Below are 144,179 nucleotides of genomic sequence, written 5' to 3'. Positions count from 1 at the left end.
AACGCTGCTGAAAACAACAGCAGACAAGCCTAAGGCTTTGCTGGTCTTATTTGGAATACATTAGTTTAAGGTGATCTCAAAGCTGGGTTAAAGTAGTTTAGCTGGTTGGCAAGAAGATCTCCTGAAAAAGTGCCAAAAATCCCATATAAAATTTGCCAACAGACTAGCTTGACCAGACTTAAAGGAATAGTTCACTAAAAATGAAAATTCTGTCATCATGTACTCACCCTCATGTTGTTCCAAACGTGTATGACTTTCTTTTGTGCAGCATAAAAGATATTTTGAAGAAGGTTGGTACCAAACCATAGGTGACATTGATTCTATTGTATATGGAACAACAACAACAACAAAAACAATATCTTCTTTTATGTTCCATAGAAGAAAGAAAGTCATACAGTTTTGAAATTACATGAGAATTTAGATTTTTGGGTGAACAATCCCTTTAAGACAGCAAGCCATATTAAGTTTTATCTTATTTATCTTATCTTGTTTCTTCTTCTTCTTCTTTTTTTTTTTAAGTCGGAAAGCCTTTTCAGAAAAATTAAGCTCAACTCTATTGCCCAAAGGGTCAAAGGCGATGAGTCGGCTCAGGAATGGCATTGTGACAATGTAGATTTTTTAAAGTGCCCATAAACATTCAATGGTCAGTCAGACAGACACTGGTAAATCGCTTGTAAAACTAACAAGATTAGAAAACGGAGAAACCTTTTTACAATATTTTTTGGGAAGGATCCACTACAAAACCAGCAGCATGTTGTTAATGCATTTTTCAGGAGATGCTGATGAGTTGAAAAGCAACTAAAGAAAGCGTCATGTCATCCCACCTGATGTGCTACAGATACTTCTGATCTTTTCTGCCAGTTCTGTGATCATTTAGCCAAGAAAATAAATTTCTGTTGGTCAATTTAATTCAATTTGCTGATAGGCTATACTGTTTCTGTATTGTCCAATAAAGTCAAATGGTAAAACCTCTTTATTCTTTGAATATCCCTCAATTCCGGTTCACTTTTCTATCTTTTTGAAGTCGAGTTGGAAGAAAATCTACCATCTATCATCTACCAGCTTGTCTTGTATCCAGTCCAAGCAAAATAGCATCTTTTCAGCAACATAGAGAGGTAACTGTATTCTATTTGCTTTTAAAGTATCTATAAAATGGGGCCAGCTTCATTCTGCAAGAGAAGAGCTGAATTTTTTGAGGAAATATACACAGGCAATAGAGACAAACACGGGGACACACAGAATCGTCAGTGCTGAGGCACTTTTGATATGTAACCCAAACAGCCTTTCATCATTTCCCTCTATGACGATACTTTGTATCACCTGAGAGACGTCTGTGGTGAGGCCACAACAAATGTGCTTGGTGTGTGTTGCTGATTGTTTGATCGCAGTCCCAAAAGGCGCACGGTTTCATTCAAAGAGACACTCGTTTGCCTTTTTCCTCAAGCCTAAATAATTCAAAAGGCTATTATTTCCTGTGAAAGCAAATAGACTTAGCAAACTGAAATCGTGTTGTATGATAAATGAACTACAGTGTACAGTTTCAACATGGATTCTTCTGGTCAGAGGTTGGTCTGTGGAGACCAGACTAGTTTTGGTTTGGACAGATGGACAGAGATTGAAGAACTGACTGTGCAACTCTTTGCACTCTGGAGACGTCATGTCTGCATTGCACAGGACTGACTGCTCTCTTTTACCTGCTTATCTTTTATGTCATTAATGCCAAAAACAGAAATGACATCTCATTACGCATCATGATCTCTCTAATTAAAAGCCTGTCCTGCCACCTCATTAGTGATGCTGTCATCTATGTAAGTAATAATTCTTTTGTTTCAAAATATATGTTTACGTAAAACACAGCATTACAACACAACATAACTGTAACTTTGGTTTACCACATAGATATAATTAAAAGAATTTGGACTGCTCCAAAATTGTCATTGGTGGTTATATATATTTATTGTTATCCTGCAAGGTCAATAACCAAGATATCTGATAGCCCTAAATGGTGGGTTAATGATTAGGCTATGCTTAAATGATTCAACTGACATTTAATGTAATTTCATTAATAAGTCAACTTTGAATCTATTTTTAATGTCGGAGTATAGATACCGATATTCAGTTTTATTAGTTTGTGAGCTTAGAATTATAAGGTTCTATCTCCGTTTAGGGTAGTTCTGAGATATTGAGCATCAAAGTTTTTACATCCCAGCTGGCAATGGAGAGATGGAACCTTTTTATTTTATTAATAACTACTAACAAAATATTTTTTCTTTACAAAAATAACACCACACAGGCATTAATAAACACCTAATGGATCAGATTATGTCAAAACATCATCGAGCTCACGAGTTTATAAAATGTGTGTATTTATTAGTTTATAAAATTAGCTTCATATATATATATATATATATATATATGTATATATGTATGTATGTGTGTGTATGTTTACAAACATCTATGCGTATGAATCATGATTTTGAAAAGTTTAAATGTCATTATGACATGCATTTCTGCTTTTATTTTGATTTTATATAAGTGATACAAAAATCAAATCAAAATCAGTGACCATCCAATATTTATTGACAATGTTTTGTGCTCAGAAGTTATTCAATTTCTTCAACTGTGCGTTTACAGACTTTCAGAAATATTTGTTATAAAATGAGCCTTGCTATTTTGGTCTAAGCTACATTCTTTGCAGCCTGCATTTCTTCATAAAAGTACATAAAGGGCCATTCACCAGTGAAGGTGAAAGCCAATGTGATTGACAGCTCCTTTATACTTCACAAGAGAGAGAAAGATGAGCTTTTCTGCAGACGGGAAAGCCCAAACCCAAAAACAGTTCAAGAAGTAAGTTGCTGCTCAGTTTTGGATCGATAATATCTAAAGGAAAAAGCCCACTGGGAGGCTCTTGAGAGGAAATAGCCCAGAGGAAGCAGGTAATAAAAAAGACAAGTACTTTACACAATACAGAGAAGTGTGCTCCAATAAAAGTCCTGCCACCATTGCTGCCTTTGTATTCTTTAAAAGGGATAGACGATTTCTAATATGAACATATATGATATGGATTGGTTATGTTGTGATGCACTACAATCAGTGGTCATAATATAATATGCATTTGTGAGTACCATTCTAAATATGTCGGGAATGGAATTCGTAGGTTATAGAGTGAGATCTTGTAGACCTACAGATTTTGAGTCTAAGTCAAGTCCCAAGTCAGTTGCTCAATTAAGTCTCAGTTTCATCTGATAGTTTTTGGCTACGCTATGAGTGGTTGGTTTGTCTTTGTGTCTCTGCTGTTTGATGAAGTCTTGCTCTGTCTCTCCCAGCCTTGACGGATACGGGTGACCTTGCGGTCCACGCATGGCGTGATCAGGATTAACTTCAGGATCAGAACCACGCAGGGGACCACCAGAGACAACATGTATGCTTGAGGCATCCACCACTTATATGATGAAGCTTTCAGAAATCTATCCCAGCCATATAGGAATGTGTGAAAGGTGCAGAGCAGCAGGGTCATGTAGCCCAGTTTAGACTGTAAAGGAAAGAAGGAACAATTATTTTAACAAACATTATTGTCAGCAATTAGTAAAATCTTCTCCAGTGACACTCAAATGTATGCATTTCCACAGATTGTGGACGTAATACCTGTACAAAATTGAACTCCCTCCAGTTTAGGGAGTTGCTGACAGATGGAAGGGATGTAATTCCTAATAAGACAAACAGCCCAAATCCAAGAATTCCCATGGAATAGTAGGAGTCATAACGCCAGGCTGCTGTGTTGTCAAACTCATAGGTTTTATTATCTTTTACCTGCAAAACAGAATTGAGAAAATATATATTTTTAATCACTTTAATTGTTCTGTGATCTTTGTGCATATTTATTGATGCTTTCATCTGGATAGATGTACACATTTTAATACAAAGTTAATGTACTGTAGTTCATTTTTAATCTATTTTACTTTCGTAATGTGATGTTATTTATTGATGAAACGTTTGTTAGTAAGTAGGCTAACTAAGTAAATAAATAAATAAATAAAGCAATTTTTTTCACAAAAATAGCCTACCTGGAATGTGCTTTAAGGGATTGTTCACCAACATTTTTTAATTCTGACATGAAATACTCCCTCTCATGTCCGTCCAAACCCGTAAGACTTTTGTTCATCTTCGGAACACAAATGAAGATCTTTTTGATCAAATCTGAGATATATAATCTGTTCATCATATAAAGTGATTGTGTCTCTTCAGAAAATTTGGACTAAACCGCTAAATTCATATAAGTTTTACGATCTCTATGAAATTTTTGAAGCGAAGTGATAGTTGCGTAGCTGTCAATGGAGGGATAGATAGGATAGGGAAAGATCAAAAAGATCTTCATTTGTGTTTTGAAGATGAACAAAAGTTTGATGGGTTTGGAACGACGTAAGGGTGAGTAATTGATGACAGAATTTTCATTTTTGGGTGAACTGTCTTTTAAGGAATTAAATAGGGTTCATTTAGATTTCATGTTGATTTTAAACAGCTGTTTGGTGATAAATAAACTGGATGCACATATTAGAATAAGCGAGCCTTAGATTTAAAGGCACAATATGTAATTCTTTGCTTTAAAAATAGCAAAAATCACTATATCTATGTTATATATTTTTTTTAGTTGTGTACTTACATTATCTCGACTGTTTCCAACTAGGAGAAATTTTAATTAAATTCGAAGACACGTCGCGTTTCTTTATTTCCGTTTTGTCGCAGTCAATGGCGTCATATCCGCGTTGTCCCCATGGTTTCCGCTTGTACTGCCATGGCAACCAGAGCCGTCTGATAGTAACCAAGGCGACAGACGTAGACAATGTAGTTCGCAATGTCTATTTGCACGCTGTTGTTGTTTCGTTCAAACATTATGGACCATGGCAAGTAGACTTTGGATAAAAAAGGAGAACTAAAACGAGAATCAATATCAGCACGGTGTTTATGAGATGCCTAGAGCTCCCATAGACAGTATATAAACGAGAGCTCCACGTCCGAGACTTCGACCGCTCCCACATGTACTTTATTAAACAGGTGAGCACATTTACATAAAACTAATCAATGTTATATAGTTCAACAATGATAAAATGTCAGAATATGATCTGTATGTTATTCTAATGTTGATCTAGCTTACTGCTAGTCTCATACAGACAAACTAACACATACATTTCAACACTTTCAAATGCAGTTTAGTGTGCTAGTGTAGGCTAATGTTAGACCAATGAAACAGCGCTGCGTTACCTCACAAGTTTAATTTGTCTAATAAACTGACCTGTGAGTAGTAATTCTGCACTTGCGTGTAGTTCGGTAGAATTAAATGTCCATATTACTTTTATATCCGCGGGACTCGCGTCGCGTGTGGAGCTGATAGCTGTCTCTTAGCAATCCCGAACTGCTTTATATCACAGTCATGATAAAAGCATCGATGTATTCAGTCTTCCATAAACATTATTAGATCGGTCGGCTTGACGTTGATGACAAGATCCATAATTCTTGGCAAATGTTGCGTCATCAAACTACGCCTTTGTTATTGTAAGAGGTTAGCGACCCCTAGCGGCGAAAAAAATGACATACTGTACGTTTAAAAGTACTCAACTTACCAATGATATTACGTAGACATTTATCCTGTAGCGCACATAGTATCTGATGGGAATAACTAAAGTGTAAATAGCATGAAGAAAAGCGAAGGCCAGCGCTAACAGGCCCAGTTGCTTCCTGCACAGCATCCAGCGATCCAACCAATCAGGGAAGCGACGGTACTTAGTGCCGTTATAAAGCTGCAGGAATCCAGCCAACGCGCCCGGCAGATAACAGAGGGACAGCATCACCAGGGAGACGATGGGAAAGACCTTGTTGGCCAGCGAGACCATAATGCGAAAAGAATTGTCTTTACCATTGGTAACACGCTCATAGATAACATCTCTTGTGAGCGCGTAGAAGAATATGAAAGCTGTTAAACCAATGGCGATGCGGAAAGGAAGTCTCCAGAGAGGGAAGAGTTGCAATGGCAAGTCTTCTAACTCAGCAGCTGCTCTGATGGAGCCTCTGTCCAAGACAGTGAAACCAAGACTTTGAGCAATGTCCACCACTTGCTGTTTAGCATCAGCCCGGTCACCACAGATAAGTACCTAATCAAACGAAGAAGAAGAAGAAGAAAACAGTCCAACAATATATACAATGTAACATGTAATAGAAAACAGAATTAATTTACTTTACATAAAATTGTGTAAATGTAACATTTTGTACGATAACATTAATGCAATAGCTAACATGAAATAACAATAAACAAAACATAATTTTACATCATTTAATGTTAATTTGTACATACACAAATTAACTTTGACTCTCTATCATCATCTGTGATTGAAGCATAAAATGGCAAGTTTATTTCAATGTGAATCGGGTAAGGCAAGAACACAGTTTTGAACACTGAATTTAGAAATGAAATTGTGTGATTTTAAGGCCAAACATCTTCAATGCACATTATCTTGGTTACTATTATTATTATTATTATTTTACATATATTAATACATAAGATTTCAAGTTCAAATTGACATTGATGTATTATGAATTAACAATGAACAATAGTATATTTATAAATTACAAACTGTAACCAGGATAAATAAAATAAAAAAAAGTTCATGATACCTAATGCATTAAATAATGTTACCGAATAGAACCATAATGTAAAGTGCTACCACAAAAACTACTCATGTGACAAATTATCTTCAAGTGGTTTCATTGTTTCTGACTTATTCTAACAAGCTGCCATTCTGTTGACCTACAAAACCCTTGAAACAAAATGCAACTTTAATAGTTTTAGACAGCAGTGAAATATCCTCTGGGAATTAAATTTAGTTCACAGCAATATGCTGTCTGAGCCTGAACAATACAATATGTTGTCACAGTTGGCCTTCAGAAAATAGAACAAGAAATTATAATCAAAACGAGAAATAATAACTGCTTGGCCGGGTGTGACTATTCATTTTTATTGAGAAACACACAAACAGGTGTCAAAGAACATACGCACTAACATAGCGATAATAATAGTATGCCAGAGCTCAGATTCCATCTGGCCAGTTTCTCATCCACCACCTGCTGATGTGAATATGACTTTCCTACAAAAAGCTTGCCTCATTTCATGAACTGTGAACAGCTCTAATGCCATGGACATTTATACATGCATTAGTTTGTCTTTTGTACTGTGATCAGAGTTAAATGCTGTGCTTCTTTGTTTTATGATAGGTGTCATTTATCTGCCTTAGAGTAGAGATGGAGCACAGGAAATATGAAGTGCAGCTGTATGCATTTGTCACGTCTGATTTGTCTTTTTGTTCGTACTATAATAACAAAAGCTCGTGCAAACACCTAAGCCCGTGTGTCTTCATTATGGCTGTTTTGTAAGACAGTCCGTTAAGCTTGATTCATTACATTTTAAACAACTCTGTTCAAAACAGCTTTTCTGTGTTTTGCCCCTTTGTTGCTTAAATGATTAACAACATTTAGCAATATTTGATGCATGAGAATTTGCTAGCTATGTGCTTTCTATGTCTTAATCATCATTTTCTCTCACTAACTTTTAATTGCTTTGAACAAAATTAGTTTTTGTACATTTACATGTCTTTACTCGTTTACATTTATTTATGTATTTTACCTGCCTGTGGTCCCGTTAGACAGTATGTTGACTAACTAAGTAATGTTACTATAAGTAACAGATAAGTTACTATAACTTTGCAAGTACATGTTGATGTATTCTGCAAACCCCTAACAGTCTACTAATACTCAATAGTCAGTAGAATGTCTGTTGGGGGAGCATCACAATAAAGTGTCTGCAGATATTAAGCAGACAGTCTACTAATACTCTAATGAGAGTTAGTTGGGATGTGGGTGCAATTGAATGAAAGGGGACCATCAAAATATAGTGTATTCCATCCACCTGACTGGATAAACACTGTGTTTATGTTTGTATGTTTTACCTGTCTGCTGGCATCTAGTCCCCCAGACTGCAGTGCCCAGGCAGATATGGTGTTGAAGGCTTTGACTACCGTCACCCCTGGAAGCAGCCTGCTCAGGTATTCTGCATTGGATTCTGGGTAGAGACCCCTGCTTAGGTTATTGCTGACGTCTATCAGCACCTTTCCCTCAAGATCTGAAGCCAGGGAGCTCAAAAATCCATAGTGCTCCCTCTGCACAGCCACAAAAATCACATGTGCTTCACCAGCTGCTGCTGCATGAGCCATGACCTTTGACCCCTTAGGCAGCAACAGAGAGTTTTTAGGGTCCCGGGATCCATACACAACGTTGTACCCTGACTGGAGCAAACGGAGCCCCAACGAGCGTCCGAAATCACCCGTTCCAAAGATGCACACTGTCTCCTGTTTATGCATCTTTCCATGCAGCTCTGCCATTGCGACCGAGTCTGAATTCATTTCTAAAATTAAAGAGAAGACACCATACACCGTAATGGAAGTAAAGTTCTATTAAATGCTCAAGTAATGGCTATTACAAAGTGCACTAAAAACACCAATTACACTTTTCATTTCAGATTTGCTACAAGTGCTGTGGCTATGATTATATTTCTGCTTGAGTGATTTATATATTTGTTTTGTTTTTTGGGCGATAATGGTGTAATCAAATTTAATTATGGTCTGCAGAACATTCGGATGCTTAATAAATCCAGTTAATTTATTTTGCTCCTTTAAAAGTACATAGTTTGATATATTGCAAAATACAGTTTACAATCTAAGGGCAAAAAACTAAAACCTAAAAATAAAAACGTTATATATGTTTTTTTTATTAAACTGCCTTTTAAAATTATGCTCAAAAAGAATCAACAAATACTCACGGATAAAGATGAAATTAATTTATTTCTCGGAATTTGTGCACCAGTCCCTGGAAAATCCACAGATCTCCTCTTGTAGAATGAGACCCTGACAGTTGAAATTACTGACTAACAACTTGATTTTATTGCAAAATTTCTGAATTCTCTGTGCCAATAACTGTCGTCATATCCCCAAAAGCCGTTTAGCAATGCAGTGTGATCGTAATGTGATCAAAACCAGCGTTTACTTTTCTTTATTTCTTCTGCAATTTCTCTTGTGTCCACAGGCATTTCTTCACGGGACTGAGGCTTTTTCTTGCCTGCATGGATCTGTTTATAAGCACGTGTGCGTGAGAGGCATTTATTCATGAGCCTCTGACCTGCCCACAGCTCAGTGGGGGTTTAGATTTGGGAAAAGAGAGAGAGGTTGTTTTGGCAATGGATAAAGTCCAATGTGGAAATTCCAGAGCAACCGCCCCTCTCTCTCTCTCTCTCTCTGTCGAAAGTTACATAATGTTTTCTTTACCTCCTGTGTGTTTTGAGGCCAAGGCCTGCCTGGAAGTAAGTTGCGCAACAGTGGAATAACTGCGGCGGTCTGGCGAAATATCTCAACGCTTCAGAAACACTTTCTGCTATAAATCAAAACATTACAAAATATTTATTTCTGTTGTTTGTAAATTCACCAAGAGGACTTTCCATAAACTTTTTTTCTTTCTATGCTCCCTCCCGCCTCCACACCTCCACCCATCTGCAAAACCCATGGACTTGTCATCCACTAGTAATAAGCACATGGAGATTATTTATGATCACATAATAGATCAACGGACACCCTCACCCCCACATTAAGGGCTACCTTACCAGGGTTAAGACTTGAGGGGCGAAGTCACAGCATGAATCCTGAATGATCAGCAATACATCACATAGCTCCTCATTATTCCTACTCGACTGGCTGAGAGACTTCGTTCTTTGTCATATATAATTATAACTGCATGTGCCTACTTGCAGTCTGGGCCACCCTTCACGTGCCTCTCCTGAATAGGAGTGTCTGTGTTATGCTACACATGCATGAAAAATGTAATCCAGAAGATTTGTTTTCTAAAGGATGTTTTGAATGAAATGCTTTACCATGCCATAAAAAGGACACATGGTTCAGGTATGCATGGGATTGTGTTGTCACAGATGTACAGATCTTTGTATAGATCTTACAAGTTGTGACAGAACTTTTGTGGGTTTAAAGGAATATTCCAGAATCAGTACAAGTTAAGCTCAATCTATAGCATAATGGGATAATGTTCATTTCCACAATTTATTTTTACTCACCCGTTCTTTTATAAGCCACTTATAAGTGAATGAGGCCAATTTGTAAAAGTTAAAATACTCATGGTTTCAATAGAATAGCCACAAGACATAAACAATAAGTATGTTAATATAATTTTAGTGTAGGAAAAAACATGGGTGGTGAGAATCATTCAGAAAACTTTCTGAAAAGAACACATATGAAATTCATTATTGCAAACTCTAAACTGGAACATGGTCTGCCAACGTGAACTCAAATTAAATACAATCTCAGCCTCCCAGCTCTCCCATACATGAATAGATCTTATCATTTGCATGTGATATCGTAAGGAAATGAGACCAAATAGTGTTTTCCGAGATGTCAACAGGAAACGTGGAAGCACAGCATTGATGGTAACTGATGAAGAAAGAAATGTTTGCTATGGTGCCTGAAATACCAAGGACAGATATGGAAGGCTGATACTCTGTAATAATTAAATTCTCTGAAGAAAAAAGTTTTTCAAGAAGAGTTCATCACGATCAGAACCCCCCCCCCCCCTATATTTGCTCACATTTAAGATGTTATCAGTATGTTTCATTGTACAAAAATACATGTGCTGGATCCCCATACTTGTGGTTATGATTCAGGATTTTGTTAGTGTCAATCCTCTTTTTTTTGTGGTATTTTTCAAAACTTATTTTATTGTTGAAAGTATTTCATCTGATCATTTATTCAAAGGCATTAAATCACATTTTAAACTGCAATTTCTTGTAATGTTTTTGTTTTTCCCTGAACAAAAATTGGTTTTATAAGATGTCCTGTTTCACTCTCTCTCTTTCAGCCAAATACATCTGTGTTTGTGTCAAAAGCTGGAATATTTAAGGTCATGTCCTCACGACACAGAACGTTTCCTGCTCTCCCTCCTGTGTTGAAATCTGGGGTTTACTGGGTTTGTTAAGTGCAGAATATGACATTATTGCTCTTGCTAAACAGTGTATCATATGCAGTATTGCATATGAGGAGTAATCACATGGATGATATTTACTCATATAGAGGGAGTGACAAAGTGATGAGACGGATTTACATAAAAAGAATGACAAGAAACATTGTGGCGTGTTTCTCTCTCTGATTCTCTGACAGCTTGATGAGCATGAGAGTTAATTTGCACATATTGTCATGTTTTTGAAGGAGGTATCGGGAGAATACAGTGTGTGTTGTGTGAAGTGTTTATCTTCTTACATAATTGATATGAAGAGCTGGAATTGCTTCCTCTGTACTGATACAGTTTTGACTCAGATACAAACACCAGAACAAAACAGATTTTGGTCAGAATATGTTCTTCCTGGCTTCTGTTGCTGAGCAATTCCACCTCATAAATTCCCTTTTTTTTTTTTTGTATGAGCAGAAGATGTTTGTGAGAACACAGATGTCATCTGCCAAGGAAAATCTGAAGCATACCAATTTTGGCCGTATCTGGGTGTATTTTGAACTCATACAATTGTCAGTGTTTCTTTTTCTACTGCAGTGGGAAACCACGGGAATCTCTGAAAGGGGTTTGGAGAATTTGAGTTCATTTGTTTTTTCTCAGAAAATTAATTTCTGTCTTTAAGAAGTACAGACACACACAAATTGTATATGTAATATATTTTTACTCTGTCAGTCAGATTAACTTGTAGGGTGGATTTGTCCTGTAGTAGAACTATAGAGATAAAAAGATAGCATAGAATGAGAGAGCATAGAAATAATTTTTAAAGATTTTTAAAATTGCGTCTTAGACAACAACGGGATTAAATGGAGACCAAATGGATACTTTGCCTTGTGATTTTGGGTCTGAAGACCCAAGCAATAGTTTTAGTTTAATAGCAGTGTCATAAATTATGAGTCATTGTGTGTGTCTGTGTATTGTGAATGGATTTGTCTGAATGTGCTTTAAAATACTACTACTACTACTAATAATAATCAAGCGTAGCGTTAGTTCTGGCAGGTCACATTAGTCAAGCTCGCATCAGCTGACTCTCAGCTGATCCACATCTACCTATACAGGAATATGACGCCTATCACAGCATCCTTATATAAGCTCCTTCAGTATAATCAGCAACTTTCACGTTTCTCAGGAGACAATTACCCTCCTCCATCCCCAGCTTCTCCTCTCTTTCAGTAAGGATTTGGCATTCTGATTCCCCTTTGAGTCAGACTAAATTCTCAAATTATGTTGTACATTAAAATATTGACATTAATGATATCTGCAATTTATGTTGGTTCTGTTCTGTTAACCCTAGGGGGGGGGGGGTTATTGCTGATCTCCCTGCTCTAATCATGCTAGGCTGCATGGATGCGCAAGGAGTTCTTGCCCAAAACAGAACCATCATGTCAATCGTATTTGACAATAGTGGTCCTGACAGAAATAAAGCTTCTGGTCTCTCTCTATTCTCACTCGGATAGTTCTGTCTGATAATTAAGTTGTATTCTACTGAACCTCTGCAATTTGTAACAGATATTGCACAAGATTATCTTTACACACAATCAATGAATCTGATTCTACCAATTATGATAAAAAATAGTACTAACATATCTCTACTTATTGTTTTGATATGGCAAAAATATATCACTATTTTTTTCAGGAAAATCACGATTCACGATTTTATCACGATTCTTTTTCATATTGGTTTTACTATTGACTGAGCATTACAGCCAAACTAATGTCTCTATTTTAAAAAAAAAAGCCTTACAAGGTAACAAAATATAAAAAAGAATGGTAGACATTTAGGCCAAAGTAGCGAAGATTAAAAATCTTTGTCATTATTTCGTTAATTAAAAGATAAGAACAAAGATACACATTACATATACACAACATATATTATACAAATGAAATAAACAGTGCTTTATTTTTTCAGCTGCAGTAGGTGTATTTAACAGAAGCAAAGAAATTAAATGAACAAATATAAAAATAAAACACTACACAGACTTCACTGTATAAATTATACATAATTATTAAATACAGATATTGTTATTGTTACAGACATGGACACCAACATGGACACCGGCATGGACGCCACCACGGACACACCGTCACGGACACCAGCACCGACACAGGCACACCGGCACGGACACCGGCACGGACACGGACACCAATACAGACACCGGCACGGACACACCGGCATCGACACGGGCACACCAACACACCAGCACGGACACTGGCACGGGCACACCAACACACTGGCACCTGCACCGGAACGGACACAGACACCGGAACGGACACCAACACAGACACCAGCACGGACACACTGGCACGGACACCGGCATGGACAGACGGACACATCGGCATGGACACCAACACAGGCACACGGACACCAACACGGACAGACCGGCATGGACACCAACACGGACACACCGGCATGGGCACCAACACGGACACAGACAGACGGACACATTGACACCAGCACGGACACCGGCACGGACAGACCGGCATGGACACCAACACGGACACAGACAGACGGACACATTGACACCAGCACGGACACACTGGCATGGACACCGGCACGGACACTGGCACGGACACCGGCACCGGCATGGACAGACAGACACACCGGCACGGACACATCGGCATGGACACCAACACAGGCACACTGACACGGACACCAACACGGACACCGGCACGGACAGACCGGCATGGACACCAACACGGACACACCGGCATGGGCACCAACACGGACACAGACAGACGGACACATTGACACCAGCACGGACACACTGGCATGGACACCGGCACGGACACTGGCACGGACACCGGCACCGGCATGGACAGACAGACACACCGGCACGGACACATCGGCATGGACACCAACACAGGCACACTGACACGGACACCAACACGGACACCGGCACGGACAGACCGGCATGGACACCAACACAGGCACACCGACACAGACACCGGCATGGACACACGGGCATGGGCACCGACCGGCACGGACACCAACACGGACACACCGACACCGGCATGGTCACCGGCAGCGGCACGGACACACGGGCACGGGCACGGGCACCGACCGGCGCGGACACACCGGCATGGACACCGGCACTGACATGGACACACTGAAACGGACACACGGACACCGGCACGAACACACCGGTACGGACACCCCGGTACAGACACCAACATACCAGCAAGGACACACCGACACAGGCACACCGACACCGGCACGAATACGGACACCGGCACGGAAGAAGAAGGCGGGAACCAGTGAATGTTCACAAACTTTAATAAATAAATAAACACAAAATGAAAGTAAAGGCGGCAGCCCCTCACGGACGACTGAAATTCAGGCCTGGTCCTCTCTCGTCCTTCACTGTCATCGCTCCTCCTTTTATGCTTCCGTAGCTCCTCCGTGAGATACAAGGCCGGTACGGCGCGCAGGTGACGCTCGTTAGTAATCACACCGTTCTCAAATTTGGTCATCAGGACCATCAGGGTTTCCCCCACTACTACAATACCCTTCACAAAACACTGGTTATCAATCAGTGCCATTTGAGTTCAGTTTAGAATCAAAAGAAAGAATAGAGTAGTTTAGAATCAAAAGGAAGAATAGAGTAGTTTAGAATCAAAAGGAAGAATAGAGTAGTTTAGAATCAAAAGGAGAATGCAGAGATAAAATACAGTGTAATCAGTCGGACGCAAAGTGGCACAGTGCTCATTCATTTGCACAGCTAAACAGAAGTGTTTTGAGTCTGGATTTGAATGTGACTACTGTAGGAGCACATCTGATCTCTTCTGGAAGCTGGTTCCAGCTGCGGCTGGCATAGTAGCTAAAAGCAGACTCACCATGGTTAGAGTGAACCCTTGGTATTTTTAGTTGATGTGATCCTAATGATCTGATTGATCTGTTGGGTTTATATTCAGTGAGCATATCTGCAATGTATTGAGGTCCTAGGCCATTAAGTGATTTATATACCAGTAATAATACTTTAAAATCAATCCTAAATGTAACTGGGAGCCAGAGTAAAGACCTGAGGACCTAATAACGTGAGTTAGCTGGTTAGATGGATATTAAACATATCCATACATATTTTGAACACCCAGTAGACAATATATGCATCAATTATTAATCATACTTACAGGATGTGATTCTGAAGAGCAAGCTGATCCAAATAAATTGGGTACAACCAATCTTTCAAGAGCAAGCGTTTTCCGAATCCCGCGTTGAACTTTGAGAAGCAGACAGTCATCAGTAAAATGACGTGTTTGTGGGCGGGTCAAGTTGTTCGCGGGCGGACAACGTACAACATAGGCGGGCATTATGAAAATGTTTTTTTCTAGTGACGTAGAACCCTAACGCAGCTTCGAATTACAGATCCTCGTTTGGGCGGTTTGAGTCGATTCTTTCTTTTGGGAGACAATAATTTTATTTATCATGCACTTTTGACTTTACAACGTTGTAGAACGTTTACATTCACAGGCAGCTATTACACACTGCATGAAAGGGAATATTTGAAAAACCATAATATGGGCACTTTAATATTGCTCATTAGTATTACCTTTCATTTATGCATTCATTTTTTTAAAAAGTTTTAAAAGCAATTGTTTATGATTAGAATGTTTTGTTATATAGGCTATTTTTGATACAGAAAGTAGGTGTACTGACAATAAGTTAATTCGATTTTGAAGGTCTGTTCATTTTGAAGAAGCATAACCAGTGCTTTTCTTAAATGATCACGCATGCCAGTAAATCTTAATTGAGTTGAATTGATTGAAAGAAAGGGAGTCGAAGCATGTCAGGTGTACAAATATTATTCATGTTTACAAGGTATCACAGATGTGGGCAAGAAAAACATCTGACTGTTCCTGCTGGGACTTAATGTGTGCGTGTGTGTGTGTGTGTGCCTGTTCATATGTGTGTGGCAGAGGAAAGAAACAATAGAACAATGTATGAGATAGACAATAGCAGACAAGAATGGTGGTGGCGGAATCCAGCCAATATGGACCAGTGCCGTTGAAAAATACTGCAACCTACAATCACAGCCACCTAAAATACGTTCCCAGCTCACACTATTAAATAAACACAACATCACAAAATCTTTCTATATTTATTCTGGCAATAGATTTTCATTTGTTTGTGGGCGGAATTTGGCAACAAGATATACAACAAAACCCAAAGGAAGGATAGAAATACGGAGGAGAGGAAGAGAGATATAATTATAGTTTATAACACCATTGGCTCTATTGTTTCTGTTATTGTGTAATTGATGAAATAAGCCAAAGATTTCCGTTTTTTCTAGGAAAAGAGATGCACCACAACAGCAGAAGTGAAGTTTCAACCACACTGATTAATTTGGGAGAAGAAGGTTCAATTATCCATGGCAAATCCATTTAATGAGCAAACAGGTAGAATGCAAGAGGAATTATTCAAAACCCGGTTAATTCAATTACTCAGCTTTCTCCACTAAATGCTACTGATCTAATTCCTCTCCATTAGCGTAATTATTTCTCTCTTTTTACACCCCCCCACCCCCACTCACTCTCTGTGTGTATCACTCTTCCTTTCTCCCTGCACAAGGTTAATTGCACACTTCAAGTGTTTTAACCCCGTGACCCCTCTCGGTGACCTTGTTGGGACTGACCTTTGCAGAAAGCTGGCAGCCAAATTGGTCATGCAAATATTGCTACGTGCGTTAGATTCAGCAGATCTGAACTGAACTGCATTATACATTAACATACAAAGTTACGCATTATATGATCATGAACTTTGGAACAAGTTTTTTAAGGATGGCTGTTTGAAATGATAAATATGGCTTCCTTCAAAGAGAAGACATTACAGAGTGTGTAGTAATAATATCTCAGATTTTCCCTTCAAAATAGTTTCACAGACAGGTTTTATATTAGAAATTAATGTCAGAAATGTTCAGTATTCTTTATTCCTTAGAGGTATGTTTTCTTGTATAATAGACATTCAGAACAGAACCATGACTTCACTGGTCAAATTTCAGGTTTTTCTGTTCTTGTGTGGGGGAAAAAAACCCACACACAACATTTTGAACAGCAGCTCAGTGTTTTTAGGTGAGCTACCTTTATGCAATCTGTTCTGCTTGACATTCACAGACCGTTCACGTCTGTGCTTTGATTGGTCAATTCTACCGTGCCCATCTTCAAGGATGTCTTGTTATGCTTATCGAATACATCACACATAATTAGATTATCATGTCATGCACAAATGTTAACATTAATGTCAGGCAGACGTGAACTTCTCACGGTCCATACACACATAAGGCTGCTTTCATGGTGGATCAACCACTTCCTGTTGTGCTTTTCAGTATAAGATTATGAATGGCCAGCTGTTAACTTTTAGACTTCTGAAGAAAATGTGTGGTTTGTTATTGCTTTGACATATTTTCTGTGGAAAATATATAAATCATTTCTGCATAACACTTTACAATAAGGTCCCATTAGTTATCGTTAGTTAATGCATTAATAACTAACAAGGATCATACAACTGTTACGGTATTTATTAATGTTCGTTAAGTTTATAAAAATACAACTGTTCATTGTTAGTACTAAGTCCAGAGATTAACTTTTGATTTTAATAATGTATCTGTAAATGTTTTAATTAACATCATGTATTTTTCGTTGATGTCTAATGTAATTAATGTTAACAAACAGAACCTTATTGTAAAGTGTTACCAATTTCCGGTATTGAGTAAACTCAACAAGCATGCGTCGTGGTGCTCCCCCTACTGGATTGCAGGTCAATATTTTCATAAATAAAGTGGTAATTTTTTATTTATTTTTATTTGTGTGTGTGTGTGTGTGTGTGCAAACAAAGCACTTGCGTCATAAAATTGGAGAAACCACTGGAGTCACATGATGTCTTTCCTATCGTTCTGGACCTTGAATGTGTAAATTGCGTTGCTCTCAATGAAGGGACTGAAAGCTCTCGGATTTCATCAAAAATATCTTCATTTGTTTTCCAAAGATGAACGAAGGTCTTACGGATTTGGAACGACATGAGGGTGAGCAGCCTAATTCATTTTTGAGTGAACTAACCCTTTAGGCATGTTCTGTGCACACTAGCTTTTATTATCTTTAACATAACTAAATCCATTTGTTTTTACTTGACATGTTATTTGTTGTGCATTATTAAATAATGAAAGCCTGACAATATATCGGCCTTATGCAAGTATGCCATGTCTTCTACGTTTGTGCTGGTTAATGAGCCATTTTAATAGTTAAATCAAAGCCCTTCCTCTTTTTCAAATCCAGAAGTATCTGTTTCTCATAACTAGAATGGAAAGTAGCCAGTTTAGTTCATTATTTGCGCTATTGTTTAATGGTTTCACAAGTTCATAATTGTTAAGTGTTAATTGTTAATTGTTAAATTGACTCTAGCATGAAACACTATTTTAGAATTAGTTTTTTCTGAATTAAAATGTATGTAGTTAAAGAAGTAGTCACTTACTGAACATGTCCTTGACAGCTCCTTCAAATCACTTCATATAAATAACAGAATAGCAGTGATTAATAGTGGCATTTGTTAGCAAGACACATTGTATCCTTGTTCATGTTACCTCTCTTTCTTGTCATTCAAAAATACAATTAATCACAGCATCCCCACTAAATTCACCTCATCTACCCCCTGCTTGCTACTCTGCAGGCTTATACTTTGCAGCTGTGCTGGGTTTGTGTCCAGATGGGAAATTCCTAATAGACAGCTGAAATGCTTCCACTTCAATCTCTCCTGAGTCCCAGAATTCTCATAATCATGATGGCAGCCCTGAGGGGATTTCCCTACTTGGCCCTCTTTGTTAGGTGAGCAATTCATGGTAGAAAATATACTCATTTCTTGGTGCAGAATGTTTTTTTCCACCTCCAGTATTGATATGGTAATACGTTGCACCCAACACATAAAGAAAGATGGAGCAAATACACCTAATTTTGGAAGAGGATAAATCTGGATTATGCTGTTACAAATCGCCATGAAATGGATATGTTTTGATTTTTAGCACATGATAGTGTGAATACAGGTAAAGGGAGACATTTAAAGAGACAGTTCACCCTAAAACGAACATTTTGTTTAATGACGTTACAAGTCTTTATGACTTTTTCTTCTGTGTAACATAAAAATTTGAATTTTTAAAAAACATCCTGGCTATTCTTGTGCGTATAAACTAAAGAAAGTGAATAAAGGCTGGGGATGTTAAGGTCTTTTTGATGAATTGTTTGATCATGATTGACATGATTGACGTCCATGATTTGTTCACAAATCTGACTGATCTATATCTTGAGTTCAATGAACCAGCAGCTGAATCATATAATTCTTTGGAGATTTAAAAGGTTCCTGATGTTCGGTTCTTAGTGTTTTGGTTTCTGGGTTCTTTAAAGCACCAGTACATGTATGTTTTCAACTGTTAACAGCTCACGAGAGGTGAGAGAAGGATGTCAATGACTAACAGTTTAAATTTTAATGTTATGCACAGGGACAGTCATCATTCACTTTTATTATGGAAAAGAGTGGCCGGAATATTATCCCACAAAAACATCTTCCACAGGAGAAATTCAAACAAGTTTGAAACTACTTGAGTAAATAATAACACATATTTACTTCTTCATATTTACATGTTCTATTTGACATGCCATCTTTTTCTTTTTCTCTCACCTAGTGTTTCTTTTGTATAACCTTCTTTATCTCTCTCAGACACTCTTTCCAACTCTTAATGCTGATTTCACTGACACAGAGAGAAAAAGAGTGCAAAAGAAATCATCATAGTGTTAGTTTGATTTGAGCCGTGGTCCGAAATTCATCTTAAAAGTTCCTTTGATAGACAATAGAGTGTGAATGAACAATGAGTACTGTATGTGTGTGTGTGAAAGAGAAACCGTTAAATCTGCTGTGCATTATAGATGAGTCTGTCACTTTGGACGAGAATAGTGTATTATGGGTTAGTGCGAACAAGGTCTGACATTTACTTTCCCTTCCTATCGCCTCCTGTCACATTAGGCCTCATTGCTCTTCTACTAATATTAATAAATCTTAACAGCCTTCCTATAACCTCCCGAACACATGCATAGCACACACCAACCGCCATGTTCATTTAACACACACAGACTAAAATTTTCATCCATAATGTCAAAGTAAGAAGAGAGATAACGCAATGTCAATGAATCTACACAAGCACGCTGCAGTTTTGTGCCAGGAAGCTGAGCTAGAGATGTGCCAGAGAGATTTGAGTGTGTGTGAATCAGTGTATGAGAAATCAGCTTTGTCTCTTGCCTGGCTCTGGAAGGATGTCTCTCGTTAAGACCCCCTCGCACACAAACATTGATTTACACACACACATGCTCCCTCAGTTTAAGTCTTAGCCGATCATCTATGTCTTTTGTTATTGATTTAATATTTGTTAAATCACTCGCAGTACATTTTGTTTTGTGTGCGTTCTGTGAAAGTTGCTGGTGTTGAGCTAAGCCGTTTCATCTCCCCCTTTGTTAAAAGTGTTCTGCACACAACAGCCTTTCCATTTAATGTCTCCTATCCATAGCTGATACGATTACTGAACACAATCGTTTAGAATGGCTTCAGCTAAATGTCTTTAGCTGAATTTTTTCTCTTCAGTCTTTGTGTTCATGTTGTTAAAGTCTTCTATTTTTCTTACCTCTTTCTCTCTTTCCTGATCCACATAAGTTATTTAGTCCATCACAGTGGACTATAGAGAAACAGGTTCGGCACAAAGTGACAGCACATTGAAAGACTTTTACATTGTAACAAAATTATTATATTTCAAATAAATGCTGTTCATCTGAACTTTCTGTTCATCAAAGAATCCTATTTTTAATAGTTTTCACCAACATATTAAGCAGCACAACCATTTTAACATTGGTAATACTAAGAAATGTTTTTGAGCACCAAATCAACATATTAGAATAATTTCTGAAAAATCATGTGACACTGAGAGTAATGGCTCTCAGTACATAAGAGTATACATAGAGTAATGGCAGCTGGAAATTCAGCTTTGCCATCACAGAAATAAATTATATTTATAGAAAATAGTTCATTTAAATTGCAGTCACATTTCTTAATATTACTGTATTTTTTTTAATTTTTTTTTTATCAAATAAATGCAGCCCTGCTACAGACATCAACTTTTTTTCAAGGTTCTTTAGATACATATTTTGGTTTTTGTGTTCTTCAAAGCACCAAAACATGTTTTCTAAACAATTAGAGAATAAAAAGTTCTATGTGGTATTTAAAAAGGTTCTGCCAGTTAGAAAACCTTAATTTCTAAGAATGAAAATTACTAGGTTAGAGTAATAATTGAAGGACTCAAGACACTCTCAAACCATCCTTTTTTAAATTATAATGATTGTAATGATTATTGTACAAAACATCAGGGATTCTGCTTCATTATATTTGTAAGTTAAAAACAAGTTCAGAGCCAAAATTAATCAATCTATTTATGGATCTAAGTCTAGTCATTGCAATATTAATTAAAGCAATAATTATTCATAATATCAAAATGTGTAAATCATGATAAATGCCTGGAGACTTCACTTCAGACTCCATTCAAAAAGACAACTGATTAGACATGAATTCCAGCAATCATTTGAGCTCATTATCTCTGGTGGAAGTGGGTGTTATAGTATAGCTGCACCAATTTATTCAGAGAACTCTGAGAAAACGTGGCCAAGAAGAGATTAGGAAAGATTAAAAGATAATCGAGTCCCTCTTCGGTATAAATGAGCTTTAATTCAGATCGACTATAACTTTTGCTTTCATTTTGCTCGCTTTTACACCTAATTTGTTTAATTGACACAGTCTTTCTGTGCCATCGTTGCCTCATTCCTGTAAACCAGCACAAAGTCTTATATGTTTCCAGCAAATCTACATTAGTGTGACGCTCTAGATACTAATAAACCTTGTAATAATCTTTGGCAGTAATTCATTAGTGATTTGCTTCATATTCAATGCACACTCTGATGAGCCAAAGTGCCTAAACATGACAGCAATGCACACAATCACATTCTCTTTGTAGCTACACATTCGGTCCCGGAATACTAAGAACAAATTTATATTAGCCTAAGTGGAATGGAAGTTGCCATGTTCATTCCCAGTTTAAATTGAAGGAGTGAGAGTGAGCTTGAGTCTGACCTGCAGTGTGATTATGTACTGTTGCAAATTCATACTCACTCCTGCAGTAATTGAAAGATAAATGTGCTTTGAATGGGGAATTTATGCTTCGGTCTGACTCTGCAATACCCCTGGCTGTTTGGTGATTAATAATATACGATTAAAAATTAGATTCTTTGAACTTGTTCCTACCTTTATCACATCTATGTGGCGATTTCTCGGCATGATTTTAAGCTGTCAAGTGGTTGGCCTTGTCATTAAAGTGCTTTTAGTATTCTTTAGTATTCTTAGAAAACACAGAGAAAAAGTAGCCCTGTTCTACTTTTTCAAGCCATCCTAAGTTTATATGACATTCTTCATTCAGACGAATACAATCAGAGTTATATTAAAAATGTCCTGGCTCTTTCAAGCTTTATAATGGCAGTGAATGGCCGTTTCTCTTTTGAAGTCCATAAAGTGCATCCATTCATGATAAAAGTGCTCCACACGGCCCTGGGGGGTTAATAAAGGCCTTCTGAAGCGAAGCGATGCATTCGTGTAAGAAAAATATCCATATTTAAAACTTTATCGACTAAAATAACTAGCTTCCGGCAGACGGTCTATGCAAGTCGACTTACGCCAAAAGAGTAACACTTGACGATGTATGACGTATGTAGGAGTAGCACAAGCTTTGACGCCTCTTGCGGTTCAAACAAACAGGGCTGGGCAACAAACTCAAGCTCCTCCGACATTTCTCTTTAAAAATTATTGTTTTAGACTTCTAATTCGTGACTGGTGTTTTGTTTTGCTTTATCCTCTGCGCTTCCACGTTCGTCAATGCATCAGGTCAAAGGTTACTCTTTCGCCTTAAATCGATGCATACGGCCGTCTGCCGGAAGTTATTTTTGTCAATATAGTTTTAAATATGGATATTTTTCTTACACGAACGCATCGCTTCGCTTCAGAGGGCCTTTATTAACCCCCCGGAGCCGTGTGGAGCACTTTTATCATGGATAGATGCACTTTGATGGACTTATAAACGGCCATTTAAAATACTTTTTTTTCACATAGTTTTACACACTGTCTTATAAACTTACATTGTTTTAAAATATTGATTTATAAAGAAAACAGAGATGTTCCTAATTCTGAGTATCTGATTTTTTTTCAAAATCAGTTTTGATCATCGGTCTGAAAAAATTCGATTTTATCAGCTTTTTGTTTAAAATGTTGCTTTTTTTAAAATGAAATTTACACATTCAAGTGTTGATAAAAAAGGATTTGAAGCTAGAATAAAATGCTTTTAAAATGGAAAAAGTAAAAGTACAATTAAAGTTATATTTCAAGTAGGCCTATAACAATTTGTTTTACCTAAATAGGAACATAGTATAGGCTACTTAAAGTGCAAAAATAATATATAAATCGTAAACTAGATTAATAAATACAAGTAGATTAGTACACCTACAAGAAATTTACTTAAGTAGGCCTATACTTAATAAAATGAACTTGAAGTATACTTTTTTTGTAAGGGATTGAATATTGTTACATAAGAATATTATGTCTGGCATGTGTCATACATTCTAAAATTATTTACTTGGAAGCTTACTTTAACTGTAAAGTAAACCTTCAACAATATTTAAAAAAAACAGAAATATTTATGGATGCACAGTATAATTGTTTATATAAATTTTATGTTGGATATAGCATGCTCATTTCCCCTATTTTTACATTTGGAGTACAGTACTTTAGCCTTCACTTAAAGTTAATCTTTAAAAAACACTAGCACTGTTAAATGTAATAATATTTAGCAAATCACAAACAAAGTGAATATCCAATTTTTATACTGTACATTATAATATTGTGTTTAGTGCCGTATTTTTTATTTATGTAGACAAAATGGAATTTTAATATAGCCATTTATTGTTTATTTATTGTTTATTTAATATAGCCATTTAGCCATTTATCAGTTAAAACAGGTATCGGTCATAATTATCCACTTATATCATATCTTTCACGGATTGAATGCAGAGGTTTAAGGGAATAGCCAAAAACTGCCATTAATCACGGAGAATCATAACCTAACCTGGTATTTTTCCTCTCAGCAGATAAATAATATATTTTCAGGATGAGGCAATATGCTCCTCTGGATAAAGTCCAAAATTGTTCATATGCAGGAATTGACATTGGATGAGAAACTTCCTGGCTGGATAATATGGGCTGTTTCAGAGCAATAGGTCAGAAGAGCACAGGGGGATAATGCAAACATAGCCATTGATTTAATATGTGTGTGCAATACTTTATTTCAGAGGTACTAAGATGTGGAAGGAGGACTATATCCCCCAGAGGGCGGCGGTATCGCCGGCGATACCAGCTCGCTTTTTTTTTAGCAGTGTAAAAGAAACTCAAAAATACTCGGTTGACTTTGATTTTCCATTGGAGTTTCATACATCAATCGATTCTGTTAAATGTGTATTATTTTTGTGTATACTCACAATAAAAACAAAGTGTTGTGCTTTTTGCCAAATAAAGAAAAATAAACACGAAGCGAGTTCTGCCTCCTCTCTGTCAGTGTAGTCCATTCTGAAACGCGTCCGAAAATGAACCATAACTCAGTGAATACTCAGTCAAACAGGCATTCAGACATACAGGCATGAAGCTTGAATTCTCATCTTTTAAACGAAGTAATTTTTATAAAAAACAAATATTCACAGTTTATGTAATATGTATGCAAAGAGAGAGATGTCAGTCGTTCTCATCTCAGCTAATTAAGTTTTAATGTGCTCCGCCCACGGAGAGCACGCGCTATTCAAACGCAAATGTGAGCCGATCCAAACAAACCTGTAAAACGCCCATCAGCTGGATAACACACACCGCGAGTTCACTTTCAGACTTATGTACTTTACGATGCTGTGAGGAATAATACTGTCTTGATAATAATCCTGCAAAAATTTACCTCAGAAGTTCTGGAAGTATCATTTCGAGGAGCAAACGGATCCCGCTGAGGAATTAGGTCAGTTCTGTTTGCTTTGTTCTAATCGGAATGAATGAACGCAAAGATGCGCGCTATTGTGGAGCTACTACAGCTGGCAAAAATACTGTTTAAATATGAATCGCGTTACTATGAATGAATGAACGCAAAGATGCGTGCTGTTGTGGAGCTACTACAGCTGGCAAAAATACTGTTTTAATATGAATCGCGTTACTATGAATGAATGAACGCAAAGATGCGTGCTGTTGTGGAGTTACTACAGCTGTCAAAAATACTGTTTTAATATGAATCGCGAATACAAAGAAAGATTACACTGGAAATATTGTTACAATTATAAATGTTGTTGTAATTGTATAACCTTAAACAAAAAAAAATTATATATATATATATATATAAGGATAGATGTAAACAAAATCTTAAAAGGTCATTATAAGCCTTATCTTTAAATAATTTTATTATGCTTTATTAGTGACACATTTGGGAAGAGAATATATTCCAAATCTGAAAATACAGTATGAGAACAATTAACTGCACAATTACTAGAAATGTTTACCTTGGATATTGTACAATTTGCAAGCAAAATTTGTGGAAAAAACAACAAACCAGTTATATATTGTCCTTGCATTCTTGTGGCTCATTCACACACCTGAATGAAAGGCTCATTACCTATGCAGCCTCATTATGCGGCCCCATTGACTCCATAGGTGTGAATCACGCCCACCCGCATATGGCCTTTCCAAACAAAAAGTGTTTTACAAGATTTAAATCAATGTATTGTGTTATGGGAATGATTAGGCAGGACGATTTTCACATAATTTTGAAGAAAAAATACTAGGCAACGACATCCATTAGTCAAAAGTCTTATTTACATATATTTAGAATGTGTTTTATGGCCTTATTTCAGAAACTTTAGTTTTTTGTTTTTTAAAAAACCATGCATAAACATTATTCTATCAAAAATACAAACATGTACATGCAAGTTGTTCACATATTATGGTAGCCCTGTTTGTGCTAAATAGAGTGAATTTACACCTTTGCCATTAATATGTTTATAAGCAACTGAAAAAAGCACAAATGTCAGGGCATGTCAGAACATCTCAAGGACCCCAAAAACCCCTCAGACTCCAGAGGGATATTCTGCTTACTCAGCCCTCATGCATACAGCACGCCTACCAGATTTGATTAGACGACCCTCTGCTGTTCTTCCCGTGTGTGTGTGTGTGTGTGTGGGACTGGGACTGCATATTTGTCTTTTTATAGAACCAATTAAAATGGCACATCTCTGAATTAGCACATTATCACTGTTTTTGTGCCATGATTGAATTGTTATGTGTACGCCCGTGCACACATGTATTTGTGATGTATAAAATGATGTGTGTTTGTATAACCTGTCAATTTGGTCCTTCTTCGACCCGTTAAGTGAAGGTCATACCATTGCCACTGATATGCTGTTGTTTGTGTGAGTGATTGTGTTTGCCACGGTGTAAAAGAGGAAAGGGGAGAAAGAAGAGTGTCACTTTTCCTTCCATCTAAAAGGGATAGTTCACCCATAAATAAATCCATTCACTCTGATATTTTACCAAACCTGTATGACTTTTTTTTCTGTAACACAAAAGAAAAGAGTTTTCACTTTATAAATGTAAGTAATTTAAGTAGTTATTAACTGAAATTTTTGGTTGAAGTAGTCATTTACTTTCAGTGTATAGAAAAGAGCAGATTGTGTAGGGGATGCATTTCATTGAATTTATGGACAATACTTTTTTGTTTTTGTTTAAATAAATTAAAAATAAAACACCAAATACTAAATTAGATCATAGAAATGCTATAAGTGAATGCATTTAGGCATCACAACACTACACAATGTGCAGTGTGAAAAATGGATATTCATTTTGACATTTGCTAAAATATTACATTTAACAGTGTTAAGGTATTGCTGTTTTTAAAGATCTTTAAGGGTGCGTTAGATGATACAAAGGTAAACTAAATGTACAAATTGAAGAAATTAGCATGTATAAACAACTTACGAAATAATCTCTAATATGTCAACAACTGATATGGTACTGTTATAAATATTGTATCTTATTTTGTGGTTCTCTCAAGAAAGTAAGCCATACAGGTTTTGAATTTAGTTCCGTGTGAGCAAATGACAGATTTTCATTTCAAACTATTCCTTTAAACATCAGTAAGTGTAGGAAATATTCAAAATATGTTTTCTTGTACTCTTTGCAATTTCAGAAAGGCCAAATTGAAAGTATGAACGTGTGTGCCGCTTCATATTATACACTAGAAAACTGCCTTTGCACAGGCGTGTGAGGGGTCTGCTGTCTTCTGACCTTCACTTTATGTATTTTTACTGAGTGTCACTGGAACTGCAATAAACACACACATGCACAAATTCTCACATCCACACACTCACCTTATTGGATGTATAACCTGAGGTTGTCTCTCACACAGGAGTGGTTTTCTGTAATGAAATTCCCAGTCGGAGTCAGGGCACATAAAGCCAGCCGGAATGAAATTCAACCACTGGAATCCTAGCCTTTCATCTGCAGCTTCACTTTTCTCTCCTGTTTTTGTGTGTGTCTGTATTTAATGGTTGTGTGTCTTTGAGTGTGTGTGCATGTGGTCTGATTTTGGGAGGTCTGTAGTGTTCTGTTTTTAGCTTCTGGAAGTTCAGTATGTCTCTCTTGGTGTTTGCATAGCTGAATTCAATATAATGAGACTCGTTTAAAGGCACAATATGTAACTTTTTTGCTTTAAAAATAGCAAAAATCACTATATCTATGTTATATATTTTTTTTAGTTGTGTACTTACATTATCCCGACTGTTTCCAACAACTTTCAAACCAGGAGAAATTTGTAATTTAATTCGAAGACATGTCCCGTTTCTTTATTTCCGTTTTGTCGCCGTCAATGGCGTCATATCCGCGTTTGTCCCTGGTTTCCGCTCGTGCTGCCATGGCAACCAGAGCTATGAACCAGAGCCGTCTGATAGTAACCAAAGCGACAGACGTGGACAAATGTGTAGTTCGCAATGTCTATTTGCACACTGTTGTTGTTTCGTTCAAACATTATGGACCATGGCAAGCAGACTTTGGATAAAAAAGGAGAACTAAAATGAGAATCAATATCAGCGCGGTGTTTTCGAGATGCCGAGAGCTCCCATAGACAGTATATAAACGAGAGCTCCACGTCCAAGTCTTCGACTGCTCCTACATGTACTTTATTAAACAGGTGAGCACATTTACATAAAACTAATCAATGTTATATAGTTCAACAATGATAAAATGTCAGAATATGATCTGTATGTTATTCTAATGTTGATCTAGCTTACTGCTAGTCTCATACAGACAAACTAACACATACATTTCAACACATTCAAATGCAGTTTAGTGTGATAGTGTAATGTTAGACCAAGTGAAACAGCGCTGCGTTACCTCACAAGTTTAATTTGTCTAATAAACTGACCTGTAAGTAGTAATTCTGCACTTGCGTGTAGTTCGGTAGAATGAAATGTCCTTATCCCTTATTCCTTTTATATAAACTTATCACTTCATCTAAAACAACAACATGTTTATTAGATCCTATACCAACTAAACTACTGAAAGAAGTGTTACCTGTAGTGGAAGAGCCTCTCCTCAATATTATTAACTCATCTTTATCTTTAGGTCATGTTCCAAGAACATTTAAACTGGCAGTTATAAAACCTCTCATTAAGAAACCACAATGAGATCATAATAATCTAGCAAATTATAGACCCATTTCAAATCTTCAATTTATGTCTAAAATACTAGAAAAAGTTGTGTCCACCCAACTGGGCTCTTTCTTGCAAGAAAATGATATCTATGAAAAGTTTCAGTCAGGATTCAGGCCGCATCATAGCACTGAAACTGCGCTCGTTAAAATCACAAATGATTTACTTTTAGCTTCTGACCAAGGCTGTATCTCAATACTAGTTTGACTTGATCTAAGTGCTGCGTTCGATACTATAGATCACACAATACTCTTAGAGTATTATACTCTTAGCTGGTTTAGATCATACTTATCTGACCGCTACCATTTTGTCTATTTAAATGGAGAAAAATCTATCATAATTCCAGTAAACTATGGAGTGCCGCAGGGATCTGTGTTGGGCCCTCTATTATTCTCAATATATATGATGCCACTTGGAAATATTATAAGGAAACATGGAATTAGTTTCCATTGTTATGCTGATGACACTCAAATATATATTTCATCACGGCCGGATGAAAATGCTAAATTATCCAAATTGACAGAGTGTGTTAAAGATATAAAAGATTGGATGACGCGTAATTTTCTTTTATTAAATCCAGACAAGACAGAGGTAATACTTATCGGTTAAAAAAACCGCCCACAGAACCTCTCACAATACAACTTTGACATCGTAGGATGTCCTGTTACTTTATCCTCTACAGTAAAAGACCTGGGTGTTATACTCGATTGTAACCTGTCTTTTGAAAATCATATTTCGTATGTTACAAAAACAGCCTTTTTCCACCTTAGAAACATTGCTAAGCTACGTAATATGCTATCAGTTTCTGATGCAGAAAAGTTAGCATGCATTCATGACCTCGAGACTAGATTACTGTAATGCTTTATTAGCCGGTTGTCCTGCATCCTCAATAAACAAGCTACAGTTAGTCCAAAATGCAGCCGCTAGAGTTCTTACTAGATCAAATAAATATGATCATATAACACCGATTTTATCATCACTACATTGGCTACCTATAAAGTTCCGTATTAATTATAAGGTATTGCTACTAACTTATAAAGCCCTAAACGGCTTAGCTCCAGTCTATTTAACGGATCTTCTATTGCCCTATAATCCATCGCGCTCTTTAAGATCAATAAATTCAAGGCTTTTGGTCATACCTAGGATATCCAGATCAACCAAAGGAAGGAGAGCATTTTCACATTTGGCTCTGAAACTCTGGAATAGTCTTCCTGATACTGTTCGTTGCTCAGACTCGCTCTCCCAGTTTAAAACTAGATTAAAGACGCATCTTTTCGGCCAGGCATTCATATAATATTGTTAATCTTACAGTTCAAACTACAATCCGGCCTCTAGTTCATAAATGCTAGAGGAGAACTGGCCCCCGACTGAGCCTGGGTTCTCCCAAGGTTTTTTTTTTCTCCATTAGGTCACCTGATGGAGTTTTAGGACACCATTAGGTCACTTGATGGAGTTTTTTTCGGTTCCTTGCCACTGTTGCCTTTGGCTTGCTCAGTTGGGGATATTTTGGGGATATTTAATTTTATTCTATCAATCAATAAATTCCACTAGAAACAAACCTTGTTGTATTATTTTATTTTAAATTAATACTGTGAAGCTGCTTTGATACAATCTGTATTGTGAAAAGCGCTATACAAATATACTTGATTTGATTTTGATTTTGATTTGATTTATATCCGCGGGACTCGTGTCGCGTGTGGAGCTGATAGCTTTCTCTTAGCAATCCCGAACTGCCTTATATCACAGTCATGATAAAAACATTGATGTATTCAGTCATCCATAAACATTATTAGATCGGTCGGCTTGACGTTGACGACAAGATCCATAATTCTTAGCAAATGTTGCGTCATCAATCTACGCCTTTGTTATTGTAAAGAGGTTAGCGACCCCTAGTGGCGAAAAATTCCATACTGTCCATTTAAAGGGTTAGTTCACCCAAAAATGAAAATTATGTCATTAATGACTCACCCAAGCCCGTAAGACCTCCGTTCATCTTTGGAACACAGTTTAAGATATTTTAGATTTAGTCCGAGAGCTTTCTGTCCCTCCATTGAAAATGTATGTACGATATACTGTCCATGTCCAGAAAGGTAATAAAAACATCATCAAAGTAGTCCATGTGACATCAGTGGGTTAGTTAGAAGTTTTTGAAGCATCGAAAATACTTCTTGTGCGCAAACCCCCCCCCAAAAAACCTGACTTTATTCCACTATTAATTTCCTTCTCTCTGGGCCTCGAGTTAGTTCACGTAGTGTAACAGCGTACCACTTCTGTGTCATGTGTGTGATGCGTGTGACGTACAACCCAGAAGCGCTACGCTGTTACACTACGTGAACTAACTCGAGGCCCAGAGAGAAGGAAATTAATAGTGGAATAAAGTCGTTTTTTTTGGGTTTTTTGCGCACAAAAAGTATTCTCGTCGCTTGATAAACTTAAGATTTAGCCACTGTAGTCACTTGGACTATATAAACGATGTGTATAATAACTTTTCTGGGCCAGCAAGTTATAATGCCTTAGAAGCCTATGGAGAAGTGATCCAGCTCTCAGATTTAATAAAAAATATCTTAATTTGTGTTCCGAAGATGAACGAAGGTCTTACGGGGTTGGAACAACATGAGGGTGAGTAATTACTGAATTTTCATTTTTGGGTGAACTAACCCTTTAAGGAGAGGCACAGAATCATTCACCAACTTAATATTATGTGCAGTAGTGATTCTGGTGGGTCGAGGGATTGTTTTGATAGGGTAACAGACAGCAGGAAAAACAATGCTAAATGCAAATAATAAAATGCAACTAACCATGTAATTGCGCATATTTAGGATTATAAAATAAATAGGCTTATCGATTGGAAGAGATGGGAAAATACTTCCCAACATGATTTGTGCTGAACACAATAGTCTTTGTGTGGTAATTTATAGGCTGCTGAGAGCATCAAAATACAAGAGACTTTTGGAAAACAAAGTGTAATGTAAAACTAAAAAGTAAATATTCCAATATGTTATATAGTTTGCATATTGTTCATATATGCAGAACTGCATTTAATTTGGTTAACTTTTTTTTTTTTTACAATAAACTTTTTTTGTTACACAGTCAATATTTAGTAATATAACATCTGGGAAACAAAACATGTCGTCATGTGCTCATGTCTTTCTTCTGTGAAATGCAAATGATGATGTTCTTTTCCATACAACCAGATTGGATGGTGATATTGCCAAGCTACTAGGGGTGGTTAATCTGTCTGATTTCCCAATTCGATTCGATTACGATTATTGAAGTCCCGATTCGATTACAGTCGATTTTCGATTATTAACGATTCTCGATTAGCGATTATTGATTTTCCATTTCACAACAGTAAACGAAAAATACACTACAAAGTGATTGCAGTATTAAAAAAAGTCAGCTGCTGAATTACTTAACTCTTTTATTGAGTAACAACAACTCAAAGCACTTTCTGTGTCGTGTAGTTATAACTTCAGAATTATTTGTATGTAGCTTATGTTCTGTAGAACACAGAAATGAATACATCACATTGTGTTGTGACTCATCAAGTTGAACTAAACAATAACAAATAAATGAAAGGCTTATTTCCTTTAGGAAGTAGATCAGAACCAACATACTGTTGAAATTGGACAAATTGTTGAAGCTACTGCAACAGAACTGCAAAAGCAGTGCATATGACTCTTGCTTCTTCCTGACATGAACTTTTGTGTTTCCACAGAAGAAAATATTAGCTTGAAATGCGATATGGATGAATAAATTACAGCATTTTCATCTTTGGCTGAACTATTCCTTTAAGTTCCAACTTGTATGTGAATGTGAAATGAAGTTCTGAGAGCTTGGCTGTAATGTAATTTAGTGCAGTGATCTCAACTGGGTTTTCTTTAGGACCCATTGAACCACAAGCGGTGACCAACACAACAGGGTAATGAAGGTGGAAGGAGGTCCCTGTATGACCCACCAGTTGAGAACCACTGATTTATAGAAATAGATCAACAGAATGTGTTCTAAAGTAATTGGATGTGTGGACTCTGGCCTCTTCTGTACATTATGGATTTGGCATGTATTCACATTATATAAAGTAACCAAAATATACTATGTCAACAGATTCATGTCATGCTTTCGTTGCGGCTCGTCTCTTGCCCTTACTCAAGTTAGCTCTCTTTCTGTCTCATATCAGCAGGAACAGCCAATAAATTTAGCATTCTGTAATTGTGCAGAAAACCCAACAATAAATTTCTCTTACATTTACATTTAGATTGCTGAATATTTCATTTCTCTCAGTCTCCACTGGCTGAGAAAGTTCCAGTCATTGCTTCAGTATGTTTGAATCCAAATATACTGTTTGTGACCCCTAGAATTCACACTTTATTTATGTGTGTGTGTGCATGTTTCATTGCGTTTGTGTCATGACATGCCAGTCTCCTTTTTGCCTCGCAGTGAGAAACACACAAAGCAACTGAAGAAATATGGACCAAAAAAGTCTGTTTAATATTTCATAATTCCATCAGGACATATGAAAAAGTGACAGGAAAAAGAGAGCAGCTAGAGTGAAGGGGTTGGATGAGAATTAAAGAATAAGACGAAAACCCCAGCTGGGGGCAAAACTTAGAAAGATTAGATATCCAGTAACTCCTGAATACAATTCAAAGAGCCTTTTTTTCTTTTAAATGACAGACAAGTCTTTGCTTCGTAATGATTGCATGTGCATATTTTCATGATGAGCAATTGGTATTTGGTATTTCTTCTTTTTGAAATATACACAAAAGAATTTTCACCCTGAAGATAATGGCACATCAGCAGTTCAGAGTGCTGCTAAACTACACAGCAACTTCAGCGACTCCTGTGCACGATGATAACACATTTGTGTCGTATACTTGCACAAAATTTTGTTTTATTGGAGAGAGAGTGAGCAAGAGAGAAATTAATAGTGTTGCATTTACATTTAAAGTGTTTAGCAGATGCTCTTATCCACAGTGACTTCACAAATAAGACTGTTGTGATCAACAGATGGTAAGCATGTAATTTAGAACGTAATCTGCAAGAAAAAGAAATGCTTCCTGTGCATATACAAATAAGGGATATCTGGTAGATGTAAACCTCATTCAGATACGATAAAACCTTGTTTAACTAAGCCAATGCAAAATGTGCTTTTTTGGGGGGGTGGGGTATTCCAAGTATTGTTGAATGAGAGAGTCTTGAGTCTGCATGCTAAAAAACATCACCTCCACAAAAGCTCATTATGATCGATTCAACCATTTTTAAGGGAACGTAATGAGCAATTATCCTTGCCTGATGGCACAGTATAGTCTATTGAAGTCAAGACTTGCTGACTTGCATCTATATTCCAGACCTCCGGCCAAAAAAAGGTATAGCTTTCATTACCCCTAAGTATAATGAATCGTTTCAGGGTTTCTCTCATCCTGAGGAGATTCTCTGGTTTCAGCACCACAGTCAGTGGACAGTACCAGTCAGTTCTCCCTGCGGCCAACATTACACTTCTTATTACTTTTTCCAATGGTTTTAAATGACTTTCATTTTCTACTGTAGCAAATACAAGAGGGTATTCATTTTAAATGGCAGTTTATTGTAGTGCAGTTGCCAAGTTCGTTGTCAAGTAACCTAAAAATGTGCTTCCTGTGGTAACGTCATAATTGAAAGGTTTTATTCAAGCCAAAAATACTAGGCCTATTTTTTTATGACTGAATCAGCCTGGGTGGATGCATTAGGTTACACTAACAAAAGTCATTTTTTAAGGGTCTGATCAGGCAGTGTGCAGTTTATACAATGACTTTCAGGAGGACTGACATTTTTAAATGGAATATAAATGGAATTTAATAAGAATTTTTCAGCAAGCTATCTGTTGAAGGTCACCTTAAATGGTCTTTTTAGCATAACTAGCCTGTCATTACAATTTTTAAATGAAACCCTGACAATTTTATAATATAGGCCTATTTTATGAAAATTTGAAGTGATAAAGTGAAAATTATACTGTTTTATCTGTGTTTCTTCTGATAATGATTGAGTGGTGTACTGTTGCTATGGTTATCGCTTCAGGCAAATACACTGTAAAAACAATTAATCTATTTAATAAAACTGAGGTAATAATATGATATTTGCTTGGGTAGATTTGATCCCGTGTGTTGAGCAAAGGCTAAATTTAACAGCTATGACACACTAAAATAAATTAGATTACCCAACATTTGTCAATTCATTACACAACTAATTAGTGAGTAACATGAACATTTGATTGTTAATGTACTTTTTTAAGTGGCCCTATTATGCTTTTCAGATAATCAGATATTGTAATATAGCTGTTTGTGAATGTAAGTTTCAAAGATCAAACTGCATGACAAATAAAGTTATTCTCTCCCAAAAGAAAGAACCGATTCTGAACTGCCAAAATGAGTCGTCAGTTATTCCAGTCTCACTTCCATAACATTCACACGTAACAATTTAACAAATTTGTACTATTTGTAATATAATGCCTACATACGGTCTTCATTGGCTGCACGTGAACAACGTTGAATAACTAGTTCTCCCAGTGTTTCATCATCGGACTCGCGCTCTAATTGACATGGCAAATTCGACGCCATCGTTACTTTACAGTGTGTACAATCGCTGAGCTTTAGGAAGGCCCTGGAGCTGAAATTCAGTTTTGGTGATGGGCAGTAAAGTTACACATTACTGTATTTAGTGAGGTAACTGAGTACAAGACACTGAATATGTATGTTTCACATTTTTACTGCATATGCTCTTTGCAATTCTAATTTGTTCACAGCATTGTGCAAAAGACAAAATACACCCTTATTTACAACAAACATAAACTCCCTTTGGGTAGAGCTGTGCACAACTGTAAACAATATTGCAGTACATATTGGAACTGAACATACAACATACAGTACATAGTACTGTAATCATTCATGCACATCCAGATGTTCCTCATCAGTGAAAGCTGAGATTCACCTGAGAGAAACTGTTCAATTTAGGAGACATTTTCAGGAAAAAAAAAGATTTTAAAAAATGTGTAAAATTTGCTTGACAGATTTTGACAATTAGTTCAACATTTTTGTATGTAATGACTCAAGCAATGAAATGAGGACTATTAGTTTTATATGGAATGACTATTCAGCATTCACAAGTTTAGTTAATTTTGACTGACATGACATAAGAAAATGATAATAAAACAGCAGAGAGTTGTATGAAAGCAATTGATGCATGTCCAAAAGCATTTGCAATTTGTTGGACGGAATGAGAAACTGCTACTATGATGTGCACAAATGACTAAATGTTGTGGAGGTTGAACTAACTGTTGTGCAAATGTAAATAGTGATGTGAGAAATGCACCAAAGCGACTGAGAAAAACTGTAACATTCTCTAAACTGTAAGTTAAATTGTCACAACTGTTTGCTTGAACATCAGAACTCTATTGTATGTCTGCAAAATGTAATTATTCACCCAAAACATTCGATTCATGCTTCAAAACCTAGTTAATGTTTCAGTAAATTGCCCAATGCCACCAAAATAAAAAGTGTTTTATTCATTGTGTGAGCCACACTGGTCAAAATGTTTAAAATGTTTGTTTTTTTTCATAATGGAAATACAGTGGGTACGGAAAGTATTCAGACCCCCTTACATTTTTCACTCTTTGTTATATTGCAGCCATTTGCTAAAATCATTTAAGTTAATTTTTTTTCCTCATTATTGTACACACAGCATAGCCTGGCTCCGCCCTCCTGCGTACTTCCACTCAATTTTATTTCCCCTCAGTACTACGTCTGGGATTGTGGTGTATTCTTTGGTTTTCTCCGGCCAAATCAGCGAACAGAGGGAGTGGCTGAGAATGATGACGTTGATGTTGTGCGTTAGTTTCAGTTGTAGGGTTACGTCACGACCAAAGGTTAGCGATTGGTTATGGCAGATCCAGAGTGACTCTGGGCAGATCCAATAGTTTTAAACTTCAACAGAGTACCCGCCTACAAGGAAGTTAAAGGAGAAGTTCACTTTCAAAAAAACTTTTGCTGATAATTTACTCACCCCCATGTCATCCAAGATATCCATGTCTTTCTTTCTTCAGTCGCAAAGAAATTAAGGTTTTTGATGAAAACATTCCAGGATTTCCCCCCATGTAATGGATTCTATTGGGACCCAAACGGTAGAAGGTCCAAATGACAGTTTAAGTGCAGCTTCAAAGGGCTTTAAACGATACCAGACGATGAATAAGGGTCTTATCTAGCGAAACGATCGGTCATTTCCAAAATAAATAAAAAAGTTTAAGTTTTATAAGCACAAACGCTCGCCTTGCTCTGTTCTGTGATGCGCGTTCGTGACGTCACGTAATACGCAATTACATTGAAAAGGTCACGCTTGAAAAATTTCTGTCCTGAAGAAAATGTTCTTTTTGGCTTTTTAATATTAAAACACCCAGGATACGCACACGAAATGGGCATTTTAAACGATAAACTGACACAAATACATTTGAAAATGTGTATATGGTCCTCCTTCCGCACATTTGTAAACGCGTCAAGCGTGACCTTTTCAACGTAATTGCGTATTACGTGACGTCTTCAACGCGCATCACAGAACAGAGCAAGGCGAGCGTTTGTGCTTATAAAACTTAAACTTTTTTATTTATTTTGGAAATGACCGATCGTTTCGCTAGATAAGACCCTTATTCATCGTCTGGTATCGTTTAAAGCCCTTTGAAGCTGCACTTAAACTGTCATTTGGACCTTCTACCGTTTGGGTCCCAATAGAATCCATTACATGGGGGGAAATCCTGGAATGTTTTCATCAAAAACCTTAATTTCTTTGCGACTGAAGAAAGAAAGACATGGACATCTTGGATGACATGGGGGTGAGTAAATTATCAGCAAAAGTTTTTTTGAAAGTGAACTTCTCCTTTAACGCTTGTCAATGGAGAGAGGCCAGACTCTCTGTACAAATGAAATGTACGAGAGTCTGGTAGAACCAGGCTACACACAGCACCCCATATTGACAGAAAAACACAGAATTGTTGAAATTTTTGCACATTTATTAAAAAAGAAAAACTGAAATATCACATGGTCCTAAGTATTCAGACCCTTTGCTGTGACACTCATATATTTAACTCAGGTGCTGTCCATTCCTTCTGATCATCCTTGAGATGGTTCTACACCTTCATTTGAGTCCAGCTGTGTTTGATTATACTGATTGGACTTGATTAGGAAAGCCACACACCTGTCTATATAAGACCTTACAGCTCACAGTGTATGTCAGAGCAAATGAGAATCATGATGTCAAAGGAACTGCCTGAAGAGCTCAGAGACAGAATTGTGGCAAGGCACAGATCTGGCCAAGGTTACAAAAAAATTTCTGCTGCACTTAAGGTTCCTAAGAGCACAGTGGCCTCCATAATCCTTAAATGGAAGACGTGTGGGACGACCATAACCCTTCCTAGAGCTGGCCGTCCGGCCAAACTGAGCTATCGGGGGAGAAGAGCCTTGGTGAGAGAGGTAAAGAAGAACCCAAAGATCACTGTGGCTGAGCTACAGAGATGCAGTCGGGAGATGGGAGAAAGTTGTAGTAAGTCAACCATCACTGCAGCCATCCACCAGTTGGGGCTTTATGGCAGAGTGGCCCGATGGAAGCCTCTCCTCAGTGCAAGACACATGAAATCCCGCATGGAGTTTGCTAAAAAACACCTGAAGGACTCCAAGATGGTGATAAGATTCTCTGGTCTGATGAGACCAAGATAGAACTTTTTGGCCTTAATTCTAAGCGGTATGTGTGGAGAGAACCAGGCACTGCTCATCACCTGTCCAATACAGTCTCAACAGTGAAGCATGGTGGTGGCAGCATCATGCTGTGGGGGTGTTTTTCAGCTGCAGGGACAGGACGACTGGTTGCAATCGAGGGAAAGATGAAAGCGGCCAAGTACAGGGATATCCTGGACGAAAACCTTCTCCAGAGTGCTCTGGGCCGAAGGTTCACCTTCCAACAAGACAATGACCCTAAGCACACAGTTAAAATAACGAAGGAGTGGCTTCACAACAACTCCGTGACTGTTCTTGAACGGCCCAGCCAGAGCCCTGACTTAAACCCAATAGGCTTTATGCCCAGCTGCACTACTTCCTGAACTTCAGCCAGCTCCTTTGTTTCCTGTATGCCATTATTGGACAAACTGATTAATCCAGGTGTGCCTGACCTCAGTAATCACAACAACAATAATCAGACACACCTGGATTAATCAGTTTGTCCAATAATGGCAGACAGGAAACAAAGGAGCTGGCTGAAGTTCAGGAAGTAGTGCAGCTGGGCATAAAGCCTATTGAGCATCTCTGGAGAGACCTGAAAATGGCTGTCCACCAACGTTTACCATCCAACCTGACAGAACTGGAGAGGATCTGCAAGGAGGAATGGCAGAGGATACCCAAATCCAGGTGTGAAAAACTCATTGCATCTTTCCCAAAAAGACTCATGGCTGTATTAGATCAAAAGGGTGCTTCTACTAAATACTGAGCAAAGGGTCTGAATACTTAGGACCATGTGATATTTCAGTTTTTCTTTTTTAATAAATGTGCAAAAATGTCAACAATTCTGTGTTTTTCTGTCAATATGGGGTGCTGTGTGTACAATGAGGAAAAAAAATGAACTTGAATGATTTTAGCAAATGGCTGCAATATAACAAAGAGTGAAAAATTTAAGGGGGTCTGAATACTTTCCGTACCCACTGTCAGGGATGGGCAGTATTTCAGATACATGTATTTGAAATACAAAATACTATTTTGTATTTTAAAGCCTTTGGAAAAAATCAAATGTAATTTGTATTTAAATACATTTAAGATGAGTATTTTTGTATTTTCAAAATACATAAAATACTTTTTGCCAGTTAACCTCTTTATCAGGGTATTGATTTTGTGCATCAACTAGTTTAGACATTCACTAGCTCAGCATTGGATCAGGTTTTTTTTTTTTTTTTTTTTTTTTTTTTTTCTTGGAATAAGGTGAGAATGTCATGATCAATTCTACTTGTTGATTAAAGTTAAAATAGTGCATTTTTCACTTCAGTTAACATGAAAAAATAAAAGAGCACAGACGAGTGGGAAAATAGCGTTAGCCAATCAGTCTTGACCGGTTGTTGATTATCAACTAGCTTGTCAAATGTGTTTAAAGGTCCCATTGCATGGATTATTTTATTATTTTAGAATGTTTCCTGGGGTGCCCTTATAATGTTAGAATGTTTTTTTAGATCAAAAGTTGTTATAATTTAGAAATAAAAGGCATATTTCCTAACCTGATTTTAGCCTCTGATTTGAACGCTCTGTTTGAAGGGGCGTGTCTGCTTTGATACTTCAGTGTAAACGCCCACTGCTGTGATTGGCTGCTGAGAGACTTCAGTGTAAACGCCCACTGCTGTGATTGGCTGCTGAGAGACTTCAGTGTAAACGCCCACTGCTGTGATTGGCTGCTGAGAGACTTCAGTGTAAACGCCCACTGCTGTGATTGGCTGACATGCTTGCATATGAAATATTTAGCATTGCATGTGGAACTATCTCGAAAACTTTTACTATTCAGCTATTACACATTTTTACTATTACAGCTATCGGGATTAACGAATCGTGAGAAGTTTTTTAAGTATTTAGATCTATTCCCATCACATGAAAGGTTGCAGTGATGAGCATTGAGCAGATGACAGCCTGTTGATCGTGTGAAGGAAGATCTTATCATTGCAGCAGTTTCTGCACTCTCATTAATGCTTTCACCAATGCAAACATGAGGTAAGTACAGTAAGAGCTTTGTTGTGCAACGTAACAGCGTCATTGATTTCATAACGAGTTTTGACAAGTGTCCAGATAAACTCGTGCTGTGTGATTGACAGCTTGGGCGATTGGAAAGAGATTGTTCTTTGTTCTTGTTGTGAAATTCACATAACCCACTGGTTCTTCAGAGGCTCGGATGAAGGAACTAAAAAAATACCTTTGTGGTCAATGGCACATCCAAACACTGAGCAACTGCCATGCTTCGCTCGTTTGCATGCCATGATGTCTCTCGAGGAAGAACCAATATCGCGCTCGCGCAGCTCATATTCTCATGGGCAGCCACATGTTTTTTGCAGGCAAAGAAGAGAAAGGGGAGGTAACCTTTCCCCTTATGACGACATAAGGGGAAGATTCTAGATTCGCCCGTCTGAGCTTTCATTTTCTCAAAAATACCCAGGGCTTGGTTTACACCCATCAAAACGTCTAGCCACTGGGGGACCATAGGCAGGCTAGGGGAACTCATATTAAGGTTAAAAAACCTCATAAAGTGAAATTTTCATGCAATGGGACCTTTAAAGCATTACTGTTAGGGCTGGGTGATATGACACTACATATCATAGCGATGATATAATGTTTGAATTGATGGAACTTTTTCTAAATCGTTTACATAGATGGGCCTATTTGTGGGGTAAGCAAATTTATCCGTGCAGCTTTTAGTGGGCAGGAATTAACGTTGGAGTGGAAAAACAAACACTGATGAATGATACTCCACAAACATCTTCAGCTTTTAGTTTTATTGTACGTAAAAAAAAATAATAATAAAAAAGGGGTAAATAGTGTCAAATGAATCTAAATTAATTCTAATTTTAAATTTTAGATACACTTTCTAATTTTAATACATTTTAATAAACTTTACATAAAATAAACATAAAACTACTTAAAAAGCATTGGACTACTGCAAAAAAAAAAAAAAAACTCAAAAGAGTTTGAAATTCAGTTTATGCTGTGGAATCAAAACTGATATTGAGAATTGTGAAACTATGATATTGTTACTGTGAAGTAAAATGAGATTTTGGTCATATCGTCCATCCATATTCTTTGCTAGATAGCAGAAAACTATCTAGCAATCTAGTTCCCCCAGTTTTACATACAGTATGATTTTTTTAATAGTGTTCACCACAGGTAATAGACTACATTGTAACCAGAAATAAGTATATAAATGGCTGCTATTTTGCATATGTTTATTTGTAATTGCCAGAAAGAAAGAATGACAAAAAGAATGACAAAAAGAATGACAGAAAGAATGACAGAAAGGGCAGAGATGTATTTAAATACATTTTTCCACACAGTATTTTGTATTTGTATTTTAAATACATTTCCATGTATTTATGCCAATCTCTGCCCACTGTATATACAAATTTCATGTTTTCTTTTTAGTTGACACTATAAAAGAATGTCAGGTTGAATGCTCTTGTGTATCACACTGAGATTTTTAAAACCTGTACTCATTCATATTATATTGCAAAACAAATGTGCTGTTATTAGGGTGGGATAAGGTCAGGGACAGGTTTAGTATGGGTAGGTGGGTTAAGGTGTAAGTGAAGGGTCAACAGTGTAATTAATTATAGATTTAATTACAGCTGTAATTACATGCAGCCATTTTTTTACAAGTACAATGTAAAGACGTGTACACAATAAGTGTGTTGTATCAAATGATTTATTTAAATGTTAGTACATAGTGAAAGACACCTTATATAAAGTGTATACAAGGTATATTACATTCTCATTCGAGAATTGAGCCAAAGTGATTTGGGAAAAACTGTAATTCTTGTAGCCATCCACAGCCTAATCAGTGCAGTTTATGTTAACGATAGATGGATGGATGGATGGATGGATGGATGGATGGGTAGATGAGTAGACGGATGGATGGGTAGATAGTAAAGGTTTTACATGCACATGAAGGTGTTTTCTTAAAGCACTGATTGCATGGCAGCGCCAAAAACTGCCCACGTTCAGTTGAAAGCTTTATTACTCTCCCTCAAATCCCTCCTTAATCGAGAGAGAGAGAGAGAGAGAGAGAGAGAGAGAGTGTCGCCGCCGCGCGCGAGATAGAGAGAGAAACAGAGGGAACCTCTGCTTTACACTCAGTTGGACTCAGCTATGAGCGCAGTTCGTTTCGGCACAGGGGAAAAAGCATATGCGATCGGACATCCAGCAGAGCAAATCCGTGAGAGAGTTGACCGGTCAATTGAAATCACGCGAAACATTACTCAGATTTAAAAGTAGCCTACCACACTACTGAATTAGCACTAGAATGTTTATTTTTTACATCACTCTACAGGCGTGACTTTTTGGAGGGTGTTTGAGAGGACATGACCTCAGTTGAAGTGTTTCTTGTATTGGATATAAACAATGCTAAACGTTTGAGTCTGTGGGACTGAACAATCCTGCCAACTCCAGAGCAAAATCCAGTAACATCCGTCTGGGCTGGAGAGCAGGTGCCTGCCTCTTCTTGAAGAGGAAAACAGACAGAGGATGTGACAGAAGTGTGGCACAGTGTTTCCGATTTGCAGATTCGTATTTTTATCGGCGTGTCCTCGTAACGACGTCCAGGACTGACTGAAGCGATCGGACCGGCGCTCGCAGACCGTCCTCTGTCTACTTCCACTCGGTGTAACCCCTGCGAGATCTTCTCCAAAGTAACTTGCTCGCCTGGCCGTCCCTGTAGCCCGCTCATGGGTGACGCTGGACCGGATGGCGTGCTACTACCTTGTGATCAGCTCCACGCACCTAAGCAATGGACACTACCGGAGCATCAAAGGAGTTTTCCGGGGTCCGCTATGCAAAAGCGGAGGCGAATCACCGGTAAAATAGTCGTTTTTGTTTCTTAACGATATCACCACGATTCGCTATTAGCAACTCATTTAGCATATTCTGTTCGTTTGGATTGGTTTTGTGTTTTAGTTTCCAGATCTCTTAGTTAAAAAGTATGTTTATAAAACGCATGTGAAAGCAAAATATTGACATGGCTATACTTTATTGTTGGCCATATAAGTGGGAACACCTTTGAATGAAATATAAATATTATTGCACAGGTGAAGAGAGGATTTGATGATCTATGAAACTCATGCCATCAACATGACCTTCACTTGTAAACTGCATTCGAATGCAAAATCCTAAAAGCATTTTGTTTTTATGTTGCAGGGATGAGAGATTTTATGTATGTAATGTGTTAAGCATCACTGCATATCTCAAATGTCAGGCTTGTGAGTCTACGAGGCATTGGTGGCTTTAGCCTATTTGTGGTTTGAACGCAGAGCAGACCCCTGACGCTTTCCTAACAGACTGATGGCAAGTCTTGCACTGTTGGGCTCAGACAATTGAGCTGTATGTTAAACTTTGACCTCAAGCACTATTCTGGTGCTAGGTTAACTCTGCTGTGGGTGTTTACAAGCTGCTTCAACTGAAATGCATTGATGGCCTAATACATTGTAAAACAGATAAAACTGTTTCCTGAGATGTCTGTCATATTTGAAGTTATACATTATCCCGAACTGCAGGTGAATCCATATGATACGCAGGTATGTGAAATTCTTTGCAGGGCTTCGTGGGCCTCTTCCACATGTGATATTGTAGTTGTATAGAGTTTGAATGACTTTAAAATTTCCTTTTGTTGTTTGTCGCTTCAAATAGAGCTTGCAGCTAATTAGCGGTAATATAGCCTAATTAGGTAAATTAAGGATATATCAGGACATGTTTAGTGCTTAAAGCAATAATGGAGCAGATAGAAACAAGACATGGGAGCAGAGTTTCACCTGCCATTTCCCTCTCAGCCAGTATTATTCCCGCTCCATTCACATGCTTAATTTGGGCTATACTGGGTTATGTGCCTAAACTTTGCATCCGGTCCAGACTTTTTCCTGTCAAGAAAATGATGTATGCTTGTGAAGACTTGTACACATCAAAGGCCGGCATAAATACGCAAATTGAGACTTGTACCTGATGTACCTTGAGAAAGGGAAGTGTGTGTGTGTTTTCCACTTTGGTCTTCCCCACAGGATGGACAGACAGTGTGGGCTGATTGGAAAGAAGCTGGGGTCAGTGGTGATGGTTTTGATGGGTAATTTCAGAGCAGCTGTTGTGAAGGGTGCATTTGCTCCAGCTTAAATCAGAGTGCCATGTTCACTCTAACTCAAAGCAAGAGGAGGACACACACACACACACACACACACACACACACACACACACACACACACACACACACACACACACACACCCACCCTCTTAGACACATGCAGGCATGCACACAGACTGCAGAATGACATGCTCGAGTTTCTCAGCCGCTCTGACGGCCCCATTGTCTTGCATCACATCCAGATTAACAATCAAAGTCAGATATGCAGTAAATCATTTTTGCTTTGCTTAATGCCTTTAACATGTTCATTTTGACGTTCTCTGACGTGGTGCTTTGTGTAAGAAAATTAGGTGCTGTTATGGCCAAAAGAAATATGTATGGAAACTTCTCTCATTTAACAAAAGATATGCTTTGGTTTAGTAATAGGAAGTGCTATCTGTTATAAAGGAAGAAACACTAGTGGTAATTATAATATTCACCTATATACAGTGTACACCAGCACACACTCAAAACAAGCATACCATGCTCCAGTTGTTCTATATCCCAGCACTAGAGGGCACCTCACTGGTGCAAAGTTGGCAGGTTGTTTGTTTTAATGACATACAGTATAATGTTGTCTGCAATAAAGAAAGCAAAATTCTAGTTAAAACCCGATGTGCCTGGTTCTTAGAAATGTACTCTTTGTATTTATTGTGGCTTCATATGTTTCCAGGCCTACCATTTTCAAAGAAAAGTTTCTTATAAAAATGTCATGAGGTGTAACCATCAAGTATGTATTTTTGAAATGTTTTGAAATGATTTTTACTTAAAAAATATAAATAAAAAAATGCACTAATTATTCATTCATAAATATCATTTTTAAACATTCATAAACATCAGTTTTTTGGTGAGTCTCACCTCTTAACATTTATAACTAACCTTGCCCTAAGAACCTGTATCATCCTGAAATTTTTTACTTTATGCCTCAAAAAATATTCAAATGAATTTAATTCAGAAAAGAAAACATGCACATCCTAAGAGAAGTATTCACACATAGTCATTGTTTGTATGAATATCATTTTTATATATTCCTTGATCATTTTTTTAATCCAATTTCTCTCCTCTCCAGACCAGCATACATTGTCATAAATAAGAGATTCTACAGATTCTGCTCTTTAGAACAGCAAAACAGCTGAAACCTCCTTTGTTTCCTGTGGTGTAGCACTGTTTAACAAAACTAAACCTTACTGAAATGTTCCCCATCATTGAGTCTCCTGTTTAACTCATTGAACTGGAATGTCTCAGTCTCAGTGAGATGTCCCAGAGTACTTATGTGGATCAGCTTTCCGCTACAGCAGTCAACACCTGTTCGTATGCACTGTGGTTCACCCGGTACCATCAAGCTCGTCTTATGGGGCTCCATCTCCACTTTATGTGGAGAGGCTCCAAGCAGATCTTAAGCTGAACTCGCTCAGTATCTGGGTTATTCCCTCTCACTCCAGTGCCCATGACGTGGTGTGGATGTTTGATGTCGAGCTGCAACAGAGACCCAGTTTGCATTCCAAACTGCCAACTCCCACCACATTTTTAAAACATGCATACTACTGAAGAGGCATATGTTGATAGCTCTGCCTGCATGAGTGAGACACAAATGCACAATTTATGTGAAGGCAGTGAGTTTAATTAGTTCTAAAACATTGCAGCTATTGCGTTAGGTAAGGGGCTTGTCGGTTTGCCATGGCTGCAGCTGAGATAAAGTGGCATTTATTCATGGATTTGTGTGCTTTGAATATTGGGGGTTTGGGAGCTATAAGTGAGACTTATTTTGTCCTATCTATTTATTCAAAATTAACAAATTCACACAAACATTGTCTTCTATGATGAGCATGTTTTTAGATTTTAATTTTCTTATACAATTCATTTGGATTTTTGCTATTAGTTAAGCTTTTTCTTCATAATGAAGAACGAACAATAATGAAGAGGTATAATTTTCTGTTATTTGCTTTAGGTGGGTTCAAAGTCTTTAAATTAAATTAAGTCTCTATGATTGCATTTTATGCATTTATTTGTTCAAAAATCGGAAATATTGTGGAATATTATTACAATTTAAAATAACTTTTCTTTTTAAATATATCTTAAAATGTTATTTATTTCATCATTTCATGTTTTACCTATCTAGTCAGATGACCTTTAATGACTCATGAGCCTTATGGCCAGGAAATGTCAGGCTGTTTTGATAACCACCGGCTACCTAATGCCTTCTAAGTTAACAAGGATATTTTATTGCTAGTCTATAGTTATGGATTATTGAGTTTACTATTCCTGCTACTTGCATATTAGATTTTGAATTCTTTTGAACCGCTGCCAGTCGACTTATATAATTCCACTCTGTGCTTTCTAGTTAAGAGCTGCCAAAGAAACTGTTATCTGTGATGCCACAACTTGCATTTTGACACTGTACCAAATAAAAAAAATAATTAACAAAAACGAGCAGGTGCTCATAAGTTTCTTTTGGCCTCGTAGGGAGAGGCAGTTGTCCAAGTGCACACTATAAACACACACTAATGAGCGTACTGTAGTAGTTTCTTGTTTAAATGTGTCTGAGTTGAGGCTGTTAAATACACACACACACACACGCACGCGCGTTGGGTTTCCATGTCTTATGGGGACTTAACATAGACATAATGATTTGTATACTGTACAAACTGTATATTCTATCCACTTAGACTAACCATAACCCTAAACCTACCCATCACAGAAAACGTTCTGCATTTGTACTTTTTCAAAAAATGTCACTTAGTATGATTTATAAGCTGTTTTCCTCATGGGGACCAAAAATGTCAATTATAATAATAATAAATTGTTACATTATAGCGATTTTCACAGTACTCAAAGCGCCTATGCAAACGGGGGAATCTTCTCAACCACAACCAATGTGCAGCAATTACCTGGATGATACAATGGAAGCCAAATTGCGGAAGCCAATCAGTATATATGGGGACGATTACTTCTCAATGCACAAGCAAATCAACACGTCCCAAATACTCAGTCTGGAAGCTTTGATATCTCATTTGGCATGTGATTATGTGGTTTAGTGCTACAGTATATATGTTATGTTACAGCTATTGCTATTATTTTGCATAATGATATGTTATTTTGAAAGTTTAAAGGTTCATTTGATACTTTATTTGTTTTGTTTTTCTCACTGTCTGTCAATGTAAGTGGCTTACTAATGATTCCGGCTGTTGTGGTAATGAGTGGCTACTGCTGTACTTAGCTCAGCTCTTTTTGAGGAGCGTTAGCGCTGTTGCTGTGCTAATGGAGTGTAGCAGGCGGCGTTTAATATTCAGCCCCAGGCCTGGCCACAGCCGTCCTCTGAGTTTGCCTGTCTGAAACTCTTTGTGTTGGCTTGTCCTGACGTTAACACGGCCGGGGAACTCTAATCACACAGGAAGGCTAATGAATCACTCTCTCCTTTCGGCTTACTGTGCAGAAAAATACACAGTGCACAGACTTTACTTAACACACAATGATGGACCCTTTTCACTTAAACACATTTGTGGGTCATTTCTGCAATGCTAATTTGCCCGATTAACTGATTAAATGCTTTATGAGAGTCTAATTAATCAAAGGGGTCATCCTACATTTGCAGGCACACAGCGGCACATAGCAGCGGTCTCCTGTGCCTCCAGTCTTTCTGCTTTTAATCCGAAAAAAATCCTGACATAGCGTGGGAGGAAGTAACAATAGACAAGAATCCACATTGTTTTCAAACCGTAGGCAGAATTGGATGTTCATTAATGGCCCTCACTTACTGTAATTATGCAATGAATTAAAAGAAAGGTGAGGTGGAAGATAGAATAAGAAAGAGAGAGAGGGAGAGAGTGCTTGAGGCTGATGCAGCTCAAAGTATCTCAGCCTAACACTGTTTTAACAAGGCTGGCGAGAATGACAGAATGGGTCTTGCTGGGTACCGGCAAACTCAGTCTAAATGGCCTGAGGATTTTGTAACATGTTTGAAAGCAATTTGTCCAGGCACTCAAAAGCCATTCTAATCAGAGGAAATGATTGTTAATGGCCTGTAAGTGTTTCTAAATGGGTCTAGAGGAGAGAAAGAGAAGGGGGAAGAGGAACACGTTTACATCTGTCTCTAAGGTGCCTTGTTCCCTCTCCATCTTTCTAAGAACAATCTTTTCTAAGAACAATGGTTAATGATAAGCTTAATTTGAGGAATGAATGCAATGCTGATAAACAAGAAAATCATTAAAAGTTATCATCTCAATCCACTGATCCATCTCAGTCCGGCAGTGTCCGAAAACCTGAGACAAATTCCTTGCTGTCAAGGACTTTACATGCTCCTTTTCTGGTAGAATTGGAGTCGTATGGAATAGCAGCATAGATGTATGGGGTCAGTAACTATTGGAGAAGGTCATATTTGGACAATTTAATTAATTTCTAGATCTACATGGTGTTCATGAAGTGTTTCAGTCTGGTTTTAAATCCTTACATAGTGCAAAAACTGCACTCTTGAAGGTTTTCAATGACTTGTTACTTACTACTGACTCAGGGAACTGTGCTATTTTAATTTTACTAGACCTTTCGGCTGCATTCGATACTGTAGACCATAAGATCTTGATTACATGCTTAGAACAATGTGTTGGTATTAAGGGTACTGCGTTGGCATGGTTTAGATCCTATTTGTCCGAAATCAGTTCGTCTCAGAGACTTTACCTCCTCATCGGCTTCTTTCATGTGTGGGGTCCCCCAGGGCTCCATTTTGGGGCCTATTTTGTTCTCCCTGTATATGCTTCCCTTAGGAAATATTTTTAGGAAATTTGGAATTTCTTTTCATTGTTATGCAGACGATACGCAAATTTATCTGCCTTTGAAACGAAAAGATACTTGCACTTTAACGCCTCTATTGCAGTGTCTTGAGGAAATGAAGGCCTGAATGGCACTAAATTTCCTTAGCTTTAATGAAAATAAAACAGAAGTTATGCTGTTTACGCCGGGAGGCACTTATGAATCAATACATTTGGACCTTGGTGAATTGAATCCACTTGTGAAGCCCTATGTAAAAAATGTAGGTGTTATTTTGATTGTGATTTTAAACTGGACAAACAGATTAACTCGGTAGTAACTAGTTTTTTTCAATTGAGACAACTAACCAAGGTGAAATCTTTCCTGACTTTAAAAGACTTTGAAAAACTTTCGTTTTGCACCTAAATGTCTTTCTGACCTGATCAAGCTGTATGCTCTGCTAAGAGCACTTAGGTCTGATGATCATTCGCTTTTAGTTGTCCCACGGGTAAAGTTGAAGAGCAGGGGTGACAGAGCATTTGCAGTGGCGGCTCCCAAGCTCTGGAATAGGTTGCCCCTGTACATTAGACAGGCTCAAACACTTGCTATTTTTAAAACTAGCTTAAAAACTTATTTTTAGAGTTTGGCATTTGACGCTATGTGACAGTTGTCTTATTGTTTTATTCTGTGCTGTTGACTGTTTGTATCATTGATATGGGATATGTGTGTACAGCACTTTGATAAACACTTTTTGACTAAGAGACCTTGGGCCCTATCTTGCACCCAGCGCAATTGACTTTGTACACCAACGCATGTATCATTCCTATTTTGCACCCGACGCACAGCGGACTTTTCCCTTGACAGACGCACGTCGGTAAATTAGGGAATGAACTTGCACTCCCGAGGGGGCGGTTCAGCGAAAAGAGGAGGCGTGTTCCGGCGCTAACGTTCCCTGGTGCTATTTTGCAGGTTTAGAAAACAATTCCGCCACTGACCCGTAGCGGAATGGCTCGTAGCGCATGTTATTCATATGCTATTTTAAGGGCGCATACTTGGCCATAATGTAGTGTGCACAACGTGCATAAACTTTGATTCTCTCATCTACACAGAAGCAGCAGTTTTCATTTTTGCAAATCATACATTATTACAAGGAAAAATATTAACACACGAGGGAAATCATTGTTGTGTCCATGAAGATGTGAAAAAATAGGCATACATCTAGCTTACACATTTACTCAAATTATTATATGCCTGCTTAACCGAAGCTAATTTGGGTGGGTTTCTCCCATCCCCAGTGTCACTTCTCTGTCTTTTACGGCCCTGATGAGAACGTCGGTATCCTCGGCTATGAACCGCTCCTGGCGTGCGCCTGGCAAATCCGGCGTTATAATAGCAATCCGCCATGGAACAAGCGCGCCTGCTCTTAAAGGGAATGTGAGATGTCGATCTGATTGGTTTATTTCACGTTACACCCAAACCACACCTATGCATAATGAAGCTACTTCAGACCAACCCATTTTAGATTTGCGTTGGGCGCAAGAATCATTTTTCCCGCTGGTATAATAGCAACAGAGTCCAAGATCCGCCCACAAAGTTACTTGCGTTTTGCGTTTGATACTTGCGTTTCAGATCGTTAAAATAGGGCCCCTTGTTTCAAAAACATTAAAATCAACCAGCAGCCACAAACATTTGAATGATAGTGTATGTTTATGAGACAAATCCCACATTTTTACTTTTCTTGTGCTGATATGATTGAGGCTGTGTGCTCTTGTGTTGTGTGTAAGTGAAGTTGGGATGCTGGTTACTGCAGTCATTTTAACAGTGAGTTGCTACAGTGGGTTTGTTGTCATGGGGATAACATTGTCAGAGGTGAAGGTGGAGGTTGTGCAATTCTTTTGATAGACTACATTTTTTGTTGTATCTAACGATTGGGTAAGAATGAGAGAAGGAGTCCTTCAGAGGCTGGAGCTGGACTCTATGTGTCAGGTTTGTAAGGACCATTGTGGGGACCAAATGTGGCCAGAAAGATGGTAAAACCTGAAATAACAAACTTTGTGTGGGCCATAATAACCGTAACCAACAGGAATGAGTTTTCCAGAATGTAGTGCACTGACCCCTCTGAACAAGGTAAACATAACAGCATAACCACTTCAGAATTGTTGTAGTGTGTGCTGACAAAGCTGCAGACAGCGCTTACTGAACTACCGGCTCATTTACGTTAATTGGCTCTCCACTTTCATCCGGTTTAAAGCCAAAATGTTGATGACATTCATTTTTATGTAAACACAATGGGCAATATATTGTGCCACCAAAAAATATCCAGGTCATGGCCGACTGGTACAAATATATAAAAATTCTACACTATTTCATCTAAATAAATATATTTTAAAAAATCAGTTGTTTTAAATGTTACTGGTGATTTTAGGCATCACAACAAGACAGTATGAAAAATTTATATTAATTTAGAGATTTACTTTAGATCACATTACAGCGTTATGAATTATTATTAGTGTTTTTAAAGATTAACTTTAAGGGCCATATCTTACACCTGGCGCAATGCAGCGCCAAGCATGATGCAAGTGTTTTTTTGCTAGTTTCAGTCTGACACAGTTATCATTTTCACGTCCTGCGCCACATTGTTTAAATAGCAAATGCATTTGCGCCCATTTGTGCGCCCATGGGCGTGCTGGTCTGAAAACGAGGTGTGTTCTGGCGCATTGTTGGCACGTTGCTATTTTGAGGCAACTGAAATAGACTGCACCATTGACCAACTGAAACCTGGTCTAGGGCCCTATCTTGCACCCAGCGCAATTGACTTTGTACACTGACGCATGTATCATTCCTATTTTGCACCCAATGCACAGCAGACTTTTCCCTCGACAGACGCACGTCGGTAAATTAGGGAATGAACTTGCGCTCCCAGGAGCAGTTAAGTGAAAAGAGGAGGTGTACTCTGGCGCAAACGTTCCCTGGTGCTATTTTGCAGTTCCAGAAAACAATTCACACAGACCAGGAAAAGTCTAAAGTCAGTGTCGCGTTATTCAGATGCTATTTTAAGGGTGCATGCTTGGCCATAATGTAGCGTGTGCACAACGCGCATACACTTTGCTTCTCCCATCTTCACAGACGCAGCAGTTGCCATTTTTGCAAACCATACATAATTACAAGGAAAAATATTCCACACGGGGGAAATCATTGTGGTGTCCATGAAGATGTGAAAAAATAAGGAATCAACCTAGCTTACACATTTTAACTGAAGCTTATTTGGGTGGGTTTCTCCCATCCCCATACAATGCCACTTCTCTGTCTTTTACGCCCCTGATGAGAACATTGGTCTCCTCGGCTGTGAACCGCTCCAGGTGTGCGCCTGGCAAATCCGCCGTTATAATAGCAATCCGCCACGGAACAAGCGCGCCTGCTTTTAAAGGGAATGTGAGATGACGCTCTAATTGGTTTATTTCACGTTACGCCCAAATCACACCTATGAGTAATGTAGCTACTTCAGACCAACCCATTTTTGATTTGCGTCAGGCGCAAGAGTCATTTATCCCGCTGGTATAATAGCAACAGTGCCCGAGATCCGCCCACAAAGTTACTTGCGTTTCGCGTTTGATACTTGCGTTTCAGATCGTTAAAATAGGGCCCCTAAAATTAATAGGCAATATTTATTTATTTATTTATTTTTGTTATTTAAAGAGCGCGATAAAGATATGGTGGAATCCGGCTAGTCCCGTAGATGGTCTGCTTGCGCACTTTTACCTCGCACATGAGCAGTTCCATTTGCGCTCTAAAGACGCGTTCGGGCTTTCAACTATCAAATTCCGTCATGTTTATAGCGAATTTGCCATGGCACGAGCGCAACTGGCATTTAAAGGGAATGGGAGATGAGACTCTGATTGGTTTAACGCACGTAAATCCCCAAATACACTCATTACTCATTAAGAGAATAGGGACAGCCCTTTTAGACCATGCGCCTGACGCGTCGTCCATTTTTCCCGTCGTTAAACTAGCAAAAGTGGATTCGGACATGCCCTAAGTGAACTTGCGCCAAGCGCTTTAGACCATGCGCTTAGATCGTTAAAATAGGGCCCTATGTGAACGTTATATTACATTTTTTACATTTAAGTAATCTAATGCAGAAATGAGAATGCAGAATTAAATATCCAATATTAACTGATTCCAATTTATTTAAAACATCCCGAATATTGCCATTCTTGGAAGAAAAGGTTCTATATAGAAATTGGTTCTTTCAGGCGCTTTATACATGTATAACACCTTTTAAGAGTTTTCATTATGGAACCATTTGAAGGATTTTAATTAAATTTGATGTATTAAACAGCTTTCAAACATACTTTATGACTTATTGAAATAAAAATTGAAATAACCATTGAACATGATGTATTATGTAATCATTTAAGACATTTCTCATTGTATGGAACCTTTTTTTGGCATAAAGAGATCCTTTAAAATTGAGTCAAGAACCCTACTAGGGTTCTATATTGAACCACATTGAAACTTTTTCTAAGAGTGGTAATATATATGGCACCAATATATTGTGTATCCCTAGTATGCTTACATCTCAACTTACTCTTTTTCTTCCAAATCTATGTATTTTTATTCTTGATTTGCGTATGAAGATACATTACTGTACTGTGAATCACAATGCGTGTTGTTGTTGTGACTGTATGCATGAAGTTGTTGTGTGGAGCTCTAATTTTGAGTACAAAGCTGAGGAGGAGAAGCCATCTGTTGAGAGTACTAATTAAAGCCTGGAGATTTTTCAGGCAGGGTGTACTGACATTTAGCCACACAGTAACCTGCAATAAACAAACTTAAAGAGAGAGGTCTTCATACAAGTTATGCTACCTGTCACTGTCAATACAGTTGCTGATGTACTCGATGAACTAGAAGATTTCTCCAGAGAGAGTCTCTCTCTCTCTCTTTCTGTGTGTGTATTTTAGTGGGCGATGAAGAAAGAAAAGTGAGAAGCTGAGGAATACAGTGATGGTACAACAAGCAAGCTAATTTTATTCAGCTGATAAGACTGTAACGGGCTAAATTTAATACAGCGGAAACAAAATAATATTCCTCTGACATTTTGAGAGTGGAGGGAGGCTCATTCTCTGTGTTTTTCTATATAACAGTATGCTAGTGCTGCTTAATAGCAGAAATATTCATGCATTTCCTTTCCTCTTCTTTCTTGCAGACACCAAAATAAACTACACTTCAATTTATTGGGCCAATCCCAAACATTCCCTGCTCCAGCAAAACCGTTTTGTCTCCCTGGACACTTCACAGCAGCTGTTTTTAAGATCGCACACGTTTCTGAGGAAACCCTTTTTCCTCAGTAGATATTTCAGTGATTATTAGTACATGTAGGGAACAGTAATTGCATTGTCACAGCAAGCAACACAAAATCTTACAGTCTCACTAATCATCAGTTTAACTACTTCATCAATCACCGTATCTCTGCTCTGTTATCCATTAAGCATCCTGACTAAATGTGCTTGGAAATTCGATATATATATATATATTAGGGGTGTAACGGTACACAAACATGATGGTCGGAACGTACCTCAGTATTGAAGTCACAGTTCGGTACTGATTTGGTACAGCAGGGGGGAGTAAACTAAACACAAATTTGCTTCTTCTTTCTTTCTTTTTTTATTAAACTTTTTTATTTTATTAAAAAAAGAAAGAAAAATCAAATATTGATATGCGTTTAAATTCTATTAATTACAAAAATTCTTGAGGATAAAAAAATTCTAATGTTGTAAACTACATAGGAAGCCCATAATTACACATAACTATAATATTAAAGGTTACAATTAACAAAAGAGCTCAAATGATTAAATTCAATTACTATTTATTTTTAGATATAGCCTAATAATAACACTCAAATAGAAAAGTACATGCACTGTAAATTGCACAAAAGGCAAATTTTGCATTAACTTCTTGAAATATAATAATTATGGTTGTCATAAATTTTCATGACAAATTTATTTAAGCATACATTATATAATCAAGACATTCCTAACAGGTTAAGTAAATATAATGAATATATATGAAATGCTTCTCTCTAGAGTTTATTTCTCTAGGGAACTAACCTGCTGTAGACACTAAATGCCTGAGGTAAATGTAATGCTAAGTGAGATATTATTGTCAAGCTGTTTTATTGATATCTTTCCGCAGTTGAAACACTGGTTGAGAGATGTAAACATATCGATTGATCGCCTCTTCTTCTTCTGAGCTTTTTACTGGTAGCAAACAGGGTTGCATTGTCGTGCATGGCCCCTTCTGGATTGGAGTGTGGATCGTACAGTACGGTTCAGGACGAATACATGGATCTGTATTTATGCAGTGTGAGCATGTAAAAAAAAAAAAATCCGATTTGAAGCTTGTGACATATAAATGCGCACATCAACCCGATCACTTTATTTAGTATTCATGTAAACACTACGTTCGGATTCATCAATCGGAATGAATTCAGTCCGGTTGAAAGGTGTGCATGTAAACAGATTGTTTGAATGGATTGGCTGAAATTTCATTTGAGCACCAAATCTGTCGCAAATTGGATAACAAGAAAGAGGACCTTTCTTGCTAGAAAGGCAAGAAAGGTCCTCTTTTAAATTGTGAGTCAACTAATTCATTACACCTGTTACACCTCAACAGTAGAGGTCAATATGTGATAAATTGGCATTTTTTTCTCTTAAAAATTTTAACGTAGGGGGCGGCATATTCCTATTTTGCCCAGAGCACTGGATTGTCTTCCCTGGCCCTGCCCATATATATAAAGAAAAATGTGACCGGAAAAGAGTAAGCAAACTCTCCTGATGTCATGCAGCTAAATGAGAGTCTCTATTAATCTAATCAAAACACACTCAAGCATTCTCTTAGGAAATCTCCTGTTTGTATTAATTGCATAAGTGAACAGGGTTGCCCTCAAATGAACTGCAGTGACACAAGTTTCGGCAGTAGCTTCAATGTGTGCAGCCTGTTTGTTGATTATAAACTATATGATTAGAAGTGCTCCTCATTACCCACTCACACTGAGTTATTAAGCTCCTTCATTCATCATAACTTGGATTTATGATCTGCTGCAGAGATTGAATGCACGATTGCAGGTTTTATACAGCTGTCCTGTTTGCCGCTCAACACACTTAGCACTCTGATTCCATTTCTATCTCATTTTTCTCATCTCAAAGCTTATTGTGTGTGTGTGTGTGTGTGTGTGTGTGTGTGTGTGTGTGTGAGAGAGATGCCCTTAATCACAATCCTATCTGAACAGCATGATGAAGAAAGAATTCTATTAAAAAACACAAAGATAAACACAGGCAATTCATTTCTTTGGCCTCTTATTAACCCCTCTTTAATTATTTATCCCCCCCCCCCCCCCCCTCCCAAACACACCAGACTCACAACTGGCTGCTGTAGCTTCCAGTAACATCTGTAATTATGGTCTGTGATAGTAAACGTGTGTAGTGACGTCCCTACATGGGTGTCTGACAATTGTTTTTATTTTTTTATTATTACCTTGTGAGTGAAGTGAACTGTACAAAACATAGCCTACTAGTAGAAGCATATGATCTATAAACTGTAAATAAAAATAAAAGTAAAGAAAGTATTGTTTTATGTTTTTAATATGTGTCGTGTGAAATTTGTAGAGGCAATTACTTGCAATTAATTTAAAATACAAGATATAATTGAATGTTAATACCAGCAAAAGCGTGGAGTATTCATTTTACAAACTGTATTTTTATGGCTTTCAAAATGAACATGTTCATTTAAGATATTAATTAAAGGTACTGTTGGCCCTCTAACTGTTAAAAACAAAACTGCATGCATTTTGTGGAAGAACATTGTTTTGGTTGTGCTTCGGCTCTATGTGACTGTGCGCCTAATATAAAGTGGGTCCATATTGTTCAATTTACTGTCTGGATCACTCATAACTACAAAAACCAACGCATTCTCATCCTAGGGCGTCATATACTGACGCTTTTGACATTTCGTCTACATCCAACGCACATGGCACCCTTTAGCGTCAATATGACACGCACAGAGCTTTGTTCGGTTATGGGTAGGTTTAGGTCTGGGGTAGGGTTAGGGTTAGACCACTAGGAGGCACCTTCTGGCCCATATCTATCTGTGTCTCATATTGACGCTAAAGGGTGCCATGTGCGTTGGATGTAGACGAAATGTCAAAAGCGTCAGTATATGACGCCTTGGGATGTGAAAAAGTGCATTAGGTATTATATTAGAATTGAAGTTTAATGACGTGTTAGCATTCAAATGTATATTAACTAAAAAGCTTTTAATAATTGTATAACATCTGTAAAAGTCTTTTGTAGATTTGAAGTATTGCATGATCATATGAATGGAAAATTTAAAGACATTTGTAAGCATATCATTCTTAGTAAACATTAACAAGCACATTATCTCATATTTCTTTGTGAATATAAATTAACTGATGATCTGTTAAGCATTATATAATGTTTGTTAATGATTTATTAATGAAAGTTATTATAAAGTGTTACTTTAATGGGAACGCTAGCAAAACGTTTTTAGAACATATTTTTCTCCGCTTTGTAATATATAATTTTGAAGAAATGTCTCCACGGGCATGTTTTTGTTCCAGTGCTCCTGGGTTTATATCACTTAATATTTTTCTCACACAACATGTGTGTGATTTAATCACAGCTTTTTAATTATACCTGCCTTAATATATTTTAGAAAGGGGCTCACTTGCAACTTGGCATCAAAAAGATTAAAAACTACTTGTTAAATATACAATACAGAGTTTGTAAATTTAAGTAATATGTGCATCATGTTCAAAATAGATTGAAATAAACCTTGTTCAAGTGTTTTTGTTTTTAGTAGTTTGCGAGTCCCAGATGGACAAAACTAACTCACTTTGCAGCAAATGTGAGCTAATTCAACTAGCAACAGTTCCTAAATTGGGCCAATATTCATATATTTAATATATTTGTATTCTCATTAGTTGTTTAATTATGATGTTGTTTTATTACATGTTGCTGATTCCCTCCAGCTTTCATTAGGCCGTATAATACATTAGCAGTTTGCAGCGATAAGAGAATGACTCACAGTTTTTATCCATGCTGACTTGGAGGCATCCACTAGACCACAATGCACTGCTTCGGGCATAGTCAAACTCATGGGGTCAAGGTTACGGTGACAGCAGGATCCTGGAGGGTGTGATATTCTCTCTTTGCATGTCTGTTTTTGTCTGTGTGTTTTATATATTCAGTTCTGTCCTCATTTCTAAGTCAGTTTAATTATTTATTTACATTCTATGTTTTTGGACTGAGGTCAGTCGACAAGGGCAAACAGAAAGTGGCAGCGTCTGACCATGAGAATAAACAGTGGTATGTTTAGGATGCGCACACCTGTGAAAACCCTCCTCTGAATGGAATCAAGAAGCAAACAGGAAAGCGTGTATGTTTTGTTTTGACATGTGCATGCATTTGTGTGTCTGTTGACACGGTACATGCTTGAAGTAAGAAGGTCGGAAGAGTCGCTGTCTTCTACACTCCACAGAAATGTTCAGGGTCCAGACGAAGTTTGTATCTGAATGGCATTTGGGCTTTGGGGCAGTATATTTTCTTTTGTTTACAGCTTGAATGGATTTAGGTGACATCCTGTTTGTGCAAACGTCTTATGCATAAGTGTGAAAGTGAATAGGTAGGTTTATGTGTTTGTTTGTTTGTGTGTGTGTGGGGGGGGGGGTTCTTTGATCTGAACAGCATGAATAACCAAAATAATGAGGCAAAAGAATTCTTATGTGGCCAGAAGCCAGCTCTTGACAATCCGCCAGACTCGTTGCTTTGATAATATCTGTGTACAAAATATTTTACCATATAGCTCCAATTTAGCCCTTTCCACATCTACAGGTGCAGTATAGACTGAAGCACTAAGCCATGACTGTATGACTGTTTGCCACTTTTAATGGCAAATAATCATATTTACTGAAAAATTGGGAAATTATATTTAAATTATAAATTATAAAAAAACTATTATTTCATACATTGTCATGCTTTGCTCAAACATGCTTCCGTTCTGTCCAATTTAGGTCTTATTCACAAACTCTGGGCTATTTGCCTGGCACAATTAACATTGCGCAATTACTACCCATTGAAAGCAGATGGTAAACAGAAAAAGGTTCAAGAAAGATGTTTGTTTACATTTTCTATTGATCACGGCAGGAGTTATTTATAAAATGATGAGAAAAATAATGAGAAAGAGCATTATAACTGGGCACGTATCCAGACGTGCAGTGTAGTGAACACACTTTCGGCATTTTAAACGGTAAGATGCCTGAAACGCATGCTGTACATTCTCCACAACCTACAGTAGCACAGAACCGGACAGAATGGTGAAGTGCACCATGCAAATGGCGTTCAGCACTGATTTGTGGATGTGTTTGCATTGTCGCCTGATTTGTAACAACGTAGATAAACTGCTCTCTCAGTGGGCACGATTCTCTCTTGGTAAATTTCCCCCGTGACTCCAGTCCACTTCTGTAAGGCTGCCTCTCTTAATGCAGCTGCTATTTTTATGTATGTTTAATCGATATGATTTAAATTCTTTTAATTATTCATGTTTAAAATACCTTTGAGAGTTATGTTTTAATTGATTAACTTAATTTAGAGAGAAAAGTGCTTTAGGCAAGGCATACATATTTAATCAGATATACACTTACAGTACATGCGTATATACATCTATTTTGGTATGAGTGTGTGTGTGAGTGGGCGAGTCCGAGCATTTAAGCAAGTTGGAGAATCTTTGAGCACTCTTCAGTCTAATGAACGCGAGTTTCACCCTTTTTTGTCTGTGGCAGTGTTGATTGGATCTCTTCATGTGGATGTTTTCTCCCTCTGATATTTTCTCCCTCTGATGAGCTATTCAGTTATTCACAATACACTCATCAGGCTCACACACATAAACCCAAACACAGTCATTACAGCCAAATGTGTGTGATTTGAGTGTGTGTGTGTGTGTAGACCAGCTGCTTTCTCTCTGTTTTTAAGTTTTTAAGACCAAGCAAGAGGAGTCCAGCTTCCCCGTACACACACTGCCTTTAGCAAAATCACTCAATTTCCGGAAAAACAGCAAAATCCACTCCCAGCCCCCTGGCTTTCACTCTGAGACATACAAACATGCACCAATACAGTATATTCACTTGCGGTTGCAGCAGTGGGTATTATTCAGCCTGAAAAAGCATAAAACAGCATTTTTGGTGAAAATACCTATAATGCATCAGTGCCTCAGCATTTCAGTCATCTGATAAGTCTCTGCGCTGTTCTCAAATGCACCACTTTCTCATTAAGATAAATAACCTGGCAAGAAAAAACTCAGCCGTCATCTAGACTTTCAGTTTTGAATAATTCTCTCCCTCACACATCTGGCCTTATTTACGAAACACAGGCAGAATGAATTTCTGCGTAAATCCATTCTGCGTGAATTGTCCTATTGAATTGTACGCAACAATTTACATAAGCATGTTTTTTACAATGTGTTTACACTCATTCATTCATGTTTTCATTCATTACATAAGCAAAGCAGTGTAACTGTAACAGCAGATTACGTTACGGCTATCATATCATAAATGAGAGTTGCCTATTGTGAATTGTTGTAATAATCCTATAATCTAATTTAAAAGATGAGGGGGATCACATTTACACTCAAATGGTAATAATTGATCTACGTGGAAACATATCCAGATGCCAAAGTGTTGGTTTAGGTTTGTGTGTAGATTCAGTCAGATTTACTGAATAGAACGTGCTGTTTTTGTGCATCAAACACAGAAAGTTTTTTTAAGGATATTGGTACCTTATAGATTATCAGATATTTTATTAATTTAGTGGTACCAATATTGTATAGGTATGTAATTGTTCACGTTATTTTTTCCTCTGTTTAATTCTCTTGCAGCATTTAAAATTAAAATTTAATATTTTAATATCTGTATTGGCCATCATTTTAATATTGCTGCATCCCTTGTCTTTTATCACATAATTCTCCCTGCAGTTTTCTTCCAAAAATGCAAGCTGGAGGGTTTAACTCTCGCAAGCGAAGATGTTATTATTATTATTATTATGAAATCCCACTAAGAGCTATCAGGCCTATGGAATCTCAGACAGCGGAGTTTCAGTTAATAAGAAAATACTTTGACTATGTTCAAAAGAAAATGAACTTTAGTGTTTATATTTGATGCTCTCAATGATGTGGCATTTTTTCTTCATGGTATCAAAAATGTGATTTAATATCTTTTTCAAGGTATTTTATCGAGGTTAGAAATTCCAGTATTGTGACAACACTGTTGTAAAAGTTTTTTGCTGGTAAAAAGATTTATAGTGCATTTTGGACATTTTCTGCTGAGTTCAGTTCATGATGCGTGGCAAAAATGGGCTGAGCGCTAAAGCTCTACTTGCACCTACGCTTCTGCTTGTGCACTTGTGCAGTGTTAATATGAGAGTTTAAAAAAATGCATGCTGCTTTCATGAGCAAAACAGAACCCATGGTTTTTAGAATGCACACACACACACACACACACACACACACACACACACGTATTCCTTTCATTTATTTTGTGCCCCAACTTAATTAGTGTATTTTTAGCTCCAGTTACATCATGTTGTTCATGTTGTGCATCAGAACTTTATTACAAGTTAATCACTTTTTCTTCTTCTTCAAACTGGAATTTATGAGTGTTTTCATCTCATTCATCATTGATCCCTATACAAATGAGGAGGAAGATTTCTGTTCGCACATCACTCTAAGTATTGCACTTATAATCATTCTGGTGTGACTCTCTGCCCCCTCACATCCATTAGTAATGCCTGAGCATCCTGACTGATGAGAAGCTCTGTTCGTCAGGCCTGGGAACACTCCATCACACAGGGTGGGTGGCTGTCATTACCATAGATTACACGCTCCCATTCCCCTTAAGATTACCTATGTGTGTGTGCGTGCGCATATGTGGAGGTGTTTGTATTCAGAGCTGTGGGTTTGTTTACTCATCAGCCCTCTGTGTGGATTCCATGCTGATGTTCTCTGCGAGGAAGATTGTGTCAGTAATGTGGCTGCACTCCGCACCGAAAACGTGGCATTTTCCAAAACAGCTCATATGACAATATCGCTCTGACTCATCAGGGCAGGTGTCAGTAATACCGATATAATTCGTATTGTAAAGTCACATCATGATGATGTGACTACCTATCACCCACCTCCCACATTCATCTGTGGCCGCATAATAACCAGGACGACGGTAAAAACCACCTGCTCTGACACATTCAGGCATTCTGTATGTCAAAATATTCGCATAGAATGATTATATGTTATGTCACATTATAAGCAGTTTATGGCAGTCATTGATTCAAATCAGCACGAGATAAGAACCCGGGGCAGTGCTAATTTGATATCATCAGCACCGGTGTCACAGTCACATATTGAGGCTGTAATTTGAATTATCTGTCCTGCATTGCTGTCAGATAACTTCTTTACAGTAGTGTTTGTCACAGTTTCTACTGCAAGGCACTCCATATGCCTGTCAAGCTTGCAAATTGCTTTAAAATTCAGTGGAATCTGTGTGTGTTTGGATGTGTATGCACTGTTAAAATACTGATGTCTCTAAAAAATGACTGGTTGCATACAAATAATTCTATTTGGCCTTCTAAAAGTTCTTCATATTAACTATTTAAGTTTACTATAATGTGGCCGCAAATAGCAACACATATTTGTTTCTACATATTTGAAAAGGATAAAAAGAAGGTGGAACAGTATTGTAATTTATTAGGGATAGCAATAAATGGGTAATTTAAAAAAAATTACATAAGCAAGGCAAAGCAGACTTGCATTATGCTGTCATATTATACATTAAAAAAAGAATAGCTAATGGGAGTTGTCTATTGTGAAACAAATGGAAACATATCCAGATGCTACTGTTATTAAATTATTAGTGTTTTTTAAAGGTGAGTTATTTAAACTTAAGATTCATTTCAAATGAAGGACTCTCTGATTGCTGTTCATTTGGCTTTGCTGAGTGAGTGAATATGTAAAGAGTTTTGCCATGTTCCTGTCCTCTCGGCACATGCTGATTAGATTCAGCACTGCTCAGCAAATATTATGTTTGTGTGCTGAATTCTTTACTCAGCAGAGTAATTATAATGATTGGAACTGAATTTAACCTTATTAGTTGAGTGCCAAAACTTTCATAATGAGTGATAGAAGCCATTTTCCTATTTTCATACTTTATGTTTAAACCAGTATGTCGGTCTTGTTTTTCCAAACATTCATTTTTTCTTATTTTTTTCTTTTTTACAGTGTGTTGGCATAGTCATGCCTTTCCAGCATTCACTAATCTTTTATTCCTCCACTGTGAACATTCATTCCCTGCAAGGGCAGCCGGTAGATTCTAATTTGGTTTGTATTCATTGGTCTTGTTTTAAAAATTTAAGAGCTGCCATATAGTCCTTCTGAAAGAGGAAAATGAAGGTGACAGTGTCAAGACACCAGTTTAAAGTGAACAGCCGAACAAATAATGTGACGGTGTAACAAAGTTGCATGGCCTGAGGCCCCTCTTATAAATACTTTGATTACAGTTGATCACATCCTGCATAGGCCTATTATCTATATATGGATGACATTATATTTACAGCTGATTCTCTACTGTAGGTTGTTTTAATCAGTCAGTCCCTGTGCTATACGGTTCTTTAAAGACCTGCTTGGTATATTAATTATCTCAAGGCAAGGGTAAACTGATTTAGTTATTTCTTATTTTAATCAGAGAGATACAGAATCCTCAGACACGGTCTCATAAAAATGTCTGTCAGTCAGGTGAGTTTATGAAGGGGAATTTCAGACATAAAAAAACGCTGGTGAGGCAGTTTATGACGCTGACAAGCATAAAAGCGCTGATGATGGAATAGAATCACTAATCATTACGCTTGTGTGTGTGTGTGTTTGTTTGTGAGGGACGGTTGTGTGTGGATATGTGCGTGCATGAATTTAGCTTTGGCTATTTAAGCGTAATATTTGTAATTCATGTTGTTAGTGGATGGTAAAGAGATGTTATGCTGTTTAATGTTCCAATTACCAACCCCACATGGGATGCAGATAGGGTCATGGGAGAATACGGTGATTTTTTTAATATTTTTTTTTTTAGCTGTAGATTAGCTTCTCTTGCTCTTGTGTAAATGTAGGTAACAAAGTTGTCCGAATGCAACTTAATGAGCAATCTAACCAAAAATTTCTAGTTTGCCTTTTAAAAATTCGGCAGATTTGAGTTGTGGTGTTATGTTACAGATTTGATTGTGTGTATAATAGAAGTATTTGTGTTTTTGCAGTATCATATTCATATTTATGCATTTGGCAGACACATTTATCCAAAACAACTTGCGTTCAAGATGCAGAAGTGTCATTGACTGAGTGCCTGAAAACTGCTGGTACTGTTTGCTAGCACTTGTATGAAGTAAGAGTCAGCACTCTTTTTTTAATTATTATAACCAATAACCAATTCAAGCTAGATCTTACAGCCGAGATTCACACTTTATAAGAACTGTATGGCTGGACTTTGAAAAGCTAGTGCGAAACAGGCACCTTATAACAACTTGACCTCAGTTTAGTTTAATTGTGTGATGGTGGTGGAACCTAAAAAATGGTTTCCACACCAAAAGGTTTGAGAACTGATGCCATGGCATAGTAGAACCTTAAAGTGTAAGTTGCAGGTTAAATTTTTCACGAAGATAATGCAATGTGTTTATTAAACATAAAGATAAGAACCGCCCACCATTGTTTTTTTATACCAAAATGCTGATATAATATGAAAAGTTGGCACTTTTAACAGTGGTTTTAACCGCTCCCGCTCCCTTCCACTAGATGGGGCGTGACGTCATAAGAGGAACTCACTAGTAGAGTTACCGTACGCTAGCAGCTATAGATGCCTTACATAACTTCAGAAAAGTTGGTTGTATGTTTTATTTGATAAAAAAAATTATGGATAAAATAACTCAACTGTAAACATACTCGTGTGTGCTGACTTCAAGGGGACCGTGATCCTGCCTGAAATGAGAATAAGCTATTCGCAAAACAAACGGGTTCAGGCACGTCAGATCAGCCGGTCGCAGGTCGAGCTGTTCCACTAAACTCCAAAACGCATTCACCTCACGGCAGCACATACTCTCCCCTGCTGATTCAATTGGGTGGCATAGCCCACACAAACACAGTGATGGGGACATCGATCTCTCTTTTTCTTTTCTGACAATAAACATCGCTAATTAAATCGTGAGAAATTGATAACGCGTGGATTGAGGAAGGGTATTACATGACGTTTGAGGCGTCGATGAGACTAGCGATTGATGCCTGTGCAGTGTGTGCATCTCTAACGTTACAGCTCTGATTTGGACTGACTTACTGTAAGTAAATAATGTCTTCAGTCGTTGTCCCTCCTTGCTATTCTACATGACGGCAATATTTTGAAAAGACTTGCTTGTTCCGTTATATTATCCGGGTTAAGTTTGCACCAGGCTAGACTAGCTCTAACGTAGCTAACGTTACTCACCAGGACACCTGGCCAACCCTCCACTAATTCTCCTCACACCAAGCATTAATAACTATTTGAGTGCCATGGCTCCCCTCTCTCACGCCTGACCGGTTAAAAATTGTAGGGCTGTGGTCCATAAAGAATTTGATGGTTTCCCACATCCTCAGTCGTTCTCCAAATAGCCATAATACAGTAAGAATCTAGCAGAGTATGGGTTGCGAGTTCCTCTTGTGACGTCATCACCCAGTAACTGAAAAAACACGCTACCTTCGAAGAAACCCCAAAATTTTTTATTTTAACACATTTTAAGACAGAAATAATTAGATGTATACATATAGAGCACTTTAATTTACACATTAATTGGCTGTGGTGGTTAACCTGCAACTTACACTTTAAGAAGTTCAACAAAGAACTTCTATCTTGCTCTTTAGAGACTAACTACATGATGCATTGATAATGTTCTGTAGAACCTACAATGTAACTCAATACACTGGATTAAAAACAACCTGAAGTGGGATGCTTTTAACCCAGACACTGTATAAATGTAGGACTAAACTTGCTTACCCAGCAAGTTGGGTTGCTTACGTACAGTGGTGCATTGCTGCCACATACATATTATTTTTCCACTCAATTATGTCGTACAATAACAATAACAATAACAATGTTATGTCGTTTAAACAATATATTTTCTCGTAATAACAAGATGTTATGTAATTTAAAATATATATTTTCTCTTTATAATTTGATGCTATGTCGTTAAAAATAAAAATAAAAACAACCATTTCTGGGTTAGTTGGCAATCCAGCGCTGGGAAAATATTGGACAGAACACATGCTGAGTTATTTTGACCCAACGTATTGGGTTTTATACATTAACCCATATGCTGGGTTGTTTTTTCACAGTGCCGGGTCAGTCAACCTGATATTGAATGTTTTTCATTTTAAATAATAAAAATGTATTAGCATAATAACACAAACTGACAGTTGACAAACGTATCCAGCTTTAACCGGTTTGGCACAGACTATAACACTAGGTTACATTTACCCAGCGCTGGGTAGGTATGTGAGGGGAGTTCATCATTTGTATTGACAGTAAAAATGACACAGCAGCTAGGTAAAAAATTTTTTTTTAAATGTTAAAATATATTAACAAGCTGAGGATTTTGGGTTACAGTGACCCAGCACATGGGTAAAAATAGTAATAAAAACCCAATAAAATGACCTAGCAGGCTGAACCCAGCATAACTCAGCATCTTTAGTGTACATTTTTCTTTATAATGAATTATATATATATTTTTTATTTTAATATTTTTATTATATATTTCTTGTTATAATGAGATATGTCATTGAAACAATATATTTTCTCATAATAACGAGATATGTCATAATGCTTTTCCATTATAATGAGATAGTTCAAATGATATGTATTGTATGTGATGTGAAAACATGGGTAATTGGCCTTTAACACAGTCCGCGTTTGAAAAGTGGAAGCTCCAAATAATATAGTAAAATAACTTCCGCTGTAGCCTGTATCAATGGCAGTGCCCATAGCACAGGATTGTTGTGATTTATTAATGTACAGTTCATTACAGATACTTCATCTAAACACATCAACCACAGTTTATAATCATTAGTCGGGTATGATGAGAAAAATGTTGTCATGTTATTCCTTGCACAAGCCTGTGGCCACAATACATGAGAGTCTGATCATCTTCTTCATTAAAGAAATGCAAGAATGGAATACAAACAACATCACATTGTGCAGCATTAGAATTAGCCAAGGTTATGTATTCCATAAAACATTAATTGTGAGTAAAGACTGTACAAATTAAAATTAGAATGCTTATATTGCTTTCATGCACTTACTTTACGTTCCGATACAATCATCAAGTGTTAAATCAAACTGAAGTCGTTCAAATAAAGAAATATTTCCAGCCCAGAGTCGATTATTCAAAAATAACTGGTTTAATCATCTTAAACGAGTGAAATCCTCCGGGTCTGAGTGCAATGATTGGATAGCATTATATTGTAGACAGATTGGAGATAATCATAATAAACATGCCGCTAAAATAAAAACAATAAAATTAGAAGAGTGAGTTCCAGTTATTCCTTTGGGAGTAACTCAAGCAGTGTGCAGATTGATCTCATGACTGTGGCGACAGGCAGCGCTGGTAATCGCCTCATTCACATAATGTTGCGCATTAAAATAGAAGATTACACACACATGGTAGGGTATTGTGTATGGCGAAATATACCGTTCGAAATACTGATGTTTATTGTCAAGTTCAACCAAGTTAGTTTATTTATTTATTTTTCAAAATTGGCAACCGTCCATTAATGCAGGCACTACAAATCGAAGGCAAGTGATAAGTGATTTATCCATGTAAAATATGTAGTTTTTACTATATAATATCTCGCTATAACCTTTCGTGGTTTCACTTTATTTTGATGGTCCCTTTAACACATTCTGTTGTCTAGAAGTAACATTGCACCTACATGTCTACTAACTCTCATTAGAGTATTAGTAGAGTATTAGTAGACTGGTAGGGTTAGGGTTAGAATAAGTTGACATGTAGTTGCAAAGTTACTTATAGTCAGTAGAGTGTCTGTTGGAGGACCATCACAATAAAGAGTTATCAGATATTAAGCAGACAGTACACTAATACTCTAATGAGAGTTAGTTGACATGTAGTTGCAAAGTTACTTATAGTCAACAGGATGTTCAAAAGGGACCATCAAAATAAAGTGTTATACCAAAAAACATTTTAATGACATTAACATCTCGTTATTACGAGAAAATATTTCATTGTAACAAGAAAATGTTTTATTTTTTTATTTTTATTTTTACAACATAGCATCTCGTTATTACGAGAAAATTGAGTGGAAAAAATAATATGTACAGTATGTGGCAGCAATGCACCACCATACTTATGTATAATAATAGGATTTATATATACAATTATGTAACATAATTGGATTTATATTAGGCTACTTCATTTTTATAAGAATGCTAGTGTATTTTGTAAAATACACTACACAACCATTGTGTTTAGACATGTATACAATATTAAACTCGTTTAACAAACATACATTTAAACTCCTTCACCAAAAGTTTACCAACTACTGTAGCATCTTTTATCTGTTTTCTTCCATAATTGTGCTGGTTCTCATGCTGGAGCTGGGCTGGTGTTTGGTGTGGGAACGGCGAACCTCAGACTTTGGTTTTACTGATAGCAGAAAAATGCCTTGATTGACTCCTTATAACTTGCCCATAAATAAACAGTGTACAGTTCTGGGGAAATATTTTAACATTAAAAGCAATTTGATTCAATATCTTTATGAATAAAATCAAGAAACGCTAAATGCAACACACGTTTAGCTGACAGACTCGTCCCTGTGTGTTGTTGCATAAAATAAAGTTACTTACAGCACAGTAATGACTTTATATATTTGGTTTATAGATTAAACGTAGCTGTATTTCACAGAAGAAATGCAAATTAAGTAATGCGGAGAACTGCTTTCTTGAAGATGATGTAAAAAGCCTTTGCTCTGTAACTAAACAGCTGGGTTATAGTAAAACCGCTGCTGGGTTGTTACGTTGGAGGATGGGGAAAAGGGTGCACTGTTTCAGTTGTCAGTGAGATTGACCCACTATAACCCAGCAGCTGAGTAACACAAAATCTACCAACACTGGAAAAATAACCCCCAAAAAGAGTAGGCTCAAGCCAGCATTTGGTTGAAAAAAATAACCCAGTTTTTAGAGTGTAGTTGAGAACACTGTACTTTGCTGAAAACTAGCATGATGCTACATAGAACCGCTAAAGAATGTTTAATTATGCTGTGAGTATGCTCCTCAACCAACCACATAATGTGCACGTGTGTGTGTGTGTGTGTGTGTGTGTGTGTGTGTGTGTGTGTGTGTGTGTGTGTGTGTGTGTGTGTGTAAACACATGCTTGTCAGTCTATATCAGTTTGTATTTGTTGTTAGTGTGGGAAGACGATTTTAGTGCCCGGCATTATGCCAACTCTTGATGTTCTTTCTCTGTCTCTCTCTCATATGCTCTTCTTATCTATCTATCACTGTGTCTCTCTCTCTTGCTCTCTCTCTCTCTTTAATACATTTGTGATGTTTCCTTAGAGCTCAGAGGAGGAATTGACACCTTTGATGCATTAGCAGGCAGAGCGCTCTGAAGCCCCAGATGAATGTCTAAAAGCTTGAGGACGAGTCTGAGGTGTACGAGCGCATTATCAGTACACAGGAGACCCTGCTCTGCGTCATGCCTCGTTCACAGCTCTCCTGACCTCACTAAACCTGCAATTTCACCGGCCTCATCACTGCTGTTTTTTATCTAATTCTCTGCATCAGACCAACAGCTGGTCTAAGCCACACCATTTCCAAACATTCACTTATCGAAAAACTAATGACTGGAAATGACATAAAACAGTTTAAAATGTAACTCTCGTGAGTATACAGCGCTAAAAACGTGCGTGCATGTTCACACAGCACAATTCTTTGTGGTTTTAATAGGTGTGTGAGGTGACAAGGGAGGAATTTCATGGCTAAAAAAAGATGAGAAATGCAATCTATACAGGCAATGGCCCTTGTCAGCTTTGCATATGTTTATTTGATTAGTTGATTTATTTTATTTTCTCACTTGTAGAGACTGGAGAGACCGAAGACAGTAAGATATTTTTTTTAAATTTACATTTAATTGATTAAAAATGACAGTAACAACTTTTACATTATTACAAATAAATTATTTTTCACGCTGTTCTCTTGAACTTTCTATTCAACAAAAAATCCTGAATTTTTTTATCACAGTTTCTGCCAAAATAATGAATATTAAACTGTTTTCAACATTGATAATAATAAGCCATGTTTATTGAGCGTCAAATCAGCATATTTGAATGATTTCTGAAGGCTCATGTGGACTGGAATTCAGTGTTGCCATCACAGGAATAAATTACATGTTAAAATATATTAAAATATTCATATATATATAAATTCAAATATTCATACAATTATTTTAAAATGTAATATTTAACAATATTTAACAAGACTTAACACTCTATATAGAATCATAGGGCTCTTGACTCAGTTTTAAAGAACCTTTATGCCAAAAAGGTTCTAGATAAAGAGAAATGTCTTAATGATTGCATTATACTTTCATGTTTAACAGGTTATTTAATTTTTTCCTATTGTAATAAAGTATGTTTACGAGCTATTTAATACATAACATTTAATAAAAAAATTTAAACAAAATGAATTATTGGAAATGAAAGCCATAAAATGATCCCATGATGGGAACCCCTAAAAGGTTCTGTATAAATGTCTGACAGAACTCTTTAAGGTTCTATATAGAACCTTTTCTTCTAAGAATGTACTGTAAGTTTCCCAGATGAGTTCCAGATGAGCTATCAATTATAAAAAGTTGCCATGGGCGGCGATCATTATTCAGAAAGATTTGACTGTTGAATGAGAGTGATTCAGGGTGGAAAGGTCATTAAGGTTTGATGTGTTGAAAGCAACTCAAGGTTTAGTGCTTTGCTTCAGGGCTCTACAGCATTGTCCTTCAAGAGGATATCACATTCAAAGAAACTACCAATTCATGTCATTAGAATTAAACCTTCACTGTCTGTTAATGTTCAAGAAGCTCCGAAAGGTTTTGTTTCAAGATGAAATTTTACATTTAAAAGAGTTTGTCAGTCGAGTTCATTATGCTTTTTGAAAACTTTGCAGTGCAGTTGTCATGATAACAAAATATCAGTAGCGAATAGTCGATTCAATACCAGTGAAATTTCACAGTTATTTTTGTTATTTTGCTACAAAAAAACAAGGTTATTTGTACACTTTCCTTCTTTCTAAGGTTAAATATTATTATGAATATTAATAACAAATTAAAACTCTGGCATGTAAAGAAGAACAGAATTTTTTAAGAGCAATGAGTGGTTTTCATGTTCTTGAATTTGATAAAAATTTGGTTAACAAAATTTTAATAACACTGTTAACAGCAGCAGCTTTATTAATTATATATAAAAAAATATATATATACATATATATACATATATATATATATATATATATATATATATATATATATATATATATATACACATATATTTACTTTTTTGCAGATTTTAAAATTTGCACCACTTCTCACACTTGTTAGTATTCATGTTATTTTAAATTATTTGTTATTTATACTATATATTGTATCACTGCACTTCTGATTGACTGCTAACTGTATTTCAGTGGCTTTGTAGTTGTGAGCTGAATCTAATCTTTCTTGTCCTGATTGGTTACATTTAACATGAGACGTAACCATGTTGACATTAATATCACGGCAATGACAAGCAAGAAGTTGGTGAAGACGTGCATTTGATCCCTCACAGACATCCTAGCGAGATGCAAGCTCTGTACACACAGTCATCAGTCAAACCGAACTTGTACGACAAAATTACTGGTTTAGTTACTTTTCATTCTTTTTTTAGTATTGACTTGGTTTTGCCATATACTTTGCAGCATTGTGTTGTGCAAGAAAAGAGGCAAGTCGATGTTCTTGTCAGAAGATTGAAGGTATGCCATTGGAAATCCAGTAAGACAGGGCCTGCTGTTTTATATTGGCTCAGACAAATACCCCTGATGACAGTTCCTTGGCAAGGCCATAAAAATGTGCATTGAGAGCAAAGCAGAGATAAATAACGGGAAGCTAAGGAACCGATCATGTGCATTGTGCTTGTGTTCAACATTTGTTTATATCAGAACCAGAACCGGGAGACACTATGGCAGAAAAGATGGCAGCAGACAGATTGGTTTTGGACAGCAAGGATTTTAGTGCTGTAATGTATTTCGACATCATGCCAATCAATTTACAGGGGCCTACGTGAGAGATGTGTCCATGGACCAACCGTGCGCCGTTTGTCTCTGATTAGAGGCTTCGGCTGTCACTTGATTGGTCAGAATGGCTTTCCTGACAGGCTGAGGAAGACAAACACTGCCATGAATCCGGCGCATTTGTCAGTCATGTGAGAAATTGGCATCGAAGCTGCAAGATAAGACATTCATCCTTCCATCCCTTTTCTCTGAAGCTCATACCTTCATCCTGCACACATCCACCCACTCACTCTGTTTTTTTTCTCCTTGGCATATCACTAATGTCACACTGACTTATTTATTGAAAATAGCAATGCATTCATTGTAAAGATGCTGTGGAACACAACAGGATATGTTTGATGGAATGTTGATAGCCTCAGTCAGCATTCACCATTGCATATTTTTCTATACAATGAAATAGCGATTTATCATTCTGCCAAATGTTTCCTTTTGTGTCCCCTCTTAATGCCTTAAATATCTGTCTGTTACTTTCACAAAGCTGTTAATTTAGCCATAACTTAACCCTCATCTGCTTATCTGCATTGACCAACATTTTATTATATTTGTGCATCTCTAGTCACTATTTTACCATGAGATCAGGTTTGGTTATTCAAAAACAATTCCTAAATGACTGAGCCACCAACTTTTTTGTCAATTTGAGTGGTCTTGCTTATAGAATTGTATTGTACAAAGTGCCATAACGAAATGTAAACTATAGAAAGCAGTAGGAGGCCATGGACAGTAGTGAACCTGTCGTAAATGTGAGGTTTTGCTCTGGCAGATCCGATCTGTCAGTCCCAGCTTGTATAGTGTTATTCTGCGTCAGCACCATGGCTTCTGTTTGAGTTGGAGACACTGATATGAATTACCCCTGATGAGCTATGCCATTTGGAGGAAAACTCTGATTGTCATTATGTGTTTGGTAACAGATGTTCGGACATCGTGCCCATTAGAACACAGGGGTGTAGGTATCAGCTTTCAGCAGCTGCGAGTGTTGTTTGTTGTTGTAATATTGTGAACGTCTGTTTGGTACTTCTTGCCCATCCAAGGTTAAATGTTGATTGAAATTGTGAATTTGGAAACGTTGCTTTCTGAGCGAGGCCTATGCAGTTCATAATATTAATACATTTATATATTTAATTTAAAGAAAGTTTTGTTTATATTTGGAAGCAAGTTTGGGTACATGGTAATAATTAAAAAAATAAATAATTGTAAGGACTTTTTTTGTTTAGTATGATAAGCAATTTGGCCACAAGATAATAATATTATTAAATGTAAATGTTTAATTTTAAGGAAGTGTTTTCATGTCGTTGGGCTTATACAGTTCATGGTCATATTAAGACATTTAAATCTTTACATTTTAAGGACATTTTTTATTTAGGCTACTTTAAGCACTTTTATTTACTTTATTTACTTTATAAGCAGTTTAGTTTCACTGTAATATCATTAAATGTAAAAGTTTCAATTTTAGGGTATTTTTATATACTTTTGTACTATACACAGACGTTTAGGTACATTGTAATATTATTCAATTTAATAGTTCAGTTTTAAGGACATTTTTGTTTGATTTTGTATCATAAGCAATTTGGGTACAAAGTGATATTATTTCATTAAAATGTTTAATTAATGTAAGGATATTTTTGTATATTGTTGGGCCAATGCAGTTCTTGGTAATAGTAATAAATTAAAATATAAAATTTTAAGGACATTTTCAGTTCCTTTTATGCAATAAGCAATTGGGGCACATGGTAATAATAATACATTTAAGAACATTTTTAACTTTTTTTTCTATGAGCTTTTTGGGTACATGATAATATATATATAAAAAAATAATTTTAAGAACATTTTGATTTGCTTTTACAATAAGCAATTTCGGTATGTGATAATATAGTTACATTTAAATGATTTAAGGACATTTTAATGAACTTTTACAATAAACTAAATGAACTTTTACAATAAACTAAATAAACTTTTAGTTCTGTATTGGGTTGCTGCTTGAAGTTCGACTTAAAATCTGGGCGTTAAGTACCTGCTTTAGGGAGAGTATGTCATTTGTTCTTGAGTATGTCATTTGTTCTTGAGTATGTCATTTGTTTTTGAATATATGGATACCCAATTCTCAAATTTCTTGTTTTATTCATGCTGTTGGTCGCTGATAATAATGTGTTAAATTACAGATCTATTGAACCTAATGCTGATATGTCTTGCTTATGCCTCTTGTCTTGTCTTGAAACAGGAACATTAAGCAGTCTGCTCAGCTGTATGAAGCTTTTATTCTGTATAGTGGAGATCTAGGTGTGTGTGCTCTCAAGCGTGCTCCAATAAACTGCCAATCTTCACTGATCCCTGTACATGTGTAGTCAACTGTAGAAAGTCCTGCCCCTAGCCACAGGGAATACCAATAGAGAATTATACCATGTCCTATTACTGACCTCTGACTCCTGACCTCACGGATAAGGTCATTGAAATGAAGGAGAGAGGTGTGTTCTAATCTAAATCAAGGGGCAGTAAAAGGTCAGGGAATAAAGGAGTGAAATCAGGGGAGAAAGGTAGTCATGGGTGCTGAAATGGAGAACATTACCACCCATTTGCAGGGAGAGATGGAAAAAAGGGAGCACTATAGTTGTCAGCGCTAGACAGGCATCACAAAAGCATGTTGTTCACGTGTGCACTCTCCTTTAATGTGTCTCCCCAGTGCCATCACACTTACATGCTAACATATCACAAAAAGAGTGGATAGATGAAATGAAGGGCAAATGATGGCTTTCACAGCTCATTCAGACAGAGGAGAGAGAAGAGGTGATTTCCTTAGCTTAGTGATCTCCCTTTTCCACACCATGACCATATTGCTATTATTTTCAGATTCATACATTCTTTCTCTCTCTCTCACTGCTTGTAAACTCAATTGATAAGTATTTATCTGAATTTATAATGTCAAAAGTGTGATTTTAGTTGGCTCTCCTGGAGTTCACCTCATTGTTGATTCAGTTCCTCAACATAAAATTTTATAAAAGAGACGGAAGTTGTAAATGAAAAGAACATGAAAGGAGCAAAATAAGCTTGTGAATTCTGGGATAATGAAAGGTTTGGTTTGAACCAACTTGAAACAGGATAAGAGACCAAAAGACAAGCTGTTCCCTTACTGAACACAAAAGGAGGTAGAAACACTCTTTAACCTCATGCTGTAACTATACAAAAATAATCAGCATTCATTATTTACCATTCTTCAAATCACCACGGAAACATTTTAATAAAAAGTGCAATATCTCCTATGTAGGTTAAACTTCAGGAAGTCACAAAGCAAAATTGACCAGCATTGTATGAATATATATATGTATATGTATATATATATGTATATATGTATATATTTATATGTATATGTACACTCACCTAAAGGATTATTAGGAACACCTGTTCAATTTCTCATTAATGCAATTATCTAATCAACCAATCACATGGCAGTTGCTTCAATGCATTTAGGGGTGTGAACTGAATGTCAGAATGGGAAAGAAAGGTGATTTAAGCAATTTTGAGCGTGCCATGTCCATCCCTTTATGACCACCATGTACCCATCCTCTGATGGCTGCTTCCAGCAGGATAATGCACCATGTCACAAATCTCGAATAATTTCAAATTGGTTTCTTGAACATGACAATGAGTTTTACATTTACATTTACATTTAGTCATTTAGCAGACGCTTTTATCCAAAGCGACTTACAAAGTAGGACTAGATTAAGCGAGTCATCATGAAGAGGCAAAAACAAAAAGCAGCGCAAGAAGTGCTCAAGATACAAAGTTCAGGCATTATTCAGAGTAGCATAAGCCCGATAAGTGAGGTTTAGAGGGAAAGGGGAGGTTTTTTTTTATTTTTTTTTATTTTTTATGTGGATAAGTGCTCACGGAAGAGATGGGTTTTCAGATGTTTTTTGAAGGTTGTCAGGGATTCTGCATTCCGGATGAGGGTGGGGAGAGCGTTCCACCAGCATGGAACTGTGAATGAGAATGTTCTGGAAAGTGATTTTGTGGCTTTCTGGGATGGAACCACGAGACGTCGCTCGTTGGCTGATCGTAGGCTTCTGGTAGGGATGTAGACTCGTAGGAGTGAGTGAAAGTAGGAGGGAGCTGAGCCTGTGATAGATCTGTAAGCAAGCGTCAATGCCTTGAACTTGATGCGAGCAGTGAGAGGTAGCCAGTGCAGTGAGATGAACAGAGGAGTGACGTGGGCCCTCTTTGGCTCGTTGAAGACAAGACGAGCTGCAGCATTTTGGATCATCTGTAGGGGTTTAGTTGCACATGCTGGAAGTCCGGCCAGAAGAGCATTACAGTAGTCAAGCTTAGAAACGACCAGGGCCTGGACGAGACGTTGTGTTGCATGCTCAGTTAGGAAAGGCCTGATCTTCCTGATGTTGTGCAGTGCAAACCTGCATGATCGAGCTGTCTTTGAAATGTGATCTGTGAAGGTCAGCCGGTCATCAAACGTTACTCCAAGATTTCTCACCGACCTTGATGGGGTGATTGATGATGACTCTAGCTGGATGGTGAAGTCGTGCTGTAGAGACGGATTGGCAGGGAGGATGAGAAGCTCAGTCTTTGCCAAGTTGAGCTGCAGGTGATGTTCCTTCATCCACGTCGAGATGTCCGCCAGGCAGCTTGAGATCCGTGCAGCTACTGTGGGGTCATCTGGTTGGAACGAGAGGAAGAGCTGTGTGTCATCAGCATAGCAGTGGTAGGAGAAACCGTGTGCTTGCATGATGTGTCCCAGTGATGTGGTGTAGATGGAGAAGAGGAGGGGACCAAGAACTGAACCCTGGGGAACCCCTGTGGTCAGTTGATGTGCTCTGGATACCTCGCCTCTCCATGCGACCTTGAAGGACCTACCTGTGAGATAGGACTCAAACCAGTGGAGTGAAGTTCCTGTGATACCCAGTGATGAGAGGCTGGACATAAGGATCTGATGATTCACAGTGTCGAAGGCAGCAGACAGATCCAGGAGGATGAGTACTGAAGATTTGGAAGCAGCTTTTGCGATCCGTAGGGCTTCTGTGACAGACAGTAATGCAGTCTCAGTAGAATGCCCTTTCTTGAAGCCGGATTGGTTGACATCCAGCTGGTTGTTGAGAGACAGAAAGGATGTTACTTGGTTGAAAACAGCTCTTTCAAGTGTCTTCGCAATGAATGGTAGGAGAGAGATAGGTCTGTAATGTTCTACAAATGATGTGTTTAGCGTTGGTTTTTTAAGCAGTGGAGTAACCCGAGCTTGCTTGAATGCTGTAGGGAAAATGCCAGTATGGAGGGATGAGTTGATGATGTGTGTGAGTGCTGGAAGAAGTGTGGGGGAGATGGCTTGTAGAAGGTGTGAGGGGATGGGGTCTAGAGGGCAGGTGGTAGGGTGACTGGAGAGGAGAAGTGTAGATACTTCTTCCTCGGTTAGTGGAGAAAAGGAGGACAGAGGGATGTTGGCTGTGGAAGGGGTCGGTCTGGGTTCCTGTGTGTGTGGGGCTGAGAACTGACTGCTGATAGTTGTTGTTTTGTGGGTGAAGAAGTTCGCAAAATCGTCAGCAGTTAAGGAGGAGGTGGGTGGTGGTGGAGGTGGACAGAGGAGAGAGTTGAATGTCTTGAAGAGTAGTCGTGTGTTGGAGGAGTTGTTGATCTTGTTGTGGAAGTATGAAGATTTTGCAGCATGAACATCAACAGAAAAGGAAGAGAGGAGAGATAGATACGTACTCAGGTCAGATGCGTCTTTTGATTTGTGCCATTTCCTCTCTGCTGCCCTGAGTTCGGTCCGGTGTTCCCTAAGAACCTCAGATAACCAGGGGTTAGAGGGAGTGGCGCGTGCTGGCCTGGAGGAGAGAGGGCAGATATTGTCTAGAGAAGAGGTTAGAGTGGAGCATAGGGTATCCGTTGCGGTATTCACGTCCAGAGATGAGAATTGTGAGGGTGGGGGAAGAGAAGATGACACGGTAGAGGAAAGATGGGAGGGGGAAAGTGAGCGCAGGTTTCGTCTGAAAGTGACTGGTGGTGGGGTTGGTGGTGCAGGGGTAGAGAGTTGTAGGCTGAAAGTAATGAGGAAATGATCTGAAACATGGAGAGGTCTCACCAAGATGTTGTCTGTGGTGCAGTTGCGTGTGTAAACCAGGTCCAGTTGGTTGCCTGATTTGTGAGTACCTGTGGTGATGAGTTGTGTGAGATCGAAAGAGGCTAGGAGAGAGATGAAGTCTGCTGCATACGGCTTGTCGAGATGGATGTTGAAGTCACCAAAGACTAGAAGTGGGGTGCCGTCCTCAGGGAAAGTGGACAGCAGCACATCCAGCTCATCCACAAAGTTACCCAGCTGACCTGGGGGACGATAAATGACTACAATATGGATCTTAATGGGAGTTGTGAGTGTAATAGCATGATATTCAAATGAGTTGTTGTTGCATAGAGAAGAGAGCGCAGAGTATTTGTAATTGTTAGAAACGAGGAGCCCTGTACCCCCACCCCTCCCTGACTGGCGAGGGGAGTGAGAGAAGGAGAAATTGCTAGAGAGAGCAGCGGGGGTTGCTGAGTCTTCTGGACGAATCCAGGTCTCAGTCAAGCCCAAGATATTAAGAGTAGAATGAGATGCAAAGGCTGGAATGAAGTCAGCTTTATTGACTGCTGACTGGCAATTCCATAGACCCACGGAAAGAGAGAGAGGAGTGTGTGTGGGTGAGAGAATGGGACGCAGATTGGCAGTATTGCGCTGCCTTTTGCGCGTGATGAAAGGGCGTTGCCGAGAGATAACAGTAATGTATTGAAAGCACATGTTGATTAAGGTTGGACAATAAGGTAAAAAGAGTGAAGGAAAAGGGGAAAAGTTCACTGTACTAAAATGGCCCCCACAGTCACCAGATCTCAACCCAATAGAGCATCTTTGGGATGTGGTGGAACGGGAGCTTCGTGTCCTGGATGTGCATCCCACAAATCTCCATCAACTGCAAGATGCTATCCTTTCAACATTTCTAAAGAATGCTTTCAGCACCTTGTTGAATCAATGCCACGTAGAATTAAGGCAGTTCTGAAGGCGAAAGGGGGTCAAACACAGTATTAGTATGGTGTTCCTAATAATCCTTTAGGTGAGTGTATATGTATACAGTGAGGAAAATAAGTATTTGAACACCCTGCTATTTTGCAAGTTCTCCCACTTGGAAATCATGGAGGGGTCTGAAATTGTCATCGTAGGTGCATGTCCACTGTGAGAGACATAATCTAAAAAAAAAAATCCAGAAATCACAATGTATGATTTTTTTAACTATTTATTTGTATGATACAGCTGCAAATAAGTATTTGAACACCTGTCTATCAGCTAGAATTCTGACCCTCAAAGACCTGTTAGTCTGCCTTTAAAATGTCCACCTCCACTCCATTTATTATCCTAAATTAGATGCACCTGTTTGAGGTCGTTAGCTGCATAAAGACACCTGTCCACCCCATACAGTAAGAATCCAACTACTAACATGGCCAAGACCAAAGAGCTGTCCAAAGACACTAGAGACAAAATTGTACACCTCCACAAGGCTGGAAAGGGCTACGGGGAAATTGCCAAGCAGCTTGGTGAAAAAAGGTCCACTGTTGGAGCAATCATTAGAAAATGGAAGAAGCTAAACATGACTGTCAATCTCCCTCGGACTGGGGCTCCATGCAAGATCTCACCTCGTGGGGTCTCAATGATCCTAAGAAAGGTGAGAAATCAGCCCAGAACTACACGGGAGGAGCTGGTCAATGACCTAAAAAGAGCTGGGACCACCGTTTCCAAGGTTACTGTTGGTAATACACTAAGACGTCATGGTTTGAAATCATGCATGGCACGGAAGTTTCCCCTGCTTAAACCAGCACATGTCAAGGCCCGTCTTAAGTTTGCCAATGACCATTTGGATGATCCAGAGGAGTCATGGGAGAAAGTCATGTGGTCAGATGAGACCAAAATAGAACTTTTTGGTCATAATTCCACTAAACGTGTTTGGAGGAAGAAGAATGATGAGTACCATCCCAAGAACACCATCCCTACTGTGAAGCATGGGGGTGGTAGCATCATGCTTTGGGGGTGTTTTTCTGCACATGGGACAGGGCGACTGCACTGTATTAAGGAGAGGATGACCGGGGCCATGTATTGCGAGATTTTGGGGAACAACCTCCTTCCCTCAGTTAGAGCATTGAAGATGGGTCGAGGCTGGGTCTTCCAACATGACAATGACCCGAAGCACACAGCCAGGATAACCAAGGAGTGGCTCTGTAAGAAGCATATCAAGGTTCTGGCGTGGCCTAGCCAGTCTCCAGACCTAAACCCAATAGAGAATCTTTGGAGGAAGCTCAAACTCTGTGTTTCTCAGTGACAGCCCAGAAACCTGACTGATCTAGAGAAGATCTGTGTGGAGGAGTGGGCCAAAATCCCTCCTGCAGTGTGTGCAAACCTGGTGAAAAACTACAGGAAACGTTTGACCTCTGTAATTGCAAACAAAGGCTACTGTACCAAATATTAACATTGATTTTCTCAGGTGTTCAAATACTTATTTGCAGCTGTATCATACAAATAAATAGTTAAAAAATCATACATTGTGATTTCTGGATTTTTTTTTTGATTATGTCTCTCACAGTGGACATTCACCTACGATGACAATTTCAGACCCCTCCATGATTTCTAAGTGGGAGAACTTGCAAAATAGCAGGGTGTTCAAATACTTATTTTCCTCACTGTATGTAAGTTACTAGCCACTTTGCACGCACTTTGGGTGTGAGCACAAAATCTTTAGTATCGATATTTTTGATAACACTACATTGAACTTATTTTATTATTTCAGATCCCTTTTTAAAAGAATAAACTTGAAAAATGTATATATTATATATTAAAAAAAATGTTACATGCCACTGCTGAAATCCACCTGCATTTGGTCCAAAATCAGTTTTAATTAATGCTACAGTATATATTCTATTTGGCCCTATGTTTTGTTTTGGTTCAAACCATATTCTGTATATACTAACAAACTCAAGTTTATATATATATATATATATAAGAGTTATATATATATATATGAAGAGTTCAGATGCAAAAGCCTCTAAGTGCCATCTGAAATTTTCTTCTAGAATGATCATTTTTTATAAAGCTTGTATGTTTAAGTTAAGTAATTTCACTTAAATGATTATTAATAGGTAATTTGCATTGCCATTTAAGTGAAATTATTGATAAAAATTATCATTCTAGAAGAACATTTCAGATGGCACTTAGAGGCTTTTGCATCTGAACTCTTCATACACACACACACACACACACACACACACACACACACACACACACACACACACACACACACACACACACACACATTAACAAACTCCATGTTTATATATGTAGGCCTATGTGTATGCATGTGTGTTCTGTTTAATAATGCTTTGACGACTTCAGTAAATCTAGTTGAGTCTGAATCTGTGAGAAGACAAGACCGAAAGGAGAGTGGAACAGCTCCCCAGTGGTCTTTGGCATGTACACAAACAACTTTTCTGAAGGCCTTAAATATTTAGGCACACACACTGAGAAGACATGCCACAGCCTTTACATTTACATTCACTTTCACACAGATGGATGAGTCTGTGGAAGCAAAGTGGCAACTGAGTGACACAACACAGAATGGAGTGGAACAGATTAAACCCTCTGTGCTCCTCCTCCACTCCTAGCTTTCCTTTTCTCTTTCCTGTCTCCCAATCCTTCTTCCTTCAGTTTTATTTCACCTCTGGTTGTGCTGGAGCTTTACTGTGCTGGAGCAGATTGTGCAGTTTCTCTACTCTCTGATTAAAGATCTAATCAGATCAGATTCTGAGGTAAATTCAACATTTTAAATATTTCACAAAAAAGCTTGATTGAGACAATATATATATATAATATATATTTATATTTAATATATATATATATAATACTGTTATATTGCATATATATATATATATATATATATATATATATATATATATATATATATATATATATATATATATATATATATATATATATGAAGAGTTCAGATGCAAAAGCATCTAAGTGCCATCTGAAATTTTCTAAAGTATATAAAAAGTTCAAAATTGTCAGGATAAACAATGCAGATTTATTTTTACAGTCTTCGAACATGTTTACCAGGAGTGCCAATATATATATATATATATATATATATATATATATATATATATATATACACGTGGGACGTGCATAAATGTGGAAACAAATTAACTAAATAAAGACAAAGATGTGCATCAAAAAAGTTTTCACTTGAACCCATGGAATGGAAACTCTGCTTTATTCAAAACTTGTCCTTTAATATGAGTAAATTAGGCTCATTATTGATTGCACCCCAAATAAAGTTAGAGCAATTTGCCTATTTATTCTACGATTATTTACAAAATAATTGGATAGGGTTCAAATACAGCCCATACGTTTTATAAAATATCTAGCATGTGCATGCTAGCTTAAGCAACCGTGTCCCTGCTCGCCTTCTTTTAGGCAGACTCACAACAGTGTAGCTTTAACAGAAGCATGCAAAGTACCTCAACAACACACAATCATTCTTGGAACAAGATATTACTTTTTTTTTTTATTACTAATAAAAAAATATGGGTTCTTGTTTAGATTCTCTGGAAAAGGTCAGGTACCTTAGAAAAAAAGACCATAAAATAAAATAATGGTGGGGAAACAGATCTGGGTCACTTCATACCTGTCTAAATGTAGCATTATATCCCAAGTGGGGGTTAGAGGACAGGCTGATAGAGTGATGAAAGGAAAAGGGAAATGAAGGGAGTGTATTCTTGTAGAACCAGCTGTCCAAGAGCATGTCAGGTTAAAGCAAACCATTGTTAACAATGAATAGAGTAGACCATTTTACTCTTTTATTTACCATTTTAGCGCTAAAAATAAATAAAGTTAAATTATGTGCATATGTACATACATGTTTATGTTTGCTGTGTGTGTGTTACACTTGCTGACATTGTGCACCATAATCAGTGCCACTTTATCCAAGCTTTTAGACCGCGTTTAGACAGTGGCGGGTCATAGATCTTAGTTATCAAACGCTTTCTGCATGACACTAATCACGCTCTGCTGGTTCCAAAGGAGCAGTCATGTTTACTGGGCCTACACTGTGTCATAAGAGAGAGTCTCTTGTGTCCTGGACTATATAACTAGCGCGTATCATCTGTTTGTTCACAGCTCATTTCCCAATCTCCTAGGGGCTCTGCTTTTAGTGTAAGTGCCTCTGTTTACAGGCTATATTGCAGACAGAGTGAATTATTGGACAGTCCTGTTTATTGTAACAGGTTTGTATTTGATAAGTATGTGGAACAATGTTTTTTTGCTCTGGAAATTTATTTTTTGTATTACCATTTGGCTGATGGAATAAGTTAACAGCGAGTTCTTGGTGTGTGTGTGTGTGTGTGTGTGGATGAATAATTTTTTTTAGAGTCACTTGGGATTCTTAATGGGAGCTAGAATAATCCATCACACACAACATTCAAGTCAGCATGTTGATATTAATTTGGAAATTATCTTAGAAAGTGTGTGTATGTCTGTAGATGGCTGTGATTAGTGATATACAAAGATATTATTATTTAATGATGTATTGGCTTTTTTGATAGCTTGTAATAGGTTTTAGATAAATTAACTTTCTTCTCAAATACACTATATGTATGTTTGTGTAGGTGACGTTTGTATATATGCAAGACTGATGCAATACAGTACCTTGTGTTAGCAAAGGACGAGGGAAAGAAGAAGCTGGTACAAAACTTCTCCTGAAAAATATCTTTCAGTTTCTTTTGTACTCTTGTTCTTCGCATCAAAAGAGACTCTACATTTAGACAGCAAAGTTGTTTAGTTGCTCATACAGTGCGTGTGGGTGGAGCAATGTGGATGTCCATGCAATTATAAGAGACTGCAGGAGTAGAAGGAGACAATGTTCCCTAAATGCATTTCTTTCTCATTCCATTTTGCTGTCTGATCATCTAATCTCTATTTTTCTCTAAAGTTGTTCAGGGGAATCAAAAACTTTTTCTTTTATGCCAATTTTGCATCTTTTGAATCTTGTCTAAAATTCTGCAAAAAGCAACTTCATTGAAGCAAAATTTTAACAGAATTAATCAGTATTTATCAGACAGCGTTTATTAATCTGAAAGCATTTGAAGATATTAGTTTATGTATACGTTTCTTTGTTTTTCTATGAGTTGGGGCTACATATTTATTGGATGGAAATCCTGCCCTCAATTAAATTGAGTTTGTCCAATGAGTGTAGACTGAAAATTAAAAAAATGGACAAAAAGTAACTATGCCTTTATATTTTCTGTTAAACTGATCTGTGCCATTTGTTCAGAGACTGTAGTGCTTGTAAATGTAATGAAAATATTATTAGACCCTTTTAAATATCTTTTGCAAAGTTATAATGCTCCACTTTTTGATATTTTTCTTAACGTATTTGATAGTTCATGATTGTTGTTATAGTCTCTAATGATAAGATGTTTGTAAATCTGTTGTCATAGGGTTATATATTTAAAATACATCAAGGAGCCCCCAATTTTTGTTTTTTGTTTTTCTTTCTCCACTGTATAATGAGTGTGTTGTAGTGATGTCACAGATCCCGCAATATCGAAACGAGCCGTTTTTTGGAGCTAGATTAAATAAATGCTTTGTTTATGATGAGGAGGATATTTTAAAAATAAAAACTGCAGGTACAAAGTCCTCTTATATGTCAAAAGATCAAGGCAAATTTGATTTCTCATGTCGTGATCGCTTTAAAAACATATTTTATGTTCCACAGAAGAAAGGAAGGCATATGGTTTGCGATGAGAGTGTGAATAAATGAATTTTGAACTCTCTTTAATATCAGACATACTATGCACCAACCCCACTGTTACTGATTTCACACACACGGCAAAAGACATAATTCCAACAAATCCACACACATGATTGTAATCCCATCAGTATCAGCCTTGCTTCCTTTAACATCCGAGCTGCAGTGTCCACCATTTTCCATATTTCACCATGCGTGCCTCTCGCTGCATATTTATGAGTTCATTTGTCCTGTTGATGACATTAAACATTTATTGTAATGAATGTGCGAGGGGAGGAAGCAATCGTTCTCTTGGGTAGAAGACCAGAGACTGGGGTCTTTTCATCATCCTCGATACAGCCTGGCTTGCATCATCATCACATGATGTTTTACATGCAGTTGCAACTTTTTCTTTTTTCCTTCTCTACCGAGTATACGAACCCTATTCCAGCCACGGGACGTGAATCTGAACAAGCTGTCATGAATATTCAGATGCAAGGAGGTATCAGAGCGGTGTCTGTTTGAATTAAGGCGGATCACATTCATTCACAACCTTGGAGCTCCGTGTGGGAACGGGATCATACCTCATATACTCCATCTGACTCATTCGTACCATTTGCTGTGACATTAAGCATAAAGACAGTGTGTTGATGCAGATCTTTGCCGTCTGATACTGATGGCACTGTAATGATTTATCTGTGTTCTGATCGTTGAGCTGATTGATTTACAGTGGGAAAGTTAATCTAATGGGATCTTGGATGTAATTGCAAGCGTGCCAGAAGAGACTGGCAACATCTGTTTTTGACACTGTTCTTGTTGAGTAACAGCATGTCGTAACATGCTGAATTATTGTCGTCTTTATCACTTTACCACCAGTCTCTATTACGTTAGTCAACCTAAAAAGGATTTGTTTTTCTTCTCATGCACCGAAAAATAATTTGACCATCTTGCAGAATATGTTTTAACTCGTCTTTCTGTGTGAATTGTCCGTCCTACACATTCTGGCACCTGTCTTTCAAAGCTGCCCATAATATCAGCCCACCTGTCTGTCATCCATCTGTAGAACTATACCAGCTGCTCTGCAGTAATCTAAAACAGGCCGACTCCAATCTTTTCTTTTCTTCCTCTCGTCCTCTCCCACTCTTCTCCCTCCTGCCTCTCACACAGTCCCAGACCTGCAAATAACACCCGAACTGCTTCCATATTCCCGCCATTCCAAAACATGCAGCGGGGAGCCGCTCCAGGGCAGGGAGCGATCAGTTCCGGAGGGGATCACCTCAGAGCTTTACTCCGCTCTGAAACCCCCCGAAGCCTTTGAGCCCCACAGCAAAACACCATCCCACACACTCTCACAGGCCCACACATTATTGTGCTGTCAAGCCAGAATGGGAATGAATATAAGTTCTTTGAGTCAAAAAGCTGATGCCTTTTCTCTCAACTAAATTTTGCGAGTCATTTTTGCCATTTCTTTTCTACCAACCAGGGTCATTTTTGGTGAATGTATCCTCTGATGTTCAGACAGGTGTCCACAAGAGTAGTTTATTACATTAATTATATGTTCCACACATTTTTGACATTCAGAAAGTGTAAAAATATTTTTTTATTAGTAATCCTGAACATTGTTTAATGTTTGATAATTGAAAGTCTAACACACTTTATTTGTCTAAAATATGCCAATTGGTTTGGTATTTAGTTGACATTCATACACAATTACTTAATAACAGTCATACAGTTTTAAGAGTTTTTCACATACTGTTTGGGGCTACTGGGCCACTAGATGAGCATATTTTGAGTCTTTCCCTCGGTTTATCATGAATATCACAATTTTCAAAGGCAAGACACCCCAGTTGAATACGGCAAAAAATCACCATGCTTCCCTAGTTGGCTGGTTACTAGGTTCACAAAACATTGTTTTTGTTGGTATTGGTAACACTGCAAATCTTTAAACCAGTTACTACACTGTTTCATTTGCCTATAAATATATCCTACTAGCCAAGTTATAATATTTCCACCGTTTTACCTTATTTGAAAAGAATAGCAGTCATTATGTCAAATAATAGCATTGCCAAACTTCTGTAACGTTAGTTTGAAACTATTGTTTTCAACAAGTCAAAACAACAGAGGCATATACTGTACTTACCATACTTACCTGCTCGTAAGAATTTGGTAACTTGGTAACACTTTAGTTTAGGGTCCAATTCTCATTATTAAGTATTAGAATGCATATTACTAGGATATTGGCTGTTTATTAGTAATTATAAAGCACATATTAAAGCTTTATTCTGCATGACCATCTACATCTCTTAATCCTACCCAGTACCTAAACTTAAGTTTAATTTATTGAGGCAAAAGTCACAGTTAATAGTTAGTTAATAGTGAGAATTGGACCCTAAACTAAAGTGTAACTGATTTCTTTTTTGTCATTAGTAACATTTGCACTGACAAGATGATCACCTGTAACTATGGACACACCAGTGAGCCTCAAGCCATCAGATTCATCTGTGCAGGAATTGGAGCTGAAGTATTTAACCGCTAGAGGACTAAACGTTACATAGTGTAGCTTTAAGTATGAAGGTAGTCAAAAATAATTAATAAAACACAAATTTCTGTATCATTTTTTGTCAACCACATATTAAAAGACAAACCCCACATACAGACCCCCCCCCCCAAAGTCTTCTAGATAATATAAAGACATTTTGATAAACTGGCAAGTTGTTTGCAAAATGCTTGCGCATGCATTAGTCTGATTGTTGGAGTATGAGCATATCTGGTGGAGGGCTTGTGGTATGGTTGAGGTCATGTGGTGAGTTTGACGTGAAGTGACGGTAATGTGAGTTGAGAGCTGATCCCCTGAGGTACTCTGGCCTCTGGGAAAGACAAACTAGTGCTTTAGATCATTGCTCCCATGCTAATGTGTGCCTGACTGCACCTCGCTTGCCTAGGGAGGAGGCCAAACACACTGTGATGTTTGCAAAATTCCAAAAAAGCGCAAAATAATTTGAGGAACTGGAGTAAATGGTTGGTGTAGAATCATTGAGAAGGATTTTAACACAGGCCCTATACATAACTTTGTAGTTTGCTAACACTGTGCTAAAATTTTGTGGAGTGTTTCCAACAAACATTGACAGATAATGATAAGTCAATTACCAATCAAAACTAGATTACCACCAGGCCAGTGACCAAAAACAACAACAACAACAACAACAACAACAACAACAACAAACCAGTCCAATTTCAAAGCTAAAATTATGCCACTGATTGGAGTCTTTGTATTGAATCTTGTTTTAAAAAATCAAGTCAAAATCGCAATTGAAATATATTTTGTATTATTTATAGCAAAAAAGCAACAAAATACATGATTAAAAATAATAATAACCATTACCTACTGAATTGAAGGTTGACTCTTAATGGCTGTTTGTGTTCAAATCTTACTTATGTGGAATATCAAACCCTCAAAGCACATCAACAAAATCAACAGTTGTAAACAGCATTTTAAAAGTAGTTAACAAGCAAAACATCATTTTATACTAATAGTAACACTACTTCAGTACTACTGTTGTGTCAGTACTACTTAGTTATTGCTGTGGGTCTTTATTTCTTAAAGTGATGGTTTACAAAATGATGTCATCATGTACCAAACCTGATAACCTTAAGTTGTTCCAAACCAAATTTCTTTTTTCTTTTTTTTTCTGCTGAACACAAAAGAAGATATTTTGAAGAATATGGGTAACCAAACAGTTGATGGGCCCTACTGACTTCCATAGTAGTATAGTATGGGGAAAAATACTATATGTAATCCAATGGGGTCCATCAACTGTTTGGTTTCTGACATTTTTCAAAATATCTTCTTTTGTGTTCAGCAGAAAAAAATAAATTCATACAGGTTTGGAACAACTTGAGGGTGAGTAAATGATGACAGAATCATTTTTTTTGGTGAACTATCCCTTTAACAAACTAAATTCTCTTTCAATTGTAAAGAAGGCTGTTTCCACAGCAACACACATTTCAGCAATTAACAAGCTGACAATGTTTTGCTTAATATCCTCTTCTTAATGTGACAGTTGCCCCCTCAACCAGACCACCCTGCCCCCTCAGTCGAGATGAAAGTGAAAATGGATTTTAATGATGAAATAGAATAGACTTTTTTTTTAAAAATCACAATTGCCAAGTGCATGCTTTAGCATTAATATTAGGCTACTATAGCAACATTTTAGCTAAGAAAAGGGTTTTGCTAACACTTTAGCGACACATTAACCCTATGAACTTCCTGCACTATGAAGAAAGCAGCTCTACTGAGTAGGCTAAAGGTATGATGATTTTTTTTTTTTCATATTTAGAGGGCTAGATAACTGGTCATAGTTTGGTGATTTTTTTCACTGCATTGTTATTGTTTGTCACTGGTTGTAGGCTGTTCTAACTTAGGCATCTGTTAAACAGGTCGCAACGAGTGTGTTACATTTTAGTGAAGCTGTTGCAATGAGTATGTGTTTTATAGTAAAGCAGACAATTTTTGGTGGTAGTGGTATCATGGTAACTTGTCTGTATTCATGGTAAAGCCACTGAAATTGTGTATCTAAGACGTATTTATATCTGTATCAATACTCTGCCATATGCTCAGTAGCTTTTAGTTTCATAGTTGTAGTAGCGACAGGTTTGTTTACAGTCTGACAAATACGTGAATGGGCCCCATCTAGGTTAATGCAATAAAAAATAAAAACCTTCTCATTATTGGAAGTCAGACGTGGAGTCATCATCTGACCCAGCACGGGCGAAGCTGGCTGATGCACAAATGTAATCAACTCCTTCAACAGTGTGTCAGTAGAGAGTTCTGATAAAGAGAGAGGCTGACGAATTGACAATGAAGTGCCCTGGAAATTCATTATCATTCCTTCAGAAGGTAAATAAACAGCATATGGTGGGGAGGCAGAAAACATGTGTGAGGGGTAAATTAGCTTGTAATGATTCCCGTGTCTGGAGGAAACCTCTACTCGTCTGAAATGCCAGCCAAGCCTCCTTTCTCAATCAGCCGAATTAAATCGAACAAAAGGATTGTGGTGGCCTGCCACCGCTTTTGACTCTGGAGGAGAGAGAGCAAGGCAGAGACGTTTGTAGGTAAATTGATGCAGTATTGTCTGTTTCTACATTTCTGAGTGATCATTCAGACATACTAAATCCTCACAAACCGTGCCATCTGGTCGTGCTTACAGGAGTGGAGTATGACAAATGATTTTTTGCCATCAGAGACTGACATTGAAGTGAGTTTACAAACTCTGACTACAGTAACTCTCATTAAAACCCCATAAATGGTGAAAGGTAATTAACCAATCCTCATAATTCTTATAAGTATGAATCACTTTTTAACTTTAAGACTGCATTAGCTCTTACAAGGGCACCTTGTCACTAGTTTAAATGCAATGTGATTTCCATTTTACTTGCACTGTAACCCTTACAAATGTACATTTTATCCAAAGCGACTCACAAAAGAGGAACAAGCTATTTGTCACAGAGGTTTATTAGAAAGCCATATGTGACCCTGGACCACAAAACCAGTCTTATGGGTAATTTTTTAAAACTTGAGATTTATACATCATATGAAAGCTGAATACATAATCTTTCCATTGATGTATGGTTTGTTAGGATAGGACAATATTTGGCCGAGATACAACTATTTGAAAAACTGGAATCTGAGGGTACAGAAAAATATTGAGAAAATCGCCTTTAAAGTTGTCCATTTCTATTGGCGATAGTGCTGCATCCATTCACAAAAATAAATGTTTTATATATTTAAGGTGGGAAATTTACTAAATATCTTCATGGAACATGATCTTTACTTAATATCCTAATGATTTTTGGCATAAAAGAAAAATCTATAATTTTGACCCATACAATGTTTTGTTGGCTATTGCCACAAATATACCAGTGCAACATAAGACTGGTTTTATCCAGGGTCACATATATGCGATTAAAATGGTTTTGTCTTCACATAATAATTTCAGTTTCTTGAAATTGTACTAATGATGTTACACCAGCAACAAGAAAATAATTAAATTTGACATGAGGTGAAATTTATTATACAAGGTTTTTTTTAAAGATTACTTAATCATGAGACAATTAATGTGACTTGTTTGGGCTCGATTGTTTACACACATTTTCTGAAAGCATGCCTCATATTCTCAGAACTCTATAAATCAAAAAACACAAAAAACCCTCAATTCTCCTGCAAAATGAAACTTTACATTCAAAACAATGTTATTTCTTCTCAAAATGGTATTTTGTTTTCAAATGACACACACAAACCATCATATGAGTAGCCATTTATAAGAACCAGTTGAACACTGATGTGCTCAGTGTAAAACACTATGATGAATGGAAAACACTTCTTCTCCATTCATCATAATGACTTAGGCCTTTTTTTGTTCAGTGTTACACTTACTACAGACAGTACATACATAAGTGTGTTGTAAAATATTTGAGAATATTGTTTTTATACTCAGAACACACAAATACACGGTAACAAATATATTTTATTTTTCCCACAAAAACAATGTACACAGTGTATACATCCCAACCAACACAAAGTTGTACATACAGTGGTCTACATACAAAACAACAGAAGAATTGACTGTATACAGTTACAGTAAAAAACAAAAAAGTTGGCATCCATTGCTCCATTGAAGAGCTCACCTGTTGCCCTTTTATGCTAAAGCTCTGATTGCTAATTGTAAAAGTGTGTGACGGGTGTTTGCCCATGTGATGAGTCAGTGTGCATATTTGAATGGCAGTGTGTTCCTTGTGAAAACAAGAGATTTTTTGTGAGAAAAGAGAAAAATTGTGCCAAAAGCAGAGAATTGTATTTAGTGTTTTGAAAAAAAGTGTGTTTAAAACTGCAATTTGAGTGTAAAGTAGGAATTGTGCTTGTAGTTTAGCAGAATTGGTTCAGGGGGGTGGTGAATGAGTTACATGTTGTGGTCATTGTGTCTCAAGTACCAGTATTTGTGTGTAAACAATTGAAAAAAACTGTAACAATAATATGGCAAAACACAATACAAGCAAGGCTAAGTAGAACCAAAACATTTGATTTCAAATTACAACTAGTTACATGTCCTTACCTCATGTATTATACGGTATAATTTACTCTTCAATGAACAGCATAAGTGTGTGGCCAATAAGAAAATATGTGACCCTGGATAAAACCAGTCTTATGTTGCACGGGTATATTTGTGGCAATAGCCAACAAAACATTGTATGGGTCAAAATTATTGATTTTTCTTTTATGCCAAAAACATTAGGATATTAAGTAAAGATCATGTTCCATGAAGATATTTTGTAAATTTCCCACCTTAAATGTATAAAACATTTATTTTTGTGAATGGATGCAGCACTATCGCCAATAGAAATGGACAACTTTAAAGGCGATTTTCTCAATATTTCGATTTTTCTGTACCCTCAGATTCCAGATTTTCAAATAGTTGTATCTCAGCCAAATATTGTCCTATCCTAACAAACCATACATTAATGGAAAGATTATGTATTCAGCTTTCAGATGATGTATAAATCTCAGTTTTTAAAAAATTACCCATAAGACTGGTTTTGTGGTCCAGGGTCACATATGTTTTCTTCAAACTTTTCATTGTTACTAACAATTTTTTTTTTCAAACATGTTGTACAGACTACATGTGCATTGGCAAGAAACTAATAATGATTTTTTATATATATATATATATATATATATATATATATATATATATATATATATATGTGTACATGGCTGCACATGTACATAAGTACATTTTACTTTTACTATCATAGCACATCAGGGTTTGCAGTGTTGGTCTGTATCTGATTTAAGCCAGACATTAAATCATAAGAATCTGCCTATTACTGTATATGCCTGCTCTTTTTCTTGATGTCATTCAATCATTTACATCAGATTTATCTTTTAAGGATGGCTTGGCAGGATAAGATTGTACGGCTGTCCACCCCATGTTTACATTTCACACGTCAGTGGAAGATTGTTGGTGAACGTTTGACACAGCACTGATTTCAGGCCGGTACTGTCCTCTGCTTTGTGGGCTGCTACTATGAGCCTGTCACTCACATGATTAATTGCATAGTAATGACTTCCCATCATGCAAAAAACAGCACTCAAGAATAGACTGGCGGTTCGGTTCTTTTTGCGCAGTGCTGGATGAAATTCACCAGAATGCAGAGCAGACACGACCTGGCTTTGCTCATTTCCTCTCTGTCTTTCTCTCTCTCTTTCCACACAGGAACACGCTTTTCTCGGCCTCCACTGATCGATACTCATCCATCCATCTCCCTCACGCTTTCTATTTCTTTCATGGTTCCTCCCTAGCTCTAAATTATTGAGACCAAGGTTGACCCTTCTCTTGTAGGACATCAATTATAAAAGGCACAGCAAGTCTGGGAGAGGCTCTGAAAAAAAAAAAAAAACTGAAGTGATTGATTATGAATCGCAACTCGTGAGACTTTAAGGAAGAATTACTACGACTTTTCACGTCCAAGAAGAAACGAAGACTTAATGAAGTGTGGACATGGGAATAAAGAACAAAAACACACAGCAAACCAGACACACATAAGTGAACGAGGTGATGAATTGTAAAAAAATAAGTGAGATTGAGGTTGCATCCTATTTTTATATTTTTTATATTTTTTATTTTATAGTACCAGATCAACAATGTACAGTATTCACAAGTCTATGTTTGCAAACAACATAGTGTGGACAAGTGGAGTTTTGGTGCTGAGCCTATTTTTTCAGTGTGTACTCTGAACTCAGCAGAGAATATGTTAAGAATTCAGTGTTAACCTAGTTATCCCAGTTTTTTGCAGTATAGGCAGACTGTATTGTGCACTTTGTGGTACTGACTCCATTATCTTGTAGTCTAATTATCCTTCGAATGTAGATGGGATCCCCCTCCTCATGTAAATTAGTTTTCAATCAAGTTAATAATAATGACAGACTCCTAATAAACCCTTTTCAAATCTGGCGATTGCATGCGCATCTGTAATATGGTTTGTGGAAAAAACCCCGTTAAACAGACAGACAGAGTTAGGCTAATGTTTCTTTCGATTGATACACATTCTAGCTACCCCTAAACTTTGTTCAGTGCAAGTGCTGTGTGCTCTGATATGACCAGTCATTTACACCGACACCTGGGTGTTGATAGAATGCAAGCGCAGATGAGACCTGCGTTGTGTAACGCTCGGTTCCCAAATGAAAACGAAGATGAAGATGAAGATGAAGATGAAGATGAAGATGAATCAGATTCAAATAACAAGAGGATTTATTCCAAACGTGATAAGCCAACAAATACCGGACACTAAACTGAAGACAGGCAGGAACTAAATACACAGAAGATGACGAGACAAAAACAGACAGGTGTGAAGATCATTAGTGTCCATGGTGATTGATAACGTCCAGGTGATAGGTGATGGCTGATAGTGTGCAGGTGGGAACCGAAGAGGATGATGGGACATGTAGTGGAGACTGTAGTGATTAACTGTTGCTGTCTGTGTTTGAACTAAACTCATTTAAGCCTGGCCAATTTAAACATTAAAGCACAAGAAGATGCTAAAGAGAACTTGCGCACACTGTAAGAAGATTTGTGTGTGCACTCATCTGAGCTCAAATATCGAGTTCTCTTTCAAGTCTTGCGCTTGAACAGACAATTTCACACAAAAATTATTTCAAGATGCCCATCTTGGCGAGTATCCTAGCAAATAGTAGGTTATGTCTTAAGTGAACGTAAACAGTTGAAAACCAATGCATGTGTATCAGTATCAGTATTTTGGATCCATGCATTATGTCTTAAAGTGACAGCAGCCTAATATTCCTGCTGTATGTGTTTTTAGTGTTAATCAAACAAAAGACAAGGAAATCACTTACTGCTCTTGACTGAACAGCTTTTGTAACTTAAATATATTTACTGTATAATGTACTGTAATAATGTAATAACTTTAATTTATACAGTGAAGATTATATACAATGTTGTTTTACATTTGATTATTCAATTTCTGTACCTGAAAACTAGAGTTAGTTACATAACTAACCTGAAAAGCAGTTTCTTTGTATTTAGTTGTGCTATTGCTTGTAGTTTGATAATTTCTTACTTTCTTTATTTTTATTTGACAGTGATCCTTTTTTCCCTGAACATAGCACATACTGAAGCATAACGAAACTTGTCCGTTACACCCCTACACCACTCTAAACAGATGGATCAGAGTCAACCTTCTTCTGTTGCAATGCACTCACTTTGTGATTTAGTTCAGATCAGTTCAGTTCATTTTAATTAACCAGTATTGAGGTGCAGATGAATCATTGCCATCCAGCAAAACACCTTTACAGTGCTCAAGAAGGCTATTACATATCATTAAATGAAGACTTGTGGTTGAAAGGCGTCATGTATTATTGCTATTGAGTGTTGAACTTCAAGCCTGTGAAGTGTGACTCTCTACCTCCAGCCTACTCGTATAGCATTCACTTGCATTGATCTACATCAATGATTTTACAACTCTTGATTCTACAGTAGTGTTGTGCAGCAAAAGGCAATTTCACACTAAACCAAAAGACGCAACAGACACTTTGCTGGGTTTTGTAAGATCAGTCCCTAGCTGTTGCTGTCTGTTGCCATTTTGTGAATGTGTGAAAGCGACATACTGTAATCTGGTTATTGTCCACATTGGTGCAGTGTGTATTGGCCTTTAGTGGTAAAAGATCTGTACCGTCTGGTATCAAAAAGCTGTAGGTTTGAACCCTGCAAGGAGCGATTCAGAAATGATCACAACTGTGTCCTTGGGCCATTTAAGCAACCCCAGGCTGCGCCATGGGAATGTAACATGATGACATTGCTTGAAAGTTTGCTAAAACAAATTCCACAGTCTGTGTTGTTTGGCTTTTCTTTCTTCCATTGCTCTGCTTACTCCTACTCACTTACGTTCTGCTGTTCTCTTCTTTAGCTTATTTCTTCTGTGATGGATTGTGCATGGGGAGCAGTAGAGAAAATGGTCCTGTTATAGGACTATAATAAACCTGACAAATGGTGCACACAAGCGCCCTGCTCACAGAACTGTTTTTTTTTTCCCCTCTCTTGTGTTTTTTTCATTGTATGCAATTAAAAGCAAGTTTACTGATGGTTTTGTACTACAATATAGCTCTAAAACAAACTGTCTAGAATTGCAAGTACTTGCGTTCAGCACATAGAGATAGTTTATCACCGGCCAACAACACTTGTGACAGTATATTACTGAAGTTGTGAAAATCTTTGGCTTCGCTGTTGAAGGGGAAAAAAAAAATCTCTTTGTCGAGTGCAAAGTGAAAAATTGCTCGTAGAAAATTGCTTTTTTCTTTCTTCTGTTTCTTTTAACAAATATAATTTAGCCCTCATTACTTGTAGTATAGTACAATAATACACTATACAGTATGCATCTCCCATGGATTAGCTATTGTTGAAGATGATGTTTTCTTGAATCCCACAGGAATAACAGTTGAACAGTAGTGCCAATTGTTGCATGACACGTTTGTAAATGTGATGCTACTTTACCTTTAAATCAAGGGGTCTTCTGCCATTCAGAGAAAACACATCGTACGACACATAGGATCATGCAGAACCTCTCTTATGCCAGCTGAAAATATTGTAGCGACCATAGAAAATCTTTGGTTGCAAATGTTTTGAAGAGCTAACCATTCATATGCAGATGTAGCCATTGCTTAGAGATGACAGATGTTTTCTGCTTGCTAAATAAATCCTTTCTATATTTGTTTTGCTTGGCACTTAGCAGTTCGGAATGGCATAGCAGAAGAAAAAATGTAGACTATAATCATAATGTAAATGAATCTGTTTCTTTCTACCATGCAACCACACTTAACATGAGCAATCCAAATAAACAGCAGACTCGCTACTATAAAATGTGGCATTTTTATGTCTTAATGTAGCCATTCAGCACTTTTGCTATGGACCTCCATCATTTAAATTGCATACTTCATTACATTTAATTTAGCAGGTGATGAAATCCAAAACTGAAATGCCTTTTTCCACTTGCTAATACTGCAAAAATGCGAGAGAATTTATTTAGGGGCCAAACTAATTTCAAAGGCAAGTATCCCTATTTATTTTAAGAATTAATCTATGGACCTCTGTGGCAGGTTTGTTATGCTGAAAACTAGATAAGCAATTTACAGTAGTTTGCCTTTTTTTTCAGTTATCACCACTGAGCTTAGACGTTTTGGTATGGGAAGACCCAACCACAGGGATTTGACAGCGTCATTTTATATATTTGTCAATTAAACTATTTCCTATCCGAGCCCTGTGCCAAATAGAGTATGTTGTGTGGGAAACCTGAGTGATGATAGGGAATGGCGGTGAAGAATTGTGATGTACACAAGCCCTCCCTGGGACTTAATGTGTCATTATCACAGCTTGTAGAAAAATCCTTCCAATCTGTTGGGGCTAAGAAGATGATGTTAGAGCAACGCACTGAAAGAATGCCTTTAAACTGCATGTTTTTAGCACCGGGCCATTTTAAATCACTATCAGCCCTTAATAATTACCTGAACCATCTGTCTTTATGCACCTTTGACTGAGAGTGAACACTCTAAAACATAAACAGTTACTTTTTTTGATAGAGAGGGTTACTTGAGGACAAAGAACTGTCACCAAATGATACAAAAAGAGCTTTTTCATCATACAACCGCAAAACAGCCTTTCCATGACCTCTTTCATGAGTGTTTTGATGTTGTTTGTGGATGGAATGGAATTTTCCATCTTTTTCCCCCCACTATTCCAATTTTCTTCAGAGAATCGTCAGTCTGAATGGATTTTAAGCACCATAACTCTGCAAAATGATTGTTTTGAAATAAAATGTTGAGATTTTGAAGCATTATGAAGACTAGTTATGAACATCGCAGCCGAGAGCGATAGCCGCCTACTGCACCGGTAATGAAATTGTAGTGTTCACGCATGCAGAGGCAGTTCAAGGTTTAATGCGAGAAGCTAGTGTCAGCTCAGATTATTTCAAATGAATCCTCTATTTATTGGGCTCCTCTTACCTTGGAAGTGGCCATTTTGTTGTGTAAAAATGTCAGAGACTTAAGATAACACATGTGTGACTTTGAATGAACCTTGTATGTCAGCGAAAGTATTTGAAAATATTTCATCTATTGTATTGATGGAGAATGGATGGTATTTCAAAGAGAAAAACCCAAGAACAGCGTCTGCATAATGGGCTCCTGAGGACAGTGGGTTACACTTTATTTTAAGGTGTCATTGTTACAGTGTAATTATATATTTAAGTACTGTGTAATAATAAGCAACTACATGTACTTACTATAGGGTTAGGGTAGGATTAGGATTTGGTTGAGGGATAATTGCATGTATTTATGCATCATTTACTGTAAGTACATGTAACATATGTAACAAGGACACTGTAAAATAAAGTGTTACCGGACAATGTTCTAGGCCATTTATATGAGCTGTAGTACACATTGATAGCACTGATAGAGTGTATACATATCTTTTCAAAAGCGACCCTCCATTATACAGAATGATGTTTATGAATTTAATGTTGAGTTCATATATATATATATATATATATATATATATATATATATATATATATATATATATATATATATATATATATATATATATATATATATATAATACAGGTCAAAAGTTTGGAAACATTACTATTTTTAATGTTTTTGAAAGAAGTTTCTTCTGCTCATCAAGCCTGCATTTATTTGATCAAAAATACAGAAAAAAATTTAATATTGTGATATATTATTACAATTTAAAATAATTGGTTTTCAATTTATTATACTTTAAATTATCATTTATTTCTGTGATGCAAAGCTGAATTTTCAGGATAATTACTCCAGTCTATCACATGATCCTTTAGAAATCATTATAATATGATGATTCATTATCAAAGTTGGAAACAGTTCTGCTGCTTAATATTTTTTCATAACCTGTGATACTTTTTTAGGATACTTTGATGAATAAAAAGTAAAAAAAAAAAAAAAAAAGAAAAAAAAAAGAAGCAAATGTTTTAAAAATAGAAATATTTTGTAACAACAATATACACTACTGGTCAGTAATTTGGGGTCAGTCATTTTTTTCTTTCTTTTTTTGAAATAAATCAATACTTTTATTCAGCAAGGATGTGTTAAATTGATAAAAAGTGATAGTAAAGAAGATTTATATTATTAGAAAATATTTTTTTATTTTGAATAAATGCAGTTCTTTTTAACCTTTTATTCATCAAATATATTAGGCAGCAGAACTGTTTCCAACACTCATAATAAATCAGAATATTAGAATGATTTCTAAAGGATCATGTGATAGACTGGATGTCACATGTGACACTGAAGACTGGAGTAATGATGCTGAAAATTCAGCTTTGCATCACAGGAATAAATTATTTTTTAAAGTATATTCAAATAGAAAACTATTATTTTAAGTTGTAATAATATTTCACAATATTACTGTTTTTTGTTTTTTTTTCTGTATTTTTGATCAAATAAACGCAGCCTTGATAAGCATTAGAGACTTCTTTCAAAAATATAAAAAAATCGTAATGTTTCCAAACTTTTGACCTGTACTGTATATATACTGTATATATATATTATTTTTGTGGAAATTGTTATACACTACCATTTTTAGGTAAGATCTTAACAAAACAAAAAAATTCAATTAATACTTTTATGCAACATGGACATTTACAGTATACAATGTTACAAAATATTTATATTTCAGATAAATGCGGTTCTTTTGAACTTTCTATTAATCAAAGAATCCTGAAAAAAGTATAAAAAATATTAAGCAGCAAAAAAATAAAAATAATTTCTTCGCTTTCTAACGCTTTTTTCTAACGCTTTCTAATTGACCATAAATATCCCTAATCTTCATATGTTGATTACTGTTATGATGACTGACTAACAACTGATAAAGTAAAGCCATATCCTTTTGTAATGAACTCAGGCTTGGCGTTTGTTGAGAATCCATATGCAGAAGTTTTATTGAAGCAGACAATCCAAATCGACAGGCAAAGCAATGGTCAAAGATACAGGCTGGGTTCAGTGAACAAAAATAGACAGTCCAAGTAAGCAACCAAGGCAAAAACAGTAATCCAAAGACGTGATATCCAAAAGGCAGGCAAAAGGTCATAACAAGAGGCAAAAACAATGGCAATGGAAAGAACGCTCAGTAAGGCAGGTAAAACTGGCAATACTTTGCAAAGTGTTAGTGGAAAGCATTGCTGAGTCCCAATTCGCATACTATCCGTCCTAAATAGTATGCGAAACTAGAATTAGTACGTCCCAAATCGTAGTATGTTGAAATGAGTATTCCCAAGATACCCGGATGGTCTACTATTTCCGGTTAGAATTCGAAGTGCAGATCAATGCACACTCTAACGGCTAATATTGCCCACAACCCATTGCGTGCGGGAAGGAGGAGCTTTGTGGTGATGGTGGTGATGATGTAAACATGACAGTCGGACGCAGAGTGCGAATTACCCCACCATAATTGGGGGGTACTGCTCCTTCACTTCTTCTATGACCATCATGGTCCACTACCATATCAATCCCCACCGTGATCGCCAAGTGCAACATGTGTTGTGCAACACACATACAAGGTCTAAACATGCGACAAACTGATAATCAGTAGGCTACAGAATATCTCATTGTTATTATTATATATCCAAAAGAGAACTGATTTGATCAACTCCCAAAAGTTAGAAGTGCACTGAAATACCATAATTACTAGTAAAAGTAATACTAGTAATAATAATAAAATAATAAAAGTAAAAGAAGCCTATATTGCCTATTTCAGGGTTTTTCCTGGCTCAAAATGAGGCGGAGGTGGTAAAACCATAATAATGTATTTTAATAATAAGCTAATTAAATGTGTATTTTTTTGTAGATCATCATATAGCCTAATGTGTTTCCCACATTTTTTGTGGGAGGAGTTTGGTATCTCTAGGGGGGTCCGGGGGCATGCCCCCCCGGAAGAAAATTTTGTACATTTTAAAGATAAATTCATTAATCTGGTGCACTTTGAGTCACCCGAATCCACTGTTAAAAATAAATAATCCACCCGCAAACCGCCAATATTCTTTGATTTAGATATCTGCATCTGATCATCACATTACAATTATTCAAATTCTTAGTGTTAAGCATGATAATATGGTAACATATCACACTGAAGTAGGCTGATTTAAAATGAAAATTTATTTAAAATATAAATAATAATTTGCCTTCTTTATTACATAATTCCTTAATAGCCTAAACAGAGGCTTTACTCCCTTCAAGCTTAAATTGTCAATGTTTTATTACATCACTGTTTGAAAACACTCAGAATAATTTTTTGTACCTTTATAAAGGGCATTTTCCCCTAATTTTATTAAATGTATGCTCCATCTTTCATTTCAAATTCTTAAATATATATTCAATTAAAATAATTAGACACTAGGCTGTTACCAATACAATTAAATAATTTACATTGAAAAATTATAACTGTAAATTAGATTATTTTAAATATTTTTGAATATACAAATAAGGAATGTTGAAAATAATGATACTTTATGAAACTAGCGTTTTGTTATTCAGCGTTGACACTTGCTTGAGAAGTTGAAGTCGTTCTCTATCTCCGTTGCTTCTAGCCACGGTGGTTAAAAATGGTACGGTCCACAATAGGGGTGTCTGAAATCGCTTTAAATTAAAATGTTCCTACAGTGAAAATAGGAGTTGACTTGTATTGTAACTGTAATTATATTTTTTCACAATATCAGAAAAATTATCTGACCCCCCCAAAACTGTAATTTCTGTCCCTTTGGGGGGTATAGTACCCCCCAGTACCCCCTGTAATTCGAACTATGGTCGGACGCAGCAGCGGAGATGCGCCCTCAGTTTTTAAGTGTAAGAATTCAAATGTTTAACCCTAATTAAAGCTATATTTAACCACACTGACTTATTTGTTGTAATACTGTGGCTGTACAAATGTTAACTTTATCAGTCCAACTAAAAGACACATGGTTACTACACTTTTACTATAGTAAAAGCATGGTTCATTTTCATCGGGGTATTTTTGAGTATTATACATAATGATGAAATTAAGTTTAAAATATGTTAAACAATGGTTATACTATAAACTTTAAATATTTTAACTCAGAAAATAAGTAGCTTTCGTTACGCACACGATTGCACATGAACGTCAGAACCAGCCGCCTCACACACGACCTGCGTTTGGTTAATCTACGACGACGCCCTGCTTCACTCCTCAATTTGGTAGAACACATTGTAAATGTATTGTGGAAAAAACGATGAGGAAAAAAAGATAAAAAGATGGGAATAGTAAATAAAATTATATTGGATATGAATGAATGAAATGTAAAATGTTCTGTTAACAGTCGCGGTGTGCGTAACTAGGCAACCACGTTCAAGTTCATGTTGCATGACGTCATCGAAGTAAGTCCCAGAACGTGCATACTCTTTTGCTACACACTCAAAAGTATGTACTTTTTCCTCACAAAAAAAGTACATACTTTTAGGTCGTAGTATAAGTAGGCGAATTGGGACTCAGCACATGGCTCTTTATATCAACCAAACAGGAAGTGACTGTAGAAGAAATGGAGTGATGTCAGTATTCAGGTGAGGGCTCCCTCTGTTGGTTGGAGGGAGCAGATGTTACACCTTTAAATAACCCTCTTTTATAAACTTACACATGCAGAGTACAAATGCTGCTCTCACTAATTTCATTTGCTCCATATGGTGAATACAGGACCAAATATTTCTACATTGAGCTCTAAACAAGAGTTCACACAGGGCCAATTGCACTGGCTGATCATTTGTCTTTTATCTCTTAATTATCTTCTTCAGGACCTTGGGTGGCTTTAGTGTACACGACCACCCAGAATTCATGCATACAGTACACGCCTTCACAAAAACATGCTCACACATTTTAATATGCTGTGGTGCCATCGGTGCAGCAATGATTCAGAATGCCGTAAAAACCCAGGGTAAGTGGACTCCCGGGCGGGGAGATTGTCTCTCCCCGGCTTCACACAGGCCTTGTTTTCTCAGTGTATAATAATATCTAATGATGATGAGCCTTGATTACCGCTGCAGAGAGTAGCAGGCTACTGGAGCATGGAGGAAAAAAGCAATTTAGCCCAGTACAAAATCTCTCTCCCGCAGAGACCATCACCAGAGTAGACTGCGCTGGGCAAGAATCATTAAAGTTCTTACAGGGTCTGAATTCTAATAAAACGCACTCCACCACCTGTGTGTGTGTGTGTGTGTGTGTGTGTGTGTGTGTGTGTGTGTGTGTGTGTGTGTGTGTGTGTGCATGCACCAACCTGATTGGACACATTTAATCTAAAATCAGACATGCAGGTCAGATTATCCTCGTTTGTCTGGTTCCTGCTCTGTGTCAGATGGCATCAGTTAATCGCACAGCCATTTTTAAATCATATAGCTGCTGTTTGAGAGCATGTTCACTCCTCCTGACAAACCATGATAACTGAGACAACCTGAAGTATTCTGAATAGATATATATGTGGTATTATTACTCAGTCTAAAGAGGTAATTTTGTGTTATGTCATGTGTCTAGTTGCTCTCCAGTCTCTAAAGGGGCATTCAGACTGACAGCAATTTGCAGAGCAACTGAAAATCATACCTATTCAATGAAAATTGCTTATTTGGGGCAGCATGAGTGATTATTACAGATGCGATGTGGGTGTGAATGGCAATGTGGAGTTCAAATTTATGCAACATTTTTGTATTTGTTGTTATAAATATTTTCAGATTGGCCAATGTTAGATATATATTGAATATTTAATCTATAACATCACAGATTTTCAAACTGCTTTGTATTGTTACAATGTCAGTAGTGCAAATTACCAATATCTCCTCTTACTCTGTTATCTAGACAGATAAATTCCATTTTATTTGTCACCAGAAGTCCACCGGATGAAAAACGCATTAAGGTCTTTCATGAATATTCCACATTTTTGTATCCCCGACCCCGGACAGTCAGATCGATGGAGGGTTATTAACAAAAAAGCTATTGTAAGAGAAGGTTTATTACTGAAAATTGTATCGTACTTAGTCTAATCTTTAAACAGCATTATGGTAAAAATGGAACGCTATGGCAACAGCTTTCTGGGCATCTAACCCTCACTTAGGGTGTGTTCACACTCTCAGTTCGTTTGGTCCGTCACGCACAAATGAAGATCTGATGCGAGGAGATGCAGTTTTGATGCCTTTACCGAACTGTGATGGTAACATCACGACTATGACGAGAAAAAACATTCTGTCATGAGCATTTCATGAGCATTCTGTCCATTTTAGGGTCTCATCTTCCTGTTTTTGGTTCGATAACATGTCTTTGGTCCATGTTGTGTTCATATTTCATTCGAACCGATTGTTTGGTGCGCACCAGGGTTCAGATGGCAGAGTTCACACTGATTCAAATGAACCGCACTAACAGAGCAATCGCACCAGGGTTCGTTTTAATCGAACCAAACATGCCAAGTGTGAACACACCCTTAAAGTTAATCTTTTAAAACACTAATAATGTTAAATGTAATCTTTAGCAGATCTCAAAATGAGTATCCATTATTCAAACTGTACATTAAAATGTAATGCCTAAATAAAATGATTAATTTTTAATATTCTTTTTATTTTTTATTTGACTTTTTATTTTATTTTTTATTTATGTAGACAAAATACTATATTTTTTTTAAATCAGCAGCTAATATAGACAGTGATCCACCTCCTATAAGATATTCCAGTCAAGTTGTAGTAGTAACTCTTAGCTTTTTCTTTGTTCTGTATGATTTATCTCTGCCCCCGTACAGGAACAATAAAATAAAAAATTATGCATGGTGTCAGAAATTGTGGGAATTGCGGGAGAGTCTGATTCATGCATTGATAATCATTCATCTTCTTGATATAATGCATTGTGCTCTGCGATTTATATACACAAGTTTTTGCCTCCCAGAAAGTTTTTTAGTGTTTGAATGTAATTTTAGTGCCTAATTCATGCACTAAATGAATGCATGCCATTTGAGTGCAGATGCCCAATAGTTATGGCTACACCACTATCTACTGTGAACAACAATGCAGTTATTAGACGAGCTCCAGCACTGAAATCTCTGTCAGTCCGAATGCTCCTTAAAGGGTTAGTTCACCCAAAAATGAAAATTCTGTCAGTAATTACTCACCCTCATGTTGTTCCAACCCCGCAAGACTTTCGTTCTTCTTCGGAAAACAAATTAAGATATTAACTAAATCTGAGAGCTGTCTCACTCCTCCATAGGCTTCTATGTAATTGAAACTTGCCAGCCCAGAAAGTTAGTAAAGACAATGTTTAAAATAGTCCAAGTGACTACAGTCACTCAACCATAGGTTTATCAAGTGACAAGAATACTTTTTGTGCACAAAAACAAAACAAAAATAACAACTTTATAACTTTATATACAACTATTCATTTTCTTCTGTGTGGGCCTCTCAGTGAGTTCACGTAGTGTAACAGCGCAGCGCTTCTGGGTTGTACGTCAGAATGTAGGCTCACTATGGTGGAGTGAGACAGCTCTCAGATTTAATAAACAATATCTTAATTTGTGCTCCGAAGATGAATGAAAGTCTTACGGGGTTGGAACAACATGAGGGTAAGTAATTACTGACAGGATTTTCATTTTTGGGTGAACTAACCCTTTAAAAGAGTGCTTGGGAATAATGGAGCTGTCCATGGTGCTGATCTGTTTTACTAGGTCTTCTGGGGTGCTGAAAGGACAGTGCTCATAAACACGAACAGGAGAGCAAGACTCTCCTGGCAACAAGCATAATAAAAACCTACTGGGGGAATATTTTAAGAAATAATCTTTAAAGATATGAAAGAACAATGACTCAAGTCAAGTTCAATCTGCCTACCTTTGACAAGTTCAAAGGTAGCCTAACAGAGATAATTGTGCAGTATAGTTTTATATGGGCTACAGAAAATATCAAGAATATATCAAAAATATCAATAATGTTAAGGGGAAGCATCAGACTGAGCACATGCTTGGCATGAGAAGGTGTGTACAACACTTCTCTCAGTCAGGATTCATTCCTCGTCCAGTCATGCGTGTATTATGCTAAAGCACTGAAGAGCCAAATGTGTTTGATGTCAGAGTGCATATGACAGCTTCAGCATGCTAATTACCATTTTACTTCAACCAAAGTAATTAGATGTGAAAGATTTCATTGCACAGGCACACTCACGCAAACATCTTGATACATCTTCAAACAAACATTCACAGGAGTACAATGAGCAGAGACGCTGATATTCAAACATAACAGGGCTGTCAAGAGGAACAAACACACTCATATGCCTGCACATACACTGAACTGATGTAATTGTCATTAATGAGAAAGAAGCGGTCTATATGTTGACCTTAATGAGTATTATTTGTTTAAATACTTAAACAGATTGTTTAATTATGTTATCCTTCAACGGCAGCCTATTTAAAAAATGAACCAAAATAGTCCAACACATTACATTTTTCATACTTAGAAGGCGATTTAGGGGGCGGATGTTTGAAAGAGAGTGAATACAGTAATCATGTTCCATACAGCTGAACTTTTAATGATTGCTCATCAAAGGGTTAATGGTAGACAAGTGTAAGGTTTCTGAAAGGTACTAACACATCTATATTGCATCACAGCATGCAAATAAAAATTGGACTGAATCTTTCCCTATAGCCATCTGCTTTGTATATCAGCTCTCTTTCTGCTTTCTCAGTCGTTCTGATTTTTATTTTTCCTGCCAACATTTCTCACTGGCCCCACTACCAAAAATGTTTATGGGAAGGTATTTTACAGTTAACCAGTTAACATGTTATATATATGGTAAATCATTTTTGAGTTAACCAATTAACATGGTTTTAATGAAGCCTCTTTTTTTTTTTTTTTATCTATAAAAATGACAACTTTTTACGGTGTATGGTGCAATAATATATGAAATACCAAACCTATGTATATTCCTATGGTTTAAAGGAGTCTTTGAATTGGGTGAGGGTTTGGTGCTCCTTACATAGCCACAGTCATCAAAGAGATCAGAAGACAACTGGGGATTTACAGAAATCCTCCAAAACCAAGTCCGAGGATAACTAAGGCTTTACACAATTCTCAGTAATGAGGACAAAATGTCCCCAGAGTGACATTTTGGTGATGCACAGATAAATGTCGCTTGTGTAACTTGTCACAGAGTCCATGAAAATTAAACTGCATAGGTAAGAACCGGTTACATTCTGTTGCGCTGTATGCTGCAAACATTTTCAATTGGTCTCAGTATGTGTAATATGTCCTCTGATGTGTTTAATTGATTGTTTCTTTGTTTTCAGTGATATTCTGAAAGGAACATTTCCAATTGATTCAATGCCCAGAGTAATGAGTATATTGCAGAACATTTGAGCTCCACTTCTGAAGATATGGGATAGTTTTTCGTCCACTAAAAGCTAAAGCAATAGATGCTTTTAAAAAATTCATGGTTCTAAACTCTGTGATTTGTTTTGACAGGAAAAGGTGGGCACTAAAAAGGTTAACCCAGATTTGGCTCCTCTCCTTTGGGGCAGCATTTGCCCAAGGCTCGGCTCTTAAAGTTCTCACAGTGGAGAAACCAAGAGATATCTGACAGCTCAGATGCCATCTACGGATGATTAAACACAAATGCATTTGTTGCGCATTTGCTATTGTATCATTTAGGCAGTGGATCTTTTCCTTTCTTCTCGAAATTCATAATTTCTGAGCCCCATATTCTTTTCTCTACGTAATTCTCAATCTTTTTCTACACAGCAGATGCAAGAAATTAATCAAAAAACCTATTAATTAGGTCCACATATTGTGTCTCTATAAAAGGAGGAGAGAAGGAAAGAGAAAGAAATCCAGCTGATTATATTCTAGTTTAGTAATAACCTTTTTGATGATGATTAAAAGGAGGATCCTAACAGCTGCATCCTAACTTAATCATTTGGACCAGATTAAGTCTGATGGACTGATGTCTGTCATTACTGCTTGGCTTGATTATCTCCTTATTTACAAAACAGCCATAAGCAGGGCAGCAGATACAGTAATTCACATTATAAATGATCCAATGCGATCCACTCTAATTCATAATGCACACAGGCAGACAGAAAGTGCTTTACTGTGTCTGCTTCATTTTGCTGTTAAAATGTGCCCCGTTTCTTTATTCGTTTTTATCAGCAATATGAAGATCAGCCACGGAAAGGTCAACAATAAGACCTCCAGGCACAGAGGGATCGGTATTAGGATTATTGCCCAGAGAAAGATAAGCAATACGAATGTCAGCCAGAGAAAGCTACATTGCATCAGCAGAAACCGAGAATCAGCTCTGGAGGAATTAGTAGTAGGAGGTTCAATGACACGACCCTCAATGTCAACTGAAAAAAAAAAACTTAAGAGTTTGCCATAATCTTTTATTATTGTGTCTCAAAAAAATGAATCGAATGTAAATCATTAAAGGGGTCATGAACTGCATTGTTTTATTGTTTTATGTTTCCTGGGGTGCACTTATAACGTTAGTATGATTTTTACATAAAAATGACTTAAAAATAAAATGCATTTTTCCTACCCTGATTTTAGCCCTCTGATTTGAACGCTCTGTTTGAAGGGGCGTGTCTGCTGTGAGACTTCAGTGTAAACGCCCACTGCTGTGATTGGCTGACATGTTTGCATATGAAATAGCTAAGTATTACATGTGGAACTCTATCGAAAACTTTTAACACTTTTTTACTATTACAGCTGTCAAGGTTAACTAATCCTGAAAATTGTTGATTATAGCATTATATTTAGATTGTGTCATGAAAGGTTGCGTTGAGCATTGTAGCCAATCACAGACATGTTGAGCGCATGAATGCGGTGATCTCTTCATTGTAACTCGATTTCTGCTCTCTCACAAATGCTTTCATCATAACTAACACTGCAAAAACGATGTAAATAAGAGATGAATTGATTATGACGGGAGTTTTGGCGAGAGTCATTTGATAAACTTTCGCTGTGTGATTGACAGTTCCAGCAATTGAAAAGGGAGCATTCTTTGAATGCTTTCTATATCATTTAATCACAATTTAAATAACAGATTATTTTCATCTTACAAAGAGAAACAATGTGAAGTTGACCATTTAGTCACTTGTTTGATTTACTGACACATAGACAAAGAACATCTGACTGTAGCTACATGAATCATTACATATGTCACAGATCAGGCATTAGAATGAACACAGTTACTTACATGTTGTGGCAATACTGTCGAGTCCATATCGTAAAAGTCTGTTTGCAAAGCCTGCACCGAAATTGCGACTGATTAACCAAAAAATCCACAGTGAAATGTACCAAATACAAATAAAAAATGCTCAACTGAAACATTCACATTTTTAAAAATACATAACCACATTCCTAGCATTAGGATCTTTTGGAAGGTAATGTTATTTTTAGTCCAGTGATTCTGTATCGCTCTTCTCTCCTCGTCATCTCAACACGCCAGAGGGCAGGGCCAAATTTGCAATGATGAAGTAGGCGTTGATTTTATTCTGCAGAGGTGGTCTTTCACCTATCTATCATAACGAGTCATTCTCTGGGCTTGGTTACAATAAAAGCTGTTTTTGGACTAACAAGGAAGTTTTCAGTTCTGAAACTTGCAGGATATTCTTATAGTATGATGACTTTTTATATATGTCAAAAGGGTTCTCAATTCATGACTCCTTTAAGCATAGTGAATTAGTAAAAAGGTAAAGTGAACTGACTTAGTTTTGTTAAAATACTATTAATATAGATATTTTTGATTTCAAGAGTTTTGTTAAAAATACTTTTTACATTATTTTTTGGAAAGGTTACACCACTTTATTTTCTTTAAATGTATTTTCTTTTTTTACATTTTAAACTATGCCCATATTTTTTAAACAATTTTTATACATGTTGGGGTTTTTTCTTAAGATTTTTTCTTTTCCTATCTTGGGCATGCTTATTGTCCACAAAGAACATCAAGCATTTGATACCTTGTCATCTTTATCAGACAGTTCATGCTTGACAGATATACATTCTTATCATAACATATGCCAGAGTTTGTATTTGAGATACACAAATATTCTGGGTGTGTCTGTAATATCACTGTTTACACTCTGACATTGATTTCCACAGTTTATTCTCATTTCTGAATGTGAATATTTATCTGAAGACCACTGACAGAATAGAACTTCAGACAAAATGTCCTCTATAAAGAGACCCTTTGAGACCCCTCTTCCCTTCAACTTTCTCTCCTCTTTGTAATTCTTATTCATTTCTTTGCAGCTGTACTTACAACTACATACTATATTCCAGAGTATATTGTGTAGTTTAGCATTACAGTCTTGATCTTCTTTTAAGGACCCTCATCGTCCCCTGGCTCCCAGAAAACTGAACACGCACAAACCTCTATGGTTATCGTCTCTGCCGAAATCCTCAAACTGTAGGATAGACTGTGTATAGCAGGTCATGTGATTAGCTCAAATGAGCTGAAGCCATCTGGCTTCTCTTACTGATGCTTATGAAGCTTTCATCTCATGCGGCAGTTGTGATGAACTCTAGCCAAATGCACGAGTTTGCTTTCGTGGTAAATTGCTGATCTGATCTGTGCATGTGTGCATGCATGTGTGTGTTTGTGTACACTGTTATTATTATGTTTCGATGTGATCAGGAACAGAGAAGGTCAAACTCGAGCACGCTTGCTGCACGCACGTTTGGAGACACGCACACATGCTGTGCCACCCCTGTGAGGTATATTAAGCTGGTGAATAATTGCCTCATTTCCTGCATCTTGGGGTTTTCTCAGCAATCAATCGCCTCAAACACATTGACGATGCACACTCTCAGCTATAGTTAGACACATCAGGGGGCTCAGAATGTGTGTGCGTGTGAGTATCACTTTTTTATGTATTTATGCTATTTTTTTATGTGTTCTGTATTTATATATACAGTGCCGTTCAAATGTTTGGGATCGGTAAGATTTTTAATGTTTTTAAAAGAAGTCTCTTATGCTCACCAAGGCTGCATTTATTTGATCAAATAAATGCAGCCTTGGTGAGCATAAGAGACTTCTTTTAAAAACATAAAAAACCTTACAGATCCCAAACTTTTGAACGGCAGTGTATATGAGTGGGCTCCTGTGCAGGCTGCGTGAAGCCCATCTGGGTGTATGTTAGTGCAGTTGTCATCAGTCTGCCTGTAGACTAGGCCAGATGGTCGTGCCTCTGCAAGCCACTCAGTAAGTACATCACAGATCCGGCATGTGGGCCAACCACTCCACTACATCTTACTTAAATAGTCCCTCTCTCTTGCTCTCTGGCTTCTTCTGTTCCCCATCTCTATTTCTATGCACAGTATTTATCAATGTGATACTGATACATTAGTGTACATTAGGGAAAGCATTTGTTACCCTTGATGCAAACACATCACACTTACACACTTACTGCACAGTAAGCACCATTCTCATCTCTCATCACCTTCTGTCTTTGTAGTGTTCAGTGGGGTACAAAAGTCTGAGACTGAAACCACACTGAAATTATCTAGGAATAATATTTAAAACCGAAATGTTATGATGCTAGATGAATAAAAATTATTTCTGATCCGGCACTATTTCTAGGTATTTGTGACAGAAAAGGGGGACAAACTAAATACTAAGACTTGCATCAATTTTTTTTTTCAAGTAAATTGTTATACTAAATTAGAAAAAAAAGTCAAACTTAAACATTTTCAGTAGTTTTGGAGAGATTTTGTAGAGACTCTTTTTATAGACATACAATATATACACTATTGTTCAAAAGTTTGGGGACGAAAATACATTTTATGTAGTGTAGAAGTCTCTTATGCTTACTAAGATTGCATTTAAATGATCAAAAAATACAGTAAAAACAGCAATATTGTGGAATATTATTTCAATTTAAAATGTAACATATTCCTGTGATTGTAAAGCTGATTTTTCAGCATCATTACTCCAGTCTTCAGTGTCACATGATCCTTCAGAAATCATTCTGATATGCCTATTTGGTGCTCAATAAACATGTCTTATTATTATCAATCAAAATAGTTGTGCTATTTATTTTGTGGAAACTGTGATACATTCGATGAATGAAAAGTTCAAAAGAACAGCATTTGTCTGAAATAGAAATAGTTTCTAACAATGTCATAGTCTTTACTGATACTGATTTTGATCCTTGCTGAATAAAAGTGTTAATTTCTTTTTTTTTTTAAATAATATGTGCAATATGGGTGTGTTGTAAGCCAGAGTCACACATTCATTTCCCTTTTGAGAACATCAGTGCACCACAGCTCTGGCCTATTTCTCTTTATGTTTTCCTGGTTTCATCACCGTCTCTACTGTACATGTTTCTCTCTCCTCTTACTCATGCTCATGCTGTTCAGTGTCTTCTTTTTGCAAAGCTCTGTCATAGATGGCGGCACAAATCTGCCTCTCTCATCCGCAGTCTAAGCTTTCAGGATGAGATTAAATCAGGCTTTGAAGAAATGACAGAAAACAAATCCAGTCAAGGTAGAACCGGCCACTGTGCCTATTGCTTTGATCCGGTCTGAGATAATGGCTAGGTTTTTTTTGTTTAATGCATTGAAGAGGATGATAATGTTATATGATTTTGGCAAGAGAGGCCATTGCCGTCTGGGAGATTCAGCTGGCTGACACACACACGCTGCAAAACACAAACACACAGAGAGGCAAATTACCAGGGAAATTAAGGGCAATTCTGGGCCCTAACCACTTAACCCAAAGCCAATGAAAGAGAGGGAGTGAGAGATGAAGAGAGGGAGGCCTGAACCTGCTGTCCATGATGAAACAAGCCAGTGGAATTTAATTTCCCTCCGGTCAAGAGATGCCAATAAACACTATTGAATCCTGTTCCTGCCCTGACATGATAGGAATTTAATTTGAGACCCACAGGGATCTCTCTCTCTGTCTGCTGCTCTGGAACACTGCCCCTCTCTCTGTTCTGGATGTTTGCACGGGCAGAGAAAGAGGGAGAGAAAATGATTGAAATTCCTAGTCCGCATCCGGGCACACACGCACATGCACACACACACAGGTTGGAAGGCATCTCACAACACTTCCCTACATACACTTGCACGCTTGCATAGAAACTCCAGTGATGCAGCCTTGATCCGGCCCGTTCAAAGTTGCAAAGAATGTTTTGCCCTAGTATGATCTTGCGGTAAAAAGAAGAAGCCCTGCACAAGATATCAAACAAAGTGACCTACATCTCACTCTGTGCCCTAGTCGAGTTATGACTAAAGGAAAAAAGTAAGGACGCACTGTAATCTGGCCGATGCTAAAGTTCTAACATTTGGTTTAAATTAATTAAAAATGAAGAACTAACAACGAAAATAAATCATTTTAAAGTGAATTTAAGCATAATGTACTGTATGAAAAATGTATATTCATTTTGAGTTAATATCTTAGTTTTTATGCTAACCAAGGCTGATTTTTTTAAATAATAAAAAAAACCTGTAAAAACAGTTATATTGTGTAATGTTATTACAATTTCAAAAATAAGTTTTCAGTTTGAATTTATTTTTTACAATGTAATTAATTAATGTTACATTCTTCAGAAATCATTCTAATCTGATTTCTAATTATTATCAATATTGAAAACATTTGTGCTGCTTAATATTGTTTTGGAATCTGTCATACATTATTTTAGGATTCTTTGATGAATAGAAAGTTCAAAAGAACATTTATTTGAAATAAACATTTTTTGTAACATTATGAATGTCTTTACTGTCACTACTGGTCAATTTAATGTGTCTTTGCTGAATAAAACAATTAATAAAGAAAATCTTACTGAGCCGAAACTTGGGGATAGTTATATTTAATTAAACATTTCCTTCACATGTGTTAGGCTAGTGGTATAGATTTAGTCTCAGCTGGGTTTGAATGGGCATTATGATTCTGAGGGCGCCCAAATCTGGAAGAAGATGCCGATGGGGGATTGCTGTGAACCAGGGGAGAGTGTTTAATCGGAAAGGAGTTCCTGCTGTTTAACAGTAGGAGAGCTGCAGACTGGACGTCCATTAGACACAGGAAATTTCCCTTGATCTAGACATGTAGGCCTGTCTGTCTGTGTATAACCAATCTGGCCTTGTGAAAGATATTGTAAAGTGTTATTCATTAACTGGGACTTTGCTCGCTCTGAAGAATTCTTTTCAACATATTCTTTGAAAAGCAAAACTGTTGTGACATTTTCTTGTCAAAGATTTTAAAAACGCTTTCTGATTATCTCTTATTTCTGAACGCTTAACATTAGAGTAAAGATAAAACTTAATGGCTTATGGTAATTTTTCTCTTTTTTAATACACATTGAAAACATGAAACATTTCAAACGGCACAAGCTATCAGTGCCAGAAACAGATAGGAGAGGTAGGAGAAAAAGAGCGAGAGACATTATTGTTTAATTACAGTGGAACTGACATGGTAAACAGAACAAATTTAAAAATTGCTCAGTAATATTTCTGTCCAGGTGTGTTTGTACTTGGTCTGAGGGAGAGAAAGCGAACCTGTTTTAGGCTAATGGGTGAACCGCGAAACCTGGCGCTCTGTTCGCTGTCAACCTGTGTTTAATGTGCTGAATGTGAGAGCTGTTAAGGTCAGTGAGCAGGCAGAGAAAAGCTTCTTTCTGTAACAGAGGATTAAAGTTGTTTTATGGATGTGTGTCACCTTGTTCTCTTCTCCTCTACAAAGGTTGAACATTAAAGCTTTGAACCTCCCCTTCTCCGTCCGTTCATCCCACGACACCCCTAATTAGACCTTCGGCTCCGCCTCTGTCCACCCTCACATCTCTCCACACGTGTTCCTATTCCATATTCACTTATTCAGAAGTGGCTTTTATCGCACTTTTATTATAGGCTCTTAGCAATCAATGTAGTTGGCACCTGTGAATGGCATTCTGGGAAATGCTAAAAAAAGAGGCACTTTTTGTTGTAATGTGAGCACTGATGAATGAAGAGGTAATATTATTATAGGGCTTTTCAAGTTGGAAAGCAGAAATAATGTTGTTTAAAAGCAAGCGGGCAAGTTCACAGATCTGAGAGCAGGCACACAGAGTCAGACGCTTAAAGAGAATTCTGAGAATGAGCGAGGCAGCATGAGTTCAGGCTGTCTCACACATCTACACACGCGAGCATCTCTGCAGGGGTTACATGCTTATGAGAGCCTCAGTCATCCAACAGGTGGCATCATACAATGCTAAATTACTATTGAATATTATTGTTCTGTGCATGTAAAGCCTGGTTCAAAAATTTGCAGGCAGAATTGGGTTTAATAAAATAAAACTTTACTGACATAGAAATTGCAAATAGATTTTTGCACCTTTTAAAAACAATATACATATAAACAAATTAGATAATGTTTTTTGGGGTTCCTGGTTAACCCTACGTTATGGGGACCAAATGTCCCCCATGATGATGGCAATATCCGAAATCCTTGTGGAGATATTTTTGGTCTCCATGAGGAAACAGCTTATAAATCAAGTTTTGTTTTTTTAAATGTAGTTTAAAGTTTTATAGTGCTGCTAGTGGCGGGGGATAGACTATACAGTTTGTACAGTATAAAATTCATTATGTCTATGGAATATCCCTTTCAAACATGGAAACCCAACGTGTGTGTGTGTCTTCAGAGTTCTACAAACATTACTTCTTTGTGTCTCCGGTTGCCTGGCCTTTAATGCAATTCTTTAAAACATTTTTTAAAGTAGTTTAAGCTTTGTCAATTGAAAAAGGCATGATTAGCTTCCAAACAAGTAAAATAATAGATCACATTCCTTTTTCAAACTGCGGTATGAATGAATTGAGAGTGAAACAGAGTATAAGAAAGAATGAGAGACTAAATGACTGAGATTGCACATTTAAATTGCGTACATTTGTAAGGGAGAGTGTTTTGTAGCTCCCCAGACAGCAGCATTAAGAAGATAACCTACAAATGCTCCATCAATTTATTTGCATGCTGTTACAAAACACTTGCTTTTGCAATAGTAGATTCAGCAGTAAAACAGACACATTTAGTGTTATGGCATGCATACATGGACACTTTTAACATGCATCATACTACTACTGATACATACTGGGTGCTAACTATTCTGCTATTCTGAGGTGTATCACAAGTTCTTTTGGGACAGGATCAAGGTATTGACTGCAAAATTAACCTTGAGGCAACTTTACACTTTGATTTTTTTATTTATTTCACCCTTGCTGTTGAAAGTAAGTAATGTCATTGAACTTGTTTGTGGCAGAGGGCAGGTGATTGCCAGATCACTCAGCCAATGTTCTGCCTTTTGTGAGTGATGAATAAGTGCAAAACATGTGTAACTAATTCTGATGCAAAACGCATCCAAAAGCAATTAAGAGTTAACATCTGTTGTTTTGAGTCTCAGGGTTAGGCGCGTGTTAAAATGACAGATGTACAGAATGGCTCTTCTCAGCTCTCGCGCTGTATCGTTTCACTCCGCCACACATCTGCGAGACTAAATTTAGGGTTACGTTTTAAAGGGGGTTGTGGGGGTGATGAATTTTGGAAATGAGTTGTAAAGCCCTTGGGGACCATATAATTTGTAGGGATGTACAACAAAACAACATATTTTAAAAATCGACTTGTTGGTGTGTTGCCTGAATGACTAGTTAACTGCAAGCTGGTTCACCAAACCACGACCGGACTTATTTTTAGGGGGTTTTACGTAAGACACATTTGTTTAAAACGGCTATGTGGAACACAACAGAATGCAAGATACATTTTCTAAAGTTATGCACATGCAGCAATGGCCAACGATGTCTGTATATATTTTTCTATAATGGCAAAGCTGAATTTTCAGACGCTGCAGGGCTGTGTAATGCAGAAGCCCTCTGGCCAATAATTAAGGCACATAATCAGTATCATTGTCATAATTACTTCAACTTTTTCTATGTAGAAACTTGTTAACGAGCTTTATAAAATTGTTCAAGCGCTATGCTTCATGGGAACTATCATTTTATAAGAGCGTCCTTGATCAGACACAGTGACATTTTCCCACCTTGTTTTCCTGTTGTCAGTGTTGAGCTATGCTGTCTGTGTGTCATAATGGGAAAGCTCTGGTAATGATGTTCCAGAGAGATCTACTTTGCTTGTTTGTGTGCCGGAGCAGTCTGCACAGTGTGTTTGTATGGTTGATGTCGGTCCCTGAGGTCTGTATAAGCAGACTTTTGATACTGAATTAATCGCAGGAGCCTTTGAAGTTACCAGGTAGCCAAGTTACCAAGTTATCTCATGTGAAGTTCGCAACAAAGAAAGAGATGCCATCCCTAGAGGAAGAGTGTGTGTGGTCCTGGTAAACCCTGCTTTATGGGGACAAATGCCCCCACAAAGATGGCAATATCCAAAATCCTTGTGGGGACATTTTTTGGTCCCCATGAGTAAAACAGCTTATAAATCATGTTCAGGGCTATAAATCAAGGCTATGTTCAGACTTCCAGCAAACATTTGATTTTTTGCATAATATCCAGATTTGATCCAGATGGGGTTTTTTAAAGTCTGGACAACAAAAAGCTAAAACAATCACTATGTATGTGTGTTTGCACTCCTGTTCATGTTATTAGTGAATGTTACATGATGCTCTATCAATCTCATATCTGAACAACTTTAATAATTGCAGAAACTGAAGAGTTGAAGGTGTATAGTATGTGTGTGTAAATGTGAATGTGTTGTATATTAAGTTGTATATTGAGACGTTAATGTTTTTAATGGTTCACAAATATTTCTGGACATATTTGATATAAAAAATAATAGAAGAGAGTGACATTCACAGAAAATGATGGATAAATGTGTAATATATAAAAAAAAAAAATGTATATAGTACAAAGCTCACACTGTATTTCTCCTGTTTTAAAATTGCTTTTAAGTGGTTAAGAACAGTTAGTTCTAGTTCTAATCATTATCACAGCCAGAAGTTCAGTCCTGCAACTAATATGAACCATGACCGCGTTGTCATAGTTACCCTGCTATGCTAACATTCAAGCATCTTTTTAGAACTGTTGTTGGTGCGAAACTTGTAATTACGGCTATTCAAACTATTCTGTGATGGCTGATTTGTTTCATCAGGTAATTTTAGTCTTGATGTTTAAATTCAGCTAAGCTAAAACAATCTGTAAAACAAAATTATTTTATGTACCATTCATATACAATTATTTTCTTTGTGGATTTAAACAATCAGTTAAATAATTTATTATTCTTTTAAAAGGACTGTGTGATTGTCAAGTGTAGTTGTCTAACTAAATTATAGCATCTACATGCCTAACCAACTCTCTCTCTCTCTCTCTCTCTCTCTCTCTCTCTCTCTCTCTCTCTCTCTCTCTCTCTCTCTCTCTCTCTCTCTCTTAGGACTATGCTAAGAAAGAGAAAGCCATTGCAAAAGCCCTGGGGGATTCCAAGGCTAACTTCTATTGTGAACTATGCGACAAGCAGTACCATAAACATCAGGAGTTTGACAACCACATCAACTCGTATGACCACGCACATAAACAGGTAAACTCGAACAGCAGGTGGTCGAGCTCATTAGATGGAGAAGCAGGAAAGAATGCAGAAATGAAAGAATATTTGGAACAGTGATTCAACTTTTTCCCTACAGTATATAAAGCCATTACTACCTTGAGCAAAGTGTCTCTGTATATGCATAGAAACGTGCTTGGTTAAACACTGCTTGACCATTGTTTGTTTTTATTAAAGTAGTTTAAGCTTTTGTTTTCCCAAATAGTCAGATTATTCTTAGCATATAATGTTGATGACTAAAGATTTACTTAATTTGTCACGCTGGCGCAGGGATGAGACAAGGATCTTTAATAAATACAAAAACAAAGATATTCGAAACAGGTGAGGTGAAGAAAAACAATTACTGTTTTAACTGTATTTTTGATCAAATAAATGCAGCCTTGGTGAGCATAAAATACTTATTTAAAAAAAAAAAAAGCAATGCTATCTCACGACCAATTCGTACGAGTGAATACGAGAATGGCTAATTTGTATGTATTCGTAGGACCTCACTTGTACGAATTAGTACGATTTGTCTAAACCCCAGTGATGGGTAGGTTTAGGGGCGGGTTCAGGGGTAGGTCATTCGTATGAATTCATATGAATTGGGCAACTCGTAAAATATGTACGATTTAGCAAAAATCATACGAATTTGTACAAGTGAGGTCGTATGAATTTGTACGAATTTGCCACTTCGTAAAATACGTACGAATTGCTGTGAGATCGGGTTGAAAAAAAATATATAAACAACCCAAAACTTTGTATGTCTCAGACAGCACATGATGAATCACATAATACTGAACAATGTAGAAGTTTGATTGTTAATCAAATATGCCATCATTATAACATATGACATATTACCTGTTACAGAGAAAAAATATATTATCCTAAAAGTGGTCTATAGAAATTAAAAGTTAAAACATCTTGATACTTTATTTAGTCAGCACTTTCATTAAAAATAATTAAGCAAAAAAGAAAAGGGAGAAGAGATCAGATCAATCCAGAGAAACCAAAAATCTGCTAAGTAAATAGCAGTGTAGATTGATAGGAGGAGTAGTTGAAGTAAGGAGGAGGAGAGAGCTGAGGATGTGCCGACTGGTGCCAAGATCTCAGACTGGAGTCTGGTGCCCATCTGTGTGGCATCTGAGATTAAACATGTTCCCTGGCATTTCGCGCAGCAGAAAACACTGTATGTGCAGCGCTAATTCTTGGCCATCATCATCCTGGGTGCTTCTAACAAACTGGGCTTCTAACAATGAACAGCCCACAGACTGATTAAACTGTCTTCATCCAACAACTTCACATGTCTTAACCATCATAAGCCAAAACTACATCATTAGAACTCTAAACTTTAAACTGACAAAACTACACTCTAATGAAACATTTCATATGTACAATTACATGAAAGCCAATGCAAAACAGAGGGAGAGAGATACAGAAAGAGGGAAAGAGAGATGTGACTCACTCTCAACTCTCCGCTGAGTGACAGTTATACCAAGAGCATTCAGAGAGAGAGGGAGGAAAGTAATTACACATGTTGTTGCGATGGATTTCATCTCCGTGCAAACATGACTCCGATCAAACCACAGATGACTGCACACTTGTTCATCGTGCAGATGTGTCTGTTCCTGTTAGTCAAAGTCAATGAGTCAGAGATGAATGATGCCAGCTCAGCACAAACATCCGTAATATTCCATAATCAATCATGAGATTTTCAGCCAAGTGTTTCACATCAGTACACTGTCACAGAGAAATTAGCATGGCATTCTTGATTTTGTTTAATTAATTGTGACCAAACTTTTTTTTTCTTGTGTAAAATGTTGAGATTACTCATGTTTGTGTAAAATGTAATAAATTCTGATATTTTATGACGGATACCGCAGTAATACATAATTATGTCTGAATTGTAATAGATGAATTTGTAAATTTGAGCTGTGTCCTAATAGTTAGACAAACTAACTGTGTATAGTCAATGGTGTAAAATTTGCATGTTGTGAGTTTGACGGTTTTAGGCAGTTTGGTGTTACCCCAAGCCAGCCGGTTCACATATGGCACTAGAAACACACAGCCTGGCCGTGCTCCCTGGTCCTGAGGAACAATCCTGTATATTTTACAACTCACATAATCCCCAGTCACTTAGTGCGCGTGTGTGTTTGTGTACAGTATGCATTGATGTGCACCAAACATGGATGAGAGGTTTGATTTAATTAATCTTTAAGAGCCACATAACCTTTCCTAGAGAGCTATGCAAATCAACCAGCTGTCCTCACTTCAATAAAAAGAGGAGGGAAAGGAAGAGGTGAGGCATGAGACGGCGTTTACAGCCAGCGAAAAGAACGAGAGAAGAAAAGACATGGAGTTACACTGTAACCCTCATGTTGTGTTTAGGGGTCTAAAAGATCCTAAGGCAATTTAATAGCTTGAGAAAAAAAACATTGAAGTGTTATAAAATCTTACATTACTTTTCTTTTGGGTTTGTAGGGTGAGAGCCTATATATAAAACATGAATACGTTCAAGGAATTTTAAATGCTAAGATTCTGTGAGAGTGTCAGACAGTCTTCATGTCACGTGTTATCATCATTATCAGTTAATCTGTATCACCTGGGTTTAGTTAATCATCATCATCATCTGCATCACCTGTGTTCTGATACTCAGTTTTCATCTGTAGCCGCGTTTCCATTACCCTTCAAATTGCGCAAACTGAAATTGCGAATTGAAAATGGTGGTTTTTCAGGCAATTCGAAAAAGAAATATTTCGCAAATCTGCAATGGAAACAGTTTTTTCGCATTTACAGGTCACCTGACGTAGATGACGCGGTGTGTTTGGACAGAATACGAGACAGAGTTCTTTATTAAATTCATATAAAACAAAAGAATTACAGGAATAATTGATTCTAAACCTCAAATGCCACAATCAAGACCTCGAAGCATGAGGGAGAAACACCCAGAAACTCCTCATATGTGCCACTCACAAGTATAATTAGGGTCGTTCCTTACCATTAATGCTTGGAAAACACACATAGGCCATCTCCTTCGATTAATAATAATGGCTAGTGCAGTGGCTGAGATATAGTACATAAACCTACCAACGTCCGTTGCCATGGTTTTTGGAATGATTTAACTTATCGCGAGAGGAAAAAATGTTGATATCTTGGAAAACAGTCTCGACTAATCGAGCCATGAACGCCATGCTACGTTAGATTTCACAAACGTAATTCCTATCAACAAGCTCACTTAGCACGCCGTTCGTGGCTCGATTAGTCGAGACTGTTTTCCAAGATGGCTCCTGCATGTAAACGCGTAATGTACTGTCTTTATAAAGTATCTTCTTATTAAACTGTCTGTACACTTACAAAGTTCTCAATGCTTCGGTTTGCATGTAGGGACCCTCATTATGCTACCGTGTTAGTGTGAGGCTATTTTGAGCCTTGTTAGTGGTATTAACTACCGATTTACTTTTACTTACTCTGTGCCCCATATACTAGTGTTATGAGCTAATCTGTTTTTAAAGATAAAACTCTTTACATTCGATTTTCATGAAAACGCATCGCAGGGAACGATCGACTCGGTAACCATGTGTTAATTAACCCCAGGTTCATTTTTCACTGGATTTGTCCTTTAAGTTCCTTCAGTTCAGTCAGTCTTTGTCTGTTCTCCATTGTATTTGGTGTGTGTGAACCTTCTGCCTAGCTGTACCTGTTTGAGTTATATTATTGTAAGTAAAGTTTTGCATCAGACTGCCCAAAATGGACGATAGGATCAGAATGATTGTCCTAGCTCAGGAGAGCCAAAACTTTTTTACTTTTGCCCTGGATTTTTGCAGCCTTGCCGTCACCAGTGCCCTCGACGACGAGAGCCTGTGCACCTGTGCACGAGAGCCTTGTTCTGGATCAGGTCCACATTTAACCATCAAATCGACCTCTCAGACACCACTGGACTGGAGGGAGACCGTCATCCGGTGTCTGGAGAGCGTTGTGCCTCGATCTGGAACACAGCTAGACCCAGGGAATCTTCACGTCATGCCTGACCAGCCTGAGCCTGTTTACGTCATGCCTGCTGAACCAGGGTCTTGTCCCGCCGAGATCGCCCGTCCAGGGTCTCGTCCTGCCGAGCCAGAGACTGTTCACGTCACGCCCGCCGAGCCAGAGACTGTTCACGTCAGTCCTCCCGAACCCGAATATTCTGTCCCCGAACCTGAGTCTGTCTCCGAATAACCCACCCACCCTCCCTCTCCCACCTCCTCCCATCTACCACCTCTCAACCCTTCTTCCACCGCTGCCTGTCAGCCCCTCAGCAGTTCCAGCCTGGTCGGTGGATCCCCGGGCTCCGCCTCCAACCTCCGCGACCAGGACTCCACCTCAGCCCGACGATCCATTAACGTCCCCTTGGCTCCTACCTCCCTCAGCTCCACCGTGGCCCATCAGGTCATCAGTTCCACCAGGCTCCCTGTCCCCCCCGGATCCACCTTGGTCATTCGTCGGCCTGCCCTCACCTCTGGACTGCACTCCTCTGGCTACTCCTTGTCTCTTCGTCCCCCCGGCTCCATTGGACTCCTCACTCCCTTCAGTTCCTCCTTGGTCCTCACTCCCTCTGTCTCCACCGTGCCCTACTGTGTCCCCGCCTGCACCTCATTCACCAGAGCCGGCGGCACCGCCATGTCCCGCCGGATCCTCGGTGTTGCCTGGACTCGTCGACTCTCCGGCTCCACCCTGGTCTCCTCTCCCACCTGCTTCGCCCCCGTCAGTCGGCCCCCTGGAGTCATCAGCCCTGCCTCCTCCATGGCTCCTCCCTCTGTCGTCTCCGCCCTTGCCGCCTGCACAGCCTGCTCCGCCCTGGCCGCCTGCATGGGCTGCTCCATCCTGGTTCCTCCTGCCTTCTGTCTGCCCTCACCTGCTCTTCGTCCTCCTCCTGAGATTTCTCAGATCACAACTGAAATTCTCAAAAGTTGTTTAACCTCCATATCATTTAGTCACTTGTGCACATCATAAGCAATTTCTCATTCTTTTGAACAAATTACAAATGTTTTAATACTTTCATACAATTATTTACAATTGTCTGCTATTTCTTACATTATCAATTTCTAATGTCATGTTGATCAAAATGTATTATACTGCTTCTCTTTTAAATAGTCTTACCCCTCAAAACGTGCATTAGTTCCTTGCATAAGTCATTAAATGCAAAATGGTTGAATTAGTTGTCATAAACTGTCAAGAATATTTTCTATAGATTTTTTTTGTAAATGTGCCCTGGATTAATGAATTGCAGAGGTGAATTTTGAATTTTACGAATGAAGGGAAATGTAAAGGGTTAGAATAGATAAACCAATGATCAACCAGTTCTGTAAAATAACTCAGAGGTGCATTTCATGAAGCTTCATTTAGCAAGCATATTATAGACCGAGTACAACTAGTGTTGCAAATGCTAACAATAGAAGAACAACAAGGAAAGGAACAGAGGAAAAACAGCGAAATAGGTAGAAGAGGCCAAGATTGTAGACATGTTTCTGATGAAATAAGGGTCACTTTTGTGGACCATGTTCTCAAACATGACCTAACAATGGCCGAGGCGGGTCAAGAGGTACAGTCGAGTTTTGGGAGGACAACCGTGTCCTCAATCATTCAAACGTTTGTAGACAGAACAGGTACTGTATGTAATCAGACAATGTTCACTATACTGTAATATTGTATACTGTAATGCTATATTACAGTAGTCACTTGTATTTTGTATACAGTAAATATACATAATGTAAATATACAAAAAGAGACTTAATGTTACACACACGTACATACAGGATATACAGTGTGTGTGAATATATATATATATATATATATATATATATATATATATATATGAAGAGATCAGATGCAAAAGCCAAAGTGCCATCTGAAATTTTCTTCTAGAATGATCATTTTTATCCTGCTTGTATATTTAAGTTCAGTAATTTCACTTAAATGACAATTAATAGGTAATCTTCATTGCCATTTAAGTGAAATTACTGAACTTAAATACACAAGCTTCATAAAAATGATCATTCTAGTTTCAGATGGCACTTAGAGGATTTTGCATCTGAACTCTTCATATATATATATATATATATATATATATATATATTATACTCCTGTCTTTTTCTTTATATCGCAAAATGCACTTTGCAAATCATATGCAAGAACATTTGTAAAAGACATTCTCTATTGATTTCTGAATGATGGCAATCCTGTGACACAAACATCAGAGAGAGAGAGAGAGAGAGAGAGAGAGAGAAAAAAATATTAGGGGGAAGTGTCAAGAGAGCTTTTTTGAACAGTTCCACTAGAGACTAAGAGCAGAATCTGAAGGGAATCCCATGCTAGAGTCCCATGGCTGAGGTGGATTTTGGGCTATAGAGACCTACATATATGAACTTGGAGATAATCCATATTTCATAACCCATAGTCACTGGGGGGTGCTGAGGAAGGATTCAATCGGATCTGAAGGAGTCCAAGCCTAGTCATGTCTGTGTTTCTATAAAAAGCGCAGCAGGCTGCTTAATGTTTAAAAAATAGCTGAGGGACGTGTGTGAGTGTGTGAGTGTAAGGTCTATCCTCAGGGCATTTAGCGGTGTGGGGGTGGGGGGTAGCTCTGGGAGAAGATAAAGAGATTGTATTTTTAACGCTGCACAAACAGTTCATTTGTCCTTCCATGAACGATTCCTGTGTGGCTTCACACTCAGAAAGTGTTTTGAAAAAAAAAAAAAAAAATGGAAAAGGAAAAAGTGGTGTCTGCCTCCTCAGCCAAAAGCGGTGAGTCAGCAGCCTGAAATGAATGAATGGATACCAGTTATAAAGGGACAAGGGGATAAACTCAGACAAATAATTGCACAAAACTTCATTTGCAGCAGATGGAGGAATTTGTACAATTCTTCATGAACTTTTAAAAGCCTGAGGGTAGTGAGAGATGTTCTGTTATGTAAACAGCCACTTTAGATGTTCCAGTCATTACTTGAAGCTGCATTGCGAGTATCTGATAAGACAATAATAGAATCTTTGCTAGGGGCTCTCTGCATCTACCAGCAAGTCAATATCCATTTTTGAAAAAAATAAAAAAATAAAAATCTGCTTAGAAATACAACGCTTCTATAACCAATGTGTTCTATACTGACATCACACACACACACCGTGAGATCGGGAGTGATGCGTAACAATCAGTTTAGCCAATTAAAAATTAGCTAACCCTTTAAGAAAAAATGATCTGTTGAAAAACGGAAAAGGCACTGGCAATTTTCTGACAGGACATTATCCGTTAAGTTTTCTGACATTTCCTTTAATCCTAAAACACGCACATAACTTAATGCGTAATTCAAAATACAGATAAAACCCCTGTGGAAAGTCAATATGCAAAATTCCTTTATATTAACAAAGTACATTGGGTCCTATTACAAACTTTTCTGAGAGTGTACATAACACTACAGGACATACAAGCAACACCTAAAATTTACAAGCATTAAAATTATGTAATAAATTATAAAAATCAATAAATAGTGTGTGTATATATATATATATATATATATATATATATATATATATATATATATATATATATATATATATATATATATATATATATATATATACTTGTTTGTATCACTCCACTTGCGGCGACTGTCATGGCGGTCGAGCAAATCCACCATATTTTTAATAAATAGGCCTACTACTGTAGTTGTGTCACGAAATGTAGTTTTAAGAGATTTTTAGGCGAGAATGTATTTAGACCTCAAATATTTGACTAATATATCATCTTAGTGCCTATTTTACGATCTGTTGAGGCGCTTTCACAGATGCGGACTCCAGGCCATCAGTGGCCGTTCAGCGCTCATGTACTCTCAGAGAACAGCATCATCTCGTCCAGTCCTTTGGGAATTTGCCGCTGGTTCTTATGTAGACAGTGGTTAAACATGAGATATACTCATCTGGGGTATATCAAATGGGCAATCTTTGGTCTTATTAATCTATTACTTTTTCCAGAGCAAATCGGTTAAGGGGAAAATTAAGTTTCATAAAATATTTAGGCTATATTTCACTTGAATCTTGTACTAGAGTGCTGCTTGTACGTTTGACTGAATTGTTTGCTTGTGTTTATTTCCTAATGTCTTTTATAATGGCTATTGTTGTTGATTTAAAAATTGTTGTTCAACAAATATTATTATAAAACAGATAGTTCCAGTCCTTGATTCTGATTGGTTGAGATATTGATATTTTTTATATATATATATATATATATATATATATATATATATATATATATATATATATATTACTGTAAAAATGATCTGAAGTAATTAATTAAAAAAATATTTTACATAATATTATATATATATATTACTGTCAAGAATAATTTTTTGACTGTATGTTTTACAAGAAAATACTATTTTGTACTTGAAAAATTCTTTGTAATTGTGAAAATAACTAGCTATTTCTGAGTGAGAATTGTTTATACACTATTTTTTTTCTGTGTATATTACTATAGTTATTTTAAAATATATTTTTTATGGATTTATATATTTGAATACCATTAAAATGATAAACAAAATGTAAACTGTTTTTTTATTTATTTTTTTTTATTAATGTTGCAACCCATTGATTTACACAGTTTAAAAGTTGGACATTTCTAAACTACTATAATTTGAAGTTTAAGACACAGAGCGCAAAAACACCAGGTAACAGATGTTGAAACAAAATATGTTACAACATATTTGTAACAGTCCCCAGTCTCCCGTATATAAAAAAAGCATCTTTTAGCCTGTATTTATGTGTGTGCAGCAGGAGAAACAGCTTCTGTGTGGATGAAAGCTTCCCCCGAAAGCTCCTTACTGCACCTTTCTGCAATATCCGGTTCCAAATCTCCTCTCCTCTCCTCCCTCTCACTCGCATCCTCTAGGCTTCAAAGGGTCTCCTTTCCTGATCCTCTCAGGCACCTTACACACATACTCATTACAGCATTCAAACATATACGCAACACACAAATGTTACAGATCACCTAACCTGACAGCCTGTCATCTTAGGAGCTGCTGAAGAGGGTCTAAAGGAGTTTTAGCAGACAGCTTTTTGCCTGCAGCCCAATACTAACACTCAACACATGAGCCCTGTTCGGGGTGTGCATCAGACGGCAGAGGATATTGGAAGTGTCTTTGGTGGATTATCTGCCTGTGAATGTGCAGATTGGGGTGAGAATAATCCACATGTTGATGTTTTCCTCCTGGGGTGAATGAGAGTGACAGTTTCTAATCAACGTTAAGTAGAAACACCAGCATCCAAATCTCGGCCGAGGATTACATATTTCCTTCGCTCGCGGCTATCAGGAAAAGGTTTGCGGAAGATACATTGTTTCAGCTGGTAGTCTGTAATCTTTAGTTTGAGTTCCAAATTGCTAGATAGGTGCTTCTCATGCGTGGGATTTTATCATATTTCCAGGAATTTTATTAAATGTCCTTCTGAGCAAAATGCTCTCGCTCGGTACGAAACTGTCCATAGAGATGGTTCACGCTGAGAGAAGGGAGAAAGAGAGGGAGTTTTTCATTTTCTTTTCAAGTAAATGCCTGAGGCTTATCACTGCCTCTCTGCACCAACTGCAGTTGGCCACAGAATAAGCAGTGATGAGATTAGGCTGAGTGTGATTGGCGCAGACTCCCAACAGAGAGTGTTTGTACTGAAGGTGGCGTATTATAGGTGGCTTTTTTTTTTTTTATCCGGCAGCCATGGATTTGGAGACGTGAGAACGTGCTGAATTGATGCCACACAGTAGAGCAGAGGTAATGCACAGCCATTAGTAATGTTTAATGGGCAAAGTGGCATGCTATCTGTCTTTGTTACATGATACCCTTTACTAAATCACACTGAACGATGATGAGTAATCTTTTCTACTATAGCAAACAGCACTGTGAGTGCACATACAAGAGAAGGGTCTTTGACATTGAATTCTTTATGCTCATTGTGATTTACACAAGCAGGACACATTCTTGGATCAGCTTTCTTTTTTGTTGGGGAATGTTGCTCCAGGAACAACAAAGCTTATTGAATGCGGAACTTGTCCTGCGGCCTTGTAAATCACAAGGTGGAGTTTGTTTATCCAGACATGAGCCATTCATGTAATAATAATAGATTTTTGAAAAGTGGTGGCCATATCAAAAAAACATATAAAAAATGTTATATATATTTATATTACATTTAAAAAGTTGTGGGTTTCAGCAAGGATGCATTAAATTGATCAAAAATGAAAGTAAAGCCGTTTGCATTGTTACTAATTTTACTAAAATGCTGTTCTTTCTTTTTTTCACAAAAATACTAAATAGTAAATCAACATTTTCACTATAATAATAATTGTTTCATGGGCACCAGATCAGCATATTAGAATGATTTCTGAAGGATCATGTGACATTCAAACTAAATAACATTACATAATTACAATTACACTGTAAATTACATTAAAAAAATAAAAATAAAACAGTTGTTTTAAATTGTATTATTACTTAACAATATTACAGCTTTTACTGTATTTTTGATTAAAAAAAAAAATGCAGCCTTGGTGAGCAAAAATCTTACTGAGCCCAAACTTTTCAGCTGTAGTGAATATCTTTTAATTTGATATAAAATCACATTACTAGGGCTATCTATCGATTTTAACCAATTACATGATATGATAATGTAGGCATTACATCTCTATACCATTGAACATAACGATATGACAATCCATCCAGCAATCGAGTTTGTTTGTCTGTCTTAAGGCTGGAATACACTACACAACTTGAACAGATTTTAAAAACACTAGGCTTCACAGAAAAAAAGGTACAAAAGCTGTCACTGTGCCTTTCAAAAGGTACACTTTTGTACCTAAAGAGTGCATATTAGTCCCTCAAAGGTACATATTGGTACCAAAAGTGTACATATTAGTTCCAAAAGTATACATATTAGTACCTAAATGGTACATTTTAGAACCTTTTTGAAGGGTACTGTCCCAGTGACAGCTTTTGTACCTTTTTTTCTGAGAGTGAAGTTGCCGACTTTGTAAATAGTTACAAAGGAAAAACTGGGCATCATACACTAAACGACTGAGGATCACACACTACCAGACTTTCAAATCATTACGAACACAACAAACTCGCGCAGAAACACATGTCTTGCTGCTTTCGAGGAGACACGTGACAATTAAAAACAATGTGTTCTAAAATCAGCTCAAAATATCAAACATTTTTGATATCCTCCGACTGGACGGAAACAAACTTTGAAGCTAGAAAATCAGAGTCTGTGACCATCATACACTACACGATTTTCTGTGAAATCTGTCAACTCAAATCTGCAGACTGGCTCTGACTTTTGTCAGTTAGCGTCAACTTGTCCAGACTGTAAATCAGGGCAAAAATCTGGTAGTGTAGTCATGTTTATTCCAGCCTTTAAGTAGGGTCTGTTCACACAAGACCTGTTATTGCATTCTGTCTGGACTAAATTTTTATACAGGCATATTTTTTTGAGTATTTTAAGATGCAGTGCAAACAGCAGCTACACTTTTTAAAACAACACAAGAACGTGTTCATCACACTAAAAAGTGATCAGTTGACTTAACTTAAAAAAAGTGAGGAAACCCATTGACTTAAAATTAAGTAAATAAACTTTGTGTAATTGGGGGAAAAAAAGTTATGTAATCTTGACAAGTTTATTTACATAATAATTTTAATTTTAGTTTCCTCACTTTTTTAAGTTAAGTCAACTGATCACTTTTTACAGTGCTCACTCTTTCAATGATTCTGTTTTCTTTAGACAGCCCTTCGAGAATGGCTTACACACTGTCTCTCTTGATCTTGGTCTCTCCATATTCCCCAGGAGGAGGAGGAGGACAGTGTTAGCAAACTGACCCCGCTCAATGACAAAGACAAAGTAAAAAAAAGTAGTTTCGTGGGCTGCAGGAAGATCCAGAGAAGGGGACTGCCTGTTTCACAGTGCAGTGCACTATATGGGATAGTGGGAGAACGAGAAAGCGCCGCTGCTCTCTCTGTAGACTGCCAGGATGAGTAGGCTCTTATTGTCTTCTGCCCTTGTCAAACGCCTGGAGCTCTCCAGGGTCTCCGCAGCCCAGCTGAGGCTCTATTCATCTCCACCTGCCACATACCGATAAAGGTACAAGAGAGCACAGTGTTAAAAAAAGAAACCGAGTTAGAAAGGGAGAGGGGAAGATATGACTCATTTTGAAAGCATCAGAGGACCAGCTATACCTGAGGGGAAGAACAGACAGATGGAACGGTGTTAGACAACTCACACACATATACGCAGACACACACAGACACAGGTGCGCAGTCTATTCCGTTTCAATGCTTCATTATGCAGAGAATATTCTCTCTGTTTCTTAGTGCCGCTTGATGCTTTTTCTCGTGTGTAAAAGAGAGAGAGGCAATCCCACCTGTTTGTTGTGTCAGGTTTTAGACTGGGAGGCAGGCTGACTAATGTTGCTCACATGTGCTCAGGAGGTCCAGAGAGGCCTGTCACAATACGGCACATTTAACTAGGGAAACTGGAGCATGCAGAAGGACCTCACACACACACACACACACTCTCGCAGTCGTATACGCAGGTGTTTCCAGGATGTATATTGGCAAAAAAAAGACAGGTTTTATTTTTATTTTTTATTTTTACAATGCAAGATATTAAAAAAAAATTCAGATGCCGATCCTAATTATGATGTTAATACCGATATTGATAAATGGCTGATTTTATACTATTTTGTATACAAAAAAAAATAAAAAATAGAATAAAATAAAATAACATCCTTAGAATAAAATAAATGAATTTCAGCATTACAATGTTATAATGTACAGTATGAAAAATGGATACTCATTTTGAGATTTGCTAAAGATTACATTTGTGAATGTATTACTGTATTATTGTAAATGTATTAGTGTTCAGGCAGACTAAATTAGCCATTTAGAATCCTGTATTAATAATAATGGATTTTTGGTGGCCACATCAAAACAATTATTATAATAATAACAATTGAAAAGCATAATATGCATATTATTATATTAATAATTGTATGATAAATATGATCATGTGGCACTGAAGACTGGAGTAGCTGATGAAAATTAATCTGAATGGATATTCATTTTGAGATTTTAGCTAAAGATTATATTTGTTGTATATGTGTTATGAAATGTATTCATGTTTACATATTGAAAAGTGCTTCCAAATTCCAAAATTCCAGTAAATTAAATGCTTGACAAATTATGCCATTTGACTATTTTCTTTTATTTATTGGAACTGTATGGATAAAAACAAAAGATAGGATTATTCATAATAAATAAATCTGGTTTCAGTTGGATGAGCCACATGTAAAGACACTGAAAACAGCCAAAATATGAATACCTGTGACACTGTGAACACACATCAACTGAAAACTGAATTTTGCGATGTTGTCTGGCAATCGGTTTCCAAAGTAATCAATATAATCAAAAAAGCCTGCTCAACTGAGATACAATAGTTTTCTGCTTGGTGATTATTAAAATCATGTCACAGATGTTCTGCAGTATATAATATGTTGTTGACCATGAGTGTAAACAATGCATTTAACTATCCCTTTTGTAGGAAGATCTGCATTTAATGTTACATGACTGAACAAGGCAGCCATGATTGGCACTGAAGCTTGTAAAGATGACAGCTGTCTGCGTGACCCAAACTGAAGGGAGCAGATGAACCACAATGACTTTCAAATTTGTGCAAAAAAAAAAAAGTAGCAGACAGAAATCCAGCTCTTTGAAGGCCTGTTCCTGGTGAAATGTTACAAGGTGACACCTCCATGTCTGGGCTCTGCGAGTTGGACAGAGATGTTTCAGCCAATTAGGGAACAGCCTGCTCTTGTCCCAGTGCTAAAATGGCAAATCTGCTAATATCTACAGTGAGGCCGAGTTCACAGTCAGTGTCAGCTGTCAGACCAGATTTCACACTACCATTGCACCTGCGTTTGTGTATGAATCACTGGTTAGTGTTATGGGTAATGTGCGTGTATTAAATGTGTTTGTAATAGAATACAGTTTGATACTCATGTATAGATTTACTTTTTTTTTTTTTTGAAAGTAAAGAGGGAAAGTGTGATCATGACTCAATTCTGTTTTTGAGACTGTTTTTCATGAGAGTGTGTTTGCTCAAGGTTGTGATATAATGGAAGTTGGCAGAAACTCTAGACAGGAGAGTATATTAAGGCCTATACCTGGCCTGGAGATTTGTTCCTTAATATAAGAGTGAGGAAGAGACAGATAAATAGAAAGACAAAGGGTTCTAGCAGCCGATTCACTAAAGGAATCGTGAAAACAATGCCAAAATGGCAACAAATTATCTGCTAAACAGCATTTTCATTGCGCTATTCTCCAATTTGCAGGTCATATTTTACTGTGTTCCACTGGAACCCTTCACCACTGTGATTCAGATACTTTAACGACTCTTAAAAATGTGCTTGACTTCATGGCACATCTGTATAACGTTCGTCTCCATTCGATCATCATTTCATGAATTACTGCTGCGATGATCAATAGAAAACATCCCTTTTAAATTAACTTTCATTTACCACTTGCTAAACGGATGCTATGTAAATTGTGGCAGAGAAATAATTGCAAATTGTAAAACAATCATTTGGTAACGAAAAGCCTAATTTACATAAAGTATAAAAATTATGTATATTACAAATTACATTCAAATGAAGTGTGTTTGTGCTGTAAAGAATGACAGTTACTTAATTGAAATTCTTTTTTTAGTGCATTTAGCATCTAGTTAAAAACTTGATCACGGTTGGTTAGTGAGTAAGATGCAGGATTTTGCACTAAAATAATGTGAGCAGAAGTGGTGCAACTTGAAAGCTCATTTGTCCCGTAGAGAATGAGAGTAAAGGAGGAGCAACATGGTTAACAGGGTGTTGTTGTTGTTGTTTTTTTTGTCCTTTTAATTTCTTTCTTTGTTCAATCGCTCATTTGGTAGGATCCCACCAGGCCAGCACCAATAAACACGTCCAGTTTTAGATTTTTTACAGAGGCTTAACTATGAAAAAGAGAACTAATGAAAACCTTATGCTGTGTGCAGTTCACAGCATTTTATTGTCTTTAAAATTCCATGCACATCGGCCTTAGTTTCCACTATAGTGCCTTTATATCCTCTGATATAGGCTCTTTACCCTGCGTGCATTGATGGGATTCCTTTAAGGTCTATTAACATTAGGAGTTTTAGTAGCAATGTAAAACCTTTTGAGGTCTGTTATCTCAGCTGGAGAATCTCAATGTAGTTGAGATGCAGATATCAAAGGGACCGGCGCTATAGAAGATGCAAGATGCTGCATTACTCATGAATAAAGATTCAGAATAGCTACCACTGCTAAAGGTTTATAAAAGTATCTTAATGGGCTTTTTTATATCCTAGTGAAAAGACATGTAAGTCAATAATATGCTAAAGGCTCTATCCTTACACATCACATGCAGACAGACCTCTGTTCTTCCACATTGATTAATCCGTCAGTGTTTGATCATCAGCACACAACAGAATTGATTTAATGGACTGGAGGTTGGAGGTCAATTAGAGCATCTAATCACCTCCAATTCTCATTAATCCCAACACAACTCAGGGTTAAAGTGTGTGTTTGTGAGTTGCAGTTCATGCCACAGGAGAAACTGTACTTAATACAACAAGGACTGTACAACAAAAATTAGGTTTTAAAAATCAGAGAATCCTTTTGCATCTCTATACTAAATGTTTTTGATTCTTGCCCAGTCAGTGTGATCAGAGGAAATTAGTTATTTTTGACAGTTTAAAATATAGTTTCCATTGGATGGTTCAAATATTCTTCTGTTCTTTCTTATCTGCCAATTATTCATGAGGCAGATGTTTCATTGAAAGTCCAAATTATCTTCTGAAGGGCAAAATCTAAGGCATTATGGATATGAGAATATCCAAAGCTAATTATGAGTAGAGCATTTAGACATACTTTAATGTGGCTTATCAATCATATCAGTCATGGAATGGTTTTATACTATAAACATCTCATTCTGTCAAAACCATCATTGTGTTTCCAGGCTGAGAGAGAGAGAGAGAGAGAGAGAGAGAGAGAGAGAGAGAGAGAGAGAGAGAGAGAGAGAGAGAGAGAGTGAGTGAGTGAGTGAGTATGTATAGTGCTTTCTGGAGTAGCACTTAATTAGAAAAAGAGGCTGACCTGATGGGTTTTTTTTTTTTTTTAAACATTGAATTTAGCATATTTCTATGAGACTTGAATGTCTAATAGTAAGCTTAGTGGAAAATAAATTCAAGATGGCAAGGCAGAGATAAATGATTTTAAATAATGAATTTCATTCTCTGAAAAGTATAGATAAATAGTGCAGCGCATACTTAAAATTATATTTCTTTAAATATATAAATTAAATTATATTGCTGTGAATTTTTATACTTTTTAGAGAGGATCATTGTTAGCTTAGCAACATGCAAGCTTCAAGTGTGTATTTCACTCTGGATCAGTGTATTGTAGTGCTTTCATAAGTTCCATAACTAGTAGATGTTGCCTTAGTTTTTGCATTCCACAACACTGCTTTTCCATTATTTGTCCATGTAAGCCTGTGCCAGATAGACGTGTTTGACCATTGTGCTTGAAAAAAATTTCAACTTTTAAAAATTTAAAAATGCACCTCAAGACCTTGCATTTTTTCCATTCCACTAGTCTGTGTGTCTTGTTTTTAAATGCAACAACTCACTTAGAAGGCAGTTTCTTATGAAGCCAGTATGCAGCGAGGCAGCTCTCTACGTAGGTTTTGTAACGGATCTGTGGTATTATTATGCTTTTTTAGAATGAAACAGCACTCACATTCTGCCTTTGTGTTGATAAGCAAAGGTCGGAATCTGAAGACAAGGGAAATCGTGTCTATTATTTAACTCATTCTCTCTAAGTGCCTTTTTCTCTCTTATTTGCATTATTTTTATATGTACATGTATGAAAATGTGTGATGCCGCCACAAAATGAATCTCAACTCTGTTTAGAATCTCTCTTCATGACAATGAATTGAGAAACTATGTGCTAATAGTTTGACATCATATCAGCAATCTGTTTATGAATTGAAGTATATTTACTTGAATGAATTTGCATGTTGGTTCATTGAAATCTGAGTTTGATCATTTGTCATAATGTTGTTTTTGGAAGGTGAAAGTTTTTATGTGAGTATACACTGACATTTTTGTGGTTCCTCTAGTATATACCCTGAAAAGCTCTCTTCTGTGAAGCTCCCTTGAAGCAGGCATCATTAGTGTGTTTTGCTGTGTAAAGTCAGCAGCCTCTGTTGGGAGTTAGCTTGCTAACGTCTCACAGATACAGTTTTTTTCCCTGTCAGTGCTTCTCACTGCAGCAGAGGGGAACTGTCCTCCTCTTGGCACTCCCTTCACAACACCAACAAAATCGTGGTATAGGTTGTTCATGCATGTGATCACAAAAATAAAAGAGTTTTGGAAAAACCTAAGGTGCTTTGAGTTTGTGACACACTATAGTCCATTTCCATTTTTCCACTTTTATGTGTGATTGTATTTTATTACCAGACCAAATTAAACACCTATGTCACCTGTGTACTGGGGAGAGAGGGGATGCAGTGAGTTACATTTTCATTGCCTTTCATGAGTCAAGACAAATATGGCTTTCCCTGCTGAGTAAAGTCAAAAGTGTTTGGCTGTGATCATGCGACTTTCCGTTCATGGAACAAATCAAATTTTTTCCGTTCTACTGAACAAATTCAGGCGCCACTGACACTTTTATTGTTTTGTGATTGTCTCTTGACTTGACTTGCTGATTGTGTTTACTTTGTTGCGATTGTTTTTCTATAAAAAAAATAGACAGGCATCCATCAATGTGGTCTGTACCTGTATCTGTATCTGGGAAATTGATTGACTGTACAGTCTCTATTAACAGAAGCGTTAGAAAGAGATGTTTTTATATCTTTTTTTTTTATTTTTATCAAATGTGTCGTAAGGCTGTTTCGGATTGTTCTGCCCCAATTGCACCCCAGGTTAGACCTGGATTGATGTTTCTTTTTTCCTCCTGGATAAGCCTTCTTTAGGGTCTTTATCCAAGCCAAACATGTGGTTTTCAGAACTTCTTATCTCTCATTATCATCTGCCTGTTTTGTCTTACAGAGGCTGAAAGAGTTGAAGCAGAGAGAATTTGCACGCAATGTCTCCTCCAAGTCCTGGAAAGATGAGAAAAAGCAGAAAAGAGCTCTGAAACGACTGCACCAGCTTGCACAACTCAAACAGCAAAGAGATAGGTAAATCATAATACACTTAATCTCAATGTGATAATGTGTTGTAAATGCATTCTTTATATAACACATGCACTATATATTAGATTTAAAGAGATCTGAGATCTTTCAGCACTGCCTAATTATAACACTGTCTTCTATTCTTGCCAACAGTGATGACAGGAAAGGTCCAAAGTTAAGGTCTAAAAACAAGGATAAGGATCCCGTTCAAATCATCTCTGCTGGCAGTAGCAAGTTTGACACAAAACCAACAGCATCCTTGGTTCAAAACTCAAATCCTATCTCTACAAACACCTCATTGAAGGGCTTGCCCTCCACTCGTATGCCCACACATCAGCAGCCATGCCACGAAAAACACCCCTTACCCACAAAATCCTCTGCAGGACACCAGAGCCCCAGGGCAGGAGTCTCATTCTGTTTCTCTAGACGAGCTCAACTAAAGCTTGACTCCTGTGCATCTGTGTTTAGTGATGGACTTGAGGAGGCCAGTGACTATCAAGAGCTCCAGCGCCACAAGCACAGACTCACCCTGGAGGCCCTTTGCTCTGGCTCGTGCTCACCCAGAACCCCAAATAATGATGACCATGATCTGTCCCATGATCCACTGACTCTGGGCTGGGTGGATGAAGACTCTCAAACACCTCAAACGGAAGCACAAGTAAAACATGTGGAGAGCCCTGAAATTCAGGCAAACTACAGCACAAGTCAGCCAGAGAAGCTGGGGTGTCCTGACACACACAGTCCTGGAGCAAACTGGAAGCCAGCTGGTTCAGAGGACAGATTGCGTGATGGGGGGCAGAGGCCCAGGGCAGAGGGGGCTTATGCGGGATCAGAGGGGAGAGAATGCCTCAAGTGCCCCGGCCCTACTGTTTACACAGATGGACAGGGTACCATGGCCCAGGGCCAATTCCAAATACTCAAAGGCTCACACCACCATACACAGAAAAGCTGCGAACAGGGTACTATGCAGAATGGGAAGGACTGTATATCAGAAAAAGAGACAGAGGAGTATAAAATACACAGAGTGTGCAAGGATGAAAATATAGGTTCTTTCCTTAATGTAGTCAGCAAGGACGGAAGTGTGACAAAATGGCCTTTTGAGCTGATGCAGTACACTTCCGACAAGCCACGCGTATCTTACAGCTGTAACCCTCTCTGCTATTATTTAAAACACAAGGAGGGCAGAGACAAAAGCACAAAGGGGACAGATCTTGGTGTTGTTGACAAGCTCACAGGCCAGAATGACAGAGCTAGGCCACAAACACAGGATGTTCCAGGAGATAAATTAGGCATTTTAAAACCAAAGAAACCCAAACACAGGAGAAAGGGGAAAAATCGTAGGCATAAATTAGATGCTGTCAAGATCCGGCAAGCGGGATGTGCATTCAAAACCTGCTCGCAGACAGAAGCTGGAGGACACTTTGAATTCCAATGCACTCCAACCGACACGTCACAATACAAGCAAGCGTGCACTGAGAGGAGGCACAAGCTGGGAAAGAGGAAAAGATCAGTGAGAGATGAGACTTCAAATGAAAGTGACACCCCAGAGCACAGCCTCAAAAGCATTGTTGTAAGCTCGCTTTCCGCCCCGGCACGTAAAAGGAAGAAATGTCAAACGATGAGGGGGCTTGTGTCAGCGCTGCACTTGGTAAGGCGGAGGCCTTTGTCATATTCTGTTCACAACACGACAGGAAGAGAGGATAATTATCGCTGGTATGACAACACCTATGAGTCAAAGAGGGATGCTGCCTCAACTCCCAACAGTGACAAATCTGGGTCGTGGAGTGGCCTGTCAGACTTGACCTCAGATGGAGAATGGCCTGTGCACCACATGGGGAGACGCTCCACCTCACCAAGATCAAACTGTCTATACCCTTTGAGAAAGGAGCACAGTCAGCCCAGGTCTTGCGTTAGAAGTTCCTCTTACATTGTTCCTCACTACAGTTACAGCCCATGCAGAGATTTCGAACATACAGGAGACAGTTGGGATTACGCAGACTCTTACATCTACAATAAACGGAAATATTCAACAGTTTATAACAGCCCAGATCAGTATGAGAGATACAGCATCAGAAGGCACAAAAAAAATGTTGAGGAGCATAAACACAGAGAGCATAGAACTCAGCATACAGGCAGGCAGTTGTTTTATAGAGTCTATGACAGTCCTGAACCTCAAGAGGATGTCAGGGATTGGTGGTATGAAAGACTTAGCCCTGTAGATAGGAGGTACCGGGAGAGGGAAGAATTTCCTTGGTCAAGTCCAGAAAGAAGTGAAGACAGGTGGTATAACAAGCCAGTGTCCATTCGTAGCTCCAGTTCCTCTAGTAGCATTAGCATCTCTGATCTTAATGGGGACTGGTTGTCTAATTCCCATATTAGGCCATCTCCAACTGGACAGAGCCAGAAACATTGCAGTCATTCTGGACCATCTGAGAGATTGGTCAAGACCAAATCATCTCCTCTTAGAAAGAGTCACTCACCCCCATTAGCTACAAGTAACAATGTAGCTCAGCCTAATTCCTTACAATCAGGTGTAGGGAAGGAAGATGATACTCATAAATCTAACGACCAGTTGGTTGGATCAGACCAGAAGGATCCTAAAGTAAAGAAAGCAAATGTCACCCTCTCACTTCCGCTAATTGGTAAATTACCCTCTATTAAGAAAGGGGCAAGAAAAATAGGGATAAATAAAGATGCAAGTGCCAGTATTAGTAACCAGGTTCCAACATCTTCAACTGTCCCATCAAATCAACAAGTTATACCTCAAATTGACAGTAAGACTTCAGAACACTTACAACAAACACATGGGCAAAATTACAATGCATCCCATGCCTGTCTTGAAATTGCCAAGGAGGATAGATCAACAGAATCCTGTTCTGCTTTAGTTCTGGGTCCAGACAAGACTTTGTCACAAAAACTTAACATCAAAGACCAAGCAGACAATGCAGAAATTGCAGGGATTCACTGTCCAAAATGCACCACCCCTCCCCTTTCTGAGCAACCAATCACCTTCACCAATGATGAGATTGAGAAGTACAAATTGCTTCAGCTCCAGGCCCAGCAGCACATGCAGCAGCAGCAGCACCTTCAAGAGCAAGTATCTGTGGACATGAGCCATTTACCAGTACCAACTGCAGAGCCACCTGACCAGACTACACTTTCAGCCTGTCTACCATACAACATACTCCAGCCCTCTTCTCCACCCTCTTCTATTGCTCCTCACTCTTCGCCTGTTGCCCTGCTATCACCCCTTCATCCCACCCTCTCTCAGGCCCAATTTGCCCATCCAATTCCTGCTGCCTTCTTTTCAGTGCCGCCAGCTACTATGTTGGCAGCTCAACCCCTGCACCTGATCCCAGCCTCATCTTTCCACCCAGTTCACCCTCACCATCATGTTCCTGGGTTGACTCTCCACCCCCTGCCTCCCACTTCTCTGCTCCCCACGATGCTCAGTCCGATGCCCATGGCTGCCGCTGCTGCTGCTGCTGTTGCTGCAGCTGCCAGCACTTTGCAGATCCACCCCCTACTACACCCTCTGTTCCACAGCCAGGACCTTCAGCGCCACCCTGGACCAACCAGCTAGTTGTGGTCAGAATGAGAGGGGAAATGAGAATAAGAAAGAATATAGTTCTGACATGAAATGTCCTGCAAGACCCCTCCAATTGTGCTGTGAACTTTCTGATGTTTAGGTTCTCCTCTCAGCCAAAGTTCCTGTTAAGTAGTGATTTATTTTTATTTAATCTCTGTGTTGCAGTGTCAACTCAAAGATAGCAAGACTTTTTACTTTGTTGTTTACCATTCCATTCTTTATACAGCCATCGTCTCCCCCGCATTAACACACAGATGAACCTCTCCTGCCTCACCGCACTGTGATTTATCAGCAGTTGAGCCCATTCAGCAGTTGGCTGAAATTAAGCATAACCTGATGTCCAATTAGAATGTTAATGCCTTTTTCAATTAGTAATAAGGAGAATTAGCATATTTTTATAGTTACCCAGCAAGTATTCAAAGGGTTTTATTTATGAAGAACTAGGGGAAATATCCTTGAGCAAAGTTAAACTGACTAAGCAAAATGTACATGAAACATCAGAATGATTCAGAATAAAATTTAGATTTTTTTTTTTTTTTCATTAAAATGTTTTTTTATTTATATATATGCAAATTGACATGATTATTTGGTGCAGAAATACAGCATGTGTTTGAGCTATTGCATCTCTTAATGGATTTAGCAGTGTTCACCACTTTGGGTGAAGACATCCCGTTTTTATTTGATTTGATTGATTTTTTCTGTGTTGTTAGTAGGGTAGAGTGAGTTTGGACTTGCTCCGCTGTAGTGTGGACATGCAATAATGTTGTTGTTTTTTTCAATCTATTTAAAGTGTAAAATCTTGAATTGTATTTATGTATTCATACTTTGAAATGTAAGTAATAACAAATAACAGGCACTTGATTGTTCATACATGTTTAAGATGCTTTTTATTCACTCTTATTTTGGTAGAGCCAAACATACTTTCATCTGTAAGATAATGTCATGGGAATAATAATAAATTAAATGTAATTCCAAGAAATGACAGCTTTGTCATTACTATTGTCTTTGAGGTCTAGATTTTGACTTTAGGCTTTTAAAACTCATGACTTTTTAGACTTTGGAAGACAGGGAGCAGCGATTGGCATTTTGCCTGGAGGAGGATTGTGGCTGAACTGGTATTTACCCACCTCAAAAAAAAAAAAAAAAACAACAACAAAAATATATATATATTGCCATAATACATGTCAAATTCAGTGAATGTTAACACACCTTCATTTCAAATGAGCAGTGCTTCACTTCTCAGATCTGAGGGACTGGGATTTTGTGTTAATGATGCTTCTCATTGCCAGCAGTGGCCCAATAACACAACTGTGCATTTGCACTAATTAACTCTCTCAGGTACAAGTTGTCTGCTCTGGCAAGGAGGAGCTCTGCTCTGCAGTCTCTCACTGGCACTAAACGGATTGGTGATTCATATCTCTAAACTCTAACTCAAACTGTGTTGGGCCTGTTTTTTTAATAAATACAGAATGATGACGGCAAATTTGTGTCCTGCTAGATACGATAAGAAATTCATTGTTTATTGAGTGGAATGGTTTTCTCTTTTTGAGTGCACTTCATGTTGGAAATGCAGGGTGATAACAAAAGGTTCCATATTATGGTCGAGAGTTAATTATAAAATACAAAGTATCCTATAGAATTCATAGAATTGCAACCTTCATGTCTCTAGCAAGCATGTCTGGTTGTTTCTAATGCAACTGGAAAGTAAAAACATACAAATAAAAAGATAGGAAGGATGAATGGAAGGAAGATGGTAACAGTTTGTCTGCTGCTTCTCTGACTCAGCCTGGTTTGTGCCTTACTGGATCAGAGGTGAGTTGACAGCGTCCTAAAGATTTTGAGAGGCTCAAATGATTTTTTTATTTTATTTTTTGGTGACAATTTCAACGAGGATCCATACAGATATCCGGAAAGCCAGGCTACCTTTAGGGAGAGCCATAAGGGAAAGCAGTGTGTGCAATGGTTGCCCTCCCATGCCCCAAATACAGCCTTTCTGCTGGCAGACCTGCTGCCACGTGCTCGTACTCCACAGGACAGCAGATCAAACAGACTATGAACTAGAGAGTGGGGATAATTAGCAGATGTTACAGAATAAACTCACTCTTCAGCCGCTTTCTCTACACAACCAACCAAACTTCCTGATTAATAAAAAATGTTCACACTAAAAAGAAAGAAATATGATAAACAGGGAGTCTCTTAGATGAGATGCACTGATCAGAGATATAGTGGAAAAACAAGAGGAATGAAGATAGTTACAAGCTTCAAGCATTTACATTGAAGTGGGGTATATTTGATGTAAGCCATGACATGCACTATATTAGTTCTTCTGATATGACCATAAAAATCCATATTCCATATCACTAAGCCTTGGAGCCAATTATAATCACAGACGAGTTATATAATGTAAAACTTTTTTTGCACTTTTTCTGGAGCCAATGGAGCCAAACTTTTGCCTCATTATTCTTTTCTTCTACAGTAACTATGAGGCATACAGTAAGACAGAAAACACTACATGTACCATAGTCTAGTGCCCTGCCAGCCCCTTATTTAATATGCCACTGAAGTAGGGAGCCACTGTTTGCCGCTCATCGCCTGTGGGGGCCACTCAGAGTCTGTTTAGCATGTATCAAAGCTGTAGGACATCACTATCTCCGCTGCTAAATGCCCAGTATGGAGCAGACAGTGTACATATCTTCCTTGCTCATTCTTCCAGTCTTAGCTTGCACCCTCCGGTGATGGTATCTCACTGACACCACCCACCACAATCACTGAGAAATATTATCTATTCAGAGCAGCATTAAGCCACATTCTTATTACTATGAATTATTTTTGAGCTATTTATATGATTCATTGATT

At 37.5% G+C, this 144,179-nt stretch overlaps 2 protein-coding genes and 1 long non-coding RNA gene across 3 annotated transcripts; 2 read left to right on the top strand and 1 right to left on the bottom strand.

Annotated features, from left to right (window-relative positions):
- Positions 1–2,484: 2,484 nt before the first annotated feature.
- steap4 (STEAP family member 4) lies at positions 2,485–9,822 on the bottom strand. Its single transcript, XM_084089697.1, has 5 exons — positions 8,864–9,822; positions 7,995–8,449; positions 5,619–6,146; positions 3,646–3,810; positions 2,485–3,532 (listed from the first exon to the last, which is right to left on the bottom strand). The coding sequence occupies exons 2-5, from the start codon at positions 8,445–8,447 to the stop codon at positions 3,257–3,259; spliced, it is 1,422 nt and encodes a 473-aa protein (XP_083945823.1). The 5' UTR covers positions 8,448–8,449; positions 8,864–9,822; the 3' UTR covers positions 2,485–3,256.
- An 8,170-nt stretch (positions 9,823–17,992) lies between these two features.
- LOC311067123 lies at positions 17,993–24,537 on the top strand. The gene is made up of 3 exons (XR_014603182.1): positions 17,993–18,116; positions 18,758–18,912; positions 24,508–24,537. It is a non-coding gene; the product is annotated as an uncharacterized lncRNA (long non-coding RNA).
- Positions 24,538–42,822: 18,285 nt separating this feature from the next.
- Positions 42,823–142,800, top strand: znf804b (zinc finger protein 804B). The gene is made up of 4 exons (XM_084089465.1): positions 42,823–43,547; positions 119,301–119,444; positions 137,610–137,740; positions 137,888–142,800. Exons 1-4 carry the CDS (start codon positions 43,437–43,439, stop codon positions 141,315–141,317), a joined length of 3,816 nt encoding a protein of 1,271 aa, XP_083945591.1. The 5' UTR covers positions 42,823–43,436; the 3' UTR covers positions 141,318–142,800.
- The last annotated feature ends 1,379 nt before the right edge of the window (positions 142,801–144,179 follow it).

Source organism: Abramis brama (assembly GCF_963993115.1).
Source record: "Abramis brama genome assembly, chromosome: 17".
Taxonomy (NCBI): Eukaryota; Metazoa; Chordata; class Actinopteri; order Cypriniformes; family Leuciscidae; genus Abramis; species Abramis brama.
The sequence above is the reverse complement of the archived record's forward strand: the minus strand, read 5'-3'. Positions and strand labels throughout refer to the sequence as shown.

Excerpts from the sequence above, each read along its gene's own strand:
- steap4 (XM_084089697.1), bottom strand. The coding sequence starts at position 8,447 with ATGAATTCAGACTCGGTCGCAATGGCAGAGCTGCATGGAAAGATGCAT. Across the intron at positions 6,147-7,994 it reads GACTAGATGCCAGCAGACAG|GTACTTATCTGTGGTGACCG; the intron begins GTAAAACATACA and ends TCGTTTGATTAG. Across the intron at positions 3,533-3,645 it reads GGGAGTTCAATTTTGTACAG|TCTAAACTGGGCTACATGAC; the intron begins GTATTACGTCCA and ends TTTCCTTTACAG.
- znf804b (XM_084089465.1), top strand. The coding sequence starts at position 43,437 with ATGGCGTGCTACTACCTTGTGATCAGCTCCACGCACCTAAGCAATGGA. Across the intron at positions 43,548-119,300 it reads AAAGCGGAGGCGAATCACCG|GACTATGCTAAGAAAGAGAA; the intron begins GTAAAATAGTCG and ends TCTCTCTCTTAG. Across the intron at positions 119,445-137,609 it reads ATGACCACGCACATAAACAG|AGGCTGAAAGAGTTGAAGCA; the intron begins GTAAACTCGAAC and ends TTTGTCTTACAG.